This window comes from Mesoplodon densirostris, chromosome 8, assembly GCF_025265405.1.
Source record: "Mesoplodon densirostris isolate mMesDen1 chromosome 8, mMesDen1 primary haplotype, whole genome shotgun sequence".
Lineage (NCBI taxonomy): Eukaryota > Metazoa > Chordata > Mammalia > Artiodactyla > Ziphiidae > Mesoplodon > Mesoplodon densirostris.
The window spans coordinates 108,495,756-108,639,934 of record NC_082668.1 but is presented as its reverse complement, the minus strand read 5'-3'; positions in this window follow the sequence as shown (position 1 = coordinate 108,639,934).

The following is a 144,179-nucleotide window of genomic DNA, read 5'->3' as shown; positions in this document are numbered from 1 at the left end:
TATAATAGAGTGGATTAAAAAATATTTTATTACAAAAAACTTTAATAAATGGGCATCAATAGGGTAAGCTTGATTATTTCCCTTAAGGAATATTCTCTGTGCATCGATAAAATTGATAGTTGCTTAATTCACAGTAACATTTGAACGGCTCTGGAAGGTCCTTTTGTCCTCAGAGTCACCCTCCCCCAGCTTCCAGGTTATAGGATCTGTCTGTTTACAGGTTCACTGGACCCTCTTTTGGGAGAAAGCTTTATGATGTGGATCAATGCCACTCCTGTTACATTTATTTAAAGAATATCACCTTGTCGACAGACAGACAGACAGACTTTGCAGCATATGTCTCTACTTCTGATCCTCATTGGTCACAGCTGGACCAAAAATGGGCAAAAGCAGGATACTAGAAATAAATGACCTACGAGACCTGGCTCAAATAGGCATACTGGTTGCATCAGAGTTTCTTGTGGCTTTGAGTCAAGAAATACTGAGACTGTGACCATTAGCAGGTTACCAGGAAGCTCTGCTGGGGACCTGGCCACAAACTCCTCGTATAGGTTGAGGAAATAGACAAGGTATTGGATATAGGATGAGGACATCGGTAAAGATGGGGGAAAAGGAACAGATATGCAGACAGAGAGGCCAAGAAGCGAGAGAGCATGAGCAGAGAGGGGCAGGGCCTCACCCCCTCCACTGGAGTTCCAGCTCTTGTTCAGCCCATATATCTTCATGATAACCACATACTCTCTCTGGTAACTTAAATTAGGTCTCTCTTTTTCTCAACCTAATAAGAAAAACACAGAAAACATCAAAAGTTTTTCTAATAGCAAATAAGTTCAGAAACACTAACATAATATTTTCCAAGTGCCCATTGCTTAATGAGGTTAAATAACAAAACTAATGAGCTGGTCATGGAATGGGCCTGCAGGAATGGGGCAGGTATTGAAAAGGTCCTTTGGGCAGGGAAGTCTTAAGGGGACACCCTGTGCTAGTTATTCTCCTGGGTGAGCTTTGGGCTGGGAGTCTAAGGAGGTGGGAAACAAACATTGCAAAGAACACGATTTTCTCCTCAATGGAATGACTTTCACTTAGTTGTGCTTTGGTATTATACCCTACACTTTCATTGAGGCATCAAGAAAAAGTGCTTTCTGAGGCTCACACTTACATTTCATAGAGATATGGTTATTGTCACCACCCCCAACATTGCTTGAATTCCTTTTAAGAAGTTTCATACAGGGAATTCCCTGGCAGTCCAATGGTTAGGGTTTGGTGCTTTCACTGCCTTGGCCCGGGTTTGATCCCTGGTCGAGGAACTAAGAACCTACAAGCCACCTGGTGTGGCAAAAAAAAAAAAAATCCCTACAAGAAATTTCTTTCGGAGTGAAGTGGTAGGTAAAATTTTACTTCCTCTTATGAACTGTCATGATTTATCTTCATGGGCATTGAGAAACCACTCAAATGATTCTGTTACCATTTTTATTTTGGTTGTCAGGATGCTCAGAAGTAAAGTCCTGGTGGACCTTCTGGACCACATATTTGTCTTCTCTCTCTCTCTCCCTTTCTCTCTCTCCCTCTTTTTTCTCCAGGCTTTAGTTTCCAAGGTTTAACTCTATGTTTACTAGGTTTAATTTTAATGTTGTAATTAATATTTTACTATTTTACTGCATAATTAAGTAAGTAGTGCTAGAAAGATTCTAATTTTATTTTATTTTATTTATTTATTTTTAAAAATATTTATTTAGGCTGCGCCAGGTCTTAGTTGAAGCACATGGGACCTTCATTGGGGCGTGTGGGATCTTTTCTTAGTTGTGGCATGTGAACTCTTAGTTGTGGCATGCATGTGGGATCTAGTTCCTTGACCACGGATTTAACCAGGGATCCCTGCATTGGGAGTGTGGAGCCTTACCCACTGGACCCCCAGGGAAGCCCCAAGATTCTACTTTTAAAAGCATGATAAATGAAGGATCATAGAGAAAGTGATATTTGATAAAGACAAGAAGGAAGTAAGAGAGGGAGCAACGTGGGGTGAAATAGCAAGGAGGAATGGTCCAGAAGAAAAGACAGCATGTACAAGTGCTCTCAGGAAGGAGTGGGACACACAGTCTTAAAGAACTGTGAGCCAGCCAGTGTGGACCAGTGGAGGGTTTGACGTAGAGAGGCACATGAGATAAGCGGGGCAGGGTTAAGATTGTGTCAGACCCTGTAGGCCATTGCAGTGATTTTGGCTTTCACTTGAAATAATGTAGAAAGCTACAGAAGGGGTGTAAGAAGGAGAGTGAGGTGATATAACTTACATTTTAACAGGAATAGTCCAATTGCAGTGTCAAGAATAGACTAAAACATTAGGTAGTAGGCACGATAGAGTCAACAAAGACCGAAGCAAGAAGACAAATTAGGGGACTTCCCTGGTGGTGTGGTGGTTAAGAATCTGACTGCCAATGCAGGGGACATGGGTTTGATCCTTGGTCCGGGAAGATCCCACATGCCGTGGAGCAACTAAGTCCGTGGGCCACAACTACTGAGCCTGCACTCTAGATCCCGTGAGCCATAACTACTGAGCCCACATGCCACAGCTACTGAAGCCCGCGTGCCTGTAACCCATGCTCCATAACAAGAGAAGCCACCACAGTGAGAAGCCCGTGCACCGCAACAAAGAGTAACCCCCGCTCGCCGCAACTAGAGAAAGCTTGTGTGCAGCAATGAAGCCCCAATGCAGCCAAAAAAAAAAAAAAAAAAAAAAAAGACAAATTAGGAGACATTTCAGTAATCCATGTCAGGGATGATGCTGGCTTGTTACACGTTGGTAGCTGTGGAGATGATGAGATGTCTTTGACTGTGGATGCATTTCCATGGCAGCACAGGTATCTGATAGAATTGATGTGTCATGTGAGAGTAAGAGAGAAGTCATGGACAGCTGGGCTGGAGCGGCAGGAATACTGAAGTTACCTACACCGAGATGGAGCTCTGTCTGGGACACACTCAGCTTAATGAGCTTATTAGAGTGTGGATGTTTAAGCAGAGAGCTGGAGACAGAAGTTCAGTTGACAGGTCCATGGAGGAGGGTCATCATTTGGGGAGACAGCAGCGTATAAATGGACTTCAATGTCATAAGACTGATGGGATCATGAAGGAAGTGAGTCTATTTAGAAGAGAGAAGATGTCCAAGATTGAGTCAAGGAAATGAGGTGGATCCATCAAAGAAGATGCAGAAGCAATGGGCCAGTGTGATAGGAGGAAAATTTGGAAAGGATGATATCCTGGAGTCAAACAAGCAAAGACTATTGAAGAGGAGGCAGAAATTCACCTAGTTAATGTGAATGGAAGCTGGAGAATCAGCAGTTGCATTTATTATAGCAATACAGGGCTCAGTGGTGACCTTGATTGGAATATTTCTTCATGAAGCAACAGGAGAAGTTAAAAGCCAAAGAAGGTGGGGCAGAGCTACTTAAGAATAAGAGGATGCCTAAGTATCAGGAGAGAAGGGGTCAACATCATATCTGGAGAGTCTAAGTCAAGACTGAAGCCTCTGCCTACAGATTTTGGAGTAGGTGGAAACAGAACCTTAGTTCAAACAGGCTTACAAACAAGTAAAAATTTCTGGGAAATTACTTCGAGCATAAACTGGTGTTTTAGGCTGAACTTTACAGGACACGAATGCATGGTATTTGAATGTTTGAGGCTGGCTTATGGGGTTAAGCAACAAATGAACACAGACTCTTTCCATTTGGGGTATACAAGTAAATGTAAAGAAAAACATATAAAATATAATTGTGGGTATCTAATCCAAATTTTCACAAGACAACAGTTTTAAAAAGAAAAATGCTCAGATTAACTATATTGTGGTATTTAAAAAATGTCTTGGGTTGCTGTCATTTTATCTTTTAAAAACTATCCTTCTAGATTTGACCAATTCCTTATGTTTACAGAAAATCAATTTTACTTTTGGACTGCACATTAATTTCATTTCCCAGCATAATGAAGTTCCACTGACCAATTTCATTAACCTTGAAAAGTGATTTGGTCATTTTGGGTCAGGAAACTAGCATTAGGCTGAAAGATAACAAATCTCCCGTTACCTTGTCTTAAAAAAAAGTTTTCTGGTTTTACTGCATCTAGCGATCCTTTGGGTGAAAAAAACATTCTGTCCCAAATTCTGTGCCAAATTTCATCACATTTCCTTCACTGCACAGCTTGTTAAATGTGAACAAGTGCTTGGATTTCAAGGCAGTGCTAAGATTCTCACTGAAATTGCCTTGGAACTTGGTGGCCCCTAATTAATCCGGTCATGGCTAGACATTTTGTGTGATATTGTTTACACAGTTGATAGAAAAAACACATCTGTGCAGCAAGGTCTGGGATGCATAGTGAAACAGGAAATACAGACTTTTAAATGTGCCCATTAAAATGTCCCAACGGGAAGCCTAGAGTATAGGTGTTACTCTTGTTATTTAGGTTATTTTTTAAGCGCTTACAAAGGAGGACTGTTTAAGGAGAGTTAAATACCAGGCTGACTTTGGACTTCATTCTCCGAGGGAGTTGTTGAAAGAATTTGAGCATGAAAACAGCATGATCACTTCACTCTTGTGGTTCTTTGGAGCACATACAGGAGGAAGATGACAAGGAACTAAGAGGTCACTGAAATCGTCCAGATAAAAACAATGCCCAAGACCTAGGAGGAAAGAAACAACGGCAATGGTGATTGAGGGGATCTCACTGCGTTACTTTGCATTTTGCTGTGTCTTTGAGTCTAGAAAATATAAGTACAGCCCATTTCTCCTAGGGTTTCCTATTCTAACATCTGTTTCCTTACTTTGTTTTGGTTAGGTGCTCCAATATTAAATGTGCTTTCTATTTCTGTGAGCTGACGAAATTGGTGCTGCTTCTTCCCATTTCTAAAGAGGAGGGGCTTATGAACCCTAGCAACTAGCCATTCCTTTACCCAATTCGGTAATCTGAAAGTTATCTTGGACAATCTTTGCTCACCGTATAAATCCATTTTTCTTTTACCAAATCCCAGAAATAAGAGGAGATATCAAATTCCTTCCTAAGTGGTAATCATATGTATCTCGCTCCATGTGGCTTATCTTATGGTAAAATTGAGATGTTACCACTTTTATTAAGGAAACTTCTCTGGCATAGTTAACTAGGGTGGAATGTGGTAGACAAAGATTCCTGATATACTATTGGTTTGTGTTTTGAAAGTAGATATTGAAAATAGTTCTGCTCAGAAAGTCTAAGCCAGAGGGTAGTATATGGTGATGTATCTTACCCATAATTGTTTTAAGTAGAAATGAAAATTTTTTGATTGAATTTTTGTAGCTGTTATGTTAATCTTTTTTTTCACATTTATTTATTTATTTATTTATTCATTCATTCATTCATTTATTTATTTATTTATTTATTTATGGCTGTGTTGGGTCTTCGTTGCGGTGCACAGACTTTTTATTGAGGGTGCTTCTCCTGTTGTGGAACACGGGCTCTAGGCATGTGGGCTTCAGTAGTTGTGGCATGTGGGCTCAGTAGTTGTGGCTGGCAAGCTTTAGAGCGCAGGCTCAACAGTTGTGGCGCATGGGCTTAGTTGCTCTGCGGCACGTGGGATCTTCCTGGACCAGGGCTCAAACCTGTGTCCCCATACATTGGCAGGGGACCAGAAAGCACAGAACTAGTTTCCAGTTTATTGAATAAAGCCTTGTTTCCTGTGCTATGCTTTGTTTGATGCGCAGGTAGGCAACAGAAGCCCATTATTCCTCTGTAAGTGCTCACATGTTTTCATCTTCTGGCCCTGCTCCATGCCCAATCCTTAGGAGGCAACCAATAAATTAATGCTGAAACTGTATAAACTCAATAGCAGTCTAATTTGGCATATTAATGTGTCATTAAAAAAAAGCTCTTACTCTTAATGAGTACACTAAATGAACCATTCATTTAGGAACAAAAAGTCCCACGTGTACACATTTATCATTTTCTGACTTTCCACTGTGTGTGGAAAGCGATAATTACCACTGGGGTCTTCTGAAATAAGGACAGCACTGCTTTCATCCTCCAAGACTCACAGTCTGATGGAGGTGAAAACTGGATAAATTATTACAAATCAGTTTGAAGTGTTGCAATAGATATGTGCAAAGACTCATTATGGTATGCCTAGAAGGACCCTGTCAAGACCATTTCAACCTAGAAACACAAAGTCATGGCATTGTTTTGCTAGAGTTGGAGGCTGTTTCAGAGGTCATGATGCAAATTTTAGTCTCTCTTGCCAGACAAGTTAAATAAAAACATCTTTACAATGAATCACAAGAAGTAGTTTGGACAAAGACACTGTCATTTACCAGCTTAAATAAACAATCATTATTCAGTAAATAATTATTGAGCACCTATTATGGCCCAGATACCTCTATTTACAGTAGATATCTCTAGATACAGTATCTGAGTTAAAGAACTCAAATACTATTACCTGAATTCAATGTATTGACTATCTGTTTATATATTCTAGTGTCTTATGTTCTAACTCTCTTACATTGATCAATTCTAGTTTTCAACTCTTATTTGCCTCTTCCCTTCCAAAATATTTCTTGCATGGTAAGTTTCAATTTTGGATTGGAGTAGAACTGACAAGATTTTTTTTCTTTTCATTTATTTAATTGAAGTATAGTTAAGTTAAAATATTGTGTTAGTTTCAAGTGTATAGTCAAGTGATTCATTATACATATATATATTCTTTTTCAGATTCTTTTCTATTATAGGTTATTACAAAATATTGAATATAGTTCCCTGTGCTATACAGTAGGTTCTTGTTGTTTACCTAGTTTATATATAATAGTGTGTATATGTTCATCCCAAACTCCTAATTTATCCCTTCCCTGCCTTTCCCCTTTGGTAACTGTAAGTTTGTTTTCTATGTCTGTGAACCTGTTTCTGTTTTTTAAATAAGTTCATTTGTATCATTTTTTAAAATTCCACATGTAAGTGATATCATATGATATTTGTCTTTCTCTGACTTACCTCACTTAGTATGATAATCTCTGGCTCCATCAATGTTGCTGCAAATGGCACTATTTCATTTTTTTGTGGCTGAGTAATAGTCCATTGTGTGTGTGTGTGTGTGTGTGTGTGTGTGTGTGTGTGTGTGTGTGTATGTATATATATGTATATATATACATATATCACATCTTTATCCATCATCTGTCAATGGACATTTAGGTTGTTCCTCTGTCTTGGCTACGGTAAATAGTGCTGCTATGAACATTGGGGTACAAGTATCTTTTCAAATTAGAGTTTTCTCTGGATATATGCCCAGGAGTTGTGTTGCAGGATTATAAGGTAACTTTATTTTTAGTTTTTTTTTTCTGTGGTACACGGGCCCCTCACTGTTGTGGCCTCTCCCGTTGCAGAGCACAGGCTCCAGATGCGCAGGTTCAGCGGCCATGGCTCACAGGCCTAGCTGCTCCACGGCATGTGGTATCTTCCCAGACCAGGGCATGAACCCGTGTCCCCTGCATCGGCAGGCAGACTATCAACCACTACACCACCAGGGAAGCCCTATTTTTAGTTTTTTAAGGAACCTCCATACTGTTCTCTATAGTGGCTGTACCAGTTTACATTCCCATCAACAGTATAGGAGGGTTCCCTTTTTTCCACACCCTCTCCAGCATTTATTGTAGAGTTTTTAATGATGGACATTCTGACTGGTGTGAAATAGTACCTTATTGTAGTTTTGATTTTCATTTCTCTAACAATTAGTGATGCTGAGAATCTTTTCATGTGCCTGTTGGCCATCTGTATGTCATATTTGGAGAAATGAGAACTGATCAGAATTTAAAAAAATATGACTTTAGGAGCAGGTACACTGGTGAGTTGCTCACATTCTCAAGGATTTTCCAATCCAGAAATAATATTTTTCTAAAAATAGAAATGATGACTGAACATTAATAAAGACCATGGAAACTCTAGATATTTATGAATAGCCTTTAGGTTCAATAGAAGGAACAGGCCCTGGACTATAGGCTCTTCTCAGTAAGGGAAGAAATGCCCATTTGGGGAAATAAAACAAAAGAGAGTGTTGAAATAATGGCTGTGAAGAGGGCATCATGGATAGAAAAATGAGAAACATTATTTTTCACGTGAAAAATAAGCTCTGGTTACTTTCTTCCATTTTGGGAGAGTTAGAGTGGATTAGACTTAGTAAGTTGTAGTCATTATTATTAGGGCCACATTCTAGTAATTTGTTTGAAGACTCCTGTAAGAAAGAAAGCCTCATACACTCTTGAGTGAAGAATAGTTCTTCCAGATGGGGGAAAGTGACTCCTTGGTGGAACTCAGGCAAAGAGAGGATGGAAGAAGAAAAAACTCAGAAGTCACATAAGAAATCTGATTTCTGGTAGTGATAGAAGAGCTTAATTAGACTCACCCTATAACTTTAGATGATAACTATAAAATGTAGACAAATAATGTAAAAAATACAACTATTTAAAAGCCCTAGAGAACAAACAAGCAGAAACAGGAGTGAGATGTACAAGTTGGCAGCATCAGGCTGGAAGGTACCCTCTGCTGCCCCATACTTAGTTTTCATGCGGCTCCAGCTGCAGAAAGCTGCTCCTTATTGGCACAAGGTGTCAAAGGACAAAGTTCAGGCTGGCAGAATGATGATAAAATTATGGGGGAGTTCTTGGAAGAGGGGGAGCCCCACAGAGAGTGTGAATTCCCTGATTGGCACATAAAATCCACCCAAATTTGGGGGGCCTAGGAGCTATCTTACAAGGATGTAAGCAAACCTGCATTTTGCTCCAGAGGGAAACACTGTCTCTCTTCATCAAGGCTGTTCATTACATAAACATCCTTCAAAAGATGGTCTAGAACAGAAGGCAGCCAGTTTCTCTGCTCAAAATGTGCAGGAATTTGAGAGATCCATGAAGAATTTTATCCCTACAGTAATGTCTTTATAAGCTTAAATTCTTAAGAAATGGAGTTGGAATAAAAAAAAAACTACTACTTAAAGTAGTAATTATAACACTGTTGTACGGGGTTTATAACGTTTATAGGTATAATATGTATAATAATTATAGCACAAAAGATGGTGGTGGTGAATTGAACTATGATATTAGAAGATTTCTACATTGTTTTTACATGAACTAGTAAAAATTAAGCCCACATAGATGGATAAGATACCCACTGTAATTTCTAGTGAAACCAGTAAAAAATAATGCAAAGAGATTATAGGTAAAACATCAACAGAGGAATCAAAATGGAATATTAAAAATATTTGACTAACCAAATGGATTATAACATTACATATGTAATTGACATAAAAATAACACCTGTAAATCGATAAGAAGTACATTAAAACCCCAGTAAATGAAAGAAGCAAGAAGTATAAAGAAATCATCTACCAAAAAAGAAAATAAAGCTATCAGTAGAAATGGGATAGAGGAAATTTATGAAGGAAAATTTCAGAAGAAAGTTTTGAAATTATTAAAAGCAAAGCTGTGCTGTTATTTGAAAAGGTAGCCAGTAAAAAGTCTCTTTGGAAGATATTTTTCAAAATTTCTAGGACGAGTGATGTCTGACATTGAATTTAAATTTTTTCCTGGCTTCTGCTAAAATGACCCTCTCCTACCTTCAAACCTTCAACAAAGGCCATCGTACTCAAGAATCTTGTGTTAGTTGTGTCTGGAGAAGTTTAACTACCTCTAACAATGTAATATTTCCCAATACTTCTCTTCAATATTGACTACTGTTTAAGCCAATGTGAACCAGTGGTCTACTCCATGCCTATTACTGTGCTATGCCCTCAGGTGGTTTATTTTTATTATTATTATTATTTTTTGTGGTATGCAGACATCTCACTGTTGTGGCCTCTCCCATTGCAGAGCACAGGCTCCGGACGCACAGGCTCAGTGGCCATGGCTCATGGGCCCAGCCGCTCCGCGGCATGTGGGATCTTTCTGGACCGGGGCACGAACCTGTGTCCCTTGCATTGGCAGGCGGACTCTCAACCACTGCACCACCAGGCAAGCCCCAGGTGGTTTATTTTTAAATCTGGATTTACTCCCACTTTATGGAGGCCTAGGGAGCTTAAGTGACTTACCCCAAGTCACAGAGCCAGTAATTGGATGGGTGAGTTGACCCTTGGGTCTCTGACGTTAGTGTCAACACATGTAATCATGGGGTTAGGCTGAAGGAAGACAGGTGACACCACCACGGCACAAAGTAGGCTAAAACAGGAGAGTAGCTGCCTAAGGGCCAAAGAGTCATGAATGGGAGCAAGTGTTAGGTGTGAATGGAAAACAAGATCACTGCATGCTGGAGAATGTTGAAATATCCAGGTAGCTGCTGTCTGGTTTACAAGAAGATTATGATTAACATGAGAGAATGATACAATTATAGAACAGAGTGAGATACAAAATTGAGGCAGTATCCAAATGTGACTAACATACATTTATTTGATCTTGCTTGTACAAAAATAATGTAGGAATTCAAGTTGAGAAAGAAATAAAACCTGAAGAGTTAGTTACCCTCCGTGTTTATACAATAGAATCATATTGATTTCTATTGTTCTTTATTCTGTTTCATTTTAAATTTTTCTACCATGAACATTTACTATCTTTGTAAGCAGAAAATATATTTCTAAAAGGAAAAAAATAAAAATAAAAAATAAAGCCCCATCATTTTGACCATTCCAGGAAGAAATGTAAAAGAATAAACATAATTACATCAGTCTTTAAAGAATATCTCTCATAGCAACTGCTTCTGAGAATCTGATATATTCTCTGAGGGAAACTGCTCATTAAACAATTCTCGATAATGTGGTGAAGAAATACAGCAAAGTTATTAAAGATATGATGGCTCTCCCAGGGTACACCTTCCACAGGGGCTAGAACCACTATTTTAAATATATTTTCATTTGACTACTGCTCTGACAGACTGAAGCCATATTACCATACCTAATTTTTAAAACTCTTTTTAATAGGGGTCATTCTTCTTGCCTTGAGAACTGGCTCATTTTATTACTTTGGAACCTCTGTGGAGCCTGATGATTTTACATTCTTTTGATATTTTCATATGGTTTGGTTTTCACTAAATCAAAGGATATAGTAAGATTGTGATGACTTCAGGGGCCTTCTGACACCTTACCTGCTCAGTGGTTGCTGAAATTATCTAAAAGTGTATACTTGTTAATTATACAAATTACAGAAAAAACTTTAAGATACAAAGAACCTGGAAGAGGTCAGGCATGGCAGTAAATCATATTAAAGTAGAAATGTCTAATTATCTATCTATCTATCTATCTATCTGTATGTCTGTCTATCTATCTAACCTATCAGTCTATAATTTTAAACAATCAGAACTAGTGGGGATTTCAGGAAGCCCAAGGTTCCTGAAACAAAGATATACTATGGTGAGGGAAGTAAACAATAGAGATTTAGTATTCTTGCTTCATTGAGTACTAGTAATTATGTTGTCTATTAAACAGTTCTGCCTCAGTTTAACCCTAACCAAAGGAGTTTGTATGACTTGAAAGGCTGTGAAGAAATGGAGCAGATATACCTGGGTTAAAATATGCTCTCTGTCTCCTCTAGCTATGTGATTGAAGGCAAGGGATTCAATCTCCCTCAAGCTCGAGTTTCTTTACCTGTAAAATGCAGGTGATGTGAGCCATTGGTCTACTCTATGCTTAACACTGTGCTATGTATGTGTGACATGTGTTTCATTTTTAACCTGGATTCACTCCCATTTCATGGATGAAAAGGTAGGGAAGCTTATTGATTTGTTATGAGGGTTAAATGAGAGAAGTTTTCTGAAGTACAAGGCATAGGGTTTCATATCTCATAGGCATTCCATAATTATTTGTCCAGCCCTCCAAAGCTGTTTCACGAGGGCAATGCACCCCAGGAGACTGTAACTTCTTAAGCCCTAATTATTTGCTGCCTGTAAAGATGTGCTGCTGCTTCTCTCCCTGGTGAATTTATATCCCATACTTCAGGTGTGTATTTTATCTACCACATCAGTCTTACATATTCTCTCTATGAACATTGATTTTTCCTCCCATCAGATTTCTGTATCTAAGAATGTATGTCCCTTGGTCTGGCTCTATATACATCATTCAACCAGAATTTCGGTCTATTTTGTAAACTTTGGAGCCCTTGGCTTAGAGCCTAATTTTATAATTTACTATGTGAAGAGCCATATGGCAAAATACTGAAGCTCTCTGTGTCCTCACTTCCGTATCTGCAAAAGAGGGAGGGCCTTTGTTAAATGCACCTTGAGGACTATTGTAAGGATAAAATTTAAAAATGTGTGAAAACCCTCCATGCGTGGATGTACACAAGGGATCATCCACATGTGCTAGATCTTGTCCCTAATTGTCCTGAAGAACTCTAATATTTTTGAAGTACAGATAATTTCTTATTTTTTCTTTGTATGTCTCACATGCCCATTGTCATGAATTGTTCTGGTCATATTGAACTACTTGCAGTTTCTGACATGTGCCATTCTTTCCAACAGATGCATTTTGAAATTATTGACCTGACTCCTTTATGCTTCACCACTCAGCTCAGGCATCACTTCCTCTTGGAAGACTCCTGGGATATTTTAAGCTGGGGTTTCCCTCCACTCCTCAGGCACTATGCATGTCTGTCATTGTGCTTATTACACTTTATTACCTATGTACATATTTCCTTCCTCTGGTGGAACAGAAGCCTCTTGAAAAGTGATTTATTTGTCCCTTTATCCTTGGAGCATAGTTCAGGCCATGAAACATAGGTGCTCAATGAGTATTTGTTGAATGGATGAGTTGAATGAATGGGTACAAAGCAAGACTCTCAGGAATGGAGTGCTATCACTGGGTAGAGCCTCCAGCTGGACCCTGGGATGTCTGATTGCCAATGGGTACACTCAGCATTGAATTACCTAGCATGCTGTTGGCATTTTTGGTGATCCTTTTCTTCTTCAAACTTCCAGATATGGCAAAGACACATGACCAGTTGGCTCACTGGTCAGCCATCAAGATGACCTTTGGAAATTTAGCCACAAGGGATAACTTGCCGTTTTTGGCTGGTGGTTTATGTAACTTACAGATACTGTAATGGTTCAGATCTCACTTATTTGTATGCATGCCATGGCTGATCTAGAAAACATATGGCATTTTGAAATATTGATCTTTTCAATGCCAGTGAGTAAGAGATATTAGTGTATCCTGGGATTCCATTTGTAACCATGGGATTACAGTCAGAGAAGTGGAAAATTGGAATAGAGCAAAATTCATGTGAAGTGGAAAGTACAGCTGGCAGTGGTGCTAAAGAAGGAGAATGACAAATAAGGGAAGCATTATTTTTAAAGCTGACTCAACCATCAAGTGAGAAAGCACCAGTCAAATGAATAGGCTTTCGTTGTCTCAGCTTGCTGTGCCTCCAGGTTGGTTTTGCAGACTTAAATTCAGCACAACAGCTGGAAAAGGCAAAGCAGAACGATTTGGAAGGAGGGAAAAGTGACACCTCTATGGATTCCTGCCACTTTTGCCAAGAAAGTAAATGGGAAAATGAATTGGAGAAAGAAGTAACTGTGGTGAGGAAAGATTGAAAAAAATAATAGAACATTTTCCTAATGCTTATTATTATACCTAAACTGGACCTTTTACATCTTCCAATGTCACTTTCACCATGAAACCCTTCTAGATCCTTTCTGGCCTGTTCACTTGCAGAGCTAATCCTCTTTTTTCATCACTAAGCTTGAAGATTCTGCAATAATGCCCTGGACAATTGACTCCATGTGTGTCTCTGTTGCCTCAGCTTTGTGCAGAACCTAGGTTTGATTTGATTTTGTGCATCTGGAGACAGAGAACCTAGCACATTATCTGGCACATAGAAGGCACCCCAAAATACTTTCTGATTGAATGGCTGGGTGAACACATTTAGAAGAAATATATGTAGTTGATATTCTATGCACCGGACCTTTAAAGTATCTGTGTCCAAGGATTTAGTCCTGTTCTCAGGTGGGACTGGCTCCTCCTTGATTGTAAGGAGAAAGTTAAACCCCAATGTCTTTGTCTTTAAAAAGGAGGAAATGTACTAGATAAACAGGAAAGGAGACTGATGGGAAAGAAGTACCTTAAGTAATAGATGCAAGATGGAGGCATGGCTCCTTGTTAGCAGTTCTTGTTTCTTTGGTTCTTCTTTCTCTAGGAACCTTTATAGGTCAGGGTCTATCTACCATGTTCCCGAAATCAAGTCATACAGTATCGCCTGAAGACTTGAAATATTTTTACATTAAGTGGCAGAGAATAACATTCAAAAAATATTTAATTTTCTCTTCTACATTTCTCAGTCATGTTTGTTAGAGAGGGCCATGTGGGTACTTAGGTCGATGAGCGATTGGCAGGTGATGTGGCTCCGTTGCAGGCTGAGGCAGTAAGAAGTCCATGTGCAATTGGCTGGCCTTTTCCTCTTCCTTTTCCAGCAACTGAGGGGGATGCATATTATAAATGATGTTCTTTCTAAAAGAGGAGGGACCTCCCTCAGCCTGGATCCTCGAGTGATTTTTGTAATAGACCCCCCACCAATCCCCTGGGGATAACATAAGGGAGAATTAGGCTTGTGTATTAAGTAACCACACTTTTGGAGTTGTTTGCTGTGGCATCATAACCAAGGCTCTCCTGACTCCTACCTACCACTTATACATTTTCAGCAATATCTTTTTGCACGTGCTTTCCGCTATATTTTTCTCTGTCAATCTGATCTTGTCTTTTCTATATCTTTTATTATGTAATGTGTGGACTGATTATTTTTGAAATATGAATTGTCATTTTTAGGAATTTCGTGTGGGCAAGGGGGCAGACATATTTCCTCAGCCAGCAGTTTTAATGCAATCTCAGAATATACGTGGGTACATTTATGGATTTGGGTTCCTAAGAGAAATGAAGCTGCTTGAAACACATTCCTATCATTTGAAGGAGACTTCACGATACAAAGTGACTGCTATTCATATCATGTTATTTTGATTGAGCAAAATTATCACATACCTATTTAACACCTAACTCTGGGCTTGTTAGGGGTTATGGTGGGGAAGGGAGGGTGGCAAGAGGATTTTAAATCATAGTTGCCATTATTCCTCCTCCTACCTAACCTTTATAGTTTTGAGAGGATGAAAAATGTTGTGCAGGTGAAACATTAATGTAATAAAGCAGGACAATTTTGAGTGATGTTGAGTCATCTTCTGCTGAGGCTCAAACACATAGATAAAAGTGAATCTGCTTTGAAGTAATTGAACTTGACTATCTTATCTCCTTTAACCACCATGATCATCCCTTGGACAATTGTTCTCAGAGACCCCCTCTATTTCTCTGCTGGCTCTAAAGTAATATGAGTCATAGTAGGTAAGGTGAATTCTGGGAGGGACTGTAATTTGAACTTGGCCTTCCTTGGTACAAGGAAGGGGGTGGGAAGCCTTCAAGGCTTTGCAAAAAAAAAAGATTAGAATGGAAAAGGTATGGAAATGGCTAACTGGGTGGACCCCTGGGGATATATGTTGGAAAACAGTAGAAATGTTCTAGGTTTTGGTGGGTCTTCTTATTCTCTTATCAGAAACATGACTCTTCATTATTTAACGTTTTTAGTTGCTTAATCTTGTGCATTCTGTACTGCCAATTTTGTAGTTTCTATGCAGTGAATAAAATGTAGGAAAATTTCAATTTTTACCAAGGTATCTGGCTTTCAGTCATTTCTATATCCATACAAAGCTACAAGTTTATTTCCTAATCTCTCTTTATCATCATCTATCCTTTATTCTTTTCTCTGTGACTTTTAGTCTGACTCTTGACACCAGGTAGACACACAGGCTGATGTGTAGCAACAAAATCTCTATGAGGATCACCCATCATCTGGATAGAACCATGCCAGGGTGTTTATCCTCTCATGTCAATTTCCCCATTTATTCCACAAGTGTTAACTGTCAGAGATTGTGCTGAATATTAGGGATATAAAGAAGAACAGTGTATTCTTTGCCCTCATAGTCTTAGAATGGAAATAGCCGTATAACATCTTGTAGCACAGTGGGATAATTATTTTAGAGTTAGGATTATGAAACAGCAGATGACAGCTCTTGAGAGCTCAAGTTTAAAACTGGCCTGAATTTCATGTGTTAACTGATCTGTTTATGACTTCCTCAACTTGACTGTACTGAAATATTGTCTTTTGGGTTAGTCTGATCCTGCTGCCTAAGAATGGACTCAACCTCTATCACTGGGGATGTTTGAACAAGCCACATACCACATGAAGTAAGAATCGGGATACAAAGGCTCCTCAAAAGAGTTTTGGTAGGATTGTTACCAAAGGAAGAGGAAAAGGATATCAAGAGGCCAAAATTAGCAAATGCCTACAACTTTCAGTGAGCCTTTCTGAAAAGAATTCTAGGGAGCCATGGAGCAGACAAGTTCAGAAGGGAGAAACCTGAGGGTAAACTAGGCACATCCTGAGGGAATAAGCAGGTATGTGGAGTCATGACAGATATTTCCTTTATTTTCTCCAGATCCATTCTGCACCCTTCTCTCCACCCTGTTTTATGTTGGATGAAAATGACTATCACAGGCTACACTAGCCAACCTCCCTTGTCCCACAACTTCCACAATCAGAAGATGGAAAGATGGGAATAGAGAGAGATTAAGGTATTGATTCCCTTTGCTCCTTCCCTCCTGTGCTCAGGTGGCAGTGACTGTGTTCTCCAGAAAGTCAGAGCTTCTGTCTCATTATCTTGTCCTACAGCTACAGCTACTGTTAAAATATGACCCTCACCAGGGTTTAGAATTTCTTCCCCCTCTCCTTGCCCTTTCAGCCTAAGAGGTAGAATGGCTCCCTGATCTTGCCTGCCCTGAGGTGCTTTACCACTCCTTGTTGGTTTCCTTTGACTTTGTTCTCAATATTTATGTAGGTGAAATATTATTATGGTTGAACACAGCCTGTCTCTTGTTGAGTCCTTGAATGCACAATGGGACATTGCTGCTGGTGCTGGATTAAGAAACAACTAAGGATAGGGAGCCCAATATTTGGAGACCATGGAACCAGATGATGGGTAAAACTAGGTTGAGTGGAGTGCCAGCAGGCTTGAGAAACATATTGAGAGGAACAGACAACACACACCCAAGCAAGAGAGGGAAGGGCTGATGGAAAATAGTAGCAGGGCTACTGCACTGGAAAATTCCAGTGTTGACTTTTCACACAGTATTCTAAGTAAAACAATTTTTTTCATTGGAGACCACCTGAGGGAGGGGATAGGGAGGGTGGGAGGGAGACACAAGAAGGAGGAGATATGGAGATATATGTAGATGTATAACTGATTCACTTTGTTATAAAGCAGAAACTAACACAACATTGTAAAGCAATTATACTCTAATAAAGATGTTTAAAAAAAAGAAACCTAGTCTTAGGGTGGAGCCTGAAAACATAAAGTGAATTACTATTCCTAGAACTACTGAGGTGCTGAAGAGCTTGTCCATGTAAGATTGTTGATTAGACAGGGTATTTGAAGTTACAAACACCACAATTGATGGGAATAACATTGCTTTTAAAAATTATGTTCAAAACATACCAACAGCTCCCTTCCTGGGAGTCCATGCAGCACACAACTGTCAGGGTCCCGTGATCCAGGGACAACTTCCGTGGGAGAATGCATGGCGCGCCTCAGGCTGGTGCAACGTCACGCCGGTCTCTGCCGCCACAGGCTCACTCTGCACTTCGTGCCCCTCCCTCCCCCCGGTCTGAGTGAGCCAGAGTCCCCAAAGCAGCTACGTCTTTAACTCTCACTTGTCTGAGCAAAGAACAGACACCTTCAGGCGACCTAAACACAGAGACGGGTCCAAATCCAAAGCTGAACCTCGGGAGTGGTGTGAACAAAGAAGAGAAAGGGAAATCTCTCCCAGCAGCCTCAGGAGCAGTGGATTAAATCTCCAAAAGCAACTTGATGCACCCCGCATCTGTGGAATACATGAATAGACAACAAATCATCCCAAAATGAGGAGGTGGACTTTAAGAGCAAGATATATTATTTTTTCCCCTTTTCCTCTTTTTGTGAGTGTGTATATGTATGCTTCTGTGTGAGATTTTGTCTGTATAGCTTTGCTTTCAGCATTTGTCCTAAGGTTCTGTACGTCCTTTTTTTTTAACAGTTTTTTTCTTAATAATTATTTTTTATTTTAATAACTTTATTTTATTTTATCTTACTTTATTTTATTTTATTATATCCTCTTTCTTTCTTTCTTTCTCTCTTTCCTTTCTTCCTTCCTTCCTTCCTTTCTTTCTTTCTTTCTACTTTTTCTCCCTTTTATTCTGAGCCATGTGGATGAAAAGCTCTTGGTGCACCAGACAGGAGTCAGTGCTGTGCCTCTGAGGTGGGAGAACCAACTTCAGGACACTGGTCCAAAAGAGACCTGCCAGCTCCATGTAATATCAAATGGAAAAAACTCCCAGAGATCTCCATCTCAACGCTAACACACAGCTTCACTCCACGACCAGCAAGCTACAGTGCTGGACACCCTATGGCAAACAACTAACAGGACAGGAACACAACACCATCCATTAGCAGAGAGGCTACCTAAAATCATAATAAGGCCACAGACACCCAAAAACACATCACCAGATGTAGACCTGCCCACCAGAAAGACAAGATCCAGTATCAACCACCAGAACACATGCACTAGTCCCCTCCACCAGGAAGCCTACACAACCCACTAAAACAATTTTAGTCACTGGGGACAGACACAAAAAAACAACGGGAACTATGAACCTGCAGCCTGCAAAAAGGAAACCCCAAACACAGTAAGATAAATAAACGAGAAGACAGAAAAATACACAGCAGATGAAGGAGCAAGATAAAAACCTACCAGACCTAAAAAATGAAGAGGAAATAAGCAGTCTACCTTAAAAAGAATTCAGAAAAATGATTGTAAAGATGATCCAAAATCTTGGAAATAGAATAGAGAAAATGCAAGAAACATTTAACAAGGACATAGAATAATTAAAGAGGAAACAAGCAAAAATGAACAACACAATAAATGAAATTAAAAATACTTTAGAAGAGATCAATAGCAGAATAACTGAGACAGAAGAACAGAAAAGTGACCTGGAAGATAAAATAGTGGAAATAACTACTGCAGAGCAGAAGAAAGAAAAAAGAATGAAAAGAACTGAGGACAGTCTCAGAGACTTCTGGGACAACAGTAAATGCACCAACATTCGAATTATAGGGGTCCCAGAAGAAGAAAAGAAAAGAAAAGGACTGAAAAATTATTTGAATAGATTAGAGTTGAAAACTTCCCTAATATGGGAAAGGAAATAGTTAATCAAGTCCAGGAAGCACAGAGAGTCCCATACAGGATAAATGCAAGGAGAAACATGCTGACACATGTTAATCAAACTATCAAAAATTAAATACAAAGAAAACATATTAAAAGCAGCAAGGGAAAAACAACAAATAACACAAAAGTGAATCTCCATAAGATTGACAGCTGATGTTTCAGGAGAAACTCTGCAAGCCAGAAGGGAGTGGCAGGACATATTTAAAGTGGTGAAGGAGAAAAACCTGCAACCAAGATTACTCTAACCAGCAAGGATCTCATTCAGATTTGATGGAGAAATTAAAACCTTTACAGACAAGCAAAAGCTGAGAGAGTTCAGTACCACTAAACCAGCTTTACAAAAAATGCTAAAGGAACTTCTCTAGGCAAGAAACGCAAGAGAAGGAAAAGACCTACAATAACAAACCCAAAACAATTAAGAAAATGGTTATAGGAACATGCATATCGATAATTACCTTAAATGTAAATGGATTAAATGCTCTCACCAAAAGACACAGACTGGCTGAATGGATACAAAAACAAGACCAATATATATGTTGCATACAAGAGACCCACTTCAGACCTAGGGACACATAAAGACTGAAGGTGAGGGTATGGAAAATGATATTGCATGCAAATGGAAATCAAAATAAAGCTGAAGTAACAATTCTCATATCAGACAAAATAGACTTTAAAATAAAGACTATTAGAAGAGACAAAGAAGGACAATACATAATGATCAAGGGATCGATCCAAGAAAGATATAACAATTGTAAATATTTATGCATGCAATATAGGAGCACCTCAGTACATAAGGCGAATACTAACAGCCATAAAAGGGGAAATCGACAGTAACACATTCATAGTAGGGGACTTTAACACCCCAATTTCACCAATGGACAGATCCTCCAAAATGAAAATAAATAAGGAAACACAAGCTTTAAATGATACATTAAACAAGATGTACTTAATTGATATTTATAGGACATTCCATCCAAAAACAACAGGATACATATTTTTCTCAAGTGCTCATGCAACATTCTCCAGGATTGATGATAGCTTGGGTCACAAAACAAACCTTGGTAAATTTAAGAAAGTTGAAATTGTATCAAGTATCTTTTCCATCAACAATGCTATGAGAGTAGATATCAACTACAGGAAAAGATCTGTTAAAAAATACAAACACATGGAGGCTAAACAATACACTACTTAATAATGAAGTGATCACTGAAGAAATCAAAGAGGAAATAAAAAAATACCTAGAAACAAATGACAATGGAGACATGATGACCCAAAACCTATGGAATGCAGCAAAAGCAGTTCTAAGAGGGAAGTTTATAGCAATGCAATCCCACCTTAAGAAACAGGAAACATCTCCAATAAAGAACCTAACCTTGCACCTAAAGCAGTTAGAGAAAGAAGAACAAAAACACCCCAAAGTTACCAGAAGGAAAGAAATCATAAAGATCAGATCAGAAATAAATGAAAAAGAAATGAAGGAAATGATAGCAAAGATCAATAAAACTAAAAGCTGGTTCTTTGAGAAGATAAACAAAATTGATAAACTATTAGCCAGACTCATGAAGAAAAAAAGAGAGAAGACTCAAATCAACAGAATTAGGAATGAAAAAGGAGAAGTAACAACTGACAGTGCAGAAATACAAAGGATCATGAGAGATTACTACAAGCAACTCTATGCCAATAAAATGTACAACCTGGAAGAAATGGACAAATTCTTAGAAATGCACAACCTTCCAAGACTGAATCAGGAAGAAATAAAAAATATGAACAGACCAATCAGAAGCACTGAAATTGAAACTGTGATAAAAAATCTTCCAACAAACAAAAGCCCAGGACCAGATGGCTTCACAGGCGAATTCTATCAAACCGTTAGAGAATAGCTAACACCTATCCTTCTCAAACTCTTCCAAAATAAAGCAGAGGGAGGAAAACTCCCAAACTCATTTTACGAGGCCACCATCACCGTGTTACCAAAACCAGACAAGGATGTCACAAAGAAAGAAAACTACAGGCCAATATCACTGATGAACATAGATGCAAAAATCCTCAACAAAATACTAGCAAACAGAATCCAACAGCACATTAAAAGGATCATACACCATGATCAAGTGGGGTTTATTCCAGGAATGCAAGGATTCTTCAATATATGCAAATCAATCAACGTGATACACCATATTAATAAATTGAAGGAGAAAACCATATGATCATCTCAATAGATGCAGAGAAAGCTTTCGACAAAATTCAACACCCATTTATGATAAAAACCGTGCAGAAAGTAAGCATAGAGGGAACTTTCCTCAACATAATAAAGGCCATATATGACAAACCCACAGCCAACATCATTCTCAATGGTGAAAAACTGGAACCATTTCCACTAAGATCAGGAAGAAGGCAAGGTTGCCCACTCTCACCACTCTTATTTAACATAGATTTGGAAGTTTTAGCCACAGCAATCAGAGAAGAAAAGGAAGTAAAAGGAATCCAAATCAGAAAAGAAGAATAAATCTGTCACTGTTTGCAGATGACATGATACTCTACATAGAGAATCCTAAAGATGCTACCGAAAAACTACTAGAGCTAATCAATGAATTTGGTAAAGTAGCAGGATACAAAATTAATGCACAGAAATCTCTGGCATTCCTATGTACTAATGATGAAAAATCTGAAAGTGAAATCAAGAAAACACTCCCATTTACCATTGCAACAAAAAGACTAAAATATCTAGGAATAAACCTACCTAAGGAGACAAAAGAGCTGTATGCAGAAAATTGTAAGACACTGATGAAAGAAATTAAAGGTGATACATAAATATGGAGAGATATCCCATGTTCTTTGATTGGAAGAATCAACATTGTGAAAATGACTCTACTACCCAAAGCAATCTACAGATTCAATGCAATCCCTATCAAACTACCACTGGCATTTTTCACAGAACTAGAATAAAACATTTCACAATTTATGTGGAAACACAAGACCCCGAATAGTCAAAGCAATCTTGAGAATGTAAAATGGAAGAATCAGGCTCCCTGACTTCAGACTATGCTACAAAGATACAGTAATCAAGACAGTATGGTACTGGCACAAAAACAGAAAGATAGATCAGTGGATCAGGATAGAAAGCCCAGAGATAAACCCACACACATATGGTCACCTTATCTTTGATAAAGGAGGCAGGAATATACAGTGGAGAAAGCACAGCCTCTTCAATAAGTGGTGCTGGGAAAACTGGACAGGGACATGTAAAAGTATGAGATTAGATCGTTCTCTAACACCATACACAAAAATAAGCTGAAAATGGATTAAAGACCTAAATGTAAGGATAGAAACTCTCAAACTCTTAGAGGAAAACATAGGCAGAACACTCTATGACATAAATCACAACAAGATCCTTTTTGACCCACATCCTAGCGAAATGGAAATAAAGACAAAAATAAACACATGGGACCTAATGAAACTTCAAAGCTTTTGCACAGCAAAGGAAACCATAAACAAGACCAAAAGACAACCCTCAGAATGGGAGAAAATATTTGCAAATGAAACAACTGACAAAGGATTAATCTCCAAAATTTATAGGGAACTCATGCAGCTCAATAACAAAAAAACAACCCAATCCAAAAACGGGCAGAAAACCTAAATAGACATTTCTCCACAGAAGATGTACAGACTGCCAACAAAGACATGAAAGGATGCTCAACATCTTTAATCTTTAGAGAAATGCAAGTCAAAACTACAATGAGATATCATCTCACACCAGTCAGAATGGCTATCATCAAAAAAATCTAGAAACAATAAATACTGGAGAGGGTGTGGAAAAAGGGGAACACTCTTGCACTGCTGGTGGGAATGTGAATTGGTACAGCCACTATGGAGAACAGTATGGAGGTTCCTTATAGAACTACAAGTAGAACTACCATATGACCCAGCAATCCCACTACCGGGCGTATATCCTGAGAAAACCATAATTCAAAAAGAGTCATGTACCGAAATATTCATTGCAGCCCTATTTACAATAGCTTGGAGATGGAAACAACCTAAGTGTCCATCATCGGATGAATGGATGGAGAAGATGTGGCACATATATACAATGGAATATTACTCAGCCATAAAAAGAAATGAAACTGTGGTATTTGTAATGAGGTGGATAGGCCTAGAGTCTGTCATACAGAGTGAAGTAAGTCAGAAAGAGAAAGACAAATACCGTATGCTATCACATATATATGGAATTTAAGAAGAAAAAAAATGTCATGTAGAACCTAGGGTTAAGACAGGAATAAAGACACAGACCTACTAGAGAATGGACGTGAGGATATGGGGAGGGGGAAGGGTAACCTGTGACAAAGCGAAAGAGAGGCATGGACATATATACAGTACCAAACGTAAGGTAGATAGCTAGTGGGAAGCAGCTGCATAGCACAGGGAGATCAGCTCGGTGTTTTGTGACCTCCTGGATGGGTGGGATAGAGAGGGTGGGAAGGAGACGCAAGAGGGAGGGTATATGGGAACATATGTATATGTATAACGGATTCACTTTGTTATAAAGCAGAAACACACACACACACACACAAACTCTATGGGACTGGCATAAAAGTAGACACATAGACCAATTGAACAGAATTGAGGGCCCAGAAATAACCCCTTGCGTTTATAGTCAGGTAATATTTGACAAGGGAGCTACGAATACTCATTGGGGAAAGAAAAGTCTCTTTGATAAATGATATTGGATAAACTGGGTAACCACATGAAAAAGAATAAAATTAAACTCTTATACCACCCACAAATATTAACTCACAATTGATTAAAGACTTAGACTTAAAGACTGAAAGTGTAAAACCCCTAAAGAAAACCTAAGGAAAAATTTCCTTAATATTGGTCTTGGCAATGATTTTTTTGGATATGATACCAAAAGCACAAGCAACAAAAACAAAAATCAATAAGTGGGACTACATAAAACTAAAAATCTTCCAAACAGCAAAAGAAACAATCAACAAAATGAGAAGTGCAGCCTACTGAATGGGAGATAGTATTTGCAAATCGCATGTTTGATGAGGGGGTAATATCCAAAAAATGCAAAGAACTCATACAACTCAGTAGCAAGAAACAAAATAAAACCCAAACAACCTAACTTGAAAATGGGCAAAGGATCTGAAGAGACAGTTTTCCAAAGAAGACATAGAGAAAAGTTCTGTGCTCAGCATCACTAATCATGAGGAAAATGCAGATCAGAACCACAATGATATATCACCTCAAAGCTGTTAGAATGACTATCATCAAAAAGACAGGATATTAAAAAGGCAACTGTTGTTAGTGTTGGGGAAAATGTAGAGAAGAGGGAACCCTCGTGTTCTGTTTAGGGGAATGTAAATTGGTGTAGCCACTATGGAAAACAGTATGGAGTTTCTTCAAAAATATAAAAGTAGAACTACCATATGATCCAACAATCCCCTTTCTGGGTGTATATCTTAAGGAAATGAAAACAGTATTTCAAAGAGATATCTGCACCCCATATTCATTGCAGCCTTATTTATAATAGTCAAGATATGGAAACAACCTACATGTCCATCAACTGTGACTGAATAAAGAAGATGTGTGTATATGTATAATGGAATAATATTCAGCCATGAAAAAGAAAAAAATATCCTGCCACTTGCAACAATATGGATGGACTTGAGGGCATTATGCTTAGTGAAATAAGTCAGACAGAGAAAGACAAATACTGCATGTTGTCACCTATATGTAGAATATAATTAAGAGCCAAACTCAGAAATAGAGAGTGGAGTGGTGGTTACCAGAGGTTGGGGGTCGGGTAAATGGGGAGATGTTGAGAGATGTTTAGTGAAGTGGCCAAGACCGTTAGGTACACACTTTTAGGTATAATATTCTATTATATACAGATCTTCCTCTATTTTTGATGAGTTTATATTGCAAGTCAAAAATGCATTTAATACACCTAACCTAGCGAACATCATGGCTTAGCCTTGACTACTTTAAACATGCTCAGAACACTTCTATTAGCCTACAGTTGGGCAAAATCATCTAATACAAAGCCTATTTTATAATAAAGTGTTGAACATCTCATGTATTTTATTGAATACTATACTGAAAATGAAAAGCAGAATGATTGTTTGGGTACGGAATGGCTGTAAGTGTATTGGTTGTTTACCCTTGTGATTGTGTGTCTGACTGGGACATGCAGTTTGCTGACACTGCCTGGCATCAGGAGTGAGTATGTACCGCCTAATTCTAGCCCTGGAAGAAACCTGAAAATTCGAAGTACAGTTTCTACTGCATGCGTATCCCTTTTGCACCATCGTAAGTAAAAATGGTAAGCAGGACCATCAGAGTCAGGGACTGCCTGTACTTGAAAGTTGCTGAGAGAGTACATCTTTAATGTTCTCACCACAAAAAAGAAACAGTAAATATGGGATGGGATAGAGGTGTTAGCTAGTGTTGTGGTTATAATCATTTTGCAATATATAAGTGATCAAATCAACACAATCCACACCTTTAAACATACACTATATGTCAGCTATATCTCAATAAAGGTGGAGGGAAAATGGTATACAAACTCAGAGCCCAACTAATCATCAGGCTACCTTGTTTCTGAGTGAGCTGAATTAAGGAATCCAGGTACATTAAATTCTTCCTGAAGAAAGGGCCGAACCCTTCTCAGAATCTGAGCCTGAGTTTACTGGCCAAGACTGAAGGTAAAATATTGCAATGGGGAATAGGGCTTGTTCAGTCATGTTATTATCATGTAGATTATATTATAGGGCCAAAACAAACAAACAAACAAACAAACTGATAAACAACCTCCTCTCTAGAATTATTCAGCAGTGCTGAAGAGCATCAACAGTTTAATAAGGCAAACCGGTTTCTCAGCATTGCTCTAATCTCAATCAAGCCATCAGAATCATTAAGCTCCATAAGCCTCCATCAAAGTTCCTGTATTGTTTACAATATTCCGAGTTAGCTTGTTGTTGCATATGAATTTTGGATGACAATCCATGTAATCAACTTAAAAATTCATTCAGAATTTGGACTTGTGACTTTTTGTATTTCTTTCAAGATTCTCCCCCCGCGACCCCCAGAAAAATCAATGTTAATGAGATTACATTAAGAGTTACTTTTTGTGAAGTGTTTTATTGGAAAGATCATCTCAGTAAGGACATTATCTAAGGGGCTGAAAGGCCATTGAGAAAGTAAATTTGTGTACCAGCAATATCAGTTACAGCCTTATGTAAAATAAATAATAATAATATCATAATGAGAATGAAATATTCCACTGCACACATGCTTTTAGAAGCAGCTCAGCATTAAAATATAACTGATGACAATCCAATTAAGCCAAATATTTCCTCCCTGGTTTAGGGTTACTTGTTTGAAGCACTCTATGGTTCCATCCGGACTTTTGTGTTGGCTCTGACCAGAATTGGTGTCATGGCTTATGGCTTACCATCATTTGCAATTTTATGGAAAATTACAATGCAGTATAACATGCTTTCAATACATAATGACTATGTATTTGGAGAGTAGAGTCAATTATTAAATCACAGGCTTTGAATATATGCCTAAAATTGATATGTCAGTGAGTCAGTTTGTCAAACTTTGATAAGAAGCTGTGATGGAACATCTTGAAGTAAGGTGAAAGGGGCAATAGACCAGCTGTATTCCCGTAATGTATGCTGAATATTTAATCAAGAAGGCAAATAGGGCCTGAAAATGCAAACCAGGACACTTAATCACTGCTTGGTCCCTGAGGAAGGTATGAGGCTAACATTAACCATGACAAAGATACTAGCATAGGGAATGGAGACAGGACATGGTGAAAGCACATTTAGAAGGTGAAATCCAAGACAGCTAATTTAATTGATATAATAATTTCTTCCTCCTTTATAAATATGCCGGGTCATCCATCCCAGTAGTCAGGAGCTCGAAATTAATGGATTTTGAGGCCGTGGTTTTTCATTCTATTAGTGTTTTTAAATTTACTGTGGAATAATGCACAAGCTCTGTTGAAAGCAGGAGTACCCTTGGCTTTTAAAGCCAAAAAGAAAACCAAAATGAAGCCTTTTAAACTGTTACATGTCAGGTCAAGGGTCTCATGTGCACCCTTTGAGTTCCCACAGTGTTCTGTGTTTATTGCTTTTTGTGTTTATCATGGTGAATTGGAATGATCTGGTTGCTGCTCTGTTTCATTCTTCAGATTGATGTTTTAAGGGCAGAGTTGAGTTCAGTCCAACTGTAGAGTTTGCCATACACTCCTGTTCAAGCTGTTACTTGAAGTTTTAGCAATAAGTATATGTACAAGATGTAGCTCTGGCCAGAGTGTTTGGTGGGGAAACTTACCATATTATCAATGCAGTAAGAACTCTGACGATAGTATGTCTGGGGCCAAGGGAAACATAGATGAGATACACTGTATCATTTTCAGCCTGGGGGAGAGAAAGGATTTGGGCAGGTTTTCCACAGTGGGGTAATAATGGAGGTGTTTTACAATGTTTCATCATTATTCAACTTAGGTGAGGCCAACAGACAAGAAGACAATTACCATTGAAGATACTTTGTTACTTACAGTTCCCAAAAGGAGGGGGCACATGTGCCACACAGGGGCCACAAAAGGAAGCACCAGGGTCCGTCAGGAGGCAGAGGGAGCAAGAGGAAAACATGGCAAAGTGTCTTTATTGTGGTTTCCACAGGAAGGAGCTAGTGAAGCAGGATAAGTAGGTTTAGGGTTGTCTAGTTTGAATAATTTCAACAGGCTCTGGGGCATAAGGGTTGTCCCTAGTTGTTTGTTGTCAGTCCAGAGATGTTTAGGGCTGTGAAATAGTGCTTGGAGTATGAGAGCTTGATAAAGTGGTGGCCTGAGTGTGTGCATTAGTTGGTTTGCCTACAAAAGATGCTCTCCCAGGTGAGTTGTTTACCACCTCTGGGAATCGGCCAGCCCTCAGAAGAACAGTCTCTCCAGGGTCGGCAAGGCCCTGAATGTAAAAGCTTTAGAAATATGGAAAATTAAAAGGCATGATGAATACAGTGAGTCTTAGGGTAATGGGAAAGAATTATCCAAGCAAAGAGATGGCCGAGGGCACACCAAGGAGACAAAAAGCTTGAGCAGATAGGGTGTGGACAGCACATCACCATGTGTCCCCTGAATGCCTGTATTTAAAGTTCACTAGAATTGCAGTATATGGATGACAAGAGATGAGACAAAAGAGAAAAGCCAGAGGAAAACTCAGGAGGAGCCTGGGCTTTCTCCTGGAGGACATGGATTCTGGAGAGAGGATGATCAATTAGGCATGGGGAAAAATTGCATGAAGAGTAAAACAGACAGAAGGCTGTTGTCATCTATCCAAATGAGAAGATGAAGGTTGGAATTGAAGGTCGAAAGCAAGAATTTAAATCTAATTTATTTGACTCCTGAACTCGTGTTCTTTCCACTATGTTATTGGGTTTATTATTATTATAATCCTATTATTGTTTACTAATTGTAGACAATATGAACAATAATATGGCAGCGGGATGTAAACAAGGATGGACCGTGGATGTAAAATAGACAGGATTTGTTAGGGATTGACTATCAGGATGGCATTCTTTTTGTATTGTATCTCCAGATCTTGGCATGGAGCAGGGACTCAGAAGTCATTTGTTAAATACACTAATTTCTGGTCAAAAAGTATTTTTTTTTTGCAGAGTTTTATACAAACTACTTTATTCACCAGAAATCATATCCCTGAGGTTCATAATAGAGCCTGCATATTTTCTGAAATGGCTAAATCTCTTATAATCATTGTTACTAGCATCTCTCAAGAGAATAAAAACAATTTGGTCTAATTATCCCAGGTTTCCTGAGAGGAACCATTATCACACATGCATAGCATCAAAGAAAGCTCCCCTTCCTCTCCTTAAAGAATCAGGGAGATGATTTCCTAAGCTAGATCACACCACTTCTGACGGCAAGAGAATTTTGGACTTTTCAGTTCATTAACTTTATGGCAGCTATCTACTATAAACATATCCTTTGCTAGTCTTTAGGCATTTTAATTTTACCAGGTGTTCAAGAGACCAGACAGGCCACTGAAAGTCTAACTGATTACCCTGTATCCAGGTAAAAATCCTGGACTCAAAGCACACCTGTCTGCCACTGGTTTTATGGTCACAAGCTTTGTTTTACATGGAGCTGATGTACTCGTGTAGGGGACATTTCTGGTTTGGTATCTGACTTTCTAGGTAGACAAAGACATGGCTTTTTTTTGTTTTGTTTTGTTTTGTTTTTGCGGTACGCAGGCCTCTCACTGTTGTGGCCCCTCCCGTTGCGGAGCACAGGCTCTGGACGCGCAGGCTCAGTGGCCATGGCTCACGGGCCCAGCTGCTCTTCAGCATGTGGTATCTTCCCGGACCGGGGCACGAACCTGTGTCCTCTGCATCGGCAGGTGGACTCTCAACCACTGCGCCACCAGGGAAGCCCGACATGGTGTTTTTGACTCAGAAAGGTGTCTCAGCTTAGTTTTCAGTGATCAGCTTAATTTTCAGTGAACCTCCTTCTCCCATTTCGATAAAAAGTTTACTATATAAGAAAGTAATGTGTATCATGTGAGGTAATTTACCGAGGTTATTTTATTTAATTCTTACAACAGCTCTGGGAGGAAGGTATCCTGTAAGGAATTTGATGAAAAAGGTAACAACAGGGCCTTATAAAGGTGATGAGACTTGTCCACCGTCATATGGCACTAATTTAAATCATATTTATTTGATTCCTGAGCTCATGTTCTTTACACTATGTTATTGGGTCTATTATTATCATCACAATTATACTATTATTATCATCACAAAAGTGTCACTTACTAAGTGTAGGCAATTTGAAAAAATAGGAAGAATAAAACCTCATCCATAACCCATCCTAAACATTTCAGTTTATTTTTTCTAGTTATTTCCCCCCCTAACCAGTTTCTTCTATCTTTGCATGGCTATGAATATACTGCATAGATTATTTTGTATCACTTGGAAAAATTTTAAATCTTTTTTTGGGGTAGAGAGAAAAACAAATTTAAATGATATAAAAGAGGTTGAAAATAGAAGAAAATATGAGGTGGGAAGAGGCATTAAGAATTAAGAAGTGTCAATCATTATAATTTATCTTGAAACATTTTTGCAGCCTTAAAAAAATAGCCTCATGTCACTGCCAATACTCATACAAGACACCTGTACCACTATACAGCCAAACCTCAAGCATCCCAGGAAGTTCCCTTTTTCCAATACCAGCCAAATATAACAATAACTAGGTTATTATAACTTTTGGTTCCCTTTCTTTAGATAAAAAAGTGGTCATTTAAGAGTGAAGTTGTGTAGACTGTATTTGTGAGAATTTAATTAATAACGAGATCTTGTTAAACTCATCCAATAATGGAACTATGATAAAACTAGGGAAAACATTTGATTTTATTCCATGAGATTTAGGAATTCCTTCTAAGCTTTCGAGATGGCAATCAGGAGCCAACAACCCCCTCGTAAATCTGAACTAGAGTTAAATAATTATTTTCAAAGAGTTAATTATTATAATCAAATCATCAACTTCATTTCCTCAATAAATGGATCACCTTATTTCAGCCATGCACCCTGGAATCCAACCCAGGGAGGCATTCGGGCTTGAGGAACCATGAGAAGTTCTGACAGCCTTTCTGCCATCTGACTGCCTTTACAGAGATGATATTTTCCTTGTGTACATTTCTTGTTTTAGCTGGATATAGAATCTTGTGATGGTTCAGGAACAGACTAAGTCAACACAAAGAATAGATCTATATTGTACCTGCCAAGAATGATCAGAAGTGTGATTTGAACTACATAGGACTGATAACCAGAGTAAGTGGTCATGTGGATTGGTTTGTCCAAAGCCAGAAATGCAGCCTTGTGTGTCAGAAGTGGTGTCAGTAATGCATGCCCAACAGAGAAAGCAGAAATCACAGTTGATGGGTGAAGCCAAGTAGGGGACACAATTGTTGGCCAGATGTTGGAAGAGACATCCAAATTTGTACATTGAGGGTAAAGTGGGCTCAAGAACCAAATATGGGCCACTGAACACAAACCAGAGCTGTCAGGAGATGGATACAACTTTGACAAATGTCTTCTTGTTATCTTAGATATCGTTTTTTGTTCCAAGAAGGTGACTTTCACCCCTCTGGGACCATTGTAAAGGAGTTACACTGTTGGTATATGGAACCATCTCCAACCAATGACATAAATTTAGGTAATTGGACAAGGCCCAGATACACAGGTTGATAAGCTACCTAAAGACAGGTGAGGAACAAATATTTTAAATAATACATGTGATAGGAACATACCAAAAATCAAGCCACAATCACTTGTGGATCCAGGAATTGATCTCAAATAACTTGAAGCAGTCTTTGGTCAGGTTAATAATTTCCCACCCACTTGGACTAACACCATTCCTGCCAGCCTTCCTCCACCCAACCAGAAGCAATGTGTTTTTAAACTGTGATTTCATTTTATCTGTAGATATCACAGCAAAAAGTCTTTGAAATGCTCTTGTTTCCTCCACAGTTGTTCATCTTTTTAGAGAATATATTTTGTGACATATTTTCTGTCATTATATACACCTCTCTTATTTTAGACTCTCCTGTTTATATCTTATTTCCCTGATTATAGTCTTCCTTCGAACAGAAATCAAGACTTGGAGTTTTGCATTTATCCACCCATGTTGATATAGTGCCCTGCAGACAGTCATTGCTATAGGGATGGTTGTCAATTGGGTGAGAATCAACAACTACCTTTAAATGACTTTTTTGGTAGGTTGTCATCATTACACACCCATTTTCAATATAACATACTCAGACAATTTTGTTTTTGTTGTTCTTTTATGAAGGAAAAGGAAGAGATCCATGTGCATAGATAGAAATTATGGGACCTGGGGTTAATCCTGTGACCTACAAAACTGTCTACTTCTTTAGCTTATGAGATAAAATAATTTATGTGTAGAGACTTTGTAAACCATTAAAGCCCTTTAGAAGCAATCATTTTTATTTGATTAAAATTCTGGGAACTGATGGTTGCTTTGTAGAATTCTTTTCAATACCATTATTATTTGCATGATATTGTTTTTAAATTCAGGTGAATATATTTTGTTCTTTATACATAAGGACATTCTAGGTTCCTGTCAAAACAATGTTAGAATTGGAAGCAACTATAATAGTTTGCTAGAGCTGCCATAATAAAATACCACAGACTGGAGGCTTAAACAACAGAAATTATTTTCTCACAGTTTGGAGGCTGGAAGTCCAAAATCAAGGTGCTGGCAGAGCTGGATCCCTCTGAGACCTCACTCATTGACTGGCAGATGAACACCCTCTTGCTGTTTACTTATTTGGGCTTTTCCCTGCGTGTGCTAATCCCTGGTGTCTTTTCCTTTTGTTACAAAAGCACCGGTTCTACTGTATCAGAGCCCCACCCTTATGACCTCATTTACCCTTGGTTACCTCTTTAAAGACCCTACATCCAAATATAGTCACATTGGGAGTTAAGGCTTCAAAATATGAATTTTGAGGGGACACAATTCAGTCCATAACAGTGAATTTATGGTTTAAGCCAGCCCCCACATTTTATAACTGGAGAAACTGATGTCTGGAAATGGAAAGTGCCCAGCAAATCAAGGTCAGAGCTGGGGCAGAGCTGGTGGCCCCGGCTCCAATCACACCATCTTCTGCCTTTCTTTCTCATGTTTTTGTTTCTCCAGCTTCCATCCAATTAGTACAAGCAAAACAGGACACTTCAATGCATGTATTTTCATCCTCAGATCCTCAAGGATATGTTTGTAGAGAAATAACTTAAGTATCATCAAAATTATACTAGCAAATATAAAATTCTGTGGGTAATACGTGTGTTAATGATATTCTTCTTTTTTTTCCTTTTTCTTGACTTCCAAAGTGTAGTGTGTGTGTGTGTTTATTTGATAAAAGTATCAGATTTGGACATGACTACATGTGTGTTAACCTTTTTCTACATGTTTTGTTAGCCTTTTCTCAAAATATGAAAAAGGAGGATAGAAGGACAAAAGGAAGACAGAAATAAGAGTGGAGTATGCTCACACAATTAAACACAATAATCTAAAGAGTAGACATATACCTTCACACACATATTTCTAGTTAACAAGGCTCTTTAACCTTTGGCTCAACGTAGGCATGGACATTTGGTTTGGGATGAGGTGAACACACGTGCAAATTGCTGGTCACCCCCTGCCCGTCCTTGTCCTCCTTCACTGACGGACGGTGCTCCTTTCACAACCAAGCTGTCCTGCCTACCACCCTCACCCCTGTGACCCAGGGATCCACCCTCCCTTGCAGCTAAGTGTGGAAATGCGACTATATTCTGGCAAAGAGATAAAAAACAGTTATTTTCCCTATCTTCCTTTCCAGTGGCTGGAATGCAGAACTAATGGTTGGAACTCAAGCAATTATCTTGGACTATGAGATAAAAGGCACATTCTGAGGATGACAGAGTCACCAAGTAGAAGGAGTGCATGCCCTTCATACTTCTATGAACCTGCTCCATCTACCTGTTCTACTTCTGGGGAGAGAGGGGAAAAAAATCAACTTCTCGCTTACTGTTACTTTAGGTTTTCTGACACACACAGACCAACCCAACCTAACAAATTTGGCAGGACTTCAACATGTAGAGTAGTTGCAAGCAACAGACACTTTTTGTGTTTTTCCATATGAATGCAGAACATTTTCATTGCTTTAGTGGGTTAATGTGGGAGCAAAACCACCACTTAGTATGTTATTTATTTACTCAAATTTCAAGTGACCATTTTTTCTCCCCCATGGAAGTTTTATTTTCTTGTGTAAAATTGTTTTGATACTTAGAGACCTGGAAATCATTTAAAATATTTTCTAAAGGACATGAGACAAGTAGATGTCATGTATTTGTCTATTTGAGTGGACAAAATATATACTTGTATAAAAAGGGCACAACATAAGAGAGATTGTGGTCAGTGGTTTTGTTTGGGGAAGGAGAATTCTGATCACATGTTTGGTCCTGCCAGCAAATTGGGGTCATCCCAATTTTGGCAAGGGCTCCTTTTGAAAGATCTCATGCGCATTTGTCTTTGGTTTGTTTACTACAGTACTGAGCATTTGCTTGATGTTAAATTATTTAATAGTTTTATTATACCTGATGTTTTTTGTTATTTAATACTTTGAGGTTTATTTGAAATAATCTTTGTTGTGCTAAAAGCTTTCTTAAAGTGTTTTGAGTGCTGGAGCTCTAGTCATTCCGTCTGCATTCCTGTCAGCAAAGAATGAGGCAAAGAATGACAACCCTCCCTTTAAAAAAATGACTGGAAATTATACACAATACTTTTACAGTGATGGTTGAAAAGCACACCATAATTTTTGACATTCATGTTGTTCTTCATCCATGTTGAATGCCATTATATAGTATATGCACTGTTTCTTTAGTGAATAACAGACATTTTCTTCAAAACATTTTTTTTGGGCATCTTCTTACTTAAAAGCAGCGTTTTTAAAAACTATGTCACTATACTGTACAAAAATATTGTTTTCTTTCTTTTTGTAATTGAATAAAGTGTCAACACAGTTGGAATTTTGAGTAGACCTAGTTAATGTGGAGTTAGACATTTAGATTTGCATTTACGGTGAAGCCAGAGATTAGCAAACCAGTAATGATGAACATCCAGAATTAATAAAGGCAAGACAAAGTATAGAAGACATGCTTAAAATAACTAGCTTCTTTCTTTTTTTTCTACATGCAGGTGTTGACCTTTGTTCTCCAAGTTTCTTTCTCCACAGGAGGGGAAGCCTGCAATAAATAATGGCAGCAAGATGGCATCTCCCACCGAGAGACACTTGTACCACTTAGAGGTGGGAAAGATGTTTTAATAAAGGTGGGCATTTCTGATGGGAGCCAGTTTGTGCAGGTCTAAATATATCCCACATCTGCACAGGCACATGAGATGCTCTGGCAGCATGTCTTAGCTGCAGTCTTTGTAGGAATTTGTGTTGAGCATATTATGAGAGACCCTTGACGTGAAGTTCAAAATCCATATTGACTATACTTTACAAAAATAAACACATATAAAAATGAGGTTTGTTCATCTCATAAAACTAATACATTTTTTCATGGTACAAAAATGATAAGTCAGGAAGTGTAGTTTGGGGGATCTTGAGATTCAAGTTAGGAGACATTAAATCTGGTTAAATGGGTTCTGGGACATGATCGTAGGTTTTCAGCAGAAAATAATTTAACAAAAGATGTAGATGAGAAAGACTGGACTGGCAGTAGAGTTTAAGATGGGTTGCAGGTGAGACTGATCAAGGAGGATAAGCCCAGATAGAGCCTGTGAGAAGTCCCAGTGAGCCTAGACTTGCACGTCTCCTTTTTATGACACATTTTGGGAAGAAGTTTCAGTGGAGTTGTGGATGGGGAGAATAGGATATGAAAAGGTGGGGTTTGAAGGTGTAAAGTGCTATAAGATACTCTTGAAGGTGGCTTGGAAAAGTTTGGGATTTAGAACAGAGAGGAGAGAACCTGACCGAGGGATACCTAATGAAGTGGAAAGCAATGGGAATTCGACACTGTTCTCAAGACATTAGATCCTCAGAGAGAGGAATCAGTAATGAGAAAGAGCTAGGGAAAGTGGAATTAGAGGAAATCAAGGCTAAAGAAGCTTATTTGTGACAGATGGTAAGGAATCCACTGGGACACAAAAAAGTGGAACAATGATGGGGAAGTTGGAAGAGACAATGGGGACAGTTGGAAGCAGAAGGATTAACCACGAGGCAGAACAGAGGTGCCTCTTTGGCTAAAACATGGGTGGGGACAGGGAAGGCTAGAAAATACAGACACCACAAAAGGTCAAGAGGAGGGATTCCAACAGTACAGAGGGCTGGGTGAGCAGCTCAGAGATGGGGATTAGGGGTGTAATGACAGAAACTTTATCAATGCAGTATTGCACTTTCCAAGAGAACAAGGGTCAAGATTCCAAACAGATTCAGGTAGAGAGGAGAAAGCCTACATGGGTGTCCTCAGCAACAATAAAGTAGAAGATTCAGTCATTTCCTGAGATTGAATAGGACAGTGAAGTGTGGATGCCCAGGGACTGTGAGGAGGGTTTCAGAAGTCTCAGTGAGATAGGTGACAGCAATCAAAACAAAACCCCAAATACCAGGTAGTACAACAAAAACAAAACTCAGGTAGATACAATTCATGATCTTTTTTGTCACATGGGAAACAAGCATGTCAAATGGGTAGCGAGGATTACTCAGTTGGTGTAGAATTTGCACCAACTCATTCATTCATTCATTCAACAAATATTATTGAATATTTACTTTGTGAAAGGTATTTTTCCAAGTTCTGGGTGTTCAACAGAACCCAGAAAACAGTCTTGAGTCTCAGGCCTTCATAGACTAGAGATTAAAAGACAAGAAATGACAAGTAGGTGTGATAAGGAGTTGTGGGAACACAAGGCACCTGATCCCATCTGGAAGGGTAGGGATGATGAGAGGAAGACTGCATGGTGTAAGGTGAAGCCTGAGAATGATGAACAGATCATGCACAACAGAGCCAGGGTCCCATAAAGTCCAGTTAAAGTGTCTAGAAGGGAACTGGAGAATATTGACTGGGCTTGGTGACAGAAGTGGGATAGAGAATGGGAAAATGGGCTACAGAGGGTGCTTTGTCCCTACAAGAGGGAAGCACTGGGATAAACTGGAAAGGCAATAAGAAAAGGAGATTGTTGTGTGGGCAGATATTGTATAAAGGAGAGAGGTAAAGAAAAGCAATTGGCCTTCTGGTTGCTTTTGGCAAATGGGAACTGGGGCAAAGGAAGAGCCAGTCCTCTGTCTCCTCCCTGGCTCTCCAAGAGGCTGGCTTGTATGAAACAGAAAGAACCTAGATCTTGGAATCATACCCAGGCTTGAACCATGGCTCTGAATCAACTTTTCTGAACCTCAAAGTCCTCATCTTTATGATTACTGTCGTATTTAACTTTCCAAGTTGTTGTAAGGACCAAATAGGATAATTTAACAAAAAAGTACTTGGTAAACTAACTTGCAAAACAATTCTTATTTTGTCTAAAGATGCCTCCTAGAGCATTCATGAGCAGGATGCCTGCATCCAGCTGTCAACAAAACTCTTCATCTCAGCATTTCTTTTCCTTAAGAGAGTAGAGAAGCATTAGCCCACCCCCGAATGCCAGACCATCAAAGAATCTAACCACTTTGTTGATTTCTGAAGCAACATTCAGGTGATGAGTTTTTAACACTTGTTATCTATGCCTTGGAAGCTTTGTGATTTCACATCTCAAACATAAACCAAGACATCGTTGACAAGCATCTGTGAGACCAGTGGGAGGGCACTGGGCATTTCTCATCTGAGAAGAAACAGGTTGGTATGTCCCATACTATGGCAAGCCTGATCCAATACCAGTTAGAATTTAATGAATTTATAAGAGCATTCAGGAGTTTCATATAATCTTGACCTGTTCATTCTGTAGAGTTGTTTTTCTCTGGAATTTGCTTTGCTGTCTCTACTTCCTTAAACCCCTTCTCCTCTCCCACCACCCACATATCTTACACCCCAAACTCATCCTCAATAACACATCCAAAATTCGTAAAAATAGATAAAGTATGTACTTCATTGTCTTAAGCAACTTAAGTAAATTCAGAGTTGAGACTTAAACCCAGGTATTTCAAAATCATCGGGCATTAACTACAGCATATAGGAAACGTGTTTTATTTATATACAAACCAGGAAGTTGACCATAAATAGTTCTGGCTTACTTTAGTGGGTTTTTTAGCTCTATGGTATGTTATTTGATTTTTTTCTCCCTAAAATCCTTTGTTTATCAACTGATAGATTGGTTGATACATTCATTCACTCACTCAACAAATATTTATTCATGAAACAAACACTTGTGCTAGGGGATGTGGAGAGACATTCTAAGACTTACCTGGAACTCAAACAGCTTGCAGCCCAATGAAATGTAAGATTGAAAGAGGAAGGACAGAGCCCAGAGGAAGGACATCAGTGGTGACTGTCAGTTCTGGCACAAGGAGGAGGATGCTTGGATGAGATGAGGACAAGAGAGGTGAGAGTTACTAGTTCAGAAGGGGCCAGGTGGGTCATGTGACAGGCAGAGTCCACAACTTCTGAAAAGTACTACAGGTGAGAGTTTGGTTGGTGTGTAGAAGCTAGATATCAGAATGGATTTAGGGGAGCACAGGGAACTATACTCAATGTAGTGGGGTAAACCATAATGGAAAAGAGTATAAAAGAATATATATGTATATATATATATATGTATATATATATATATATATATATATATATATATATATATACATACATATATATATATACATATATATTCTGAATCACTTTTCTGTACAGCAGAAATTAACACATTGTAAATCAACTATGCTTCAGAAAAATATGTTTCCTGGAGAATACAACCTGGGTCAGGTTGATATTTCAGTACTTCCAGTAAATCAATATTAAAACTAAATTATTGGAGAGACCTTCAAGATGGCAGAAGAGTAAGACATGAAGATCACCTTCCTCCCCACAAATACATCAGAAATACATCTACATGTGGAACAACTACAGAACACCTACTGAACGCTGGCAGAAGACCTCAGACATCCCCAAAGGCAAGAAACTCCCCACATACCTGCATAGAGCAAAACAAAAAAGAAAAAAACAGAGGCAAAAGTGTGGGAATGGGACCTGCACCACTGGGAGGGAGCCGTGAAGGAGGAAAAGTTTCCACACACTAAGAACCCCTTCACTGGTGGAAATGAGGGGGTAGGGAGGGGGGAAGCTTAGGAGCCACGGAGGGGAGCACAGCAACAGGGGTGCAGAGAGCAGAGCAGAGATTCCTGCACAGAGGATCAGTGCCGACCTGTACTCACCAACCCAAGAGGCTTGTCTTCTCACCCGCTGGCTGGACAGGTGGGAGCTGGAAGTTGAAGCTTGGGATTTGGAGGTCAGATCCCAGGGGGATGACTGTGGTTGGCTGTGTCAACACAGCCTGAAGGGGGTTAGTGCTCCACAGCTAGTCGGGAGGAAGTCCGGGAAAAAGTCTGGAACTGCCTAAGAGGCAAGAGACCATTGTTTCAGGGTGTGCAAGGAGAGGGGATTCAGAGTACCACCTAAACAAGCTCCAGAGACTGGCACAAGCCATGGCTATCAGCGCAGGCACCAGAGATGAACATGAACAGCCACCAAGAAGACTGTATGCAAGCACAGGTCACTATGCACACAGCCCCTCCCGAGAGCCCATGCAGCCCGCCACTGCCAGGGTCCCGTGATCCAGGGACAACTTCCCCGAGAGAACACATGGCATACCTCAGGCTATTGCAACCTCATGCTGGCCTCTGCTGCCACAGGCTCGCCCCACATTGCGTACCCCTCCCTCCCCACGGCCTGAGTGAGCCAGAGCCCTCTAATCAGCTGCTACTTTAACCTCGTCCTGTCTGAGTGAAGAATAGTCACCCTCAGGTGAAGTACATGCAGAGGCGGGGCCAAATCCAAAGCTGAACCCCAGGAGCTGTGCGAACAAAGAAGAGAAAGGGAAATCTCCCCCAAGAGCCTCAGGAGTAGCAGATTAAATCTCCACAATCAACTTGATGTACCCTGCATCTGTGGAATACCTGAATAGACAAAAAATTATCCCAAATTTGAGGTAGTAGACTTTGGGAGCAATGATATATATATATATATATATATATATATATATATATATATATATATATATATATATATATATATATATATATATATATATATATATATATATATATATATATATATTTCCTTTTTCTCTTTTTGTGAGTGTGTATGTGTATGCTTCTTTGTGTGATTTTGTCTGTTGAGCTTTGTTTTTACCATTTGTCTTAGGGTTCTTTCTGTTATTTATTTATTTTTAGTATAGATTTTAGCACTTTATATCATTGGTATATTGTTTTGGTGTGGCTGATCTCTTCTTTCTTTTTTTAAAAATTACTTTAAATTTTTACTAATTATTTTTTATTTTAATAACTTTATTTATTTTATTCTTTCATTTTTTCTTCCTTTTCTTCTGAACCATGTGGCTGACAAGGTCTTGGTGCTCCAGCCGGGTGTCAGGTCTGTGCCTCTGAGGTAGGAGAGCCAAGTTCAGGACATTGGCCCACCAGAGACCTCCCAGCTTCACGTAACATAAAACAGTGAAAGCTCTCCCAGAGATCTAAGACTAAGACTAATGCTAAGACCCAGCTCCACTCAATGACCAGCAAGCTCCAGTGCTGGAAACTCTATGCCAAGCAACTAGGAAGACAGGAACACAACCACACCCATTAGCAGAGAGGCTGCCACAAATCATAATAAGGTAACAGACAGCCCAAAACACACCACCGGATGTGGTTCTGCCGACCAGAAAGGCGAGATCCAGACTCATCCACCAGAACACAAGCACCAGTCCCTTCCACCAAGAAGCCTACACAACCCACTGAACCTAACTTAGCCACTGGGGACAGACAGCAAAAACAACAGGAACTACGAACTTGCAGCCTGCAAAAAGGAGACCCTAAATATGGTAAGTTAAGCAAAATGACGACACAAAGAAACACACAGCAGATGAAGGAGCAAGGTAAAAACTCACCAGACCAAAAAATGAAAGGAAATAGGCAAAAGAATTCAGAGTAATGATAGTAAAGCTGATCCAAAATCTTGGAAATAGAATGAAGAAAATACAAGAAACGTTTAACAAGGACCTAGAAGAACCAAAGACCAAACAAACATTGTTGAACAACACAATAAATGAAATCAAAAGTTCTCTAGAAGGAATCAATAGCAGAAAAACTGAGGGAGAAGAAAGGATAAGTGACCTGGAAGATAAAACAGTGAAAATAATTAGTGCAGAACAAAATGAAGAAAAAAGAATGAAAAGAATTGAGGACAGTCTCAGAGAAGTCTGGGACAACATTAAGCACACCAACATTAGAATCATAGGGGTCCCAAAATAAAAAAGAAAAAGAAAGGGACTGAGAAAATATTGGAAGAGATTATAGTCGAAAACTTCCCTAATATTGGACAGGAAATAGTTAATGAAGTCCAGGAAGCACAGAGAGTCCCATACAGGATAAATCCAAGGAGAAACACTCCAAGACACATATTAATCAAACTATCAAAAATTAAATACAAAGAAAAAATATTAAAAGCAACAAGGCAAAAACAATAAATAATATACAAGGGAATCCCCATAAGGTCAACAGATGATCTTTCAGCAGAAATTCTGCAAGCCAGAAGGGAGTGACAGAACATATTTAAAGTGATGAAAGGGAAAATCCTACAACCAAGATTACTCTTACCAGCAAGGAACTTATTCGGATTTGACAGAGAAATTAACACCTTTACAGACAAGCAAAAGTTACGAGAATTCAGCACCACCATACCAGCTATAAAACAAATGCTAAAAGAACTTCTCTAGGCAGGAAACACAAGAGAAGGAAAAGACCTACAATAACAAACCCCAAACAAATAAGAAAATAGTAATAAGAACATACATATCGATAATTACCTTAAATGTAAATGGATTAAGTGCTCCAACCCAAAAGTCATACACTGGTTAAATGGATACAAAATCAAGACCCATATATATGCTGTCTACAAGAGACCCACTTCAGACCTAGGGACACATACAGACTGAAAGTGAGGGGACGGAAAAAGATATTCCATGCAAATGGAAATCAAAAGAAAGCTGGAGTAGCAATTCTCATATCAGAAAAAATAGACTTTAAAATAAATACTATTACAAGAGACAAAGAAGGACACTACATAATGATCAAAGGATCAATCCAAGAAAAAGATATAACAATTGTAAACATTTATGCATCCAACACAGGAGCACATCAAAACATAAGGCAAATGCTAGCAGCCATAAAAGGGGAAATCAACAGTAACACAATCATAGTAGGGGACTTTAACACCCCACTTTCACCAATGGACAGATCATCCAAAATAAAAATAAATAAGGAAACACAAGCTTTAAGTGATATATTAAACAAGATGGACTTAATTGATAGTTATAGGACATTCCATCCAAAAACAACAGAATACACTTTCTTCTCAAGTGCTCATGGAACATTCTCCAGGATAGATCATATCTTGGGTCACAAATCAATCCTTGATAAATTTAAGAAACTTGAAATCATATCAAGTATCTTTTCCAAACACAATGCTATGAAACTAGATATCAATTATAGGAAAATATCTGTTAAAAAATACAAACACATGGAGGTTAAACAATACACTACTTAATAACAAAGAGATCACTGAAGAAATCAAAGAGGAAATCAAAAAACAACTAGAAACAGATGACAATGAAAACACAATGACCCAAATCCTATGGAATGCAGCCAAAGCAGTTCCAGAGGGAAGAATATAGCAATATCTTCCTACCTCAAGAAATAAGAAACGTCTCAAATAAACAGCCTAACCTTACACCTAAAGCAATTAGAGGAAGAACAAAATACCCCCCAAAGTTAGCAGAAGGAAAGAAATCATAAAGATCAGATCAGAAATAAATGAAAAAGAAATGAAGGAAAAAATAGCAAAGACCAATAAAACTAAAAGCTGGTTCTTTAAGAGCATAAACAAAACTGATAAACCATTAGCCACACTCATCAAGAAAAAAAGGGAGAAGACTCAAATCAGTGGAATTAGAAAGGAAAAAAGAGAAGTAACAACTGACCCTATAGAAATACAAAGGATCATGAGAGATTACTAGAAGCAAATATATGCCAATAAAATGGGCAACTTGGAAGAAATGGACAAATTCTTAGAAAAGCACAACCTTGTGAGACTGAACCAGGAAGAAATAGAAAATATGAACAGACCAATCACAAGCACTGAAATTGAGACTGTAATTAAAAATCTTCCAACCAAAAAAGCCCAATAACAGATGGCTTCACAGGCAAACTCTATCAAACATTTAGAGAAGAGCTAACACCTATCCTTCTCAAACTCTTCCAAAATATAGCAGATGGAGGAAAACTCCCAAACTCATTCCATGAGGTCACCATCACCCTGCTACCAAAACCAGACAGAGATATCACAAATAAAGAAAACTACAGGCCAATATCATTGATGAACATAGATGCAAAAATCCTCAAAAAAATACTAGCAAACAGGATACTAACAGCACATTAAAAGGATCATACACCATGTTCAAGTGGGATTATCCCAGGAATGCAAGGATTCTTCCATATATGCAAACCAATCAATGTGATAAACCATACTAACAAATTGAAGGAGAAAAACCATATGATCATCTCAATAATACAGAAGAAGCTTTTGACAAAATTTAACACCCTTTTATGACAAAAACCCTCCAGAAAGTAGGCATAGAGGGAACTTACCTCAATATAATAAAGGCCATATATGACAAACCCACAGCCAACATCATTCTCAATGGTGAAAAATTGAAATCATTTCCACTAAGATCAGGAATAAGACAAGGTTGCCCACTCTCACCACTGTTATTCAACATAATTTTGGAAGTTTTAGCTAAAGCAGTCAGAGAAGAAAAATAAATAAAAGGAATACAAATTAGAAAAGAAGTAAAACTGTCACTGTTTGCAGATGACATGATACTATACATAGAGAATCCTCAAGACTCTTACCAGAAAACTACTAGAGCTAATCAATGAATTTGGTAAAGTATCAGGATACAAAATTAATGCCCAGAAATCTCTTGCATTCCTATACACTAATGATGAAAAATCAGAAAGGGAAATTAAGGAAACACTCCCATTTACCATTGCAACAAAAAGCATAAAATACCTAGGAATAAACCTACCTAAGGAGACAAAAGACCTGTATGCAGAAAACCATAAGTCACTGATGAAGGAAATTAAAAAGATACAAATGGAGAGATATACAATGTTCTTGGTTTGGAAGTATCAACATTTTGAAAATGACTACTACCCAAAGCTATCTACAGATTCAGTGCAATCCCTATCAAACTACCAATGGCAGTTTTCACAGAACTAGAACAAAAAAATTCACAATTTGTATGGAAACACAAAAAACCCCAAATAGCCAAAGCAATCTTGAGAAAGAAAAATGGAGCTGGAGGAAACAGTCTCCCAGACTTCATAGTCTACTGCAAATCTACAGTAATCAAGACAGTATGGTACTGGCACAAAAACATAAATATAGATTAATGGAACAGGGTAGAAAGCCCATAGATAAACCCACACACATAGGGTCACCTTATTTTTTATAAAGGAAGCAAGAATATACAGCTTCTTCTATAAGTGGTGCAGGGAAAACTGGACAGCTACATGTAAAAGAATGAAATGAGAACACTCCTAACATCATACACAAAAATAAACTCAAAATGGATTAAAGACCTAAATTTGAGGTCAGACACTATAAAACTCTTAGAGGAAAACATAGATCACTCTATGACATTAATCACAGCAAGATCCTTTTTGACCCACCTCCTAGAGGAATGGAAATTAAAACAAAAATAAACAAATGGGACCTATTGAAACTTAAAAACATTTGCACAGCAATGGAAACCATAAACACAACAAATAGACAACCCTCAGAATGGGAGAAATTATTTGCAATTGAAGCAATTGACAAAGGATTAATCTCCAAAATTTATAAGCAGCTCATGAAGCTCAATATCAAAAAACAAACAATCCAAAAATGGGCAGAAGACCTAAATAGACATTTCTCCAAAGAAGATATATAGATTGCCAACAAACACATGAAAGGATACTCAACATCACTAATCCTTAGAGAAATGCAAATCAAAAGTACAATGAGGTATCACCTCACACCGGTCAGAATGGCCATCATCAAGAACTCTACAAAGAGGGACTTCCCTGGTGGCGCAGTGGTTGAGAGTTCGCCTGCCGATGCAGGGGACACAGGTTCGTGCCCCGGTCCAGGAAGATCCCACATGCCATGGAGAGGCTGGGCCCATGAGCCATGGCTGCTAAGCCTGTGCGTCGGAGCCTGTGCTCCTCAACAGGAGAGGCCACAACAGTGAGAGGCCCGCATATTGCAAAACAAACAAACAAACAAACTCTACTAACAATAAATGCTGGAGAGGGTGTGGAGAAAAGGGAACCCTCTTGCACTGTTGGTGGGAAGGTAAATTGATACAGTCACTATGGAGAACAGTATGGAGGTTCCTTAAAAAACTACAAATAGGACTACCATACGACCCAGCAATCCCACTACTGGGCATATACCCTGAGAAAACCATAATTCAAAATCATTTACCACAATATTCATTGCAGCTCTATTTACAATAGCCAACATATGGAAGCAACTCAAGTGTCCATCAACAGATGAATGGATAAAGAAGATGTGGCACATATATACAATGGACTATTACTCAGCCATAAAAAGAAACGAAATTGAGTTATTTGTATTGAGGTGGATGGACCTTGAGTCTGTCATACAGAGTGAAGTAAGTCAGAAAGAGAAAAAAATACCATATGCTAATACATGTATATTGATTCTAAAAAAAATTGGTTATGAAAAACCTAGGGGCAAGACACGAATAAAGATGCAGACATAGAGAATGGAGTTGAAGACATGGGGAGGGTGTAGGGTAAGCTGGCACGAAGTGAGAGAGTGGTATGAACTTATATATACTACCAAATGTAAAATAGATAGCTAGTGGGAAGCAGCTGCATGCACAGGGAGATCAGCTCGGTGCTTTGTGACCACGTAGAGGGGTGGGATAGGGAGGGTGGTCGGGAGATGCAAGAGGGAGGAGATATGGGTAATATGTATGTGTATAGCTGATTTACTTTGTTGTAAGGCAGAAAGTTACACACCATTATGAAACAACTATACTCTAACAAAGATGTTAAAAAATACTTTATATAAAAATAAATTATTTTTCTGTCTGCAAAAAAAAATGGATTTAGGGGACACTGAAGTGGGAGCACCATTGGGAAGAGCCTTCTTCTCTATGCTAAAAGGCTTGAACTTTTATTGAACATGGGAGTGTGTGTGTGTGGGAATCCATTACAGTGTTCAAGGAAATCATTTCATGGTTCATGAAATTAGTGTGGTAGGTTCTAGTACCAGGGTTGCTGGAGTGCTGAGAGTCCCCTTCCTAATATATATATATATATATATAATATTATATATATATATATATATATATATATATATATATATATATATAAAATATTATATATATATATTAGGGCCACCTGAATTTCCTACTGAAATTAAAATAAAGGTAAAATTTTGTAGATTTTTTTTTTAAGAAATCAACACCTGAGATGACTTTCAAAACTTTCCATCATTCAGATCTTAGTGTAAATGGGTCCCATCCTTCTGCTATTCTCCCAAGCTTAGAAGAAACGGTGGCTTGGTGGGATGTTGAGTTTCAGCAGTGTGATGATGTGAGCAGTATCTTTTGGAGTCCGAGTCATTGAAAGAACATGTTGAAGTCTGAAAAGCAGAGGGCAGGATGAAGGTGTGCATGAAATGTGTTAGGAAGGGGATAAGGTCCATCCAGATCTAGCCCACCCAGAATTTCTCTGCAGACTCAACCATGCTTGGTTGAAATGACTTGTTAGGGTGAATTTTATCACCACTAGGAATTTCATTAACATTCTCAGAAGGCACCCCACTGAATGCTGAGGATAGGGAATTACAGGCTAGGGAGGTGAGGAGACAGCATTCACTTCTCAGGGTCCTGAACACCCACAGCAGCTAGGAAGCAAGAACTTACTTGCCCTGTCCCTGAATTAAAGCCATCTCTCAAGTGAAGCTGAGCAAATGGATGTTCACCTCTTTCACAATAGAGGTTTCCCTATTGGACACAGTAAGAATTATATAGACCAGGTTTACCTGTAAGTTCAAAGACATTTAACAGTGTAGAAAAATGTGCACTGGATAATGTCCAGGGGTTGGCCTTGCACCCGTGACATGAGCAGGCTCACATAGCACGTGACCTTTTCCCAACACACAACCAGCGCTTTTTACACTCATCAGTTCAAAGAATTAATATGGAATTATCTGAAATGAAGTTGACATACATTGTGACTTAATCAACTCACCAAATGAGTTGTAATGGGTATTCTTAGCAATCAAGCAATTCATTCAATTGATTAATTCATTTACACACTCATTCTGTGGATATTTGTTGAGCATTTTCTTTGTGCTGGGAACTAAGATATATTGATACTCCTGTCTGATTCTAAAAATTATTTTACAATAATTAACTTCTTCATTCTTTTGTTCGGAAATAACTTATCACCACCTACCATGTGAAGAATGAAAACATTGTTGGATCTTTCGATCAAGAACCATGAGTCGGAAGGGTCATGAACAGGGTGACTCTAAGGCAAGGGAGAAAAAGGAGGCTCAGATGAAGTGCTGCAGGGGTGCCAGTGATGAAAGCATTGTTACAGAGTGAGGGAATCAGGTTAGGATTGCAAAAGGGTAATGTTTGTATTGGACTTTGAGGAATGTGATGATTTTGACATTTAGCAAAAAGGAAGAAGGTTACTGGTGGGAAATCAGTATGGACAAAAAGCAGGGAAATTGAAAAGCAGGGACTGGATAAGGGGAACAGTGAGTTTTTTTGATATGTCCTGGGCATAGCATGTAGGAAGAAAAGTAATAGGAAATAAGTTTGGAAAAGTCCATTGGAGAAAAAACGTGGAGACCTTGACTATCAGGCTGAAGTATTTAGATTTCACACAAGTTTTTCAGAATGAAAACTATTTGGCTAAAGTTATGCTTCATGAAACTTGGCATGGAAGAAGGCATTGGAGACTGGAAAGGGTGGCCACCAGAGAGTGGAGGTAAGTAAAGACCCTTGCAGAATGCCTGCATTTTTCAGAGTCAGAGTTAAAGCAGGGTTTCCCAACCTTGGCACTACTGACATCTTTGGGGGATGCTTCTCTGTTTTCGCTCTGTGTGTTGCACAATGTTTAACAGCATTGCTGGCCTCTACCCACTGAATGTGAGTAGTACCCTTCCCAGCTGTGACAACCAAAGTGGTCTCCAGACATTGCCAAATGCCCCCTTAGGCCAAAATTGTCCCCAGTTGAGAACCACCAGAGTAATGGATCCAGAAGCAGTCCAAGAGGTCAGGAGTGAATAGTGAACCTAAGATTCAAACCTGGACCCTTCTAAATGTAAGAGGCTAGGGCGTTTCCAAAGGTCAACACTGTCTCTCCCACCTCAACACTCACTGCCAGCACTCCTGCACATGTATACACATAAATGCACACAAACACACATGTTCTCAACACATACCTATGAACACAAACACACATGCATAATGCACGCATGTGCATATGCACACACCAGTGCAAACTTGCATGCAAGAACACACATGTGCACACACACATAGATATAACCTAGATTAAAATGGAACCTATAGGACACTAGGAAGCTGGGTGGGAGTGAGTGTGGGGATCAGGCATTTGGTAAGTGAGCTGTGTGTTGAGGGCAGGGCAGGGGAGGTGGAGGTGCAAGGCCGGCTGGGGTTCTGTTTTGGAGATTTCACTCTTTTCTTAACCAGTCCCAAACCCTGGAGAAGACAGCAGCTCTGTGTCCGTGGTTATGGGGAAACAGTAGCTCAGCTCAGAACTCTGGGGCAATGTCAGGGGTGACCGGGGGTAACCAAATCTGCTTCCTTGACACCTGCCCTTTGGCAGATGGTCCCTTTGCAGAGAGAATGGTAGAAATAATCAAGAGTTTAGGGAGAGTTTCAAGATGGATTAAAGACCAAAATGTAAGACAGAATACTATAAAACTATTAGAAGAAAACATAGGAGGGACACTCTTTGACATAAATCATAGCAATATTTTTTGTATCTGTCTCCTAAAACAAGGGAAACAAAGCAAAAATAAACAAATGGGACCTAAATAAACTTAAAAGCTTTTGCACAGCAAAGGAAAAGACAACCTACTGAATGGGAGAAAATATTTGCAAATGACATGACCTAGGAAGGGTTAACATGAAAAATTCATTATCAGCTCATATAACTTAACACATAAAAAAACCAATGACTCAGTTAAAAAATGGGCAGAGGAACTGAATAGACATTTTTCCAAAGAAGACGTACAGAAGGCCAACAGGCACATGAAAAGATGCTGCTCAACATGGCTAATCATCAGAGAAATGCAGATTAAAACCACCTTACACCTGTCAGAATGGCCATCATTAAAAAATAACACAAATAACAAATGTTGGTGAGGATGTGAAGAAAAGGGAATCCTTGTACACTGTTGGTGGGAATGTAGATTGACACGGCCACTATGGATAACAGTATGGAGGTTTCTCAAAAAAATAAAAATAAAACTATCATATGATCCACTCCTTGGTATATATCTGAACAAAACAAAAACACTAATTTGAAAAGATACTTGCACCCCAAAGTTCATAGCAGTACTATTTACAATTGCCAAGATATAGAAGTTACCTGTATCCATCAACAGATGAATGGATAAAAAAGATGTGATATCTATCTATCTATCTATCTATATATAATATATCACATATATATTATATATATATATAATGAAATATTACTCAGCCATAAAAAAGAAATGTTGCCATTCAGGAAACATGGATGGACTTGGAGGGCATTATGCTATTTGAAATAAGTCAGACAGAGAAAAACATATATTGTATGATATCACTTATATGTGGAATCTAAAAAATACGACAAACTAGTGAATATAACAAAAAAGAAGCAGACTCACAGATATAGAGAACAAACTAGTGGTTACCCAGTAGGGAGAGGGAAGGGAGGAGGGGCAAAATAGAAGTAGGGGATTAAGAGGTACAAACTACTATGTTTAAAATAAATAAGCTACAAAGATATGTTGTACAACACAGGAAATATAGTCAACATTTTATAACTATAAATGGAATATAACCTTTAAAAATTGTGAATCACTATATTGTAAATCTGAAACTTATATAATATTGTACATCTATACCCCATTTTAAAAAAAAAGAGTTTGGGGAGAGTTTAATCTCATCTCACCACTTTCTAGATCTTTGACTTCAGCAACGTAAGTTCAAATTCTCTGAGCCTGTTTCCTTATCTGTTAAATGGGGATAATGCAGTTGTTTTTATTACAAGAGTTAGGGTATTATAAAGAGGCTAATAGCATGTGTCAGTGTAAGACCTTGATAAATGGTAGCTGTTATTATTATTGTTATAAGTTTAAATGCTATAGACACATTATATCTAAGTTTTTTTTTAATTTATTTAACAAGCAGCCTGGAATCATCAAGACAGTTGACCGAGAACATTTATAAATTTATGCATTTATACATCTACTCTTTTCTTTTGTGTGTCTTTTTTTTTTTTACAAATTTAATCAGTTATACATATACATATGTTCCCATATCCCCTCCCTTTTGCGTCTCCCTCCCACCCTCCCCATCCCACCCCTCCAGGCAGTCACAAAGAACCGAGCTGATCTCCCTGTGCTATGTGGCTGCTCCCCACTAGCCATCTACCTTACGTTTGGTAGTGTATATATGTCCATGCCACTCTCTCACTTTGTCACAGCTTACCCTTCCCCCTCCCCATATCCTCAAGTCCATGCTCTAGTAGGTCTGTGTCTTTATTCCTGTCTTACCCCTATGTTCTTGATGACATTTTTTTCTTAAATTCCATATATATGTGTCAGCATACAGTATTTGTCTTTCTCTTTCTGACTTACTTCACTCTGTGTGACAGACTCTAGGTCCATCCACCTCATTACAAATAGCTCAATTTCATTTCTTTTTATGGCTGAGTAATATTCCATTGTATATATGTGCCACATCTTCTTTATCCATTCATCCGATGATGGACACTTAGGTTGTTTCCATCTCCGGGCTATTGTAAATAGGGCTGCTATGAACATTTTGGTACATGTCTCTTTTTGAATTATGGTTTTCTCAGGGTATGTGCCCAGTAGTGGGATTGCTGGGTCATATGGTAGTTCTATTTGTACTTTTTTAAGGAACCTCCATACCGTTCTCCATAGTGGCTGTACCAATTCACATTCCCACCAGCAGTGCAAGAGTGTTCCCTTTTTTCCACACCCTCTCCAGCATTTATTGTTTCTAGATTTTTTGATGATGGCCATTCTGACTGGTGTGAGATGATATCTCATTGTAGTTTTGATTTGCATTTCTCTAATGAGTAAAGATGTTGAGCATCCTTTCATGTGTTTGTTGGCTGTCTGTATATCTTCTGTGGAGAAATGTCTATTTAGGTCTTCTGCCCATTTTTGGATTGGGTTGTTTGTTTTTTTGCTATTGAGCTGCATGAGCTGCTTATAAATTTTGGAGATTAATCCTTTGTCAGTTGCTTCATTTGCAAATATTTTCTCCCATTCTGAGGGTTGTCTTTTCGTCTTGTTTATGGTTTCCTTTGCTGTGCAAAAGCTTTGAAGTTTCATTAGGTCCCATGTGTTTATTTTTGTCTTTATTTCCATTTCTCTAGGAGGTGGGTCAAAAAGGATCTTGCTGTGATTTATGTCATAGAGTGTTCTGCCTATGTTTTCCTCTAGGAGTTTGATAGTGTCTGGCCTTACATTTAGGTCTTTAATCCATTTTGAGCTAATTTTTGTGTATGGTGTTAGGGAGTGATCTAATCTCATACTTTTACATGTCGCTGTCCAGTTTTCCCAGCACCACTTATTGAAGAGACTGTCCTTTCTCCACTGTACATTCCTGCCTCCTTTATCAAAGATAAGGTGACCATATGTCCATGAGTTTATCTCTGGGCTTTCTATCCTGTTCCATTGATCTATCTTTCTGTTTTTGTGCCAGTACCATACTGTCTTGATTACTGTAGCTTTGTAGTATAGTCTAAAGTCAGGGAGCCTGATTCCTCCAGCTCCATTTTTCGTTCTCAAGATTGCTTTGGCTATTCGGGGTCTTTTGTGTTTCCATACAAATTGTGAAATTTTTTGTTCTAGTTCTGTGAAAAATGCCATTGGTAGTTTGATAGGTATTGCATTGAATCTGTAGATTGCTTTGGGTAGTAGAGTCATTTTCACAATGTTGATTCTTCCAATCCAAGAACATGGTACATCTCTCCATCTATTTGTATCATCTTTAATTTCTTTCATCAGTGTCTTATAATTTTCTGCATACAGGTCTTTTGTCTCCTTAGGTAGGTTTATTCCTAGATATTTTATTCTTTTTGTTGCAGTGGTAAATGGGAGTGTTTCCTTGATTTCACTTTCAGATTTTTCATCATTAGTATATAGGAATGCCAGAGATTTCTGTGCATTAATTTTGTATCCTGCAACTTTACCAAATTCATTGATTAGCTCTAGTAGTTTGATGGTAGCATCTTTAGGATTCTCTATGTATAGTATCATGTCATCTGCAAACAGTGACAGCTTTACTTCTTCTTTTCCCATTTGGATTCCTTTTATTTCCTTTTCTTCTCTGATTGCTGTGGCTAAAACTTCCAAAACTATGTTGAATAAGAGTGGTGAGAGTGGGCAACCTTGTCTTGTTCCTGATCTTAGTGGAAATGGTTTCAGTTTTTCACCATTGAGGACGATGCTGGCTGTGGGTTTGTCATATATGGCCTTTATTATGTTGAGGAAAGTTCCCTCTATGCCTACTTTCTGCAGGGTTTTTATCATAAATGGGTGTTGAATTTTGTCAAAAGCTTTCTCTGCATCTATTGAGATGATCATATGGTTTTTCTCCTTCAGTTTGTTAATATGGTGTATCACATTGATTGATTTGCGTATATTGAAGAATCCTTGCATTCCTGGAATAAACCCCACTTGATCAATGTGTATGATCCTTTTAATGTGCTGTTGGATTCTGTTTGCTAGTATTTTGTTGAGGATTTTTGCATCTATGTTCATCAGTGATATTGGCCTGTAGTTTTCTTTCTTTGTGACATCCTTGTCTGGTTTTGGTATCAAGGTGATGGTGGCCTCGTAGAATGAGTTTGGGAGTGTTCCTCCCTCTGCTATATTTTGGAAGAGTTTGAGAAGGATAGGTGTTAGCTCTTCTCTAAATGCTTGATAGAATTCGCCTGTGAAGCCATCTGGTCCTGGGCTTTTGTTTGTTGGAAGATTTTTAATCACAGTTTCAATTTCAGTGCTTGTGATTGGTCTGTTCATATTTTCTATTTCTTCCTGATTCAGTGTTGGCAGGTTGTGCATTTCTAAGAATTTGTCCATTTCTTCCAGGTTGCCCATTTTATTGGCATAGAGTTGCTTATAGTAATCTCTCATGATCTTTTGTATTTCTGCAGTGTCAGTTGTTACTTCTCCTTTTTCATTTCTAATTCTATTGATTTGAGTCTTCTGCCTTTTTTTCTTGATGAGTCTGGCTAATGGTTTATCAATATTGTTTATCTTCTCAAAGAACCAGCTTTTAGTTTTATTGCTCTTTGCTATTGTTTCCTTTATTTCTTTTTCATTTATTTCTGATCTGATTTTTATGATTTCTTTCCTTCTGCTAACTTTGGGATGTTTTTGTTCTTCTTTCTCTAATTGCTTTAGGTGCAAGGTTAGGTTGTTTATTCGAGATGTTTCCTGTTTCTTAAGGTGGGATTGTATTGCCATAAACTTCCCTCTTAGAACTGCTTTTGCTGCATCCCATAGGTTTTGGGTCGTCGTGTCTCCATTGTCATTTGTTTCTAGGTATTTTTTAATTTCCTCTTTGATTTCTTCAGTGATCACTTCGTTATTAAGTAGTGTATTGTTTAGCCTCCATGTGTTTGTATGTTTTACAGCTCTTTTCATGTAATTGATATCTAGTCTCATAGCATTGTGGTCGGAAAAGATACTTGATACAATTTCAATTTTCTTAAATTTACCAAGGCTTGATTTGTGACCCAAGATATGATCTATCCTGGAGAATGTTCCATGAGCACTTGAGAAAAATGTGTATTCTGTTGTTTTTGGATGGAATGTCCTATAAATATCAATTAAGTCCATCTTGTTTAATGTATCAAGCTTGTGTTTCCTTATTTATTTTCATTTTGGATGACCTGTCCATTGGTGAAAGTGGGGTGTTAAAGTCCCCTACTATGATTGTGTTACTGTCGATTTCTCCTTTTATGGCTGTTAATATTTCCCTTATGTATTGAGGTGCTCCTATGTTTGGTGCATAAATATTTACAATTGTTATATCTTCTTCTTGGATTGATCCCTTGATCATTATGTAGTGTCCTTCTTTGTCTCTTCTAGTAGTCTTTATTTTAAAGTCTATTTTGTCTGATATGAGAATTGCTACTCCAGCTTTCTTTTGGTTTCCATTTGCATGGAATATCTTTTTCCATCCCCTTACTTTCAGTCTGTATGTGTCTCTAGGTCTGAAGTGGGTCTCTTGTAGACAGCATATATATGGGTCTTGTTTTTGTATCCATTCAGCCAGTCTGTGTCTTTTGGTGGGACCATTTAGTCCATTTACATTTAAGGTAATTATTGATATGTATGTTCCTATTTCCATTTTCTTAATTGTTTTGGGTTCGTTATTGTAGTTCTTTTCCTTCTGTTGTGTTTCTTGCCTAGAGAAGTTCCTTTAGCATTTGTTGTAAAGCTGTTTTGGTGGTGCTGAACTCTCTCAGCTTTTGCTTGTCTGTAAAGGTTTTAATTTCTCCATCAAATCTGAATGAGATCCTTGCTGGGTAGAGTAATCTTGGTTGCAGGTTTTTCTCCTTCATCACTTTAAGTATGTCCTGCCACTCCCTTCTGGCTTGTAGAGTTTCTGCTGAGAGATCAGCTGTTATCCTGATGGGGATTCCCTTGTGTGTTATTTGTTGTTTTTGCCTTGCTGCTGTTAATATGATTTCTTTGTGTTTAATTTTTGACAGTTTGATTAATATGTGTCTTGGTGTATTTCTCCTTGGATTTATTCTGTATGGGACTCTCTGTGCCTCCTGGACTTGATTAACTATTTCCTTTCCCATATTAGGGAAGTTTTCAACTATAATCTCTTCAAATATTTTCTCAGTCCCTTTCTTTTTCTCTTCTTCTTCTGGAACCCCTATAATTCGAATGTTGGTGCGTTTAATGTTGTCCCAGAGGTCTCTGAGACTGTCCTCTGTTCTTTTCATTCTTTTTTCTTTATTTTGCTGTGCAGCAGTTATTTCCACTATTTTATCTTCCACCTCACTTATCCGTTCTTCTGCCTCAGTTATTCTGCTATTGATCCCATCTAGAGTATTTTTTATTTCATTTATTGTGTTTTTAATCGATGCTTGATTCGTCTTTAGTTCTTCTAGGTCCTTGTTAACTGTTTCTTGCATTTTGTCTATTCTATTTCCAAGATTTTGGATCATCTTTACCATCATTATTCTGAATTCTTTTTCAGATAGACTGCCTATTACCTCTTCATTTGTTAGGTCTGGTGGGTTTTTATCTTGCTCCTTCTCCTGCTGTGTGTTTTTCTGTCTTCTCATTTTGCTTATGTTACTGTGTTTGGGGTCTCCTTTTTGCAGGCTGCAGGTTCGTAGTTCCCGTTGTTTTTGGTGTCTGTCCCCAGTGGCTAAGGTTGGTTTAGTGGGTTGTGTAGGCTTCTTGGTGGAGGGGACTACTGCCTGTGTTCTGGTGGATGAGGCTGGATCTTGTCTTTCTGGTGGGCAGGTCCACGTCTGGTGGTGTGTTTTGGGGTGTTTGCGGACTTTTTATGATTTGATGCAGCCTCTCTGCTAATGGGTGGCATTGTTTTCCTGTCTTGCTAGTTGTTTGGCATAGGGTGCCCAGCACTGTAGCTTGCTGGTCGTTGAGTGAAGCTGGGTGCTGGTGTTGAGATGGAGATCTCTGGAAGATTTTCGCCGTTTGATATTATGTGGAGCTGGGAGGTCTCTTGTGGACCAGTGTCCTGAAGTTCGCTCTCCCACCTCAGGGGCACAGCACTGACTCCTGGCTCCTCAATTTGGGATGATTTGTTGTCTATTCATGTATTCCACAGATGCAGGGTACATGAAGTTGATTGTGGAGCTTTAATCCGCTGCTTCTGAGGCTGCTGGGAGAGGTTTCTCTTTCTCTTCTTTGTTCTCACAGCTCCTGGGTCTCAGCTTTGGATTTGGCCCCGCCTCTGTGTGTAGGTCGCCTGAGGGCGTCTGTTTTTCGCTCAGACAGGACAGGGTTAAAGGAGCAGCCTCTTCGGGGACTCTGGCTCACTCAGGCCGGGCGGGAGGGAGGGGCACGGAGTGCGGGGCGAGCCTGCAGCGGCAGAGGTCGGCGTGACGTTGCACCAGCCCGAGGCGCGCCGTGCGTTCTCCCAGGGAAGCCGCCCCTGGATCCCGGGACCCCGGCAGTGGCAGGCTGCACAGGCTCCCGGAAGGGTGGTGTGGACAGTGACATGCGCTCGCACACAGGCTTCTTGGCGGCGGCAGCAGCAGCCCCAGCGTCCCACGCCCGTCTCTGGGCTCCGCGCTTTCAGCCGCGACTCGCCCCCGTCTCTGGAGCTCCTTTACGCGGCGCTCTTAATCCCCTCTCCTCGCGCACCAGGAAACCAAGAGGGAAGAAAAAGTCTCCTGCCTCTTCGGCAGCTCCAGAGTTTTCCCGGACTCCCTCCCGGCTAGCTGTGGCACATTAGCCCCCTTCAGGCTGAGTTCTCGCCGGCAGCCCCAGTCCTCTCCCTGCGCTCTGACCGAAGCCCGAGCCTCAGCTCCAGCGCCGCCCACCCCGGCGGGGGAGCAGACAAGCCTCTCGGGCTGGTGAGTGCCGCTCGGCACCGCTCCTCTGTGCGGGAATCTCTCTGCTTTGCCCTACCCAGGTATGTGGGGAGTTTCTTGCCTTTTGGGAGGTCTGGGGTCTTCTGCCAGCGTTCAGTAGGTGTTCTGTAGGAGTTGTTCCACGTGTAGCTGTATTTCTGGTGTATCTGTGGGGAGGAAGGTGATCTCCACGTCTTACTCTTCCGCCATCTTCTGTTATTCTCTTTTGTGTGTCTTTAATGGTTATTGCTTGTCAGCATTTTTCAATATACTTGAATTATTTCAGTGTAAAGTTTCTAACTCCTAAGAAAACCCCTATTTCATATTGAAAATTAAAAATATAGTGTTTATCCCAAGTTTCTAGGTTATTAGTAAAAACCTCACATCATACTGACCAAATTAAGTATCTCTATGGTTTTCCCCTGAGTGACAGTGTCCCAAGATAGTGGTCTTTTAAACATATTTAAATTAACTTGTGTGTCTATCAAACTGATTTTAATAAAGTCTTTTGTGAGTTTTCATAGTTCTAAATCACATTTCAAATATGTATGCATATAAGATTATATGGAGTTGTGTATAATATATATGTACACACATACCCACAATCACAAACAAATGTGCACATCCTTTGCCTTTTCCCCCATCTACAAATCCTACCATCTTATCTAGAAAGCAACTAGATTTGTTTGGCATCAAATGACTAACACAATCCACTATTTCTGTTTTCCTCTGTATAGTTCAAGTAGAAAAAAATCTGTTATTTTCTTGCATTTTCCCCCAAGAACCACATCTAGGCTTTTTGTGTGTTTATTGCTATATTTGATTTCCTCGGGTTGATTTCTAAGGTGATGAGCTTTTAAAGACATTTCCCACAGGACATTTGTTTCCTTTGACATAGTTTTGCTGTTAGACTCTGAGTGTTTTTGTTACCCAAGACCATGATCATTGCTGATTTTATTAATTGTTTGATGCATAAGGATTTATTTTGAATAAATACTGCCAAGCTTGTTAGAACATGTGTCTTTCTTCCAGGTCATTTTGTAGGTTATCATCTTATCTGGTTTCTACTAAGCAATTAAGATAAGAAAGTCTATTAAAAATTAAACTTTGAACAAAGATTTCAGTCATCAACATGCAATAGGATAATTGCTTTTCAAAAGTATCAATGGATTGCTTTCAGATCTTTCTGACAAAGCATGTTTGTTATGACCTTGGAATTATCCTTAAAAACATTTACCATTCCTATACATTTCTAAGTAGTTTCGTGGAAGACAGGTAGCAGTTACCATTGTTATTTTTATGAAAAGAGCTTTGAAGTCAACATACTTGTATTTAATTGTGGTTTCATCACCTAAGACCTGGATGGACTTTTTAAGCTACTCAGCATCTGTGTGACTTGTATTCCTCGCCTGTAAAATGGAGATGGTAATACCTCTTCATCTAGTGCCTAGAGGGCCAAATGCACCTGCAGAAAAACAAGAGTGCTGGCTAATCAGACTTCCATTCATGATCACAACCGTCCAGTTGCTTCTATCTCAGATTGGCAGCTTCCTGTTAGAAGAATCTGACCTTCTTTCCAAGATGAGTCCTCAACCCTCCCCTTTGCTGTCCCACCTCTGTTTTCAACCTGGGACCTTGCCTCACACTTCAATGGGAAAAGAAATATTCCGATTGCAAAGCCCCTGCCTCTCCCCTGCTCAATCTCCCAACAGGCTTACATCCATATTCACACATCCCCCTCCATGGTCTCTCCTGCTGTGACCTGGACCAAGAGGGCTGACACCCCCACCACCTCCTGACTCAGTTCTTCCTCCACACTTAAGGTCTCTGCTCCTTCAGATTCCCTCTCTTTCCTGCATCTTCCACTTCTTCTCCATGTGTCATTCTCATTGGTGTAAAAATAAGTAACTAACTGTGATAATAATAATAATCTAACTGTGAATAAACCCTTCAGTGATCCAATGTCCCCCTGTATCGATTGTTTCATTTTTCTGTTGTCCTTTACAACTAATCTTTTCAAAGGAGTTGATACACTCATTGCCCTCTCTCTTCTCTTATATCCTCTCTTCTCTATTCTGTATGGTTTATAGCCTTACTACTCTAACTCCTGGGTCGAAAGTATCCTTAACTTCCCTCTGGCCAATTCCAATGGACATTTTTTGCTGTTATCTTCCATGACCTGTTAGCAGCATTTAATATAATTAACCATCCCCTTTGGAAACACTCTATTCTCTCTCTCTCTCTCTCTTTTTTAAATTACAGCATCTTTTTATTTATTTATTTATTACCATTTTTAAGTTGAAGTATAATTAATTTACAATGTTGTGTTAGTTTCAGGTGTAGAGCAAAGTGGTTCAGTAATACACACACACACACATATGTATATATATTCTTTTTCAGATTATTTTCCACGTAGGTTATTACAAGTTCCCTGTGCTATACTGTAGGCCCTTGTTGCTTATCTAGTTTGTATATAGTAGTGTGTATATGTTAAACCCCAAATCTTAATTTATCTCTCCCTCCTGGCTCCCTGTTATCCCTTGGTAACCATAAGTTTGTTTTCTATGTCTGTGAGTCTATTTCTGTTTTGTAAATCAGTTCATTTGTATCATTTTTAAAGATTCCACGTATAAGTGACATCATACGATATTTGTCTTTCTCTGACTTATTTCACTTAATATGATAATCTCTAGGTCCATCCATGTTGCTGCAAATGGCACTATTTCATTCTTCTTTTACTTTATATATCCATCTTCTTTATCCATCTGTCAGTGAACATTTAGGTGGCTTCCATGTCTTGGCTATTATAAATAGTGCTGCTGTGAACATTAGGGTGTATGTATCTTTTTGAGTTACAGTTTTCTCCTGAGATATGCCCAGAAGTGGGATTGTTGGATCATATGGTAACTCTGTTTTTAGTTTTTTAAGGAACCTCCACACCACTCTCCATGGTGGATGCAAAAATTCATGTTCCCACCACCAGTGTAAGAGGGTTCCTTTTTCTCCACACCCTCTCCAGCATTTGTTATTTGTAGGCTTTTTTTTTTTTTAAAGAAGATGTTGGGTGTAGGAGTTTATTCATTAATGTATTTATTTTGGCTGTGTCGGGTCTTTGTTTCTGTGCGAGGGCTTCCCCTAGTTGTGGCAAGCGGGGACCATTCTTCATCGCGGTGCGTGGGCCTCTCACTATCGCAGCCTCCTTTGTTATGGAGCACAGGCTCCAGACGCGCAGGCTCAGCAGTCGTGGCTCACGGACCTAGTTGCTCCGCGGCATGTGGGATCTTCCCGGACCAGGGCTCGAACCCGTGTCCCCTGCACTGGCAGGCAGACTCTCAACCACTGCGCCACCAGGGAAGCCCCTGTAGGCTTTTTGATGATGATTATTCTGATTGGCGTGAGGTAATACCTCATTATAGTTTTGATTTGCATTTCTTCAATAATTAGCAATGTTGAATATCTTTTCATTTGCCTGTGGGCCATCTGTATGTCTTCCTTGAAGAAATGTCTATTTAGCTCTTCTGCCCATTTTTTTTGTTGGGGTTGTTTGTTTGTTTGTTTTTTTGATGTGAAACTGTATGAGCTGATTATATATTTTGGAAATTAATCCCTTGTCTGTAGCATCACTTGCAAATATTTTGCCTCATGCTGTGGGTTGTCTTTTCATTCTGCTTATGGTGGAAGCACTCTATTCTCTTGTCTTTTGTGTCCTTAAGCTCTTCTAGTTTTCTTTATGCCATTTTGGACTTTCTCCATTCATTGTTTCTTGAAGGTAGCACTACCTTCTTTGTCTCTGCTGCTGGATTCTCTTTCTCTGCCGGCTGTCAAAGGAGTTGAGAATAACATGGTAAAACGTAGGTGTCTTCCTTGATTCTGCTCCTTTTCTTACCACCATGTTGAATCTATCACTAAATACTGTAAGTGCTCTGTGGTATATCAGACATCTATCTACTACCCAGGTCCACCTCCACCCTAATCCAAACCATCATCATCTCCTGGTGCACTACTGCAACCAATTCCTGATGGGGATCACTGTCTCAATTTTGCTCTTCTGAAACTGGGTCTTCACCCACCAGCCAAAATGATCTTTTAAAATCATAAGTTATAGAATTTTACTCCTTTACACAAATGCTGCCTGTGACTTTCTATTGTCTTTTGAATAGAACCCATTCTCCCTAACATGGCTGAGACAACTTCAGTTCTCCCTTTTCCTTATATCACTCAGTCCTCACCCATCAAGTTACAGCCATACTGATCTTCTGATTCGCAAACTCACCAAGCTGATTAAGTTTTGCCCTTTGCATCAACTTATTTACCTATAGATATTTGGGATCTCAAAAATGGCCACTATATTATTATTAATTTACATATATATATATATATATCCACTTTCCAATTTCATTTGGAAACATTGTTTTGAATCATATTTTTAGTTGATGTTGGGTAATTGAAGTCAAGGTCCATTTTGTTCTCAGCTCTTTGGTATTATAAGCTTAAGCCTGGAAGGTTTGGGCTGTGCAGTTGATGTAGTGAAAAGGGAGCTAAGGTAACACCACTATGTAATAGTATATTTGGAGAATAATTTGGAGGTAATTCAACAAGATCTTTTGCTAGAGAAGAGAATTTACAGGTAAAATTCTCAATAGATATGAAACTGTTCTGCTATGCATATCATAGGAAACTATTATTAAATGTTTTCTAACTTCTTTAAGGCATAGAAGGAAAAGAATATAAAGATTCATACAAATCTGTTTCAAAGTTAATTCTAAATTAACTGTTCTAAGTACTTTTTGTGATGTTGCAAATAAACATTTAAAATTATTTTCCTAATATTTTTCAACAAAACTGATTTTATTATACTCATTGCTCTGCAATTTACATTTTTCACTTAAAATATAGCATAAACAGCTTTCCAGATTAGTATTTAAATATATAATTCATTATGTTAATGGCTTCAAATGATTTAAGTGAGGTTTCATACTTTAGTCATAATTTTTCTATTTATGGGGTGTTTAGATTATTTTCAGTCTTTTGCCATTATAAATAGTGCTGCAATGAACGTATTTGGATACATACCTCCTTTGGGTACTGATATTTTTATTTCTATAGAATTAGTTCCTAAACTGAAATTGCTGAGTCATAGATTCTGAAGTTATCAGTCTCTAACACTTTTTGCCAATCTGATTTGTGAAATTTGTACTTATTTTAATTTGAACGTCTTCACTTGCACATGAGGTTTAGGACTTTTTCATTCAAGTAATATGTACTGAGCACCTACTATATGCTCAGTGGTGTGCTGGAGCAGGCTCCTAGTGGCTTCTGACAGCTGATTGGACATAACTCTTTCCAACTCCATGAAGTGACCTTGTTAATTTGGTTGCTTGAAATCTGCCAAGCTGGGAGAGTTTGAACCTTATCATCATCAAATGCTTTCCACTCCCCCCACCCCCCATTTCTTAAACGTTTACTAATATAACATTGTATGTTCCAAATGCTGTTCCAGGTGATTTGAAGACATCAGTGGTCAAACAAACAAATATCCCTGCTGTTACAGAGCTTACATTCTTGGAAAGGAGACAGATGATTCAGAAAATAAACAAATTGTAGAGTAGGTTAAAAGATAATAATATTACAGAAAAATGAAACAGTAGAATGAGGGAAGGGGGAACAGGAGTGTGTGTGTTAGGAAGGCATGCAACTTTACATAGAGTGGTCAGAGGCTCAAGAAGACATTGGAGCCTGTGTGGAGGAAATGAGGGGATATAGCAAGTGTGAAGGGAAGCAGTCAAGGTAGAGGATACCTCCATACAAAAGCCCTATTTAAGAGTGTGTCTGGGTTTCTAAGGATCAGTAAAGCAGGTGTTGTGCTTGAAGTGGAATGAGCAAGACAGAGGTTAACAAGGGAGAAGTCCAAGAGACAAGGGGGCCTGGTGGGTAGTGTAAGCTCTGTTCCGCTCTAAGTGAAGTGGGAACCTTCACCAGGGGAGCTGAGGTGTGACTTGACCTTACTTTTTTTAAATTAATTTTTATTGGAGTATAGTTGATTTACAATGTTGTGTTAGTTTCTGCTGTACAGCAAAGTGAATCAATTATACATATACATATATTCACTCTTTTTTAGATTCTTTTCCCATAGAGGTTCTCTGTGCTATACAGTAGGTCCTTGTTAGTTATCTATTTTTTTTTTTTTTTTTTTTTTGCGGTATGCGGGCCTCTCACTGCTGTGGCCTCCCCCGTTGCGGAGCACAGGCTCCGGACGCGCAGGCTCCGGACGCGCAGGCTCAGCGGCCATGGCTCACGGGCCCAGCCGCTCCGCGGCATATGGGATCCTCCCAGACCGGGGCACGAACCCGTATCCCCTGCATCGGCAGGCGGACTCTCAACCACTTGCGCCACCAGGGAGGCCCCTAGTTATCTATTTTATATATAGTAGAGTGTATATGTCAATCCCAATCTCCCAATTTATCCCCCACTCTTACCCCCTGGTAACCATTTTGTTTGTTTTCTACATTTGTGACTCTACTTCGGTTTTGTAAATAAGTTCATTTGTACCATTTTTTAAGATTCCACATATAAGCAATAATCATATGTGGAATCTAAGTGACCTCACTTTTGAAGAGCACACTTTCTTAAGTTTATTGGTATTTAGAGTTTCTTCTTTGGAAAACTGTCTTCTTATGTCCTTCACAGATATATCAATTGGGTCATGTTTTCTACTTATCATTTTGCAAGAACTCTTTATATATTAGATATATTTATCCCTTTTGTGCCATATACACTTGCAAATATTTTCTCTGTGGCTTGTCTTTTGACTTTATTTACAGTTTCTTATACTCTACTTTTATATAACTATGCAGTAAATATGTAAGTCATTTCCTTTCTATTATCTGGGTTTCCCATCTTGTTCAAGAAGACCTCTTCACTCTGAGATGAGGAAACTTTTCTTCTTTTAATATCATTGAGATTCATATTCTTTGTTTTCATTTTTGACATTAGATCTTTAAGTCATCTTTAATTTATTTTTGTGAGATTGGAAATTCACTTAAATTTTTCTGGTCAGGGGTTGGCAAACTATGGACCATAAACCAAATCTGGTCCACTGCATTTTTCTAAAGTTTTACTGGAGCACAGCCAAGTCCATTTATTTACATATTGTCTATGGCTCTTTTCTTCTTACAATGGCAGAGTTCTTGTGAAAAGTACTAGATGGGCTGCAAAGCTGAAAGTACTTACTATCTGGCTATTTACCAAAAATAGCTTTTTTAAACTGATGGACAGGTGATTATTTCAATGTCATTATTTTAAAAAAAATCATAATTGTCTTATTAATTAAAATGTCATGTTTACTATATATTAATTTCTAATTACATATTTTGTTTTTACCAGCACTATTTTTTGCATTCACTGGTCTATCTATTCCTGGGTCAATACCACTACTATACTACCTCTGTATAGATGTAAAACCATGAAAGGCAAATTATCTGTGACTGTTAACTTTCAAATTTTTCTACAAAGAAATTTTTTATACCTTATTTTCCACATAAACCTTAAAAAAATTTCCAGTTAAAAAAACTGGAATCCTTATTGCCATTCTAGTAGGGTGACTTATTGGTTTGGTACAATTGTCCTTTTTATGATATTAAACATCTTCCAACCCAGGAAAGTACTATGCCTTTCTTTTTACTTATGTTTCACTTTATATCTTTTTATAAAATTTTATAGCTCTTTTCATATAGGCCCAGTAATTTTAAGTTAAATTTAATCTACATTTTGTGGTTTTTACAACTTTTGATAACAGGATTTTCCTCTTTACATACCCCTTTCTAGCATGGAATTGTTAGCATTAAAATCTATCTATTGAACTTGTATTCAGCCCACTTACAAAATTATTTTATTATTTCAAATATGTTTTTAATAGCCTTTTGTATTTTCTGGCAAACCATCAAATAAAGATATTTTTGTTTAGTGACTGCTGGAATAGCTGCTGTAAATCATGACAACTTATTTCACTATTATTGCTATGCTTCTTGTTGGATATTGTTAATTAGACTTTGTGGTGTTTGGAGAATTTCATTTTATTCCTATTTTGCTAATAGTTTTCATGACACATGGCTTCTAAGTCATGTTAAATGTTATTTTATCACATGGTAACAAAATCATGTATTCTGCTTTTTTCTTTTTAATTAGTTGATATAAAGTTATATTGATAAATTTGCTGAATATTGAATCAGTAGTCAGGGGATAAACTTTTCTTAGTTAAAACGTGACATTTAAAAATATGGTGCTGTGTTTAGTGTGACTATAATTTATCAGGATTTTTTTTTTTTTTTACTATTTATAAGAGAAATTTGCTGCAGCTTTCTGTCCTATGTCAAGTTTTGATATCTTAATCTATATCCTGGGATAGTTAAGATAATTAAAATAAAATGTTGGTGATGGCAATGATGATGATAATGATGTTTAGAAAGTTGGATGGAATTCAGCTATAAAACCTTGTGTATTTTGTACCTTTTTAAGTAGCAGATCTTTATAATCTGTTAATGTTTTCTTAAAATAGATTAATCTTAGAAATTTATATTTGCATAAAAATAACAATTTTCTCTATAAAGTTGAATGTGTACTCTTCTATGACTATGACTTCAATACACTTGTGGGACTTTCTCATTCTTGGTGTTGAACATATTAAATTTCTTTTTTGTTTCTATTAGAATTGCCAGGAGGTTATAGGGTTTTCCCCCCCTCTTTTAAAAAGGGCTAGGTTTGGGAGGAGTCAAGATGGCAGAATAGGAGGAGGCAGAATTTGTTGCTCCTCACAAGTTCATCAAAAACGCATTTACAAATGGAATAATTCCTACAGAGCTCCTGCCGAACAGTAGTCGTAGACTTTGGACTCTGAAAAGAATGAAAGAAAGAAGAAAAAAGAAAAGAGAAATCAAAAAAGAGATCAAAAACCCTGGTGGGAAGCTGAAGGCGAGGAGAGCTCTCCATATTAAGAAATACTCCCTTATGGAGGGGAAATCAGCTGGAACAGCAAAGGAACTTTAGGACATCAAAGGAGAATGTAGCAGATGGATGGTCTGTGGAAGCCAAGACAAAGTAAGAACTTCACGCATGATCTATAACACAGCTCTGTGCATTCCAGCCTGAATTGTGAGCTGCCTGTTGCAAAGGGGAGCTGGGTGCTGGAAAGAGGGGTTTGTAATGCAGACCCAGGGAGAGGACATCTCTTGGCTGAGAAACGACAGCCTGAATGGACAGGAGCAAGGGGTGCCACAACTGGGAAAGTCTGTGGAAAAAGCCTGAGACACCATAGCAAAGCGTCATAGTCAAGTGGCATGCCGGGGAAGAGCCGCACTTATAAACCCCTTCCCCACCCACTGGTTTCTTCTGCCTTTGTGGGCACTGGGAGGGGCTCCCACCTGAACGAACCCACCCGACCCTCAGGCTGGACTCGACTCTGCCTGTGTAGGCTCCAGGGGCTTGAGCACCAGCCATCCCAAAACCTCCTTGGGAATCAGCCCTGGGTGCCCCTGCCTGGAGCGAGAGTCCACCAAAGCTAGCAGGGTCAGAGGGCTAAAGCGTGGGATTGGAAGAACAGATGCAGGGAGAGAAACGCATTTGGCTGCATGGATACTATAGAAGGGATGAGAGTGAGGGGATGCGTGGCCAGGAGTGTCCCTGGAGGAAGCGATGTCTGCCTGGAAAGTGAGGAACCATTGTTGAGAGACACGCAGGTGGCGGGGAGGACAACACTCCCATATGTCAGCTCCTGCTGCTGCAGGTACTGGGAGTACCTGAGTGTGCTCCAAGCAGCCACTACTTTTGATCCCACTCATCTGGGCAAGGATCAGACGCCTGAGTGTGGCACACATGCAGAGGTGGACTTAAAACCAAAACTGAGCCCAAAGGGCAGTGCAACTAAGGAATAGAGACACAAATCTTTCTATGTAACTGCACAAGCTGTGAATTAAATCCCAAAGATCAGCTGGGTAAACTGCATTTGTGGAATACCTGAAGAGACAATGAGCCTTTCAACATCTGAGACCAGTCTAGCCTTCACAGCACTGGACTTTGTGGGCAAATACACACAGGAATTGGGCCAGGTCAGAGTATAAGCTGGCCCCACAGTGTCCACAGCAGGTCCAGAGACCTACCTAGAGGTGTATATTCTATGTTTTATTCGCTTTGTTGTTGTTGATGATGTTGTTTGCTTGCCCCCATATCTGTTTTATTTTTCATTGTTTTCATTAGTATAATCCTTATCAACTGTTCTCATATTAGAATTCCCTTGTTTGGTTGTCTGTTCCCTTGTTTTTTGGGGTTCTTTTTTGTTTGTTTGTTTTCTCTGTGTAGGTGTGTATGTGAGTATGTGTTGTGTTGCTATTGCTGCTGCAGTTCTAGCTATTTTTCCTGAGCTTTTTTTGTCTATTTGTTTTTGTTTTTGTTTTACAATTTGTTTTGTTTTTCCTTTTTCTTTTCTTTTATCTTCTCTGTTTTTTATCGGGCCACATGGTGAGGCTTGCAGGCTCTTGGCTTCCTGGCCAGGGGTCAGGCCTGGGCCTCCGGGGTGGGAACATAAAGTCCAGGAAGCTGGAACACCAGAGAATTCCCAGGCCCAGGGAATATTATTTGACATGTGCATTCCTGAAGGTATCCATATCAACCCCAAGACCTGGCCTCACACAACTGCCTGCAGGCTCCAGTGCTAATCACCTCCACCAAAAAACCAGCAAGACAGGAACTCAGCCCCACCCACCAGCAGACACATTGCCTAAAGTCATACTAACCTCACAGACACCCCAAAACACACCACCTGATACAGCCCTGCCCATCAGAGGGAAAAGACTCAACTCAACCCAACAGAGTGCAGACACTAGGCTCTCCCACCAGGAAAACTACACAAGCCCCTTGACCAACCTCACTCAGCAGGGGGTAGTCAACAGAAACAAAAGGAACTATGACTGTGCAGCCTGAAGAAAGAAGACTATAAACACAGTAGGTTACACAAAATGAGACGACAAAGAAATATGCTGCAGACAAAGGAGCAAGGTAAAATCCCACAAGACCAAATAAATGAAGAGGAAATATGCAAGCTATCTGAAAAAGAATTAAGACTAATGATAATAAAGATGATACGAGATGTAGGAAGTAGAATGGAGAAAATACAAGAAATGTTTAACAAGGACCTAGAAGAACTAAACAACAAAATATCAATGATGAACAAAACAATAACTGAAATGAAAAACACATAAGAAGGAATCAACAGTGGAATAACTGAGGCAGAAGAGCAAATAAGTGAGCTGGAAGATAGAATGGTGGAAATAACTGACGAGGAACAGAATAAAGAAAAAATAATGAAAAGAATTGAGGACAGTCTCGGAGACCTCTGGGACAACATCAAATGCACCAACATTCAAATTATAGGGGTCCCAGAAGAAGAAGAGAAAGTGAAAGGTCCTGAGAAAATACTTGAAGAGATTATAGTCAAAAACTTCCCTAACATGGGAAAAGAAATAGTCAACCAAGTCCAGGAAGCACAGAGAATTCCATACAGGATAAACCCAGGAGAAACACACCGAGACACACATTAATCAAACTAACCAAAAATTAAATACAAAGAAAAACTATTAAAAGCAGCAAGGGAAGAGCAACAAATAACATGCAAGGGAATCCCCATAAGGTTATTGGCTTATTTTTCAGCAGAAACTTTGCAGGAGAGAAGGGAATGGCAAGACATATTTAAAGTGATGAAAGGGAAAATCTACAACCAAGATTACTCTACCCAGCAAGGATCATATTCAGAATTGACAGAGAAATCAAAAGCTTTATAGACAAGCAAAAGCTAAAAGAATTCAGCACCACAAAACCAGCATTACAACACATGCTAAAGGAACTTCTCTAGCAAAAGAAAAAGACCTACAAGAAGAAACACAAAACAATTAGGAAATGGTAACAGGAATATGCATATCTATAATTATCTTAAATGTAAATGGACTAAATTCTCCAACCAAAAGACAAAGACTAGCGGAATGGATACAAAAATAAGATCTGTATATATGCTGTCTACAAGAGACCCACTTCAGACCTAGGAACACATACGGACTAAAAGTAAAGGGATGAAAAGAGATATTCCATGTAAATAGGAATCAAAAGAAAATTGGAATTGCAATACTCATATCAGACAAGATAGACATTAAAATAAAGACTATTACAAGAGACAAGGAAGGACACTACATAATGACCAAAGGAGCAATCCAAGAAGAAGATATAACAATTGTAAATATCTATGCACCCAACATAGAGCACCTAAATACATAAGGCAACTGCTAACAGACATAAAAAGAGAAATCAATAGTAACACAATAATAGTGGGTGACTTTAACACCCCACTTACACCAATGGACAGATCATCCAAACAGAAAATAAATAAAGAAACACAAGCTTTAAATGACACAATAGACCAAATAGATTTAATTGATATTTATAGGACATTCCACCTGAAAGGGGCAGAATACACTTCTCAAGTGCTCATGGAATATTCTCCGGGATAGACCACATCTTGGGTCAAAAATCAAGCCTCAGTAAATTGAAGAAAATTGAAATTGTATCAAGCATCTTTTCCAACCACAATGTTATGAGATTAGAAATCAATTACAGGAAAAAAAAAACTGTAAAAAATACAATCACATGGAGGCTAAACAATATGCTACTAAATAACCAAGAGATCACTGAAGAAATCAAAGAGGAAATAAAAAAATACCTAGAAACAAATGAAAATGAAAACACGATGACCCAAAACCTATGGGACTCAGCAAAAGCAGTTCTAAGAGGGGAGTTTATAGCAGTAAAATCCTACCTCAAGAAACAAGAAAAATCTCCAATAAACAACCTAACCTTACACTTAAAACAACAAGAGAAAAAGAACAAACAAAATGCAAAGTTAGTGGAAGGAAAGAAATCATAAAAATCAGAGCAGAAATAAATGAAGTAGAAACAAAGAAAGCAATAGCAAAGATCAATAAAACTAAAAGCTGGTTCTTTGAGAAGATAAACAAAATTGATAAACCATTAGCCAGTCTCATCAAGAAAAAAAAGGGAGAGGACTCAAATCAGTAAAATGAGAAATGAAAAAGAAAAAGTTACAAGTGACACCATAGAAATACAAAGGATCATATGAGAGTACTGCCAGCAACTATATGCTAATAAAGTGGACAACCTGGATGAAATGGACAAATTCTTAGAAAAGTACAACCTTCCAGTACTGAAGCAAGAAGAAATAGAAAATATGAACAGACAAATCACAAGTAATGAAATTGAAACTGTGATTAAAAATCTTCCAACAAACAAAAGCCTAGGACCAGATAGTGTCACAGGTGAATTCTACCAAACATTTAGAGAAGAGCTAACACCTATCCTTCTCAAAGTCTTCCAAAATATTGAAGAAGTTGGAACACTCCCAAACTCATTCTACATGGCTACGAGATGACCCTGATACCAAAACGAGACAAAGACATCATGAAAAAAGAAATAACAGGCTAACATAACTGATGAACATAGATGTAAAAATCCTAAACAAAATATTAGCAAACAGAATCCAACAACACATTTAAAGGATCATACACCATGATCAAGTGGGATTTATTCCAGGGATGCAAAGATTCTTCAGTATATGTAAATCAATCAATATGATAAACCATATTAATAAATTAAAGAATAAAAACCATATGAACATTTCAATAGATGCAGAAGAAGCTTTTGACAAAATTCAACATCAATTTATTATAAAAACGCTCCAGAGAGTGGGCATAGTTGGAACCTATCTCAACATAATAAAGGCCATATATGACAAACCCACAGCAGACATTATTCTCAATGGTGAAAAACTGAAAGCATTTCCTCTAAGATCGGAAAAAAGACAAGGGTCTCCACTCTAGCCACTATTATTCAACATAGTTCTGGAAGTCCTAGCAACGGCAATCAGAGAAGAAAAAGAAATAACAGGAATCCAAATTGGAAAGAAGAAGTAAAACTGTCACTGTTTGCAGGTGACATGATACTATACACAGAAAATCCTAAAGATGCCACGAGAAAACTACTAGAGCTCATCAATGAATTTGGTAAATTTTCAGAATAAAAAATTAATACACAGAGATCTCTTGCATTCCTATACACTAACAATGAAAGGGCAGAAAGAGAAATTAAAGAAACAATTCCATTTACCATTGCAATAAAAAGAATAAAGTACTTAGGAATAAACCTACCTAAGGAGGCAAAAGACCTGTACTCAGAGTAGTATAAAATACTGATGAAAGAAATGAAAGATGACATAAACAGATGGAGAGAGATACCACATTCTTGGATTGGAACAATCAATACTGTGAAAATGACTATAGTACCCAAAGCAATCTACAGCTTCAATGCAATCTCTATCAAATTACCAATGGCATTTTTCACAGAACTAGAACAAAAAATTTTACAATTTGTACAGAAGCACAAAAGACCCCAAATAGCCAAAGCAATCTTGAGAAAGTAAAACGGAGCTGGAGGAATCAGTCTCCCGGACTTCAGACTATACAGGGCTACAGTAATGAAGGCAGTATGGTACTGGCACAAAAACAGAAATATAGATCATGGAAGAGGATAGAAAGCCCAGAGATAAAGTCATACACCTATGGTCACCTAATTTATGACAAAGGAGGCAAAAATATACAATGGAGAAATGAGTCTCTTCAATAAGTGGCGTGGGGAAAACTGGACAGCTACATGTAAAAGAATGAAATTAGAATACTCCCTAACACCATACACAAAAATAAACTAAAAATGGATTAAAGACCTAAATGTAAGACCAGACACTATAAAACTCTTAGAGGAAAACATAGGAAGAACACTCTTTGACATAAACCACGACAAGACCTTTTTTGACCCATCTCCTAGAGTAATGGAAATAAAAACAAAAATAAACAAATAGTACCTAATGAAACCCAAAGCTTTTGCACAGCAAAGGAGACCATAAACAAGACAAAAAGACAGCCCTCAGAATGGGAGAAAATATTTGCAAACAAAGCAACTGACAGAGAATTAATCTCCAAAATATACAAGCAGCTCATACAGCTCAATATCAAAAAAACAACCAACCTAATCCAAAAGTGGGCCATCTAAATAGACATTTCTCCAAGGAAGATATACAGATGGCCAAAAAACACATGAAAAGATGCTCAACATCACTAATCATTAGAGAAATACAAATCAAGAGTACAATGAGGTATCACCTCGCACCAGTCAGAATGGCCCTCATCAAAAAGTCTACAAACAATAAATGGTGGAGAGGTTGTGGAGAAAAGGGAACCCTCTTACACTATTGGTGGGAGTCTAAATTGATACAGCCACTATAGAAAACAGTATGGAGGTTCCTTAAAAAACTAAAAATAGAATTACCATATGATCCAGCAATCCCACTACTGGGCATATACTCAGAGAAAACCATAATTCAATAAAACACATGTACCCCAATGCTCATAGCAGCACTATTTACAACAGCCAGGACATGGAAGCAACCTAAATGTCCATCAACAGAGGAATGGATAAAGAAGATGTGGTACATATATACAATGAAATATTACTGAGCCATAAAAAGGAACGAAATTGTCATTTGTAGAGACGTGGATGGACCTAGAGACTGTCATACAGTGAAGTAAGTCAGAAAGAGAAAAGCAAATATTGTATAATAATGCATATATGTGGAATCTAGAAAAATGGTATAGATGATATTATTTGCAAAGCAGAAATAGAGACACAGACATAGAGAAGAAATGTATGGATACCAAGGCAGAAATGGGTGGGATGCGAGGAATTGGGAGACTGGGATTGACACATATACACTATTGCTACTATGTGTAAAATGGACAACTGATGGGAACATGCTGTATAGCACAGGGAACTCCCCTAGTGCACTGTGGTAACCTAAATGGGAGGGAAGCAGAAAGGGAGGGGATATCTGTATGTGTATGGCTGATTCATTTCTTTGTGCAATCGTGGCTAACAACATTGTAAAGCAACCATACTCCAATAAAAATATTAAAATAAAATATTTGCTAGTTTGATGAAAAAAAGGCTAGGTTTTATGAAATCTTTCTTTTTAACATTTTGTTTCCTTTATTAATTTCAAGTTTATCACTATTAATTCCTTTTCCTAGATTATATTAGTTTGATTATTTTTTCCAGCTTTTCCTCCTCCTCTTTATTAATTGCATACCTATGAAAATAATAAATACTTTTAGTACTACAGATTGTCTGAGTACTATTTATCCCACATGTTGGGATATAAAACAATCTCTTCTTTATAAATTTTCCTTCTTGACTTGCCCAGGTTCTGGTATACTTTTGGGGGCCATGAATAAATTAATGAAAAAAATCTATAATTTCACCTTAAATTTCCTCTTTGAGACTGGGTTTTTTTAGAAGAATATTTCTTTGTTTCCAACTGGAAGATTTGCTTTGATCATTTTTTGTTGCTGTTGAGGATTTCTTGGTTTATTATGTGTAAAAAAGACAGGCTTTATAATTTCTTTCTTTTAAAATACCCTATAGACTTAATCCTTGTTTTGTTACTCTTTTCAGATAAGAAGCCAATCAGAACAGGGCCAGGGAGGGAGGGAGGACTGTTTTCTAGAGTGCACAGGGAGGGTCAGATTTGGAACCCGCATTATTTCTCATGTGGCTTATAGAGAGAGGCCAGTTCGGTCACGTGCTCTAAGCCCAATAATGTAATCCTCTCAGTACTGTTGGTGTCACATGCAGGTATCTCTACTCTGAGGGCTCCCCATGAGCCCATCTGACCTTCTGGGCAGCTGAGCCATCTTCACCTTAGAGGCAAATGTCTCCCCACTTAGATGACATGAGCCAGCAGGCTCTTGCTTAGACTCCAGCAGGCAGCCATAGGGTGGAGATGGCCCAATAGGGAGGTGGATGAAGGGATACCTGAGCATCTCCTGCTATCTTCATTCTAATGCAATTTAAATGGGGAATTTTGTCCTTTGGTGTACATCCTGGTTGAATAGCTTCTCCTCCTCTTCCTTCTGTTCTTCCCCCTCCTCCCCCTTCTCCTCCTCTTCCCCTTCCTCCCCCTCTCCCTCCTCCCTCCTCTTCTCCCTCCTCCCCTTCCTCCTCCCCCCTCTTCCCCCTCCTCTTCCCCCTCCTCCCCTCCTCTTCCTCCACCTCTCCTTCCTCCTTCTTCTTCTCCTCACCCTCTTCCTTTTCCTCCCTCTTTTTCTTCTTTTTCTGACATGCTATCCTGCTTGAATTGACTGGTCAATTTCACTATTTTTCTGGCTAATCAGCCTGCCTGGGTTACGCTTATATGTTGTGTCACATTGAGTCAGATGTTGAACCCTCCTAGGTTTCAGCATCCCCATCTCCACTTTTCCAGTTGTGAGAAGTAGTAGTGATATTTGCCACATGTCTAGCAAGGTTCATAAAGGGGAGTTGCTGGTGTCATTATTATTATCAATTACTTAGTCATTGCTTTGGAAGTCTGCCTTGGTTGAGCTGTCTCTATAATTGAGCTAACCCTAATAATAAAGGATCCATACCTCCTCTTGCCCTTGGAAATGATGTCCAACATTCCAGACTAAATGTGTTGATATGTGGAAAGGGAAGCATCTGACCTTATCCTGGCTGCTGACTCCAGTTCCTTGACAAAAATCAAACAAAGCATTGCCCCCCACCCCCCAAAAAAAGAAAACCTGTCAAGAAAATTCTCTATAGAGGTCATTTGGAAATACAATGCCGCAAACAATATCATAAAATGGATATTATTTAAATTCTGGCTTGGCCAGTGTTAGAGTTGCAGTGTTATTTTAGCAATTTCAGCAGACCCAGGAGTGCAAATAGTTGTAATTAAAGGCTTCCAGTAACAACCCTGTCAAGTCCTTGTGAGTATCACATTTGGCACATGTTTCAAAGCTGAGAGCAATATTGAATAGACCATCTGTTGGTTTTCATTAGGTTTTCTCTCATCAACAGCACTTTAAATATAACTGAACTCATTTAAAAAAAATCCTTGACATCTGTGCTTTCATTTGGAACGTTGATCAATATTAATAACAATTCTACTTCACCTGAATTTATTATTAATGAAAAGTTAAATACAGCATAAATATAAATGTTTGTCCTACAATACTTTTGATAGTACTTAGTCACAAAAAGCCAAAGAAAGCACCCTGTCTTATGAGTAGAAGTGATGAAAATACCTGGATATGAGTATTCCACTGAATCCCACTGGTGGCCAGCATACCTGTAGCATCTGGGCTTGGAAATTTCTCTCCAGAAAGCCTTTCCCTGCAAATTTTACCTGGCAAACTTTTACTATCCTTCAAGGACTGTCTTAGGCATGACCTCCTCTTGGAAGACTTCCTTGTTTTTATCAGTGTTGACTTACCCTTTCCTTTCTCTTCCTCCAGTCCTTGAACAAAAGACTTTGATCAAATTTCACTTTCTTTCATGTTTGTCTCCCCAGGAAGAGCAGAATCATGCCTAACATTAAACCTTGTGCATAGTAGGTGCTCAGTTGAAATTTACTGAATGAAGAAATAAATGAAGGAACAAATGAAATGCAACTCTAGTAGACATGGGAGAGAAAATGTAACTGAACTCAACAGTTGGTGAAGACTTTTCCCCAGCACACAAACAAGGAGCATGGCAAAGGTAGAAAGATTTATGGAATGAGCACGAATATTAACTCTCAACTGAAGAGTCTGCCTTCTTTCTTGTTTCTGTTCCTCTGTCTTTCCCTGCAGCCCTAGACTAATGTGTCTTGACTGTCACATTGTTCCTCTTTGAGGATATCAAAGACATTTTGATTCAGTGGAGAGTTTTGAGTCCAGATGATCGACCTGTATCAGCATGCTTACGCTAGTGTATAAACTCCTCCCCTGAATTATCAGCCACTTGAGGGCAGGGATTGGGTGTAATTCAGCTCTGGACTTGCACAGTGTCTGCTTCAAGAAAATGCTGCAAAACTGATTTGAACATGGCAGAGACAGCTACCTGAGTTCAGGTATGTTTGATAGGCCCAGTAAGTTCTCCTCATTTACTCATTCATGGTTTTCTTATATAGATTTTATGACTATGTAAGTTTTTTTTTTTTTTTTTTTTTTTTTTTTTTTTTTTTTTTTTTTGTGGTACGTGGGCCTCTCACTGTTGTGGCCTCTCCCGTTGCAGAACACAGGCTCTGGATGCACAGACTCAGCGACCATGGCTCACGGGCCTAGCCGCTCCGCGGCATGTGGGATCTTCCCGGACCAGGGCATGAACCCGTGTCCCCTGCATCGGCAGGTGGACTCTCAACCACTGCGCCACCAGGGAAACCAGACTATGTAAGCGAAAAATAATTATTCAGGTATTGCAAGGCCTACAGATGAAGAGATGATAGTCATTGAAAAGATAATTTCCTACTCACAGTTCCCAGGAGGAGAGAGTGTGCTGCACCAGCAGGGCCACACAGTGAAGCACCAGGGTCAGCCAGGAGGGAGAGGGAGGGAGGGGGAAACATGGGTAGAAGCATTTATCATGGTTCCTGCAGGAAAGTATGGGTGAGGCAGGGTAAATACGTTTAGTATTAGATGGTTTGAACAATTTCGACAGCCTCTGGGGTGCTGGTACCTTGGTATCTGGCTCCAGGGTGATAAGGTGGGCAGGTGGATGGCAACCCAGAGTAAGAGCTCAATAAATGAGGTATTTGGGGTGTGGCCTCTGGACCTGTTGGTTTGTGTATGGAAGTCACACCCACAGGTTAGTCATTTGCTGTCTCTAGTAGGGGCAGTCTCCTCATGGTAAGGTTCCAGATGCCAAAACATCAGAATCAAAAGACAGCCGAATACATTCATCCATTTGTTCAACAGGTATTTCCTGAATGACTGCTACCCCCAGGACATTGTGCTGGGGGCTCAATGTTGAGTAATTCATAAGCCCTCTCCTTGAGGAGTTCATAGTCAAGCAAGGAGAACAGCTGGGGAGATAGCCACCATACAGAATGATTGAGCTGTGACAAAGAACAGAATAGGGTCACCCAAAGTGGACTAGGGATTAAGAGCAGTGTAGCTTCCTAGAGTAACTGAGCTGAATGTTACAAGTAAGGTTTTGCCAACAGTGTGGGTTGGAAGGCAGTAGAGTCAGAAGTCATCCAAAAACAAGCATGCCTTAATATCTTAGGGTTTCCTTAAGGAGCAGGTGAATGTCTTCACTGGGGAAGGTGCTGGGAATAGAGACTGTAAGGGAAGGCCCTTCACATGAGAGGCAGCCTTTTTTCTTACCCAGGTCTGGTTGATAAGCAAGGTGTCATGAGAAGGTGCATGTCAGGGGATTTCAGCAACAGCGTGTATTCATCTAGTGCTTTCCTTATGCTTCATGCTTATTTTCTTGTGTGCTTCCTACAAGCAACTTGTGAATGGGGAGAAGCACATCTCATGTATGTATATTTCTGTGCTATATTTCATTATAATTCCATGTTTAAGAAGACGCATATACAACTAAGTGTGGGCTCCTTGATGGAGCTAATGAACTTTGTCATTTTCTTCATCTATTAAATCTCAGACTTGTCACATAGTCAATTTCAATTGGCTATAAATACTCCCATCTATGAAGATGGAGAGAGAGAAGGAAGATGGGCCATTGGGGTATGGAGGGTCAGGGAAAGGAAGTGGGGATATGAGCATTGGTTCTTCCTAACTTTGCTTTGGCTCCAGAACCCTTCCACAGCATAACATCTCATCAAGCTGAGGGTGTCTGCTATGCAAAAGCTCTCTGTTATTTATATGGAAGCTCCTCACCAAGACAATGGGGGGGGATAATATTTAAAGATCATTTTGTGGTTACAAAATAAAATGACATATGCAACATACTTAAGAAAGTGTCTGGCACTTAATAGCTGCATGATAAAATGGTAATTGCTATTATTTCATTATTATCAATATTGTCCTTACTATCTTTTCATATATGGACATCTACTACATACACAAAAGTCGATGTGCTCATTTTCTGGAGGAGATGAATAGGCACTGCAAAGATGCAGTACAAAAACAAAGAATATGTAATCAAGATGCAGGATTTAAGGCTTAGATTTTGAAAGTTTCTTTAATGAAGGGACATAGCATTTGATACAAGGTAAATCAGGGCATGTGTAATAAGTGACAGTGTTGATGGAGAAGACAGCTTATAGTTGAGCGGTTAGGGAAGACTGGTGCATTTAGTATATACCCTGACTTGCTTCAACTCCTTTGTAGAAAAAGATGCAAAGGAAGGAAAAGAAAACACATAGGTTCTAAATAAAATTCAGATTGTTTCATATGAGAGTTATTGTTTGTGTAGAGAAGGTGAAAAATAAAGATACTGGTGGAATGTAGGTCCAAACAGGGAAGGCTAAGAAGTGTGTTGTGAGGCCTCTGGACTTTGTCCTGAATGTCCAACCACAAGAGGTCACAGCAGGAACACTGAGTTACCCACCACCCACGGGTTAGCCTTTTGAACGAGTTAACAATGCTCAAAATAGAGCAAAGAGATATGTCTGATTTGGTAATGGGTATTAATTGGAAAGTTGGAAACAAAATAGTTTGTCTTTAAGATCACATGTATTAATTGTTAACACAGCCTCTCTTTAGTTTAGGGTGCAAGTGATGATTTGCTACTTACATGGTGTCTCAAGTAATGCCCTTCCACATTTGATGTGTTTTTCAGTAAGATTTAAAAATGGTTCTTTGGCATGTTAATAAGGCAACAGAGACACCCCCTAGTGTCAATGTGAAATTCTCTGATGGGACCCAGCACCAATAAAAGGTAATATCTAAATGTTTTTGTGAACTTTCTACAACTGGGCACACAATCACAAATACGGTAACCACTTTATAAAAGTTATGTGCTGCCTAATAAACCTTCTTCTTTTTTGATGGAGAAATTGAGTTAAAGAAAAAACTATTGACAGAGCACATAAAGTTATTTTAGTGGCATCCATCATGTCTTTTGGGGTTATGTTTGTTTGATTGTGTTCTTATAACACCAGGGTTGGATTAACTTTGATAACACATATTTTCAATTGAGGACAATACAATCATATCCTAGTTTGCCTTGTATTAGTTATTCCAATAATTGGGATAAAAAGGTTTTTGGACTCTACTTTCCCTGGGTGATAGTTAACCTCTCACTTTCATTTGAACATGGAAAAGGGGATTTCCTGAGATCCTAAACTCAGTACCATCACAAGTGTGGGGTTGTGTAGAATGATGGTGTTTGGGTCTGCTTGTGGGTCTGTTTACATAGGGTTTCAAGAGCTGCAAAGAAGAGCAACTAACTTGCTGCTTAGAGGCTGGATACAGAGTTGAGTCTTGGGACAAACATCCCCAAGCCCTAAGGAGTAAACTGGGCACTCTTAAATCAATAATTCTGAAGCAGATATACACATCAGCCTCAAATGGGGAGTATTTTAAAGTGCAGCTTTCAGGATTCCAGATCCTAAAACATTCTGATTCTGTAGGTCTGGAGGTCGGGGAAGTGATACTCTTCTAAGAGGATGCCACGGGCAAGTCTTCTATGGAGTTCTAGTTGCTAATGACTCTAACTGCACCTCTCAGGTAAGGACTAAATGCGGAAGGTAGTTTCTTGGAGGGAGGGGACAGTAAGGGTTCATGAACTTGTGAGATGTGTATGTACAAGTCCCCACTCATGACCCTCTGTGTTGCCTTCAGGCCCTGCTCCCTCTGAAACATGTCAGAGTCCTAGAAATGTCTCTCAAAGGCCAGTAGAGAATCATACTTTCTGTAGTTCCCCAGCTGTGGCAGGAGAGATTTGGGGAGTCCAGTATCTCACCCTAGAGGAGAGCCTTTGTTTGGTTCTTAGAGCCAATGGAACAGGTGTGGGAGGGTTGAATATCTAAGGGTGTGGCCTGTGGGGGTGAGCTGTGGCCACTATGTAGAGCTGCTTTCCATTTTCTTAGGCCAGTCCCTTTGCAAATATCTGCTACCAAGGTATTTCAGTTGGAAGCAAGGGTTAGTCAAGAGTCAAAGACATCAAACAAATGCAAATCAAAATGCAAACTTTCATGTTAACTTCTTTAACTAAAAACACTTAAAAATCATAACAATAAGAACTCACATACACTCACATCATTATGTACCAGATACTGAATGTTCGTATTCTTTAACCAGTAAATCCAACTCTAGAATCTACCATAGGAAAGAAGCTGAAATACAAATATTTATGTACTAAGATATTCTCCAAAATGTTATTCATAACACTGGAATAATGGAAACAGATGTCCTAAATTCTTTGGTAAATTGAGGAGTGCTCTATGAGAAAATACCAAAAACCACTAAAAATATTTATTAAAATATAGGATATGAGAAATTGATCGTGACATGCTGAGTAAAAGAAGAAAAAAGCAGAGGATGAGAAAGCACTCTAGACTGTAACACACACACACACAAACACACACGGACATGTAAACACACGGACACACATGGGCACACACATGGACACACACATAAACACATGGACACACATGCGCACATGGACACGGACACACACACACACATGCATACATGGACACACACGGACATGGACACACACAGATGCACACATGGACACACACACGGACACACATGTGCCCACACACACACGGACACACATACACACATAGACACACACACACATATACACACATGCACACATGGACACACATACACACACAGAGACACATACACATACATACATGGACACACAAACACACACACACACGACACACACATGGACACACATACACACATACACACATGGACACACACAGACATGTACACAGATACACACACGGACACACACACATGCACACAAATAAATGATTGGAAGAAATATGCCAAAAAATGCCAAGGGATGACTTTCTTCAAATTTGACATGGTGACATTTTCTCACCCATCGATCTCACCTTGATATAGCCTCAGAGAAGACAACACTTATCCCTCTGTCTGTAGTAAGTTCCCAGCATTACCCTGATTTTGTTACTGAATTAAGTTGTATGGATTCTGCCTTTTCTGTTCAGGTTTGTGTAGCCAAATAAAGAAACCAAATTTGAGATAGTTTGCAATCTTTGCTCAATGGCCAAAGAATGGAGAATTGGAGAAGTGGGAACTAAGTTCACAGATCAACTTCTGGACCACGTGGTGAGAGGGATTTGATTTTAAAGAGTAAAGACAAAGGCTATATCCAATCTCCTGAGATATACCATAATAGAAAAGAATATTAAAAAAAGAATGTATAAATGTGTAAAACTGAGTCACTTTCCTGTACAGCAGAGATTGACACAACATTGTAAATCAACTATGCTTCAATAGAAAAAAGAAAAGAAAAGAAAAGAAAAAAAAAGACAAAAGGAGGAGGAGTGAAGCTAATGATGGGGAGACATATGCATTAGTCTACTGGGGAAAGGGCAGGGCGTTTTGAGGGAGTGGGTGCCACCCTCTTTTTATCTTTTTTGGTTTTAATTTCTGGTCCTGGCTGCCCATAAGTGTGTCATTTAATTTGCTAATATAGTGAAATCATCATATAATGAGACTCAGGTTCTGTTGGAGGTCAGATTCATCACTATCTTGGTCCCAGCTGGTTCCACCTGTTTTTTTGTTTGTTTGTTTGTTTGTCTCTCCCTATAGCTTCTTTTCTTTTCTCTGGACCCTGTGACTTAAAGATTTATGTTCATTCCTGCTAAAGGTGTGGGTTGAGGGTTTTGAGCAAGGACCTGGTGCAGCAACTCTGGCAACAATTTTACTCTTCAGAGCACTGTTCTTTTCATTTATAAAAAGAAAAGTACCTGTTTATTTGCTTATATAATAGGTCTCACTTTTGGAAAACTGTGCTTCTTAAGATGAGGAGCACCTCTGCTTTACTTACTACCATTTATTTGGGGGCTGGTCCTGGTTGGTCCTGGAGCAGTAGACACTCAGTAAATTAGTATTTTCTATATTACATTAGCTGATAGAGTCTGTACTCTCTATGTATTTCATATGTATTTGTATGTATATAAATACACACATGTGTATATAATTTTCCACTCAATTCCACAGTGTCTGATATTTCATATTTGAAATTTGAGATTTACTTCATTGCTTTACTTTTCTTTACAGCTTTTTTAAAAAAAGTACATTCCTCTGATAAACAGTGGATGGGTAGGGTAATACATGACATAGTTACTTATACCTTAGTAGGAAATATTTTCTCAATAAGTTTCTTTCCTGGTAAATGGTATTCGGCTATTAAAGAAATGACCACTCTGATGATACAAGGAAGGGATCTTACTGGACTTCAAGTTTGCCCCGATGGCCTCAGACACAACTGGGCCCTGCCAAGGGAAGCCAAGCAGCCCCAAGAAGTGTGGCCAGAAAGGGAAGATGGAAGGGGTCAAAGCAGATATTTATTTTCTCAACTTTGGTTGGGGGCTAACCCTGTCTGCAGATGTCTGTGAAAGAGAAAAAGAAGGCACATGCTGGTGGTGAGTGGGGAAAGAGATAGAAAGGGACAGAGAGGTAAAGAGATAGAGATTGTAACAAAGCTCAATTTCATCCTAAAAATTGTTCTGAAATCAGTGTATTCCCAGTTGTTATTTCCACTTACCAAAAATATCCAGTCTCACTAACATGCTCATTTATTTTTCTCAAGCTTATTTAAAATTTCTTTCCCATAATTTGGAGTCTGACTCCAGAAAAGATGCCAATCCAACTTTATGCAACTCAATCCCATGGGAGCATTCTGATATCCTTATATATAGAAGCCAAGCACAAAGGGCTCATTTTGAGGTCACATCAGTCTGGTTCCTAGCTTACCTTTTCTTATGGAAACACAAGGGCAAACACATTGATGTATTTGGATGAATCCCTCCCCTTCTCTCTCTCTCCTTCCCTTCCTTTCTCCCTCCTTCCTTCTCTCTCTGCCTTATTCTCCTTTCTTTTCCTTTTCAACTCTCAGGTTGGAGCTAAGATTTAGGTGGAAGCAGGTGAGCAAAACAGATTGGAGACATTAATCTGGAGGCTGTCTTTGCCTCTGAAATTAGCATCAACTCTGGGTGTGAATGACTGTTGATCCCTATTTTAAAGGAAGCTGCAATTTCTTGAAAATTGGAGGGATATTATGAGTATCTGAAACCTGCAGGGAGCCCCACTAATTACATATACTGGACAAATATTTCTTACAGTAAAATCGACACATACAGAAATACTAATTTTAAGTCTTCCAATGTTGATGCTTAATGTCTATTTTCCTTCTCTAATGAAAGAGCTCATGTGTTAATTAGGCTGGATCGCAGAGATGATTCACCTCTTCCCTGCTAGAAGGTAAGGCATATTTCCTGCCAAAGAGGCAGGAGAAGTTTACTTTTACCTACTTCCCCCTCCCACCAAAGCCTTCTGGCATTTAGTTGTGAAACATCAATCTCTTCTAACGTTGTATCTCATCTAGTTTCCACAATAATCTTCTAACAGGCTTTCCTCTCTCCAATTCTCTTGTTTGCTAGAGACAGTGCTGATTTATGCCTGTTACCCCAGCATAATTATTAAAATTGTTCCCATTTTTGCTCAGACGTGTCTTGGTTTGGATGATAATTGTATAGTCACCCAGCGTGATATGAACCATACCCACCTCTCCAAGCTCATCTTTCACTTTACTTCTTTTCACTTGCTGCACTTTCTCTTGTTCCCTTGGATCATTTCATGTTTTCTGGGGCCTTTTGGTGTATGTTCCTTTAGCCTTGCACACTGTCTTCTTCACCTTCCTATCTCAGCTCTGAAATTCTTCCAAAGTTTTCCTGACCTTACCAACCTAAATCAAGGCTTGTTGTTCAAAGTGTTCTTAGCGTTTATCGGAACTATCATTCTACAATCATTTGACATGATTGTTTCATTAATGTAGATTCCCCCATTAGATTCTGTCAGCCCCAAAATTATATATTCTCCTTTATAGGAGGCAAACATGTTTTACAGAGATTAAAAATTTGATGCGTGATAACTGAGTGTGTATATGAACCTCAGTTCCACCTAACTCTGACATCCATGAAGGGAAGAGCTTATGGGATGCTTGTGGTGGGCCTCTCCACTCTTTTCTTTCTTATAGGATCATACTTGACTGGCAGATTTGGGTGATGGCTGGGGATAGAGCAGCAGGGAAAAGCAAATCTTTTTGAAAAGGGTATCTGGAGCAACTACAAATTGAAGGAGGATTATCTTGGATTACTTGATATATTTTAAGATTTATTTTTCCTCTTTTTAATGCCCTTATTTTCTTTCTATAAAAATATCCATTAGCAATAAAAACATGGATCATAGTTTGAAGGAACCTTAGGGTTTATGCAAGTGAATCAATTATTTTTAATAGATGAGGGAAAAGGATGTCAAGAGAAATTACAAAAATTATCCAGAGTCACACAGCTGCTACCCAGAGGTCCCGTGGAACTGAGTTCAGATCAGTTATCTTGGATTTTTTCACCTGAGGTCTTGCTCATAATAGAACTCTATATACATCCCCTTGACCACAAGGTGGGGGTGGGTTGTGAGTGCTGTACAGGAGAATCTAACTCTAACTTGGTTATCACAGAAATTGCTGCCCACTTGGGTCAGTATCCTGCACCTCCTCTGCTACTCACTCAACCCTGGATCCATACATATAGAAAGAAGTGAAAGAATTATCTCAGACAGCACACAGGAAGTAATCTGAGACATGATCAGTTATTTTCAAACCAGTTCATATGCCACATACATGCCACCAGCCTGTTACATATAACATGTGTTATGAATGAATGCTTGTGCACTGCTCAAATTCATAGGTTGAAGCCAACCCCCTGATGTGATGGTGTTAGAAGGTGGAGAATTCGGGAGGCAATAAGCTTTAAATGAGGTCTCGAGAGTGGACACCCCCATCCCCAGGATGGAATTAGTGTCATTATAAGAAGAGGAAGAGACACCAGAACTCTCTGTCTCAACCAGATAAGGATACAGAAAGAAGGCAGCTATCTGCAAGTCAGGAAGTGGGCCCTCTCTAGAAACCAACCATGCTGGTACCCTGACCTTGGACTTCCAGCCTCCAGAATTGTAGGAAATAAATGTCTGTTGTTTACACCACCCAGTCTATGGTATTTTGTTATAGCAGCTTGAGGTAACTTAGATAGTATATTTACAGAAGCATTTTAAAAATAATTAAAATGTTAAACATAGTTAAGAAATTGCTGTGATCTCCCAGGGAAGACAGTAGAGAGTTTAGAGGGATGAAAACATCCTTAAGATTTAAATATGCAGGTGGAGAAAACTCTTATTTTACAAAGAAGACACAGATGTGACCTGACAATTAAAAATATCTCTGTAGATAGGTACCCATTAATAAATGGGCTGAGATATGCAGCCCCATTTGTATTTCCTTTAGAAGACTTTAGCAGGAAGTGCTAAAGGTGAACTTGACAAGGACTCTGTCTTGCAATATCTTCAGTTTCTCTTTGGTATAAAAAATAATTTCCAATCAATATTTTCAAGTTCTGGAAAGCCTTAAGATTGGTTGGCTGGAAAATTCAGATTTGAGTGATGTCACTATGCATCCCCTATTACCTGGGGAATCGCTTTATTTTTTTTTATAGTTCTTCTCTTGGTGGCATACATACTCTAACCCCTTACTAATGGATGCTTGAAGAGGAAAAGTTTTTTTTTATCCTTTAGATTCATTTTGTTTATTCATTTATGTTATTTATTTATTTATTTATTTACATCTTTATTGGAGTATAACTGCTTTACAATGTTGTGTTAATTTCTGCTGAAGAGGAGAACTTCTGGTGCTGGAAATGCGAAGAAAGATTTGCCCTGATGGACAAAACCTAAAGAGGGAGGAGAAAGTGAGGGGATCATATGGGGCTTTAATCACATGGACTCTCTGAGAAGTCTCATGTCCAGCAAATTCTGTTTCCTGTTCCTCCTCAGAACCTGGTTAAGCTACATTTCCCAGTTTCCTTTACAGTGAGGGGAAGCCCTGTGACTGAATTCTGACCAATGGGATATGGGGAGATATGAGGTATGTTATTTCTATACTATAAAATCTTGCATACAATTTTCTGTATTCCATTTGCTGGTGTCATAATCAAATTGATTGCATACATTGACCAAATCCACAACTCAAAATCCCAGTTTCCTCTCAATTTGCCTGTATGGACAGTTGAAAGTGCTGCTCACCTCCTCTTACACCTGGTTTTAGTCATCCTTACTCCCAACCCCGGATTCTGCTGTTAGTAGAAGTATAAACTGATGCAATATTGTGGGACAGTTCTTTATGGGCTTCTTGCATTTCTGTAACTTTTGTGAGCAGAGGCATTGCTGGCTTCTGTTTCAGACAATTTCTTCAAGGATACTTATAGAGCAAACTTGGAAAATGGGAAGATGCCAGATTAGTTTACCGTCTGAGATAATAAAGATATTATCTCCTTTCAGCTCAAAGACTGAGCAGGGAGGCTTCCCTGGTGGCGCAGTGGTTGAGAATCTGCCTGCTAATGCAGGGTACACGGGTTCAATCCCTGGTCTGGGAGGATCCCACATGCCATGGAGCAACTAGGCCCGTGAGCCACAACTACTGAGGTGCGCATCTGGAGCCTGTGCCCCGCAGCAAGAGAGGCCGCCATAGTGAGAGGCCCGCACACCGCGATGAAAAGTGGCCCCTGCTTGCCACAACTAGAGAAAGAGCTTGCACAGAAACGAAGATGTAACACAACAAAAATAAATAAATAAATTAATAAACTCCTACCCCCAACATTTTCTTAAAAAAAAAAAAAAAAAAGACTGAGCAGGTTTGTTGTGAGCCTTTTAAAAGTTTGGAGGTTTCCTAAGCTCAAAGTTCCACTGCATGCATAGAACTTACCTGGGCCACTCTGCATTGCCCCTGTGGGCTTTTTTGGACAGGGGGGTCAGGGGAACCAACTTGAACATGAAACCCATACTGCCTGTTGTGATGTGATCAATAGGTCCTTTGTCTCTGACTCAAGAGTTTCATGTCTTCTTCCAGCATCTATGAAACTGTGGCAGGATGACCTGTTATTAGGGTAAAATCTCAGACTCTTCACAGTTCTTGACAGCATTTGTTGAGAGTAATTTGAATGTATCTATGAATTTAAAATCCTTTGATATTACAGTTTCATCCTTAGAAATCTATCCTGAAGAAAAACTTGTATTCAAATACAAGTACAAAACTGTCTATTTCAGAGGAGAGTCTGATAGTGAGCAATTTAAAAGAACCTGAACATTTATCAGTAGGAACATACTTACTTTCATGATAGGCATTCATATTCTTTTCTTTTCCTTTTTTTTTTAGTTTTTTTTTTGATATGGACCATTTATAAGTCTTTATTGAATTTGTTACAATATTGCTTCTCTTTTATGTTTTGGTTTTTTGGCGAGGAGTCATGTGGGATCTTAGCTCTCCAACCAGGGATCAAACCCACACCCCCTGCATTGGAAGGCAAGGTCTTAACCACTGGACCACCAGGGAAGTCCCTAGGGATCCATATTCTGACAACAATTCAGCAACTAGAAAACAGGGAGCTCTTTATGTGCCGACAGAGGACTTTTTCCATGATTCATTTTTTTTCATGTGAAAAAGCAAGTTATTCCAGGATAATGTGAATTATGAACTCATTTTCTATCCATCTATTCACTTACCAAACATTTATTGAACACCTACTATGTGCCAGGATACATGATAATATAATCATAGGTAACATTAGCACCGCCCCTACTTTCATATTGTGGGGAAACTAGAGAGTAAACAATAATAGAAACAAAAAATAAGGCAATTACATTGTTGTTAAAATGATATTCAAATAATAGAAAACCAGGAAGGCTGCTTTAGATGAGGTGGAAGTCGAAATCTGTAGTTTCAGAGAGGGGTCTGGGGAGGTAACATTTAAGATGATACCACAGGTTTGGGAATAAGCTAGCCAAGCAGGGATTGGGTGAACTTTTGAGTCAGAGACTCAGAGAAGGAAAAGGTTTCTTATCTTTGAGGATGAGAAAGGAACCCACGATGACCAGATGATACTGGTCATGAGGGAAGATGGTGATGTTGAGGGTCATGATAATGTATTTGGAAGGAGCCAAAAACCATGTTAGGGCAGTGATAGGCTCTGGTTTTCTGATTTAGATAGTCATCCTGACTGCTGTGTGGAAAACAGAGTTTAAGATATTCTCTCTTTCTGTCTATATATGTGTATGTATATATGCACATATACACCCATATATGTGTACACACATACACATATACATGCACATATGCATACATACTTATAAACATACATGTCTATATTTTATGTAGAAGTGACAGCTTATGGTTTTGGGGGGAGAATTGGGAGAACTTTGCTACTTATTTTTTATAAAAAAATATAAGGAAGCACATTCTGAATGTTACTAGGAAAAGATGGGAAATGCCAGAATTTCTGGAGCCCGGTTATATACAAGAACAAGATTGAATTTTCCTCCCGCAGACATTATTAAAATCTTTTAAAAATTTTGAGTCTACTTTCAGACAGAGAAAGTGAAATATCATATGGTATCTCTTACTTGCAGAGTCTAAATTTAAAAAGATACAAATGAACTTATTTACAAAGCAGAAACAGACGCACAGGCTTAGAGAATGAATTGAAGGTTATGGGGAGGGGGAAGGGGGAGGGATAGTTAGGGAGTTTGGGATTGACATGTATACCCTACTATGTTTAAAATGGATAACCAACAAGGATCTACTGTATAGCACAGGGAACTCTGCTCAATATTATGTAACAAACTAAATGGGAAAAGAATTTGAAAAAGAATAGATACATGTATATGTATAACTGAATCAGTTTGCTATACACCTGAAACTAACACAACGTTGTTAATCAACTATATTCTAATATAAAATAAAAAGTTAAAAAAACCTTAAAAAATTTTTTAAATGTTGACCTATTTATTTGTTTCTTTATCGCCAGAGATGATGATATTAGCATTGCTTAGAAAATAATTGTCTGTGTATATGCATGTACATGTTAACAAACATCCATTGGTTTCTAGCATATGAATATTAATTGCCATCTCTAAAAAGAGATCAAAGGAGGAAAAAGGAGCCACAAAGAATGTAGTCATGCAATCTTGTTTTGGATGAGTTAATAACTTGGAAGCTTGACCAAAATGACCTGGTCAAGGAAACATTTATGAGCTCTTCTGATAAACTCTGCCAAAGATGATATTAAGGAAAAGATCCTTTACAACTGAAGGATTTTAAAGGTTGCAAAATAGAAATTCAATGTTTTTCCTACTGTCAGTAAACAAATAAATCAATATATATCTTCTTTCATAAATACATAATTCTAGCAATTCATTGTTATGGCCATTTCTCACTAAGCCATCTTTCAATTTGATAGCAAAATTATAATGGAACAAAATTTCCTTATTGATGTTGAGACCTCATTTAAGCATCTACAGGCTCCCTATTTAGAATGAACCTTGTTCTTGATCCAAATTCTGCAAGACTATGAGAGCTATCCTAGGAGAAGTCTCACTAAACTATTTACTGAAATTTTATTACCACAAACTGTCATAGACACAGCCACTGCCACTCTCATTCTCACTCTGAGTTAGTGACTCACTTCAGGGAGAAAATGTCATATTCTTCTTTTTAAGCAATGGAATTAAAAAAAAACCCACTAATTAATATGGAAGTAAATTGGCTAATCACCAACGCTTGAATATATACAGGCAATGTTGGGAGCTTTTGGCTAGCCCAATGATAAGGACAGATAACTCTAGGAGATGTCACTGGTTTTGTACTTTCTTCTGATGCTGAAGGTGGGGCTAATTATATTCAGGATTGGCAGGAATAACTGTCGGAGCCTTGGAATTTATTGATGGATTCATTAGAAAAACTACTGAACATCTTCTACGTTCCATGCACTGTACAGAATGAGTGAAATATGTTCTTGACTCTTTTCTGTTGTCTAATCATCTTTCATTTGTTTTTTCCACCATGTTAGATACGCCACACTTACTTTTTCAAAACTTATAGGTCCTCAAAAAGTACCGTGAAATTATATCTCCCTCCAAAGGTTCTATTTGTCTTTTGCTTGGTTGTTTGGAATTCATAGAAATTGTTGTTGCATTTGAATAGCATATTTCCTATTGTTTTAGGCAGAGTGATTTATAACAGTGCATGGGAAGGTTTGATTTTTGACATGTTTAACACTGATTAATTAGGTGAAATATTTCTCAATCACAGGTTTCTGCAAGCTTCTTCTGAAGTGAAGCCCAAGTTCTCTCTGGGGAGACTAGAGAGGAAGGAGCAGGTGAATTAAATAGCACCGTCCTCAGACTAGCAAAGCTTCTACCCACATCTTGGCTGTAGAATCTATACCTTATTTTGCCTTAATACACATCTAGTCTACATTTTTGTCAGTTAATCCCTGACTCTTCCTGGATTGTTGGAGCAGGTTAACAACTTTCCTTGCTGTTTCAGGGAAGGAAGAAAACTATGGCTCTTTCCCTTAAAGATTTTACTGGTTCTCCTCCCTCCTTGTCTCAGTGTGGCTCAGAAAAGCCCACGGTAATTTTGTCAACCTTCTCGGAGGGGATATATATTTCCTGGATTCTCTTGACCAAAGTCAAGGATGTTCCCTGAATTCATGCATCAGAAATCACTTATTTTAAGAGCTGCAGGTAGACCCTCCTGCATGAGGTTTAAAAAGCCCTGTGATAGGGCTTCCCTGGTGGCGCAGTGGTTGAGAGTCCGCCTGCCGATGCAGGGGACACGGGTTCGTGCCCCGATCCCGGAAGGTCCCACATGCCGCGGAGCAGCTGGGCCCGCGAGCCATGGCCGCGGAGCCTGTGTGTCCGGAGCCTGTGCTCCGCAACGGGAGAGGCCACAGCAGTGAGAGGCCCGCATACAGCAAAAAAAAAAAAAAAAAAAAAAAAAAGCCCTGTGATATAAAAACTGCCCATTTTCTTGTTTTCCACTACTGATGCCAGAAGGTTAGCCTTTTTTGTTTTAAATTTTTTACTGGAGTATAGTTAATTTACAATGTTGTATTAGTTTTAGATGTACAGTTTCAGCTGATATATATATATATATATATATATATATATATATATATATATATAACAGATTCACTTCATACACACACACACACACATATATATCCATTCTTTTTCAGATTATTTTCCTTTATAAGGTATTACAGAATACTGAGTAGAGTTCCCTGTGCTATAGAGGAAGTCCTTGTTAGTTATCTATTTTATGTATAGTAGTGTGTATCTGTTAAACCCAATCTCCTAATTTATCACTTCCCCCCACATTTCCCTTTTGGTAACCATAAGTTTAATTTTGAGATCTGTGAGCCTGTTTCTATTTTGTAAAAAGGTTCATTTGTATCATTTTTATTAGATTCCACATATATGTGATATCATATGATATTTGTCTTTGTATGGTTGAGTAATTTTCCATTGTCTCTATGTTCCACATCTTCTTTATCCATTCGTCTCTTAATGGCCATTTAGGTTTCATTTAGATCTTGGCTATTGTAAATAGTGCAACAATGAACTTTGCAGTGCATGTATCTTGGTCGAATTATGGTTTTCCCCAGATATACGCCCAGGAGTGGGATTGCTGGATCATATGGTAGTTCTATCCTTCCTGACACATAACTATCTTCTTCATGACCTCCTCAACTCAGAGACAAGATGGGTGGTCTGGCCTTTGGCATGAACAGCTCCAGAAGCCTCATATTCACATAGGTTCCTGTGGCAACTTCAGGGCAATTTTTTATAAAGGCAACACATCTTAAACTTTTGAGTGTTTTGGGATCACCTGGGGTGCCTATTAAGAATTGCAGACTTGGGATCATTGTCATGAGAGATAATGACTCTGTAAATCTGAGGTATGTCTCCTAAAACTGATCTAGTAATAATGGTCATTACAGTGCAAGTAGTGTTGAGTTCACGTTTTGAGGAAGATTGCACTGTAATGACAAACACTGGCTTGTGAATTGACAAACCTGGTTGAATTTCTAGCCCTACAACTTAGTAAAAGCATGACTTTGGATATGTTAATTTACTAACCAAAATTTTAAATCTAGCTCTCATACTTCTCATTGGTTTGTAATGTTATTTAGTTTCACCAAACCCATAATGACACATAGTATAGATACAAGGATCAGGTCATTCTAGGGAAACTTATAAGTGAAGGTCAACAAGAAAAGGTACATAGTTACTCAGATTGCCTGGCTTTCTGCAGAGGTGTATGCTGGGGATGGTGCTTGCTGGATTTACTGTGGCTGTGTTCCAGAGAATGGACCTTGCCGTCTGTTGCTCTCCCTTTAATGGGATGAGCACCAGAAAGACATTGACAGTGGGTGACACGATGATTTGTGAGTTCACCTGGTATTGTATGTAATTATAATGTAATAACAGCTTAGATGCCACTGTTTAGGAGATTGATGGGAAATGTTACCTGCTTAGTACCTGGAGACCTAGGGTACAGCTGTAGAAAAACGCAGCTTCTCCCTCTTGGGCGAGAGTAGTTGTTTCTGGTTCCCTCTAATGCATTTCTGGGCAATTTTTATAAAGACTGTTCCCAGATAACTTTGCAGATAGATGACACAATATCTCATAGGGCTTCTGTGAACATTGGATGTGATAATATATGATGAAAAGAGTTAATTCAGTTCTGATCCACAGTAAAAACTGTTTATCCTTTTTTCCTTTCCTGCATCCTACAGGGCCCAGGACACTTAGAAACTGCATGTTTTATACTCTTTTCTTCCAAATGGGCTAATAGTTTATAACTGCTGTTGATGTTTTTCTTATTATTAATCTCATTAATCTGAGTTGAAACTTTTTTTTATTTTAAAAATATATTTACATTTTCTGCCTGTATTACTTCTTGTGGGGTAACTTGAGGTGGATAAATTTGTTTTTCACTGTTGGCTGAAGAATTCCTTTAATTTGCTCTAAACTACCTGTCTCGAACTTTAAGGGGGTGCTCATCATATTCTGGGATTTGGTGTTCACTTTTCCTATGTGAGTCATAGTGTGTTTTTTTTTTTTAACATCTTTATTGGAGTATAATTGCTTTACAATGGCGTGTTAGTTTCTGCTTTATAACAAATTGAATCAGTTATACATATACATATGTTCTCATATCTCTTCCCTCTTGCATCTCCCTCCCTCCCACCCTCCCTATCCCACCCCTTTAGGTGGTCACAAACCACCTAGCTGATCTCACTGTGCTATGCGTCTACTTCCCACTAGCTAGCTATTTTATGTTTGGTAGTGTATATATGTCCATGCCACTCTTTCACTTTGTCACAGCTTACCCTTCCCCCTCCCCATATGCTCAAGTCCATGATCTAGTAGGTCTGTGTCTTTATTCCTATCTTACCCCTAGGTTCTTCATGACATTTTTTTCTTAGATTCCATATATATGTGTTAGCATACGGTATATGTTTTTCTCTGACTTACTTCACACTGTATGACAGACTCTAGGTCCACCCACCTCACTACAAATAACTCAATTTTGTTTATTTTTATGGCTGAGTAATATTTCATTGTATATATGGGCCACATCTTCTTTATCCATTCATCTGCTGATGGACACTTAGGTTGCTTCCATGTCCTGGCTATTGTAAATACAGCTGAACATTAGCTGTATACAGCAATGAACACACAGCAATGAACAATACAGCAATGAACATTTTGGTACAAGACTCTTTTTGAATTATGGTTTTCTCAGGGTATGTGCCCAGTAGTATGATTTCTGGGTCATATGGTAGTTCTATTTGTAGTTTTTAAGGAAACTCCATACTGTTCTCCATAGTGGCTGTATCAATTTACATTCCCACCAACAGTGCAAGAGGGTTCCCTTTTCTCCACACCCTCTCCAGCATTTATTGTTTCTAGATTTTTTGATGATGGCCATTCTGACAGGTGTGAGATGATATCTCATTGTAGTTTTGATTTGCATTTCTCTAATGATTAATGATGTTGAGCATTCCTTCATGTGTTTGTTGGCAATCTGTATATCTTCTTTGGAGAAAAGTCTATTTAGGTCTTCTGCCCATATTTGGATTGGTTTCTTTTATTTTTTGTTATTGAGCTTCATGAGCTGCTTGTAAATTTTGGAGATTAATCCTTTGTCTGTTTCTTCATTTGCAAATATTTTCTCCCATTCTTAAGGTTGTCTTATGGTCTTGTTTAGGGATTCCTTTGCTGTGCAAAAGCTTTTAAGTTTCATTAGGTCCCATTTGTTTATTTTTGTTTTTATTTCCATTTCTCTAGGAGGTGGGTCAAAAAGGATCTTGCTATGATTTGTCTCATAGAGTGCTCTGCCTATGTTTTCCTCTAAGAGTTTGATAGTCCCTGGCCTTATATTTAGGTCTTAATCCATTTTGAGTTTATTTTTGTGTATGGTATTAGGGAGTATTCTAAATTCATACTTTTACATGTACATGTCCAGTTTCCCCAGCACCACTTACTGAAGAGGCTGTCTTTTCTCCCCTGTATATTCTTGCCTCCTTTATCAAAGATAAGGTGACCATATGCATGGGTTTATCCCAGGGCTTTCTATCTTGTTCCATTGATCTATATTTCTCTATTGTTTTTGTGCCAGTACCATACTGTCTTGATTACTGTAGCTTTGTAGTATAGTCTGAAGTCAGGGAGCCTGATTTCTCCAGCTCCATTTTTCGTTCTCAAGATTGCTTTGGCTATTTGGGGTCTTTTGTGTGTCCATACAAATTATGAAATTTTTTGTTCTAGTTCTGTGAAAAATGCCAGTGGTAGTTTGATAGGGATTGCATTGAATCTGTAGATTGCTTTGGGTAGCAGAGTCATTTTCACAATGTTGATTTTTCAAATCCAAGATCGTGGTATATCTCCCCATCTATTTGTATCATCTTAAATTTCTTTCACCAGTGTCTTACGATTTTCTGTATTCAGGTCTTTTGTCTCCTTAGGTGGGTTTATTCCTAGGTATTTTATTCTTTTTGTTGAAATGGTAAATGGGAGTGTTTTCTTAATTTCACTTTCAGATTTTTCATCATTAGTGTATAGGCATGCCAGAGATTTCTGTGCATTAATTTTGTATCCTGCTACTTTACCAAATTCATTGATTAGCTCTAGTAGTTTTCTGGTAGCATCTTTCGGATTCTCTATGTATAGTATCATCTCATCTGCAAACAGTGACAGCTTTACTTCTTCTTTTCCAATTTGGATTCCTTTTATTTCCTTTTCTTCTCTGATTGCTGTGGCTAAAACTTCCAAAACTAGGTTGAATAAGAGTGGTGAGAGTGGGCAACCTTGTCTTGTTCCTGATCTTAGTGGAAATGGTTTCAGTTTTTCACCATTGAGGACGATGTTGGCTGTGGGTTTGTCATATATGGCCTTTATTATGTTGAGGAAAGTTCCCTCTATGCCTACTTTCTGCAGGGTTTTTATCATAAATGGGTGTTGAATTTTGTCAAAAGCTTTCTCTGCATCTATTGAGATGATCATATGGTTTTTCTCCATCAGTTTGTTAATATGGTGTATCACATTGATTGATTTGCATATATTGAAGAATCCTTGAATTCCTTGAATAAACTCCACTTGATCATGGTATATGATCCTTGTAATGTGCTGTTGGATTCTGTTTGCTAGTATTTTGTTGAGGAGTTTTGCATCTATGTTCATCACTGATATTGGCCTGTAGTTTTCTCTCTTTGTGACATCTTTCTTTGGTTTTGGTATCAGGGTGATGGTGGCACTGTAGAACGAGTTTGGTAGTGCTCCTCCCTCTGCTCCATTTTGGAAGAGTTTGAGAAGGATAGGTGTTAGTTCTTCTCTAAATGTTTGATAGAATTCGCCTGTGACACCATCTGGTCCTGGACTTTTGTTTGTTGGAAGATTTTTAATCACAGTTTCAATTTCAGTGCTTGTGACTGGTCTGTTCATATTTTCTATTTCTTCCTGGTTCAATCTCGGCATGTGTATTTCTTAGAATTTTTCCATTTCTTCCAGGTTGTCCATTTTATTGGCATAGAGTTTCTTGTAGTAACCTCTCATGATCCTTTGTATTTCTGCAGTGTCAGTTATTACTTCTCCTTTTTCATTTCTAATTCTGTTGATTTGAGGCTACTCCCTTTTTTTCCTGATGACTCTGGCTAATGGTTGATCAATTTTGTTTATCCCCTCAAGGAAACAGCTTTTAGTTTTATTGATCTTTTCTATTGTTTCCTTCATTTCTTTTTCATTTATTTTTGATATGATGTTTATGTTTTCTTTCCTTGTGCTAACTTTGGGATTTTTTTGTTCTTCTTTCTCTAATTGCTTTAGGTACAAGGTTAGGTTGTTTATTTGAGATATTTCCTGTTTCTTAAGGTAGGATTGTATTGCTATCAACTTCCCTCTTAGAACTGCTTTTGCTGCATCGCTTAGGTTTTGGGTCGTCGTGTCTCCATCGTCTTTTGTTTCTACATATTTTTTGAATCCTCTGATTTCTTCAGTGATCACTTTGTTATTAAGTAGTGTATTGTTTAGCCTCCATGTGTTTCTATTTTTTATAGATCTTTTCATGTAATTGATATCTAGTTTCATAGCGTGTGCTTGGAAAAGATACTTGATACAATTTCAATTTTCTTAAATTTAAGAAAGGCTTCATTTGTGACCCTAGATATGATCTATCCTGGAGAATGTTCCATGAGCACTTGAGAAAAATGTGTATTCTGTTGTTTTTGGATGGAATGTCCTATAAATATCAGTTAAGTCCATCTTGTTTAATGTATAATTTAAAGCTTATGTTTCCTTGTTTATTTTCATTTTGGATGATCTGGCCATTGGTGAAAGTAGGGTGTTAAAGTCCCCTACTAGGAGTGTGTTACTGTCCATTTCCCCTTTTATGGCTGTTAGTATTTGCCTTATGTATTGAGGTGCTCCTATGTTGGGTGCATAAATATTTACAATTGTTATATCTCCTTCTTGGATCAATCCCTTGATCATTATGTAGTGTCCTTCTTTGTCTCTTCTAATAGTCTTTATTTTAAAGTCTATTTTGTCTGATATGAGAATTGTGACTCCAGCTTTCTTTTGATTTCCATTTGCATGGAATATCTTTTCCCATCCCCTCACTTTCAGTCTGTATGTGTCCCTAGGTCAGAAATGGGTCTCTTGTAGACAGCATGCATATGGGTCTTGTTTTTGTATCCATTCAGCCAGTCTGTGTCTTTTGGTGGGAGCATTTACTCCATTTACATTTAAGGTAATTATCGATATGTATGTTCCTATTCCCATTTTCTTATTTTTTTTGGGTTTGTTATTGTAGTTTTTTTCCTCCTCTTGTGTTTCTTGCCTAGAGAAGTTCCTTTAGCATTTGTTGTAACGTTGGTTTGATGGTGCTGAACTCTCTCAGCTTTTGCTTGTCTGTAAAGGTTTTAATTTCTCTGTCAAATCTGAATGAGATCCTTGCTGGGTAGAGTAATCTTGGTTGTAGGTTTTTCTCCTTCATCACTTTAAATATGTCCTGTCATTCCCTTCTGGCTTGCAGAGTTTCTGCTGAAAGATCAGCTGTTAACCTTATGGGGATTCTCTTGTGTGTTATTTGTTGCTTCTTCCTTGCCACTTTTAATATGTTTATTTGTATTTAATTTTTCATAGTTTGTTTAATATGTGTCTTGGCATGTTTCTCCTTGTATTTATCCTGTATGGGACTCTCTGGGCTTCCTGGACTTGATTAACTATTTCCTTTCCCATATCAGGTAAATTTTAAACCATAATCTCTTCAAATATTTTCTCTGCCCTTTTTTTTCTCTCTTCTTCTTCTGGGACCCCTATAATTCGAATGTTGCTGCATTTAATGTTGTCCCAGAAGTCTCTGAGACTGTCTTCAGTTCTTTTCATTCTTTTTTCTTTATTCTGCTCTGCATTAGTTAGGTCCACGATTTTATCTTCCAGATCACTTATCCGTTCTTCTTTCTCAGTTATTCTGCTATTGATCCCTTCTAGAGTATTTTTAAGTTCATTTATTGTGTTGTTTATCATTGCTTGTTTCTTCTTTAGTTCTTCTAGGTCCTTGTTAAATGTTTCTTGCATTTTCTCTATTCTATTTCCAAGATTTTGGATCATCTTTACTATCTTTATTCTGTATTCTTTTTCAAGTAGACTGCCTATTTCCTCTTCATTTGTTAGGTCTGGTGGGTTTTTACCTTGCTCCTTCATCTGCTGTGTGTTTTTCTGTCTTTTCATTTGTTTATCTTACTGTGTTTGGGGTCTCCTTTTTGCAGGCTGCACGTTCATAGTTCCTGTTGTTTCTGGTGTCTCTTCCCAGTAGCTAAGGTTGGTTTAGTGGGTTGTGTAAGTTTCCTGGTGGAGGGGATAGTCCCTGTGTTCTGGTGGATGAGGCTGGATCTTGTCTTTCCGGTGGGCAGGTCCATGTCTGGTGGTGTGTTTGGGGATGTCTGTGGCCTTATTATGATTTTAGGCATCCTCTCTGCTAATGGATGGGGCTATATTCCTGTCTTGCTGGTTGTTTGGCATAGGGTGTGCAGCACTGTAGCTTGCTGGTCATTGAGTGAAAGTGTGTGTTGGTGTTGAGATGGAGATCTCTGGGAGATTTGTGACTTTTGATATTACATGGAGCTGGGAGGTCTCTTTTGGACCAGTGTCCTGAACTTAGCTTTCCCACCTCAGAGGCACAGCCCTGATGCCTGGCTGGAGCACCAATAGACTGTCCTCCACATGGCTCAGAATAAAAGGGAGAAGAAATGAAAGAAAGAAAGAGGATAAAATAAAATAAAGTAAGATAAAATAAAATAAAGTTATTAAAATAAAAAATAAATATTATGGAAAAAAAATTTTACGTAAAAAAAAAAAAAAAGGACATACAGAACCCTAGGACAAACGGTGAAAGCAGAGCTATACAGATGAAATCTCACACAGAAGCATACACATACACACTCACAAAAAGAGAAAAAGGTGAAAAAATAATCTATCTTGTTCCCAAAGTCCACCTCCTCAATTTGGGATGATTTGTTGTCTATTCAGGTATTCCACCGATGCAGGTACATCAAGTTGACTGTGGAGATTTAATCCGCTGCTCCTGAGGCTGCTGGGAGAGATTTCCCTTTCTCTTCATTGTTCGCACAGCTCCTGGGGTTCAGCTTTGAATTTGGCTCCACCTCCACATGTAGGTCAGCCGAGGGTGTCTGTTCTTCACTCAGACAGGACGGGGTTACAGGAGCGGCTGCTTCGGGGACTCTGGCTCACTCAGGCTGTGGGGAGGGAGGGGCATGGATGCGGGGTGAGCCTGTGGTGGCAGAGGACGGTGTGATGTTGCACCAGCCTGAGGCACACCGTGCGCTCTCCCGGGGAAGTTGTCCCTGGATCCCTGGACCCGGCAGTGACGGGCTGCACAGGCTTCCGGAAGGGGGGCGTGGACAGTGACCTGTGCTCACACACAGGCCTCTTGGTGGCAGCGGCAGCAGCCTTAGCGTCTCTTGCCCGTCTCTGATGTCCGCACTTTTAGCCGCGGTTTGCGCCCTTCTCTGGGGTCCGCACTTTTAGCCGTGGCTCGCGCCAGTCTCTGGAACTCCTTTAAGCAGCATTCTTAATCCCCTCCCCTCATGCACCAGGAAACAAAGAGGGAAGAAAAAGTCTCTTGCCTCTTTGGCAGGTCCAGACTTTTCCCCGGACTCCCTCCCAGCCAGCTGTGGCGCATTAACCCCCTGCAGGCTGTGTTCACGCCGCCAACCCCAGTCCTCTCCCTGCGCTCTGACCGAAGCCCGAGCCTCAGCTCCCAGCCACGCCCACCCCGGTGGGGGAGCAGACAAGCCTCTCGGGCTGGTGAGTGCCGGTCGGCACTGATCCTTTGTGCGGGAATCTCTCCGCTTTGCCCTACCCAGGTACGTGGGGAGTTTCTTGCCTTTTGGGAGGTCTGAGGTCCTCTGCCAGCATTCAGTAGGTGTTCTGTAGGGGTTGTTCCACATGTAGGTGTATTTCTGATGTATTTGTGGGGAGGAAGGTGATCTCCGCATCCTACTCTTCCGCCATCTTCTCCTGAATCGCCTGAAACCTTTTTTGTAGTTTCTTTTTTTCTTCTCCTGAGGGAAGTTCCGTCTAAGCAAGAAAAAAATTTTTCTCCTCTGAAGCCTAGGTTTTAGCCCATTATAATTCTAACAATCTGCCATAGAGTTTTCCACATTCAAATTGTTAGAAGCATTGTACGAGTAGCTGAATTGCTAAACTGCATTTCTAGGGAACAAAAGGACTGAAATTCACAGATTTTGATTATTTAAAATATTGCTCTTTGAAGTACTTGCTGTGAAATTGTTTTAATATAATCACATACTTCCAGTAATATGTGCAAACTTTATACATGAGGCTTTGTGAGTTCACATGGAATTACACATAATAAATAATATTAATGCATACAATTCAAATTATTGTAAGTTCAAATTTCAACAATATTGTAAACTATTATATACACACATATGAATGTACTCTATTTCTGCTGAGATAGGGAATGTGTAACTTTGCCAGAGTACAACTTTGTACAGATTATTAAATAAAGCTGTATATGTCTTATTATTTTTAAAAACCCCAGCAAATGTTATGTACTCTCTCTCTCAACATCTATCTATTTTATACATAGCACAATGCCTGCCATAAACAGAAACCCAATCAACGCTTGTTAAATATCCAGATTATCACCATCATTTGTGATTTGGACATTTTCATTATTCAGAAAGAATCAATGAGTAGGGAATGTTGAATTTAGTCTCCACTGATAGTGCTATATGTTTGTAACATGAGTGCTATATTAGAAGATGTTTTGTTTATCTTCAGTTCCCGAATATCTCCCTATTGTTTACAAGGCCATAGTTGTAGTTTCTCAAATCATTCTGAAGGCTGGTCCATTTTGTCTCAGAGAGGTATTCATTCAACATGTGAGGGGAATTACCAAGGGCTGTATTCATTCGAGCCCATTGACCCTTCTCAGAAAACACCAAGACCTGCTAAAGAGAAAACAGGAAAAGGGACGAAGGGAGAATTTCTGTACTGGAGAAGAGCATGACGTAGATGAATCCCCTTCATCTTCCACCATCATAGGGAAGCAGGTTTCTGTTACACTATTTGCAGACAGAAGGAGAGAGCAGGAAAACCTCAAAGCACCCAACTCCTCCTCCCAATGGAATCATCTCTAACCATGTGCTTTTGCCAAAATGTAGTCCCAACCCTTCTACTATCTTACCTCCCTTATTTTTTCCTTAGTTGTTATTTTCCTAAAACACAAGTCTGACCATGTTGAATTTCTTATCAAAAACCTTCCCTGTATTCCATTTCTTCCAGAATATAAATGTAAACTTGGCAGCATAGAATTCATTCCCTCTGACCCCAGTTTCCTCCATGCCTCTTCACATTCTTTTCATTCTGGTGAAAGGGAACTACCTACTTGGCCAAACACATTACACAGTTTCACACTTAGTGTCTGTGTGTAGTATACTTTCAGCTCACAATAAACGTGACCCCGCTCTGTGCTTTCCTTTTAGGGCCGTCTAGTGCCTACCTTCCCTGAAGGTTTTCCAACTCTTCTATAGATATTCCAACCTCTCAGTCTCCTGTTCTATTTGCTGGCACCTTTACCACATTACTGACATGATGAAGCAGGCTGTTTCCATGTCATTTTCCCTCCTTTCACCCTCTCTGGCCTTTAAGCATCTGTAGGGCAAGGACTGTGCATTCTTTACTCTACAACTCCATGCCCTGCAAGCTTAGTATGTGGAATTGCATGGAGAGAAAAGAGAGAAGGCGGGATTACATTCAGTGCAGGAAATGCTTTAAGAATCCTCAGCTCTTTGGAGCCACTTGTGCAACTGTTGCTATACTAAGGGCTAAATAAAGAAGAAAAACATGAGAACAAAGGGAAAGAAGACACTTAATAAATCAGTCAAGTCTATAACATAGACTTCATTCCTTAAAGAACTCAAGAATGATGCATTGCTTGGACATTGAAGAGAAAATTAGGCAAAATTTGAGAGAATATATGTTATGGTCTTATTTGCTCACTTGTTTAGATAGGCTGCTTTATGGGTCTAGTTCATTTTGAAAATGTGATAACTGAGTATTATTTTATTGGTATTCAGCAGGTATCACTATGTAGTGCACAGAGCTTGAGTTCTGGAGTCAGACAGTATCTGGTTAAACTGTTAGTTTCTCCCCTAATTCGCTGTGTAGCCTCAGAAGCAATTTGACCCTCAATTTTCTCATTTCTAAAATAAACATAGTGATAACTGCTCCAAGATTTAAAAAATGCATGGCAAGTATCTGGCACATGAACCATGCCATTTATTATTATTATTAGTGATTACAGCAATATAAAGTCAATACACAATTTATTGAGTACTCATAAGTGTACTTAGCTTTTGTAGTGTGTTTTTCCAAAGGCTCTAAAGAGCCAGCCTTTCTCTCTGTCTCTCCCTCCTTACCCCTCTCCCCGTATATATACACACACACATATATATTCCTGCCATATGCAAAAACTCAATAAAAGTTTGTTAAATATTCAGAGCATCACCATCATTTGTGATTTGGACATTTTCATTATCTAGAAAGAATCAGTGAGCAGGGATGTTGAAAAATTTAGTCTTCATCTGCCACCCTCACCTTCCAGTAACCCCACCTCCACACTGCCCCTCAATAGAGCTTTGAGCATCTGTATATCTGAAGTACAATACAGTACAATACAGTACAATGAGCACAATCATGCCCAAGACATAATCTCTCTACCAAAATTTTTCACATCACTTAAGGTGTTGATAGACATTTATGAGATTATTAATATAAACTTGAATAAACTGATAATATGAGACTAAAAATGTCCATGAAGCCAGAAACATTTAAAACTTGGCATCAACTAAACTGTGCTAACTGAAAATTGGACGGGAAATTATCCTTTTCTCATTTGACATTTTGAAATCCATTGACCTTTCCCTCACTTGCAGCAGTATTCTGGTTTTATTTTATGTGCTTTCTCACTCCATTCACGGCTGGTTCTTCTTCCTCCTGATTCCAGAGTACAGAAGATGCCTGTTGCTCCTTGACATTAGTCTTCTCTGAGCAACACAAACGTTGACTTAGAGGCTGAGGGCAGGGCATGAGCTGGCACTGGTGCGCCGGCGTTGTAATGCTCGCTTATTTCCCCAAGAGGGAAAAGCCTGAGATGGAGTTTTTGAGTGAGGAAAAGGAGGGGAAGCCAGAGTCTATATAAGAGAAGAAAAGAAGGAAGGACTAGGAAGTGTTGTTGAAACAGAGAATTGTCACCAAGTGATCCTAGGTAGGGCACCATGATATTGGAAAGTGGCTGCCTTAACAAGCTTTTCTTTTTTCTTTTTTTTTTTGGGGGGGTGGGGACCACTGCCTCCCTTCCTTCCCCCAACCCGTGGGCACAGGGCTCACCAGCTGGCCCCCAAGCCAGCTTCCCTGATCGTCTGGCTGCCTCGATGTCACTGGGGATTAGAGTGCAGTTGTGGCTTTTAGCGGTCACTCCCCTCCCTGCTGCAGCCTCACCCTCTGGAGCCCAGGGATGGGCTTGGGCTTGGGCTTGGTCCTGGGAGCCCCCTGAATCAGGGAGCAGCGCTGACTGCCCCTTTCTCTTTAACAAGCTTTCTATACTGTGAACAGAGAGTTCACCTGCCTGCAAGGAGCAGACGTTCTAGTCATGACCACAAAACATACCTATAAAATCAGTTGCTATACACAGGGCTCGGGATCCTTGGTCTATGCAGTAGTAGTTTCTGGTTGCCATTTTTTTCCCCAGGCTTCAGAACACTTTGTACCCATGAAAATTTATTTTTAATGACAATAAAAAGGAGCTGCCCTGGATGAAAGCAGGCAGGGCTCTGATCACTGTCTACTTGCAGGTCCTGGACCCCTGGAGGGACTTACTTCCTAAGAAACCCTGGGTTTCTGGGGTTCAGCACAAAGCCTGCTGCCCCAGAGGATGCTCCTGGTTCCTGTCAGCCTCTTCTGCCTGTCATTCTGTTCTTCTCCTCCCTGTCACCCTCCTGGGTAAGAACCGTGTGAACCTTGGCTGTAACCTAGACACCCCTTGACTCATGAGCTTCTTCTCATCCTGCAATCATTCTAGAATAATCTTTCCTGCTTCATCTGCCCGGTCAATGAAGGTCGTCTTTTCTTACCAGATCTTCCAGGACTCCACTAGGCAGCCTCCTCCACCCTGTGAGAGCTGGTCTGTCTGCAGTGTTCCTCCTTGTCTGCTGTGCTTGGCAGTGACAGGCTCATGGGACCACCTTCTCTTACAAGTCCTCTGTTTCTCTAGATTAGAGGGTTTTCTCCAATCACTCTCCCCAACAGGGAGGACTAGGGATTTTCTTTTCTGGCTAAAGAAGGTGGTGAGAGACTGAAGATGGTCCATATACCACCAGAAATTGTCTAAAAAGCAGGAAACAAGCCCACTGTCCCCTCTTTTGCTGCCTGTATCTGGGTTTGGTGAGGAAATCCAGCCCAAAGTTCAGAAAAGCCCAGGGACTGGGGCCAGCCTCCATCTCTTAGAGCAGACTGGGATGCCCAGCTTCCTCCTCTTTGTTCCCCATTCTGCTGGCCCCTGGTGTGTGCTGAGTGACTGTGACCCCTTGCATGAATCAGTGCATTCACTACTTGGATTTGTGAATAGAACTTTTTCAAAAAATAGTGCCCAAAGCTGGACTTGGGGCCAAGGTAACAAAAAAACCTCACGTTGCCTTCAGATCCAAATCCCATTTTCCAACTCGATTTTACAAGAGAACCCTATAAAGTGGGGCATCAGCCAACCCTTTAAGACATCTTATGCTGAAACTAAATCCCTATTGGACCTTTTGCATGTTTTCGGGCAGAGAGTGCAAGTGAGTAGTTAACACCTGCAACCTCCAACATCTATAACCTACTACAGTGACAACTATAACCTTTTGCATACTTATATCTTTATCCCATAGCCCAAAAATGATGTGATGCACTTATCAATTCAAGTTGAAAGGCAAAAAGTATGATCTCTGGAGAGACCTAGCAACTTATCATAGTACATAGCAGGTACTCAGCAAATACTTTTTGACTGATCACTGATTGACTATCTGAAAGAAGGAGAAATCACTGATCCTGTTTACAATTTCCTGAGGTCATTAAACCTGAGGTCATTTCCTTACCTATTAAACAAAGTCAAGGATCTTAGTTCCTCCTCAAGGGCTATAGATAATATTCAGAGACATGTCCTTTGAGCTGTTTTGCAGATACTGAAACCCCCACCAGGTGGAAGAAATTAACTGTATGCTGCCCACAAACACATAGACCCCAGACTGGTTGGAACCAGAAGGTTGATGATGTTGACTCCGTATTACCTTACCACCAGCCAATCAGAAGAATGTCCATGAGCTGAGCACATCCACCCAAACCTCCGTCCCTTACCCTGTCTTTAAAAACCTTTTCCTGAAAGCCTTTGGGGAGTTTGGGCCTTTTAAGCACTAGCTGCTTGGATTCCTTGATTGGTGCCCTGAAATAAATGCTGTACTTTCCTTCACCACGACCCAGTAGATCAGTAGACTGGCTTTACTGTGCATGGGTGAGCAGACCCAAATTTGGTTTGGTAACGTGTGTGTGTTTCTATAGTCTGAGATTAAACATGACTGCATTACATGCATTTTAAACTGTCTGTATTAATGAGCATGCACAGGTGAGGCTTGCTCCTCTCCCCTAGCTGAGGAAATGTGATAGAATGTGTGGTGCAGGGTTCAGTCTTGAGTTGGACTCCACAGGGCAATATGTCCCATATTCAGGGCACAGGCTCTGTGTTCTCCAGGCTTGAATCCAGCTCTACCACTTACTAGTCATGAGACACTGGGAAAGTTGCTCACCTCATTAAGATTAATTAGGTAAGACTGCCAAAGTACTTAGACTAATGCTTAGCACTCAACAAGTGTTAGCTAATATTACTGAGAATGTTGATGTCATTTTTAAAATGTGAGTTTCTAACTAGCTATAAGTTTCTGAATTTTTTCGTGTATAATATTTGGATTGTCTCATTGTCATCATTAATATAATATTGTACTACTAAGGTAGGCAACAATAATAAAAACCATTTCTGTAAATGAGCCAATTCGATAATCTCTAATGCTCTTTTATCAATGCACTCTTTTTAAAAGCCTGGTCGAAAAAATATTGCAGATATCCTATTCTTATTTATGCAGAGCCATGGAAATGAACTGCATTATGGGGCTGAGAGTATTACTAGTGTAGCAGACGTCAGAGAGAGGGCATTCTATTGAAGCTAATGGTCTTCACTAAGAGTAAAAGATACATGTCCCATGTTCCTGAATGAAGACCTCCTACCACAGAACAGGAGCTGTTCATCAGCTAAACTTTTCAGGTATCATTTAATTTGAGAAGTGAGAGAAATTATTCCAGGAAGGGCAATGAGAATCCCACTGAAGGTAATGGGATGAAACACTGTTTTAATTCAGAGCTATGTGTGGACTAAGTTACACCATATTCCCAACGACAAGGCAGAAATCATGGGGTGCTCTACCTTTATTGATTTTTTTGTAATTCTAAAGCATTAACTCCTTTTGTACTACTGGAGGGTGCTGATAGCAAGAAGACAATACTTAAAAGAAATGTTTTAGAAATTACATAGTGAAGAGGATTGATTGCCAAATACTGTAGGATAAAGAACTCCATATGGGAGTCCAAAGATGTGTGGACTGGTTGTGATTCTGGATGAAGAATTTAATATTGCTGGAACTCAAGTCCTCATGTAAAAAGGAGTAATTTCTGCTTGGATAACAGCCGTTAAGGTACATGCTTTACAACTTAGCCTTGGAAAGAGAAAGTATATTGTTGTCATTGTATCCTGCAATGTTAACATTGATAATGATAGGTGAATCCTTGATTTTTCCCACCTACAGATTGAGTGCTTGTGATTATGGAGACTAAATGAGGCTGCACATGTATAACATTTAACACAACATTTAATAAACATGATTGTTAGTTACTATTAATATGATACTAAGAGAGGATGCGTATGCCTGCATATTCTAGAGTGTTCTAGAAGAAGGAATTCTGGGTGGAGTGGAGCCATCAAGTCCTATGGTTAGTGGGAGAGCTGTGAGGAGAAATACTATTGGGTGTCTGTGGAGCATTTCCTCATAGACAATCCAAGCAAAAAAAGCTATTAGAGGTTGCTCAAACTTTGGTCACAAAATATGAGCAATTTGAATTTAATAATATATAAACAGGATCATACACCACGATCAAGTGGAATTTATTCCAGGGATGCAGGAATTGTTCAATATTTGCAAGTCAATCAATGTGATATACCACATTAACAGAAGGAAGTATAAAACTCACATAATTATTTCAATAGATGCAGAAAAAGCATTTGACAAACTTCAACATTCATTCATGATGAAAACTTATCAAAATTGGTATAGAGGAAACATGTCTCAACATAATAAAGATCATTTATGACAAACCTACAGTGAGGGGTAAAGTAAGACTCTTAGGCTGGTATGAAAAAACTCAGGTAAAACTACTATGAAAGAGATGTTATATTGCTCTACTTTCATATTCTATTACCTTCTTTTCATTCCCAGAGTAGATATTTTTGGAACACACTTTAATTTTAGGAGAAATAGACATCAGTTGTACATTTTACATTTGTGAAAGGACAAATGGGAGAAAACGGAAAACTAAAAGTTTTAAATGTATTATGCCATCCCTGAGACTAATTGGCTTAATGATGAAAAACTCTAAAATCAGGGACAAGTCAAAGATGGCCTCTCTTTCCACTTCTACTTAACAAAGTTTTGAATTCCTAACCACGGCAATCAGAGAAGAAAAATAAATAAAATACATCCAAATTGGAATTGAAGAATTAAAACATTATTGCAGACGACATGATAATTTATATAGAAAACTCTGAAGTCTCCACTAAAAAGTTATTAGAATTAATAAATGAATCAGCAAAGTTTCAGAATACAAGATTATATAGAAATCTGTTGCTCTATACACTAATAATGAACTATCAGTAAGAGAAATTCAGGAAACAGTCCCATTTATAATCACATTAAAAAGAATAAAATACCTTAAACTTAATCAAGGAGGTGAAAGACCTATAATCTGAAAACTAAAAAAACCTGAAGACGGATTTTGAAAAGGATACAAAAAAAATGGAAAGCAGCTAAGCCCATATGCCACAACTACAGAGCCTGTATGCTAGAGCTTGTGAGCCACAACTACTGAGCCCACGTGCTACAACTACTGAAGCCCACATGCCTAGAGCCCATGCTACACAACAAGAGAAGCAACCTCAATGAGAAGCCCATGCACCACAATGAAGAATAGCCCCTGCTGGCCAAAACTAGAGAAAGGCTGCATGCAGCAACAAAAACACAATGCAGCCAAAAATAAATAAATAAATTAATTAAAAAAAAAAAAACCACCAACTTTTGGTTAAATAAATAAATAAATAAGCCAGGCAGAATGGAACAAGTACTGTATGAGTCCTCTTATATCAAAAGTCCCCAAAGAGGCAAAACTAATATGTACTGTTAGAAATCAGTCAAATGGTTACCTTTGCATGGAGAGTGGTGGTAGATACTGGGGCACCAAATACTCTTCTGAGATACTTGTTATTGTTATTTTCTTGATCTGAGGGCTAGCTACACAGATGCATTCACTTTGCATAAATTGTTCAGACTGTTCACTCCTGATTTGTGTACTTCTCTATATTCATATTGTACTTCAAAAATATTTATTAAAAACAATTTTAGTATTCCAAGCAGGTGGGTCAAGTTAGAGACTGCTCCTTATTGAACCCTGTAATTATATGCTGTGCTTCTATCTGGATAAACTAGCCAGTCCAACTCTTCTGAGTGAAGAATGAATCAAGAGCCACAGGATCGCTACAATTTCTTCAAGTTGAGGAGAAAGCCTATCAACCAATCCATAGAAAAAAAATCAGAGTCCCAATTAAGACTGTTTCTTCACTCAATTGGGAAACTATGTGACATGAGGTTTATGTCACAGGACCTAAGAACTGAAGGGCTAGGTATAGGCCAGTTTGGAGACTATAATATGCATACATAGTCTTTGGTTTTACAATGTGAAATTGTTAGTATTAGAAAATAAATCTCACCACAAATCTCACCTGAGGGACTCAGTACTATAGGGGAAATGGAAAATGAATAACTACGATAATAACAACAATTATATTAATTTACATAGTGGGGTAATGTCAGTGAAAATGGCGGAGTAAGGAACTTTGAAAATCCATACTTCCATAAGCAATAAAAAAGCTGGCAAAATCACTTAGAATCATTTTCTTTTTTTAATCTCTGGAAATCAACCAAAGGCTTGCAACAATCTGAACTGTCTGGTAGTTCCCTGGAAAACTGGCATGAAAGTCTTGTCTGATTCAGAACTTGCCCAGTGCTAAAGCCACCATCTAGGAAATATTTGCTGAAAATATTTACAGGCAAATGTTTTAGCTGCTGCTGCTGCTGGCAATAGAAAACAGTTGGGACAAACATTAGACTAATCAAGAAGCTCATGGGGAAAAACTATGGAATGAGATGGCCATAAGGACTTTGAAAATCTCTAACATATTCCTGGGAACCTGGAAGGCCACATGTATGTGTAGGGCTGTGCACATGCTCAGGAAAGTCCTGAGACTCTCACCTCTTGCTGACCTTGAGTCTTTGTGCAAATGGAAAATGAAGGCTAAGTCATAGCTCTAACTCCCTGGCTATGTGTCAAAGGAGTGCTCCAAATGTACACAGAACCCTCCTGAGAAAGACTGAGTGTTATTTGGTTTCAGAGGAATTCTCTGTTCAATCATTCATTGACCACTAAGGTAATGGACAGAGAATTCAATGGCTTACTTGAAAAGGAGTACAGACTTCATAGAATTAATTTAGGAAAGACACTAAACAAACAACTACAAGTATAGTAAACAGTACCAACCAAAAAACTGGGAGGTGTGATTTGATTTCCAGAGTTGTACATTATAATATTCAAAATACCTACAGTTTTCAACAAATATTACAGAAATGCAAAAAAAAAAAAAAGAGTGTGAATCATACACACACACCCAGAAAAACAAAACAAAACAAAACAGTGAATAGAAACTGCCCCTGAGGAAAGCCTAGACCTGGAAATTTCTAGACAAGGACTTTAAATCAGCTATTTTAAATATATTCAAATTATAAAAGCAAACCATCTTTAAAGAACTAAAGAAATAGACAAGAACAATGTCAACCAAATAGAGTGTCTTAACAAAAAGATAGAAATTATTTTTAAAATATAAATTACAGAGTTGAAAATACAATAACTGAAATGAAAATGAAACATTTATTTTAGTAAATTTAGTGGTTCAACAGCACTTGCAAGCAAGCAGAAGAAAGAGTTGGTGAACTTGAAGATACATCAGTTGAGATTATCAAGTCTGAGGAATAAAAAGTTAAAAATGAATAAAAATGAACAGACCCTCAGAAACCTATGGAACATCATCATATGTACCAACTATGTGTAATGAAAGTCCCAGAAGGAGAAGGGGGATAAAAAGAAGTAGAAAGAATGTTTGAAGAAATAATTGCCCAAACTTCCCAAACATTAATCTATACATACAAGAAGTTCAATAAACTCCAACTTGGGGTAAACTCAAAGAGATCCACACCCAGACCCAACATAATCAATCTACCAAAAGCCAAACCAGAATCTTCAACTCAGCAAGAGAAAAGTGATTAATCACATACAGGGGATCCTTAATAAGATTAACAGCTCATTTCTCATCAGGAAGGATAGGGTTAGAAGGCATTGTGAAGACATATTCAAATAACTGAATGAAAAAAAATCAACAAGAAATTCTGTATCTTGCTAAGCTATCCTTCAAAAATGAAGGATAAGTTCTGACATACCAGATAAACAAACACTGAGAGAATGTTAAGGTAGTAGGAAGTCCATAGAAGAAATTCCATAGAGAGTTCTTCAAGGTAAGGTGAATGAACAGTAGAGAGTAACTCACAACCACATGGATACATAAGAACACTAGTGAAGGTAGCTATATGGATAAATATCGAAGACAGTGTGAACTCATTCTTTTTTATTGTAGCTCCTTTTCCCTATATGATTCAAAAGATAGTTACATAACTCAGTAATTATAAATCCATGTTGATGGGCACACAATGTAAAATGATGTAATTTAAAATATTAACACCACCATTAAAATGTGAGGGAAATGGAGCTATGTAGAAAAAAATTTTGTGTACTATTGAAGTTAAGGTAGTATTAATCTGAAATAGATTAAGATAACAGTTGTAACCCCCAGGGCAACAACCAAGAAGATAACTAAAATGTATATAGTAAATGAAATGGCAAGAGAATTAAAATGGTATACTAGCAAATTTAAGCTTAAAATTAACACAAAATAAGGCAGTATATTTGAGGAACAAAAAATACATGGCATGTAGAAAACAAATAGCAAAAGGGAAGAAATAAAGCCTTTCTTACATCAATGTAAATGAAGTAAACTTTCCAATTAAAAGGTAAAGATGAAAGAATGGATTAAAAAACAGGATCCAACAATATGCTATCTTGAAGAGACACAAATATTTGAGAGTAAAGGATGAAAAAAGATATACTATGCAAATAGAAACTAAAATAGAACTGAAGTGTCTATGATGATATCAAACAAAATAGACTTTAAAACAAAAGTTGTCACTAGAGATAAAGAAGTATATGTATTTTATATAACAATACATCAAGATATAAGAGTTATAACACATATACACCTAACAATAAAGCTCCAAAATATATGAAGAAAAACTGACAATTGAGAAGAGGAATAGACAATTCAATAATAATAGTTGAAGATTTCAATATCCTACTTCCAATAATGACATTAGAAAGAAAGTCAGCAAGGAAAAAGAAGATTTGAGCCACACTATAAACCAAGTAGACCTAACAGAAATCTATGCAACACTCTACCCAACAGCAGCTGAATACACCTTCTTCTCAAGTAAATATGGAACATTTCACAGGATAGACCATATTTTAAGCTTACATATTAATAAATTTAAAATGATTGAAATCATACAAAGTATGTTCTCTGAGTACAACAAAATGAAATTTGAAATCAATAACAAATACATTTGAAAAATTCACAAAATATGGAAATTAAACAGCACATTCCCAAATAAGCAATGAGTTAAAGAAGAGATTACAATGGAAATTAGAAAGTGTTTTTTTGATGAATATATCAAGACACAACATAACAAGACATATAGAATGCGGTGAAAGCTGTGCTCAGAGAGAAATATACAGCTGCAAATGCCTCAAAATGAAAAAAAAAAAAGAAAGATATCAAATAAAATTCTAATCCTTCCTCTCAAGGAAAAAAGAAGAACCAGTTTAACCCAAAAGAAGCAGAAGAAAGGAATTATTAAAGATTACAGTAGAAAGAAATTATCAGAAAACAATAGAGAAAGTCAACAAAACCAAAAGTTGATTCTTTAAGAAGAGCAACAAAATTGACAAACGTTTAGCTAGTCTGATCAAGAAAAAAAGAGAAAAAAACTCAGATTAATAAAATCTGGGATGAAATAGAGGGCGTTAATAACAACCTTACAGAAATAAAAGGGATTCAAAGGAAGTGCTATAAACAAGTGTATGTATGTATCCAAACAACAAATTGGACAGCATAGATGAAATAAGCTTCTAGAGCCACAGAAATGATCAAAAGTGACAAGAAAAATCAAGAATCTAAATACATCTATAACAAATAAAGAGATTAAGGTTTTTATTATTATTATTATTATTTGCGGTACGCGGGCCTCTCACTGTTGCGGCCTCTCCCATTGAGGAGCACAGGCTCCGGACGCGCAGGCTCAGTGGCCATGTCTCACGGGCCTAGCTGCTCTGCGGCATGTAGGATCTTCCCGGACCGGGACACGAACCCGTGTCCCCTGCATCAGCAGGCGGACTCTCAACCACTGTGCCACCAGGGAAGCCCAGAGATTGAGTTTTTAATTAGAAAACTTCCAACAAAGAAAGCCAGGACACAAATGTCTTTGTTCTTGGAGGGACAGCTGTCTTGAAGCAGGATCTGAGTTCCCTGTCAACGGATTGAACCTAGATGCTAGTCCACCTGAGGCTAGAGGCTAGAAGCAAAGTTCCCTGGCTCTTGCCCCATTTGAAAGCAAGAATATTTCACGGAGGTAAAAACTGCAAAAACAGGTACAGAGTTTATTATTAGAGACACAGCACAATGTATGGGTGAGCACACAGAGAAACAGTTTATTTATTTAAGTCAGAAGCAAGGCAGAAATACCTGGGGAGGAGTGTGTACATCCTGAATGAGAAGCACACTAAAGAGGTGATTTAAATCACTTATACAAGACATTCCTTCCAGGTCTTTGTTTACATTTGGCCAATTATCTTTTTAAAAAATCAATTAATTAATTTTTTGTGGGGGGCTGTATTAGGTCTCCTTGGCTGCGCGCGCACTTGCTCTAGTTGCAGCGATGGGAACTACTCTTCGTTGTGGTGTGCAGGCTTCTCATTGTGGTGGCTTCTCTTGTTGTGGAGCATGGGCTCTAGGTGCACAGGCTTCAGTAGTTGTGGCACGCGGGCTCAGTAGTTGTGGCTTGCGGCTCTGGAGCGCAGGGTCAGTAGTTGTGGCACAGGGGCTTAGTTGCTCTGTGGCATGTGGGATCTTCTCGGACCAGGGCTGCAACCCGTGTCCCCTGCAGTGGCAGGCAGATTCTTAACCACTGTGACAACAGAGAAGTCTTTGGCCAATTATCTTGTTTCTTTTTTCACAGCTGACCTGTCCTAGGGCTTCCCCAGCATGCACGTGCAACTTTTTGCTAAGATGGATTCTACCTATCATGGTGTGGCACCCACCCCTTTTTGACCCCCAAGGAGTCTTTCTGTGTCTGTGTAGTCAGGGAAGTTTCATTGACCTCAGGAGTGGTCATCTTATCTCTTTATTCCAGCAGAGCTCAGCTTCTGCTTTGTCCTTGCAGTGTCTGGGGGAAGACAAAGCTCCAATTTTACTCCACTTGACAAACACCAGTTGTCCAGCCCAGGAGCTCATCTACCTCCTACCTCAGCTTTACTGGTAAATTCCACCAAATGTTTAGTGGAGAGTGAACAACAGTAGTTTTCAAACTCTTCCAAAATATAGAAGAGGAGGAAATACTTCCTTATTCATTCTAGAGACCAACATTATCTTGATACTAAAGTCAGACCAAGATATTACAAGACATGTAAACTGGGACCAGTACCCTTTATAAATACAGATGCAAGAATCCTCAACAAACAGTAGAAACTATATCTGACATCATATGTAAAGTATTGTACACCATGTCCAACTTGGATTTTTCCTAAGAATGCAAAGTTTGTTCATTATATATGAATCATTCAACATAATACAACATACTAATAAGGGACAAAAACTACATGATCATCTCAATTTAAGCAGAGAAAAAATTGGCAAAACCTGATACCATTTAATAATTTAAACATTCAGTCAACTAGGAGAGGGGAACTTCTTCAATCTGATAAAAAGCATCTATGAAAAACTCACAGCTATATCATACCTGATGGTCAAAGACTGAAAGCTTTCTTCATGAGATCAGGAATAAGGATTTCCACTCTCACCCAGTTTATTTAACATTGTGCTGAAGGTTATATCCATGGAAATTAGACATGAAAAATGCATCCATATTGGAATGGGAGAATAAAACACTCTATTTCAGATGACATGGTCTTATATATAGAAAACCCTGAAGAATACATACACACACACACACACACACACACATACACACACAACCACCAGAGCTAATGAATGAGTTTATCAAAGTTTCAGGATGCAAGATCAATATACAAAAAATCAGTTTCAGCCCTCTACACTAGCAATGAATAACCTGCAAATGAAATCAGAAAATAATTTCATTTGCAATAGCATCAAAAGGCATACAATACTTAGGAATAAATTTAACCAAAGTACAAATCTTGTACACTGAAAACTATAAAGCACTGTGAAATAAATTAAATACCTAAGTAAATGGAAAGGTATCTTGTATTCATGGAAGACTTAATATTGTTAACATGGTGATATTCCGCCAGCTGATCTATAGATATAATTCCTATCATAATTCTTGCTGCCTTGAAGATAATCCTAAATAGAGAAATACAAAGGACTCTGAATTGATATAATTTTGAAAAAGAAGAACAAAGTTTGAGGACTGACACTTTCTGACTTCAAAACTTACTACAAAGATACAGTGATTAAGAAAATGGCAGAAGAATAGATACATAGATCAGTGTAATAGAATTGAGAGTCCAGAAATCAACCCATATATCTATGGTCATTGCATTTTTCAACAATGGTGGCAAGATTATTTAAGCAAGAAAGAATAGCCAAAAGTGGAAACAGCCCAAATGTCCATCAACTGATGAATAGGTGAACAACATGGTATATCCATATGACAGAATATTATTGCCATAAAAAGGAGTGAAATATTGATTCATACTACAACATAGGTGGTCCTTAAAAACTTTATGCTAAGTAAATGAAGCCAGACAAATGGCCACATATTGTATGATTCCATTTATATGAAATGACCACATAGGTAAATCCATAGGAAAAGAAAGTAGATTATTGGTTGCCAGGGGATGAAGAGTGTGGTGAGTGACTGGTAACATTACAGGGTTTCTTCTCGGGGTAATGGAAGTATTTTGGAAATAGATTATGGTGATGGTTGCACAACATTGTGAATATCCTAAAAATCTCTGCATTGTACACTTTACAGTGGTGAATTTTATGTGAATTACATCTCAACTTAAAAATGCAAATATATGCATATATGGATATCCATATAGTTCTCCAGTGCAAGCCCTTTATATGTATTAACTCTTTTTATCATAATAATAATCCTAAAGATTATTTCTATATTTCCCCCCATTTTCCTTATGGGGAAATTGAAGTAGAAAAAGCACAGAGAAGTTAAGAGACTTGCCCAGGGACATCTCTGGTGGTGCAGTGTTTAAGAATCTGCCTGCCAATGAAGGGGACATAAGTTCGAGCCCTGGCCCGGGAAGATCCCACATGCCACGGAGCAACTAAGCCCGTGTGCCACAACTACTGAAGCCCGCGTGCCTAGAGCCCGTGCTCCACAACAAGAGAAGCCATGACAATAAGAAGCCCGCGCACTGCAATGAAGAGTAGCCCCCACTTGCCACAACTAGAGAAAGTCAGCACGCAGCAATGAAGGCTCAATGCAGCCAAAAATGACTGACTGACTGACTGAATGAATGAATGAATTTATTTTTTTTTTTAAAAAAGGAAACTTGCCCAAGGTCATACAGTTTATGAATGGTGAAGTCAGGACTTGAAGACCAGTGGTCTAATTTCATTGTCCATTCTGTTGACAATTGTGGAAGCCCACTCTAGAAAGCCACAGTATTGAGTACTTTATGGTATCCTGTTCATTCCTAGCAAGAACCTCATGATACAACTATACTTGCTTATGAGATGAGAAAAGTTAGGCTGAAGAGTGGTAATCTTGTCTATGGTTATATCCAACTAAGATGCAGCTATACCTAAGCAATAAAACCAGATCAAATGACTAATATATGGAGATTGTTAGATTGTTTTTATACTCTGAAAGTCCAAATCCTTCCTGTTTTCTTGTACTTCAAGACTTGTTGTATTTATGTCCCTATCAATCTGCCTGACTCTCAAAGGTCTATTCGCCTGCTAAATAAATTTACATTATCAAATAGGGCAGGGCGATGCCTACAATTGAAAGTAGTTTTGCAGGCTGCTGATAAGGAGGCTGACAACAGGAAGTAGCTTTGTATTAAACCACTTAGTTTTATCTAAGTCAGGAAGGAGGGGTGGCAGCATCTCTAGTGCAAGAGCCAATCAATCACTCAAATGTAATTTGTCAAAAGAAACTTTCTTTTAAGACAGTTCCCAACCTAACTGGGTCTGTCAATTAAACAGAGTGGTGTACAATCTTAGGTCTGTAAAGGAAAAGAAAGAAAATGACAAGGTATTTAATCAGAAATGACTGAGATGCAGAGAGACAAGTTTTCCATTATTTGAGGATAGAAGAACCCCAGTAAACGCAGAGGGAAAGAATGGATGAGAAGTCATTTGAAGAAACAAAGAAAATCAGTAGATAGCAAAACTTAGATGGGCCCAGCTAACCTCTCGTTCAGCCATATCCCTAGAACTCAGTGAAGTGAAAGGAAAAACATACATGTCGAAACTTGATAGATGCCTAGTGGCCTCTGCCTATCTTTATGAACTTGAGCAAGTTACCTAAATTCTTTGATTCCTAGTTTCAGTTTCCGTAACATGGAAATAATAACACTTGCTTACCAGGGTTTTTATGGAGCTTAATTAACATAATGGAAAACTTCTAGTGCACTATATGGCAATGTGCCCTAGGTGCTTGGTAAGTGAGATTTGCTTCCCTCTTCACCTATATGTCTTGACTTTGTAAAGTATGCACTTGTTGCTTATGCCTATGTCACTACTATCCCACCTTTTCCCACTTTTTGGCTCCCTGATGTACATAATGATGAGTTTCCTAGGTTTCCCCATATAAAATTTACTTCAAGAATAGGGTTAGGTGTGTACTTGAGATATTCTTTCTTTTCAGGTATTTAAACCTTCCTGCTACGACAGGATTCCCAGACACTCTGCCATTCAAGCATTTTTCAGGATGCGTTTGTAACCATTTTATTATCATTCAGCTATGGTGAGGCCAACTATTGGGAAGAAGAGGGGTGCACCAAGAAGAGGGGCACACCATGCCACCCCATGCAGGGCCACAAGGCAAACATCAGGGTGGGTCAGTGGGTAGAAGGAGTGGGAGGAAAATGTGGGCAAGGACCTTCATTACGTTTTCCACAGGAAGGACCTGGCAATGCAGGATAAGCAGGCTTAGACTGGTGAGTTTTGGTAATTTCAGTGGTCTCTGGGGCATGGAAGCTATCCCTGGTTGTCTGGTTCTTGGCCCTGGGATGATTAGGGGTTGGTGGATAGTTGTCTGAGTTCTTTATTCAGTTCTTAAACAAACAATAAAGGAAGTCGTTGGGGTGAAGACTCTGGACTGGTTGGTTTGCATATGAAAGGTACACCTCCAGGTGAGTTGTTTGCTGTCTCTAGGCATCAGCTAGCCCTCAGAGGGGCAGTCTCTCCAGGGTCAGCAAGGTCCCAGATGTTAAAACATCAAGGACAGAAACTAGAAAACATGGTAATTACAAGGTCATATCCTAGAGATTTAGACTATAAATCCAAATTCTAGATCTAACTGGTAGAAGATACATGACCATGGAAAAGTTATGCAGTTTCTCTGAACCTCAGTTTTCTCAAGGGCAAAACAGACTTACTACCTAGGACTGTCTTGAGGATTAAATGATATGAAGGATGTACATTTCCTGATGCAGTACTGATTCCAGGACAAATGACTGGAACAACGGATGGGAAAACAGTACCTGTTATATTCCAGGTACTCTTCTAGGTACTGAGGGCACAGCAATGAAACATTCAGACAAAAGCCCCCCTCTCGTGTAGCTTACATTCTGGAGATGGTATGATAAGCAGTTAATAAGTAAAATATGTAGTGTGTCAGCTGACAGTAAATGCCATTGGGAACATTCGGGCAGAGAGTGTTGGGAGGTGGAAATTACAATGTATATGGGGTAGTCAGGAGAGGCCTCACTGTGTAACATGAAAAGAGCGTGAAGGAGCAGGAAAGAATTGAGACAGCCCCATCTGGGATGTGGAAGTAAAAATCACACTATACCAAGCCATCTTTACTCCCCTGGGGATTCCCTACTGATGAACGACAGGCTTCCTCATGATGTACCTTACATAGAAGTATCAAAACCACAACCCCATAAATTCTCTCATCCAAAGAGCATTCATGTTCACTGTCAAAACTTAGTCTATGCTATAAACTAAGTACACTTGGATTTTGAATTATTTTAGTGAAAGAAAAAACTAGAAACACTTTAATTCATGATGATTGAAGGCAATTAAAATAGAACATAATACACTTTATAAAATCTACAGATTACCTAGAATTCAAGTGGATAGTAGAATTGGGAAGAATGACTGATTTATCCCTCTACGGCAAAAAGAGTTTGAATAAGAATTTGCAACCAGTTACCATTTAATGAATCAATATTGTTCTGTGAGTTTCAAAGTAGTCAAAAATATTTCTTCAGCTGCCTCTCTGTATGTAGCATGGTGTGATATGATGAAAAGAATAGCAACCTGAGAGGTGGCCCATGGCCTCAAATAGATTGCAATATATAGTTAGATAAAAGGATAGGGTGACATCTATTCATTCATGCATTCATTTTGCCTCTATTGTAAACCTGAAGCTGTGTTATATTCTGGGAACACAAACTTAAACAACACAGGGTCCCTACCCTAAAGGATTTCGTATTTCAGTGAAGGAGGCAGTGATTTATGAGAAAATAAATATAAGTTGAAGTAGAATGATTGTGAAAAGATGAAGTGGTAACAGTGATGAAGATTAGCAAAAATCTGAGGAAGAAATAATGCCTTCATTGGATCCTAAAGGAAGGTCACCAGGTGGATGAGTTTGGTGGACAGGGAGATTCTGGGCAGAAGGAACCGTTCACTCCTACAGAGAGGTATGACACGGCATGGGACAGTGGGGAGCTATGAGTCGCTCAGTATGACTGAAGCCTGAGGCTAGAGAAGTAGGCAAGGGACAGATGAACAAGGGCCCTGAATGCTGTGTGTTTAATTTTTTTAATTGAGTTATATTTGCCATGCAACACTGTGTAAGTTCAAGGTGTACAACGTATTGATTCGATACATTCGTGTCGCGATATGATTGCCATAGCAGTGCTAGCTAAAACCTCTATTGTGCCACATAATTATATATTTTCTAGTGTTGGGAACCATTAAAATCTAGTATCTCAGCAAGTTTCACGTGTATAATATGGTTTTGTTAAATGCTGTGTTAAAGAATGTGGACTTTACACTGAGTCATGCTCTACACGGACGATGCTCTATTTGGATTGTAATTACTGAAACCTCCCATCATAGGTGCTTTTGTTGATCGTGAAGGATGGCCACTTTATGTGTGTTGTGCCAGGTGGTGGAGGAGGGTGACCTTTAACTTAGAGTTTGAAGAAAAAAAATACACCAATGAATGCCTGTCAAATTAAAGTGAAAAGCTCAAAAATAACTGTTAGATTGGGTGGGTGCCACCCTGGAGCCAGAGGGGCAGAAAGGCCTTCCTGGCTGTTTGGGGAGGCCCATTCCTTTTGGAGTAAGCAGAGCGACTCAGCTAATGGAGAGTGTGAGGAGGTGGACATTATAGCTCAGGGAACTCTGCTCAATATTCTGTAATGACCTATAAGGGAAAAGAATCTGAAAAAGAATGGATATATGCATATGTATAACTGAATCATTTTGCTGTATGTCTGAAACTAACACAACATTGTAAATCAACTATATTCCAATAAAGTTTTTTTAAAAAGTATAAATAACTAACAAAGGAAGTTGAGGGATCCAGCCAGGGGATCATCCTAGAGACCTATAGACATAGTAAACTATTCAAGGATCTTGAGAACAATTCATTGAACTTAGTAAATAATAATGGGTAGGGCTTCCCTGGTGGCGCAGTGGTTGAGAGTCCGCCTGCTGATGCAGGGGACACGGGTTCGTGCCCCCGTCCGGGAAGATCCCACATGCCGTGGGGCGGCTGGGCCCGTGAGCCATGGCCGCTGAGCCTGCGCGTCCGGAGCCTGTGCTCCGCAACGGGAGAGGCCACAATAGTGAGAGGCCCATGTACCGCAAAGAAAAAAAATAAATAATAATAATAATAATAATAATGGGTAGCATTTATTAATCTCTTACTATGAACAAGGCACTATTCTAAAATCTTTGCAGGAATCAACTCATTTAATCCTCTTAACACCTCTATGCAGTAGGAACTGTTATCATTCCCATTATACATAGGAGGAAACTGAGGCACAGATGAGCTAATCAACTTTCTCAAATCCACAGAGTTAGTGGAGTCAGTATTTAAAACCAGAAAATCTGAGCAATTAGCTATTGTATTAATACTATACCTGCCTCAGAAAACATACATCCTGGAATTGGATGTGGATATACACCCATCCATATTCAGAGTTGTTTTTTTGGTGATGAGGAAAGTGCTTCCCCTAAGTGCTTCCTTATTTGAAGGAAGTTCTCTTGTTTTGTCTCATCAGACTCTTGGGAATATTTGCTGAGAGTGTCCTCTATGGCTGTGTAAAAAATTGACCCAAAACTTCATGGCTTGAAATGACAAATATTTATTATCTCACAGTTTCTGTGGGTCGGGAATCGGGCATGGCCTATGTCTGTGCTTCTGACTAGAGGTCCTTCACAAGGTTGCGTGTGCCCATGGGCAGTATAGTTTCATTGGACGACTGGACTCTGGGAGGATCTGCTTCCAAGCTTACTCACATGGTTGTTGGAAGGATTCAGTTCCTTGTGTGCTTCTGGACTGAGGGCCTCAGTTCCCTGATTACTGCTGGCCAGAGGTCTCACTCCATTCCTTGCCATGTGGGCCTCTCCAAGGGGCAGCTCACACGTGGTAGTTGGCATCTATCAGTGCCAATGAGAGAGAGGTTGTCCCTAGCTTATGCCACAGTGTTTTGTAACCTAATCTTAGCTTGACATCCTATAACGTCTGCTGTATTTTATTAATTGAAAGAAAGTCAATAAGTCAAGTGTACAATCAAAGGAAAGGGAGTAGGTGAAGGCATAAATTTCAGGAGGTGAGGATCCTGGGGGCCACATAAAGGCTACTTAACCACAGTGTGGACTCTTACTTTATTCAGAAGACTTGGTACAATTTACTGGCCCCAAACTAAGAAGCTGTCTTGACAAATGTTCTGGATCTCTGAGAAAACTTATGGGAGGAGAGTTGAAGAGGTAGGATCCTGGATCCTCTGAGCCAGGCCCTCCAGGCACTTGTCTGTCGTGGGAAACAAACTTGCCAGCAGGGAAGGGAGACACGCACAGTGTGTGTGAGGCATGGTGCCTGATGAAGGGTTCCAAAACTCAGCGCCATCAGGGATGCACTGCGGTTCTGTTAACCCTGCAGGAAAGCCCCAGGGCCTGGCTTTTAACAGAGGGAAGGGGGCCACAGCTCTCCTGCAGCATGGAACGGCGTCTCCTCCCTCTCTGGTTCCCTTGCTGATGTTCTGCATAATCTCAGGTCACAGTGCATTTGTTCATCTTAATTTTGCGTTTGTGTTTTTCAGCTCCTACTAATTCCTGAATGGATAAAGGAGACATAGAGTCCAAATCAGATTCTCTATTGAGAATTAAGTGGGTTTACTGGGGCTGATTAAGAAGACTTTGTCAGCAACGGTAACCAATTTTTCTGGGTTTCTGGACTCCTAAGATTTTGCCCAAGCTTTCAGTCTTAACCTATTATATGTAGACAGGAGGGACATGCTTTAGAGTGCAAAATTGAGATGTCATTTAAGAGCACCTCCTACACTCCCAGCAATGTTCAAGGAGCACTCAGGTCATTATTTCAGTTAACACCTTCAAACACTATGCATAACCAGAGTTATTATCATCAGTTGGCAAATGTCAAAAGTGAGGTTTGGGGAGGTTAGGTCAGCTGCTCAAGGCTTCTCTGGCCACAGGTGGGGCAAGGGCAAAGGCTTGGTGCAGGCTTGGTTGACTGCAGAGCCCCTGTTCCATGGCATGTCTGTATTCTTCACTGGGGAACATAATCACAAAAGTGATACTGAGCAGGGCCCTGTGGGGCTCCTGGGCACAAAGTCTTTCTGTGTCCCCCGTTTCTTTGACTACAGGAAACAGCCTTCATTCAGCCTCCACGACCTTCCCTGAGTACCAGTGGGCAGATCCAAGTAGTTGTTAATTAGGGAAGGAAGGAGATGTGAGACCAAGGAGAAACAAATGGTCAAGAGTAGTCTTGGGGCAAGGTCCTGTTTGCCCATCAACAATGCACACAACCATATCTTTGAGCTATTTTGCAGATGCTGAAACCCCCTCCAGTGGGGGAAAAGTTAGCCATTTACAATGGTATGCTGCCCACAAACATGTAGACCCCAGACCAGTTGCACCTGAAGGTTGGTGATGCTGACTCCTACTTACCTCCCCACCAACCCATCAGAAGAATGCAAAGCCTGTTTCTGCCTTGATTCTTATCGCATACTCCTGACCACGAGCCCCGAGGATAAGACCTCTCCCTATTCCCCAGGGAGGGGGCCACAGTTCTTGAGGCACTAGCCTACTGTGTTCCCCCTTTCCCTGGCAACATAATAAAGCTCTCCTTTTCTACTTCACCCAAAATTCTGTCTCCAAGATTCGATTTGGCACCGGTGTACAGAGAAGCTGAGTTTATAGTATCAAAAGCAACAAGCAAGCAAACAAAAACAAAACACTTCATACCCTTGGATGGCTTGTACTTAGAAGTCAGGCTCATGTTTCTTCACCTTTCTTGTTACTAGTATAACTGCTATTGCTGCTATAAATGATGGGGTTGGCACTGCTAGTGATGCTCATTCAGTATGTTGAGGGAAATTCAGTAAATCAAGGGCTCTGGAGCATGGTACACCTGAGTTCAAATCCTAACTCCTTTTTCTACTACCTGTGTGACCTTGATGAAGTTACTAAAACTCTCTGAACCTCAATTTCTTCATCTGTAAAGTGGAGTTAAAAGCACCCATCAGTGTGTTGTTCCTAGGAAGAGCAGGTGTTTGACACATGGAAATTGCTTTCTTCCTCTGGAGTAAGGGACGTTTAAACATTTGGTGCTCCTCTGAGGGTTTGCCTAGATTCCTTCATCAAATGGAAGTTTCCAAGCTGTATTCATAAGTAGTCTTATAACTTTAATGGAAATAGTTACATTCAAGCTTGGTTATTAAGGTTGGTCTTTGTGTGAAGCATCACTAAAATTACTTCTCCTTGGAATGTGTTTCCATGAGACTATTATCCCCTAAACATGGCGGTGCATTGATGAGGGATGCCACCATGGCCAAGGTGCCAGCAGCGCATAATGAAAGGGAATGGCCACTGAATCAGAAGCAGATCATCTTGTTATAGCCCACTCAAAATGGCCTGATTCCCCGATATTACTTAATGTCATTGAATTAAACAAAAAATCACTCTACCATTTTAAGTAAATTTTATCTGCAGTTAAAAATCTAAGGAGAGGGAGGCTGGGAGGGAGATGCAAGAGGGAGGGGATATGGGGATGTATGTATATGTACAGCTGATTCACTTTGTTATACAGCAGAAACTAAGACACCATTGTAAAGCAATTATACTCCAATAAAGACATTAAAATAAAATCTAAGGAGAATTTGAAAAAAATGTAGACATATGCAGACTAAGAAAAAGAATGCAAAATTCAATTATGTAGTACAACTTAAAGTAAGTGTTTCAGGAATAGAAAGACCCAAATAACATCTAACACACAGATTCAACTAGGAGGAAACGGAATGTCCCACAGGTCTGTGAGCTAGTTGAATGGACATTGATGGATTTGTTTTCCTTTCAGATTAAATTGAACTTCTGATGTGAAAGTAGCTTACCAGCTTCTGATCTTGAAACAACATTTTTTTTTCCTCTAACTAAATTTCTCTTGTTTAGGTGTCTTAGCTTTCAAGCAGCCTGAAAAGTGGTGCATCGGAGTCTCAGAAGATTCAGGAGAAATTACTTACTTAAAAAATGTTGAGAGAAACACAGAACTTGGCAAACTTTACTTTCCCTCTGGTAAAGTGGTGTCTGGCAAATGGACCCTACGCTGGGCTTGAATATTTTCTCTCAGGATCAAATGCCCAAAGATATGCAAAATAATGTTTCAGCAATTTTTCATGGCTTGACAAGATAAATATTATCAGAACTGAATGTGAACATTTCTGTAAATGAGGGCTGGCCTTTAAGGATGGAGCTAGTGCAGAGGAGTGCTAAGTAGTTGCCAGCATTGGCTGTTAATTAGATAATGTCTGTGCTGAGAACTCATTTCCCTTTAGCATCTGTGGACATAATCTCATCTTCAGGGTTAACTGATTTAGGAAAAGATATCTTATGCTAATTTATTTCTCAAGAAAATATTTTAATTTCTGACATTGACAGATAAAATATCTAGACATGGCAGAGACTTCCACATACGTGTAGAATAAATGCTATTGTTCATGTGACATTGCTATTTTTCCCTGTCATCATCTTCAATTGCATGGTACTTTTGTCAAAACTAAGTAATCAACATTGGTACATTACTACTAACTAAATTCCAGACTTTATTTGGAATTCACCTGTTTTTCCATTAATGTCCTCTTGCTATCTCAGGATGAAGACCAGGGTACCATAATGTGTTTAACTGTCATACCTCCTTAGTTTCTTCTGGCCTATGGCAGTTTCTTAGCTTTTACTTGCTTTTCATGACCTTGGCAGTATTAAGGTATGCTGACCAAGTATCCTGCAGAATTTCTCTCAGCCTGGCTGTGTCTGATATTTTTTTCTCATGGTTAGACTCAGGTGAAGGTCTCTATGGTCACATTATATGATGGGGTCATGGTATCCATATGACATATCTGATGAGGCTACTGTTTTTTCCTTTTCTTACTAAAGGATACACTAAAATGCTAAATACTAAAGAGTATTTTAAATGAGATTTTTGCATACTGGGTAGGAAGAATTTGAAGTGAAAGGAGGGAGTTTCGTTAAAAAATACTCTGGATATATCTAAGCCCTTCTGCGTATCTACACTGAGATGGAGTGGGTCAAATGAGGGAACATCTGGGCTATGCTTTTTTCTTTTTTTTTTTAAGTAATTTTCTTTAGGAACTGTCAGCATGCTGTTGGTGAAGTGTGGAGTAGTAACTCTGAGTGAACTATGGACAGTCAGCAATACGCACTTAAAAGTTGCACTATTGAGATATGGGTGTTTTATCCAGTACTCGTACACTGTTTTTTTTGTATGGCTGGTCCTGTGCCAGAAACACTTTCTTTTATTGTTTCTTGCTTTTTAAACTTTGTGTTAGCCACTTAAAGGAAATCTGCTTATGGCACAGTTTGCCTCAAATCCATTCCAAGTTGTATATGTGTTTTCCAATTAAAAAATTACAGTTAAACAAAAAATAATAGAGGGGCTTTCCTGGTGGTCCAGTGGTTAAGCCTTTGCCTTCCAGTGCAGGGGGTGCGGGTTTGATCCCTGATTGGGGAGCTAAGACCCCACATGCTTCACAGCCAAAAATCCAAAACATAAAGCAGAGCAATATTGTAACAAATTCAATAAAGACTTTAAAAATGGTCCACATCAAAAAAAAATGTTTTAAATAATAAAAATAAAAAGTAGTCATAATCTTGAGTGTGTGCTTATGTGGGTGTGAGCTAGAGAGATAGCTGTAGTTTAAAAATAAGAGGAAAATTTGAATGAGGAAAATTCAGTAGAACCCAGTGATTATCTTGAAGGAGAGGGTCAAGGATGATTTCCAAGTGTTAAGCCTGCACCAGGTGAATGACAGTATCTAGGACAATAAGGTCTATGTAGGAAGGTAAACTTGGATAATGACTTCCATTTTACTTGGATTTCAGTTTCAGAAGGTATTGTTCTTACCTGTGGGGCCATCAAAGAAACAGTTGAAAATGTGGAATTGAATATCATAAAGAAGGTCAGGGTTGAAGAGAGAGCCTGTTTGAAATAAAGTATCATTAAAATGGAAACTATTTTAGAGATTGCCAAACATATTCACTCCTTAATCACTGCAATTTATTCAGTGGCACCAACCTTCCACGCCAGACATGTCTTTGACTATACTCCTCGCAGCCTTTCATTACGACTTTGGAATAAAAGCAAACCAAGGTCAAATATCAGATCCCTGCAGGGAGATAACCTGGGCCCTTTGTCAGATGAAATCTCAGCACCTGACAGCTCACTGCTCTTCAGGGAAATCCAAGGCGGCTGCTTTCCTTGACATTCGAAATTCAGCACTTTGGACTGATTCAGGTGTTTTGCTGCTCCTCTGGCCGCCTCTCCAGTGGTCCAGCAAACTGAGCATTTGCTGGCAGCCTTGACTCACTCCTGGAGTTTCCACACCCATGAAGGCAGGAGCTGCAAATGATATTTCTCTTTATTTTTCAAAGTACTTGGCATGGAATAGGAAGTGTACCACTCATATCATAGGACGAAAACATGAACTAGAAAGTTAGGTAGGCTTGAGTTCAAAATCTTGCTCTGCCATTTACACTTGAGCAGCTAGGGATGTTGTTTAATCCTGCGGAGCTGCAGATTCACCTTCTGACATGTTAGGAGAAGTGCCCACACTCTGTGAGTGGGGTTAGAAGCTTTGTGTGAGGTGATGTATTAAAGCTCTTAGCACAGAGTCTGGACCTAATAGGCATTTGATAAAGGTTAAAAATAACAGACACCTATATAACATTTACTAAATGTTGGGCACCCAAGTCCCATCTGTGTTGTCATAAATGGCAGGATTTCCTTCATTCTCATGGTTGAATAATATTCCATTGTGTGTGTGTGTGTATATATATATATATATATATATATATATATATATATATATATATATATATACCATATATTCTTTAGTCATTCAACCATTGATGAATAGTTAGGTTGTTTCCATGTCTTGGCTATTGTGAATTGTGAATAATGCTGCAATGAACATGGAATGCAAATATCTTTTCAAGATCCTGTTTTAATTTCCTTTGGATATATATTCAGAAGTGGGATTGCTGGATCATATGGTAATTATTTTTAAAATTTTTAAGGAACCTCCATATTGTTCACCTTAGTGGCTACACCAATTTACATGCCCACAAACAGAGCACAAGGGTTCCATTTTCCCCACATGCTTGCAGCATTTTTTATCTCTTGACTTTTGGATGATAGGCATTCTAAAAGGTGTGAGGTGATAGCTCACTGTGGCTTGACTTCCCTAATGATTAGTGATGCTGAGTACCTTTTCATATACCTGCAGGCAATTTGATATCTTCTTTGGAAAAAATGTCTATTCAGCTCCTCTTCCCATTTTTTAATTGGATTGTTTAGGGGTTTTTGCTATTGAATTGTATGAGGTTTTTTTTTAATATTTTGGATATTAACTCCTTATCAGATATATTATTTGCAAATATTTTCTCCCATTCAGTGGGTTTCCTTTTTATTTTATTGATTGTTTCCTTTGCTGTGCAGAAGCATTTAAATTTGATGTAGTTCCACTGATAGATTTTTGTTTTTGTTGCTTTTCCTTTTGTTGTCAGATCCAAAATAGTCGTTGACAATACTGATGTGAAGGAGCTTACCCTGTATATTTTCTTCCAGGAGCTTTATGAATCCAGGTCTTACATTTAAGTCTTTAATCCATTTTGACTTGACACTTGTGATGGTGTAAAATTGCAGTCCAATTTCATTCTTTTTCATGTGCTGTCCAATTTCCCAACACCCTTTATTGACTTCCTTTTCTCCACTTATATTCCTGACTGCTTTCTCCCACATTAATTGACCATATATGCATAGGTTTATTTCTGGGCTCTCTATTGTGTTATATTGACCTCTGTGTCTGTTTTTATGCCATTTCCACACTATTTTGAATACTATAGCTTGTAATGTAGTTTGAAATCAGGAAGTGTTATGACTCCAGATTTATTCTTCTTTCTCAAGATTGCTTTGGCTATTCAGGGTCTTTTGGTTCCATACAATTTTAGGATAGTTTGTTCTATTTCTGTGAAAAATACTGTTGGAGTTTTGATAGGAATTGAATTGACTCTGTAGATTGCTTTGGGTAGCACGGACACTTTAACAATATTAACTCTTCCAATCCATGAACATGGAATATCTTTCCATTCATTTGTGTCATCTTCAATTTCTTTCATCAGTGTCTCAGTTTTCAATGTACAACTCTCCACCTCCTTGGTTAAATTTATTTCTAAGCATTAATTTTTTGATGCAATTGTAAGTGGGATTATTTTCTTAATTTATCTTTCTGATAGTTCATTGTTAGTGTATAGAAACTAAATTGATTTTGGTATATTGATTTTGTATCCAACTTTACTGAATTCATTTTTTAGTTCTAATAGTTTTTGGTGAAGTTTTTCAGGTTTTCTATATATAATACTAGAAACAGAGACATAATACTCTATAATACTCTATAATACTCTATCTTTACTTCTTCCTTTCAATTTTGGATATCTTTCATTTCTTTCTCTTGACTAATTGATCTGACTAGGACTTCCAGTACTCTGTTGAATATGGTGAGTGAGTATCTTTGTCTTGCTCCTGATCTTAGAGGAAAAGATTTCAACTTTTCACTGTTAAATTTGATGTTAGCTGTGGGCTTGTCATATACAGTCTTTATTATGTTGAGGTACATTCCCCCTATACGCTGTTTGTTGAAAGTTTTTACTATGAAAGGATGCTGGATTTTGTCAAATGTTTTTTTTCTGAATCTATTGAGATGATCATATGATTATTGTCCTTCATTTTGTTAATGTGGTATATTACATTGATTGATTCACATATGTCAAAATCATCCTGACATCCCTGGAATAAATATCACTTGATCATGGTGTATAATCATTTGACAGTATAGTTGCATTCAGTTTACTAATATTTTGTTAAGGATTTTTGCATCTATGTTCATCTTAGATGTTGACTTGAAATTTTCTTTTCTTGTAATGTCCTTGTCTGGCTTTTTTACTGTTGGACTTGTAAAATGAGTTTGGAATTCTTTCCTCCTCTTCAAATTTTTGAGAAATTAATTCTTCTTTAAATGGTTAGTAGAATTCAACTGTGAAGCCGTCTGGTCCTTGACTTGTCTATGATAGGGGGTTTTTAATTACTGATTCAATCTCCTTCCTGATAATTGGTCTATTCAGATTTTCTATTTCTTCATGATTCAGTCTTGGTGGGTTGTATATGTCAACAAATTTATCCATTTATTGTAGGTTGCCCAACTTGTTGGCATTTAATTGTTCATAGTAGTCTTATGATCCTCTGTATTCCTGTATTTTCAGTTGTAATATCTCCTCTTTTATTTCTAATGTTATTTATTTAAGTTCTCTCTCTCTCTCTTTGGTAATTCCAACCAGTGTTTTGTCTATTTTGTTTAGTCTCTATTTTGTTTATTTCCCTTCTGATTACTGTTATTTCCTTCCTTCTACTAATTTTGGGCTTAGTTTGTTCTTTTTCCAGTTCCTTGAGGTGTAAAATTAAGTTGGTTTTTGAGACTTTTTTTTTAATGTTTGCAGCTATCACTATAAACATCCCTTCTAGAAGTGCTTTTGTTGCATCCCATAAGTTTTGTTATATTGTATTTCCATTATCTTTTGTTTCAAGATATTTTCTGATTTTCCTTTTGATTTCTTCTTGACTCATTTGTTATCCATGATCATGCTGTTTAGTCTTCAAATATTTGTGAATTTTCTAGTTTTCTTCTTGTAACTGATTTCTATTTTTCATGTGCCTATTAGCCATCTGCATATCCTCTTTGGATAAATTTCTATTCAGTTCTTCTGCCCATTTTCTAATCAGGTGCTTTGTTTTTTTGATGTTGAGTTGTATGAGCTATTTATATATGTTGGATAGTAATCCCTTATTGGTCATATCATTTGCAAATATTTTCTCCCATTCAGTAGATTGTCTTTTCATTTTGTCAGTGGTTTCCTTTGCTGTGCAAAAGCTTTTAAGTTTCATTAGGTCCCCTTTGTTTAGTGTTTTTTTTTTCCCCTTTGTTTTAGGAGACAGATCCAAAAAAAATATTGCTATGTTTTATGTCAAGAGTGCTCTGTCTATGTTTTCTTCTAGGACTTTTATGGTATCTGGTCTTACATTTAGCTCTCTAATCCATTTTGAGTTTATTTTTGTATATAGTGTTAAAAAATGTTCTAATTTATTTTTTTTACATGTAGCTGTCCAGTTTTCCCAACACCACTTATTGAAGAGACTGTCTTTTCTCCATTGTATATTCTTGCCTCCTTTGTTGTAGACCATAAGTGTGTGGGTTTATTTCTGGGCTCTCTATTCTCTTCCATTGATCTATGTGTCTGTTTTGTGCCAATATCACACTGTTTTGATTACTGTAGCTTTGTAGTATAGTCTGAAGTCATGGAGCATGATTCCTCCAACTCTGTTCTTCTTTCTCAGGATGCTTTTGGCTATTCAGGGTCTTTTTGTTTCCATACAAATTTTAAAATTATTTGTTCTAGTTCTGTGAAAAACACTGTTATTATTTTGATAGGGGTTGCACTGAATCTGTAGATTGCCTTGGGTAATATGATCATTTTAACTATATCAATTCTTTCAATCCAAATACATGGTATATCTCCTCATCTGTTTGTGTTGTCTTCAATTTCTTTCATCAGTGTCTTATAGTTTTCTGAGTATAGGTCTTTTACATCCTTAGGTAGATTTATTCCTAGGTATTTTATTCTTTTTAATGTGATGGTAAATTGGATTGTTTCCTTAATTTCTCTTTCTGATAGTTTGTTTTTAGTATGTAGAAATGCAACATATTTCTGTATACTAATTTTATATCCTACAATTTTACTGAATTCATTGATGAGCTTTAGTAGTCTTCTGGTGGAGAACCTTCTTAAATTTTAAAACTTATTTTGTGGTCTAAAATATGATCTATCCTGAGGAATGTCCCATGTACATTTGAGAAGGATATATATTATTCTGCTTGTTGGATGTAATATTCTGAAAATGCTTGTTAAGTCCATCTGGTCCAATGTTCCATTTAACTCCAATGTTTCCTTATTGATTTTTTGCCTGCATGATCTACCATTGCTGCAAGTGGGGTAGTGAAGTCCCATAATATTATTCTATTGCTTTCTATTTCTCCCTTCAGGTCTGTTAAATTTTGCATTATATATTTAGGTGCTTCTATGTTGGGTGCATAAATTTTACAAATGTTATATCCTCTTGTGCGATTGACTCTTCTATTATTATATAATGCCCTCCTTTTTCTCTATTTACAGTCATTGGCTTAAACTCTATTTTGCCTGGTGTAAGTGTAGCTATCACTGTTTATTTTTGTTTTCATTTTGCATGGAATCTCTTTTTCCATCTTTTTACTTTCTGTGTATGTTTCCTTAAAGCTGAGTTTTGTCTCTTGTAGGCAACGTGTAGTTGGGTCTTATTTTTAAAAAGTTATTCAGCCATTCTATGTCTTTTGATTAGAGAATTTAATCCATTTATATTTAAAGTAGTTATTTTTACGTAGGTACTTACTATTGCTTTTTCTTTTGTATTCCTTTGTTTCTTTCTTCTCTTGTTCTCTTCCTTTGTGATTTGATGATATTTTTGTAGTGGTATCTTTAGATTCCTTTCTCTTTATTTATTTATTTTTTTGTATCTACTATAGGTTTTTGCTTTGTAGTTACGAGGAGGCTTACATAAAATATCTATATTTATAACTGCCTATTTTAAGCTGATAACAACTTAACTTCAAACACATACTAAAGCTTTACTTTTATACACTACCCCTTTCCGCTTTGTTTTTGATGTCACAATTTATATCTTTTTATTTTGTGTATCCATTAACAAATTATTGTAGTTATAGTTATTTTTAATACTTTTTTTTTTGGTGGTACACAGGCCTCTAACTGTTGTGGCCTCTCCCATTGCAGAGCACAGGCTCCAGACACGCAGGCTCAGTGGCCATGGTTCACGGGCCTAGCCGCTCCGTGGCATGTGGGATCTTCCCGGACCGGGACATGAACCCGTGTCCCCTGCATTGGCAGGCAGACTCTCAATGACTGTGCCACCAGGGAAGCCCTATTTTTAATACTTTTGTCTTTTAATCTACATGCTAGATTTATAAAAGATTTATCTAATACTGTTACAAAATTAGAGTATTCTGAACTTAATTATGTATTTATCTTTGCCAGTGAGATTTGTACTTCCGTATGTTTTCTTGTAATGAATATGTTTTCATTTCAGTTTGAAGAAGTCCATTTAACATTTCTTGTATGACCAGATTAGTGGGGATGAACTCCTTCAGCTTTTGCTTGTCTGGAAATCTCTTTATCACTCCTTCAATTCTGAAGGACAACTTTGCCAGGTAGAGTAATCTTGATTGGTAGCTTTTGTTGTTGTTGTTTTTCTTTCAGCACTCTGAATGTATCATGCCACTCCTTTCTTGACTCCAAAATTTCTGCTGAAAAAGCTGCTGATAGTCTTATGGAGGTTACCTTGTATGTAACAAGTTGTTTTTCTCTTTCTTCTTTAAAGATTCTATCCTTGTCTTTAACTTTTGACAATTTAATGATAATGTGTCTTGGTGTGGCTGTTTTTGGATTCCACTTACCTGAAATTCTCAGGTCTTCTGATTTGGATGTCTAACAGATACTACCTTATGATGGGTTCTGGCCACATACTCACTTGTCCCATAGTTAGGGACTTCATCTCTAATAAAGTCCAACAGCACATCAGGAGCTGTTCTTGAAAAGTGTATGATGGCCTAAGGGCAAAATTTATGATGTGTCTCTTCTATTGGGTCAACACCATAAACTTCACATGGCATATTTTCCCACCATAGATAAGTTCTTGATTGTAACCTCAAGTGACCCTAAGCAGAGGTTCCATATAAACTGTGCCCTGATTCCTCCACAGAAACTATGAGGTAATAAATTGTAATTAAAACAACCTGACGCTGCTGTAGAGTCCTTTCCTGTTCTAGGCATGTGAGGATCAGTTATACGTGTCAACTCTGCCAGGCTATTAGTCCCTAATTATTCAATAAAACATGAATCAAGGTATTGTTATGAAGGTGTTTTGTAGATGTGAGAGAGTTTCCAGCCTGTCCCTCCTGATGGCTTGCCTACCAGATGGATGTCAGACTTATTTAGCCAGCTTCCTAATTTCATAAGCCAATTCCTTGCAATAAATTTCATATATATGAATGTACTTACATGTATGTATGTGTCTATATATACATACACACACACACACAGAGTGATGTATGTATGTGTTTATATCTTACTGATCTGCTTTGCAGGTGGAGCCCCGACTGATAGAAAGTCCTACTAAAATGCGGCAGCTTTTGGTTGTCCCAGAGTCCATTTCTTTCTAATAAAAGTCCTTATCTTGCCATAGCAGACCTGTTAAGTTTGAAAATTCAATATCCTCTCTACCTCTGTTGCTATTATAATTAAACCTCGAGCAGCACTCTCAGCTTTTTCTTCTATCTCATTGTAGAAGATGGGAATCTCTTTATATACTGCTAAAGAGATGCTCTAGCCTTAATCTATGGCTGGAAATTAATCACCTCATTCTTTCATTTCATTTTTATCTTCAAAGCATTCATTGACCACAGTAACATCCTTTCAGTGCCTTTTTCCTGGTATGCCATCCTAGTTCATCACTGGAGAATGTGTTAACAATTACACTGCTCCTACATGCCAAGGACTATCCATGCTCCACCAACCACCATTTTGGGGTCCTCATTGCCTGACAGCCTGTAGGTGATCTAGCTTAGCTGTAGAATTTCAGTTTAGAGTCTTTTCTCTTAGGCCACTCCTGGTGCCATCTATTATATCTTGGGTTTCCTTGTAAGCAGGCTCTGAGATGGGGATTTGCAAGCAGTGGGTGTGTTGGGAGGTGTGCTTTCTGAATCAACACCTCTGGGGGAATTAAGGAAGCAGAAATGGGCAGAGCAAACATGGGACAGAGTGATACAGTAAAAATAAGTCTTTAGTCAATCCTATCTGTAGTTATGGAGCTGGTTGCCTCTTCAGAGTTGTCTGAGGCTAGACAAGGAAGCTGGGCATTTATATCTCTGCACTGACCAGTCATTGGATGTAGGCTAAACCAAGAAAAGTGGTAAAACTTGAACAAGGCAGCTTTCTTTACCTGAAGGAAAGTTCTAGAGAAAGACAGTAGAGAGTCATTAGTTGCTAAATCTCTCAGCAGTAGGAAAATGAGGGTTTCGATCTTGGACAGGGCTTCTAGGAGGTACCCCATGGCATCCACTACAATCTAGCATCAAGGTCTGTTGCTATCAGAAACAATCTACCAGCTGAAATCAACATTCATGGATCATGTCTGTGTAAATATTCTGGTGTAGGTTACTAACAAGACTTCATAGGAATGTAATATCCTTTCAGTTGACTGTGGTTTTAAAGTAGTTGTATTGGCAGAGAAATACAATCTTGTCAAATGTATTTTATTAATTTCTAAGGCACCCCCAAGTTCCCTACAATTGTACCTATAAAAAGTGGACTTCTAAACTGATAGAACTTCTAGAGTGTAAGTTATTTCTGTGTCTCTGTCAGGCATAGAGGAGAACATGCCAGAGAATAGAATTGGGGCAGCCAGATTGACTAATCAAGGATTTCGTCCCCCCACTAGCAGAGAGAGATACTACTCTTCTTGCCTAGTATTTCATGTGTGCTATAGATCAAGAACCTCTCTATATTACTCCCTTTTCTCTGAATTCTGAATGAGAACATTTTGGATTATTAATTTATTTTCCTTTCACTTTTAAACTGGTATGTTTGGGATGATTAAATTGGTTATGTGTTCTGTGCATAGACTACAGAATATTGAAATAAGATTTCAACAGGCATAAAGGCATAATGAACATTCCTTGGATTGTAAACCCAATGGACTCATGACATGACATGACTGTGTAATGTCTGGAAGTGACTTGAGGCTATAACTCTTTGGGAAGTGTTGAGCAGGATTTAACTGCCTGTGGATACTTGTAATTTGTTAGGTGTAAATGGAAATAAATGTTTGAGAAGGGTGTGTGTGTGCTTGCTGGTCAGTAAAGGAAAACTCGAGCTATTGTTTTTATGTTTTAGCATGTTTCTTCCCTGTTTCTTCCATTTACATGTTCCTTTCCTTTTAAGATACTATTATCTTTTTCTATGCTCCTATTAGTCAATTAATCATAAAATCACTCTGTATCACATCCAGTATGATAGTGAAATGTGACCAAAATATGGCGAATAATATTAATCAATTTCTTGAATCTAGGTTTCACGTATGACCCAGGCAGGGCAAATTAAAGTTTTGCCCCATGATTAACATCTGAACATTGGAAGAGAGGCTTCTTTTTCAACTGAGGTTGCTAAACTGAGAGAATATGAATACAGGTGGGCCATTTCCTCATCACAGGGGAAGATACTACATATAGAAGAGAATGAGACCAACACAGAGAGCTAAGATCCAGAGCTCGAGAGAAAGCACAGATTGTCATTTGGTGACCTGAGTCCAGGTGTACTTGAAATCACCTCTAATTTCAGGCATCTTGGTTATATAAGGATATAATTTTTCCTTTAGCGTGAGATCATTTTAGATAGCCTTCTGCCCCTTGTGACCAAAAGAGTCCTGACTAAATAGATTATCAACAATCTGCTTACAACAACCAATGACCTTTCATCAGCTACCACTCTTCTTCAGCTCTTCTTGGTATTTCCCAAGGATGATTGGTCCCTGGTTCCCTGAAGCCCTCTGTCTTAGTCTGGTTGGGCCGCTAGAACAAAATTCAACAGACTGGGTAGCTAGTAAACAATGGAAATGTACTGCTTACAGTCCTGGGGGATGTAAGTTCAAGATCAGGGAGGAAACGTGGTCAGGTCACAGACTTTTAATTTATCCTACCAGGGTGGAAAGGGTTTGTGAGTTCTGTGGGATCTCTTTTTGTAAGAGCACTAACCTCAATCAGGAGGCCTCCACCCTCATGACTTAATCATCTCCCAAAGAACTTACCTTCAGCGGGCTAGGATTTCAATATATGAAGTTTAAGGGAATGCAAACATTTAGACCATAGCACTCTCTCTTCACTTGACCTCTGTTATTCCTTCCCCCTCCACCCCGGTGGCCACCACCAACATACACACTTCCCTATGACTGCAGAAGAAGCTTGGTCCTGTTTTTGCCATTAACTTATGGTACACCCATAGGTAAGTTACTTTACCTAGGCCTTTATTTCCTCATCTCCAAAATGAGGATGTTACACTAAAATTACTCCTAAAATATACCATTCAGCTCTAAAATCCTGTGCTTTTATAACAGGAGGAAGTGAGGAGAAATCACTGTGCAGTTAGAAGTTGCATAAATTTTAGCATATGCTTGATTCAAATGCAGATGCACTTAGGTGAAATAATTTTTAATTTACCTTTTAACTGTTGGGTAAGGTCATGATGCTCTATAATATGTACGTTATTTTCCTATAGGAAGGAAGGAGACCTTTTGAAAAAAGCCATAAAGGATTTGACAATGCCCAGTAGTATTGTTGCTGGAATCCAGTTACTAGGGAAGCATTCTACATATCTTTACACATCACATTTGAACATGTCATCTCCTCTAAGTGAAACGATTTCATTAAAGTTGTTAGGAAACTACAGTAATCCTCCTCCCTCCAGTAAAAATGTAATCATAAAAAATTTAAATGTACATATTCATTTTCCTCCCCTTCAACCAAGCAAGTACACTTCGTCAGTATTCTCTGCAAAAGTGATTACAGTGTCTCTGTTCATGAAAACCTTAATGGAAAAATTAGATGGTCAACAGACTCCTGCTAAACTAAACATCTGATTCTGTTACTAGCTGGTATTCATTTTTACATCTGCCACCAAAAATCTTTTAGCTTTGCTATTTTTCCTCCTCTGTATTTTTTACTTTCATTATGTGTGTGTGTGTGTGTGTGTGTGTGTGTGTGTGTATTAAAGAGAAGAGAAGGTAAATATTTTCCAGATACTCAAGCTAATACTGTACCAAATATTGAAACTGCATATTTTCAAGATTATATATATTCACTGAAAGGGTTTTAATTTACTTACATCCAAGAATATTTCATTGCTTTATTTCTTCCAAATCAAATTAAATCTGACTCCAACTCTTTATTTGTCAAAGTAGTTAAGAAATGTAATGTCTTTTTGTTTTGAAGAACTCTTACCCACTTGGGAATCATTTCAGAGCTCTTAGGGCCTGCCACATTCCAGAAAATTTGGTTCAGGTCTTCTGGTCTGTCCACAATGGTCAGCAGGAATGTATTGTGTCCAAATCTACATGATTCCTTGAAGTTGACAGCACTGTACACTGTTGTGTCATACTTGTACAAAGAGGCTATTCATGAGGCTAGGAGCCTTTACTTATGCCTTGTCCTTCTACAGTGAAGTCTTGTTCTCTGAAGTCCTACCATCTTTCCCACGTGCTGAATTAGGAGCAGAGTGATTGATTCTTTCACCTATGGGATTTCCCCCCACTTCTACAGAGTCTTTCTAGTTTGTGCAGAAATTTAAAAAATATCTATCTATTATCATCTATCTATCTATCATCTATCATCTGTCTATCTATCTATCTAACTATTTATCTATCTATCTACAGTCTAACCACCTACTATCTCTCTCTCTCTCTCTCTCTCTCTCTCTCTCTCTATCTATCTATCATCTATCTACAATCCATCTATCTACTATCTATCTATCTACCTATCTGTCCTCAACCTGTGTATCTACAATCTGTCTACTATCTATCTACAATCTATCTATCTATTTATGTATCTATCTATCTACCCACCTACCTACCTATCTATCATCTCTCTACTTTGACCACACCTAAGTAAGGCTTGGCTCTCAGCAGGGGAAACTTGGTGTCCCCACCTTTCCCTGGGGACTCTGGTATGTCCTAGCACAGCACAATGCAGACTCCTGTCCTCAAATCTAGGGGATCAGGTGTAAATATAGCTTTCTAGATTTTGAAAACAAAGTCCAGAGAGGATTATCAGAAGTTTGGGAACTTCTGCTTTGAACCAAGACAGAAAAAAGTAATTAATTATCCACCCAAACAAAGGTCTAACCACATTTTGGGGAAAGGAGGAGTGAATATTACCAGTACTATTTAATACAGTATAGTGGGCAAGAAGAACTATCCTCATCTGTGTTCAAATCCCCGCTCTAGTGTAGTTGTGGGACTTTGGGCTAATTACTTAAACTCTCTGAATACTAGTTACCTTATTTGTAAAGTGAAAATATATTAGTAACTAATAATTTATGGAGTTACTATGAAGGTTAGATGAGTTATTATTAGAAAGGTGTCAGATTACCCATGAGCTCTATGTAATAAGCCTGCATTTTATGAACTCAATAACCCTCAACATCTAATGTCAAATACAACTTGTTCTTCAGAATCAAAGGCTTAAATCTTGATCTTATCAATTGTCTGACCTTGGGTCATGTAACCCCTCAGCTTTGGTTTCATCATCCAGAAAATGTAGTTATTAGTATCTACTTATAGGATGGCTGCAAGTATTAAAATAAATGATGTCTGTGAATCCCTTAGCAGAAAGTTAAAAAAAAAAATTCTTAACTCTTGACCCCGGAAGGGAATTTATTTCCTGATCTGATTACACACTGCCCAACTCTAATATGATGTCTGCCAAAGTTACCTTACTTCTCCCATGTTCTAGACCCCAGGGCTAGACACAAGGTAGGCACACAACTACATATAAATCCTTGTTGAATTTAGTTAACTCAGCTGGGACTGAAGAGGTAGGTCTAAGTTATCTTTCTATTGGCTGTCGCCTGTCATCAGCAGCGTACCATCTGTTGTCCAGATCTGACAGCAGGACTCAACCCCCAGTTACGTTCATTTATCATGAAGTGGAGTCACGCTGAGAGAGTGTTCATTCTTGCCATGGCTGCTCTGTCTTGTGCCAAGCAGCCAGGCTGCCTGAATGGAAGCAGATGCAGAGTGCCTGGCCTGGAGGAGCCATCGGAAGGGCCCACAGGTTGCCTGGGAGGATGCATCTGATGCCCATATTGGGCCAAGTCTAACACATGGACTGTTAGCAATATTAATGACTGTCCTCAAACGGGCCCAGCCAAAGGTTATTTCTATTCAGTAGTCTTCCAACTCACTCTGTGTAGCAAGGCTGAATGGGAAGGTGAAGCTATGTGCTCTTGATGGCAATAGCAGCTATTCTTTGACAGACAAAGTTTGTTTGCTTTTCATCATTCAGTAAACTGCCAGAGACTTTTGGTTCTTCTATTGTATGCTCATCCTTAGCCTAGGCACGTTGTGGAGCTCCGTAGAGAGCTGTTTTAAGCCTCTGAGAAACTTACCATCTAATTGGGAAGAAACAAACTATATTCATTAACTAAACAGGGAATTAAAATAGTGAGCTCTGGCATATTGATTTAACAGACATCATTCATGTGTCACATAGTTATCAAAGAGTGACAATTGATGGTATGGCTGTGGACTGGACTGTAAGTGAAGAAAGCAGAGCGAACAATGTAGCTTGGAATAGCCACAGGACATTTCACAGAGGAGAGAGAGATTGAGCACTGACTAAAGGAGGGGACAGATTGGTATGCTGATGTCTTTCCTGGTTTGGCGCCTTTACATAAACCCAGCCCATGGGTAAAAACCATCAGAGGGGTAATTCAAAATGTTCCCTGGGTCTCAGTACTTTTCATGTTGCTTACCAGTTGTTAGAGCTGAGACTTGAGTGTATGAATATCTATTTCCCAGACCTAAGTTTGTGTTCGGGGGTTGCAGTAAGCATTAGGGCTAATGGTAAATACTGTGTTCTTGTTTCCTTCTTTCTGAGCACATGGTAGAACTGAGTTTTCTTCTTTCGGTGCTGTGAGTGCCCACGTGACTAACTCTGGCGAGTGAAATTTGAATGCAAGTGGAGTGTGTTACTTCTAGGTGGAAGATGAGAGTAATTGTGATTCTCCATGATGCTTCTCCCATCACAAACATACAAGCATGTGTCAAAATGGAACTGCCCTCAGTCTCTGTCTCTAGTGACCAAAGCTACTGGCCAATCTGTATTGGACAATGTGGGAGGGAGAGATGCACTTTTTTTTTTTTTTTTTTTTTGTGGTACGCGGGCCTCTCCCTGTTGTGGCCTCTCCCGTTGTGGAACACAGGCTCCGGACGCACAGGCTCAGCAGCCATGGCTCACGGGCCCAGCCGCTCCACGGCATGTGGGATCTTCCGGGACCGGGGCACAAACCCATGTGCCCTGCATTGGCAGGAGGACTCTCAACCACTGCACCACCAGGGAAGCCCGGAAAGATGCATTTTTGATACATTAAGATTTTGTGTGAAATTTTGGGGCTGTTTGTTACTGAGGCATAACCTGGACCATTCTGCCAGAACTGGAAGCATAAGACAAATGCCAATTATAATAGAGACCAGCCTAATGAAGGGCAAAGAGGATGTCTACCTATCCACAAGGATGAGGGGAGTCTCAGAATCCCCTTAATTAAAAAATGATTTCCCCTACCATGTGATCACAAAAACCCAGTAATCCCCCCTTCTTCTGTCTCCTTTAAATTATGGCCAAATGCTTCCTCTTAGAATGCAAATATGATCCCCTGCAGCTGCTAATTAGGCAGCCACACAGATCGAGTTTGCCAGCTGTGTTTCTTTCTAGCCCAGTGGTTTTCATCTTCTGTTTTTGCATAAGCCTGGTGGTCCAAAGCTACAGTCAGATTTAAACAGCTTTTTTTTTCTTCTCAACTTTCAATGTGAAAAAGTTAATGGGAATAATTTTTCTTAATTAAAAAATGTTACATCATGAATTGCATTTAAATCTCTTTTACATGCTACTGCTTATTGTTAGTAAAAATGTAGTCCTAGATTCCGTATAGACTAATTTCAAATACAAATATTTGCATTCTGACATTTCTCATGGTGTCATGGAAAGAACAGAGAGGTGTTTAGGTCTTCTGTGACCTTAACCAGGTTCAGAAACATTGAATTATTACTCAATTCTGCTCCCTGGTTTAGGGATTCACAACCCTCACTGTGCCTGTCTCCTAGAAAAGTATGTTAAAATGGAGGGTTCTAGGAGGAAACAAAAGCTCCCCAGGGAATTATAATATTGAAGAAGGCAGAAGGTGGTCAAGGGAAAGGATACATGACTTGGTATTAGGGGAGAAGGGAGACAGCCTGTGTCCACAGGGCTTCACCATCAGGAAGAAGGATGGGGGACTCCTGTGTCCACACAATTTAACTATACCTTCCAGGAAATTATCACTTGGAATGATAAGGATGTAAACCAATAAATAACTTTGCTGTTGCTTCAGGAAATTTCTACAAATCAATATGTCTGGGCAAATGGTTTGCTGATTAGTTCACCGATTCTACATAATTTATTCCTCAGACTCACTTCAAGACCCCACCTCATGGTGTTACCTGGAACAAATTCCAATAACGATTGACTCTTTGCCTAGAAAGATCTGCCTAATACCACTTGAGCAGAAACTCCAAATCTCTATAAATATCCTTCCAACCTTCTCCTTTTGGGACAGTACTAAGGTTCTGTCAAGGTAGCATTTCCTCTTACAGCACTGAGTAAGATTTGGTGAAATATGGTAGATTAGGATCATATGTCCATCCATGTCATACATCGACTTCCCCTTGTTTAGAAATGGAATATTTGAATATATGTCACCAAAAATGGCAAAACACATTCTAAACAGCAAATTTATTTTCCATCAAGTATTTATTTATTCTTGGTAATTAGCCCAGTAACAACTGCACACGGATGATACATTTGGACAAACTAAAAAGAAACAAACATGCATATTTTGGCCAAGGAGCCCAAATTTCAAAGTGAGTCTGTATTGTATCTCTCCTCAAAGGAAATTCAAACGACTCTGTAAAGAGAAGTATAGCTAGTACAAATGAAACTTCTACTGCCTTATATGCTGGTGCTCTCTGCTTAAATGATCATTTAAAGTTTCATCACCGTCAAAGAAGTAAATAATTTTACTGGCAATGATGATCCTGTCCTAGCAAAATACGAATATGGGTTTGTTGTATTTGGACTTTTCTGTGTCAGTGCTTTAGCTGTAACAAAATTTTGTTTGCAAAGGAAGACTGCGTTTCAGTTTTCATCCATTCTAAAATTAATTAGCCTTTTCATACTTGTAGCTGGCATATCTCACACTCCAGCAGATAGCAAGTCTACATTTCCACTAACTACCCATCTTGCAATTATTTTTGCACATCAGATTCGTCTCCAGGGAACCAGGCACCAGCTTTAGCATTTTGCTCTCTAAACACAAAGAGAAGAACTATCCCTTCCAACCCAGCAACAAAACATCTAACACTCACTAAGCATCAACCCTGGGTGGAGTGGAGACTGTGCTATGCACTTACATGTCTTAACTCATGAAACCTCTCAATAGCCCTATTAATTAGTACTGTTATTAGCCTTAGTTTAAGATGATAACATGTAAGTAAAGAGAGTTTAAGTTGTCCAACAACAGCAGCTAGAATGTGGGAACTGGAGTGAGATCTCTACCTGCTCTTTCCACAACCTGTGCACTTAACCACACTCCCTACTAAGGCCCAGAATTAACACACACCAGAATTTATCTTACTAAACAAACATAAAATATTTGCATTAGGATTACTTCACTATTTTTTTTCTTAAGAGATGGGAAAAGAAATGGCTCCTCATTTTACATTGCGTAACCAAAGGGTGGCTTCTTCCGAATAAAGGAGTCGCCTGTCTACAGATACATGGAAGCTTCTACTTCTGGTGATTGACATATATTCCAGGCTCCACAAGAGCTTGTGAAAATGTGAACAAAGTTGAGCTCCACCTGCTAAGAGGGCTCCCCTCATCTTCTTAGGTCCCCAAATTACCCGGACCAGAGACACCTTCAAGCTTCCTATTACCTTTGTTTTTATCAGGAGTAGATGTCAACTGGCCCTGACTAGTCCTTCTCCTCATTCCTTTCATGCTCCAAACTGGCTGGCTGTTGCCATATCCTGGAAAGTTTTCTCCCTATTTACCCCATTTTTCCATAAGGAGATGCTCTATCTCATTCCCTTTTTCCAAAATGGTGTGCCTAGCAGTTTTATACACATTTACAATTCAATTTTTTCTTCATGTACTATAAGACTAATCCATTCCTTTTACTTATATTGGATTTGTTTGTCCACTAGCACAATAAAAGTGAAAGAAATATGAGACTGAATTAACCATACATGTGGGATTATAGTGAAGTCTGAAAATCTTTAA